Source organism: Salmo trutta, chromosome 9 (genome assembly GCF_901001165.1).
Source record: "Salmo trutta chromosome 9, fSalTru1.1, whole genome shotgun sequence".
In the NCBI taxonomy this organism is placed as follows: domain Eukaryota; kingdom Metazoa; phylum Chordata; class Actinopteri; order Salmoniformes; family Salmonidae; genus Salmo; species Salmo trutta.
The window spans coordinates 1,577,111-1,721,289 of NC_042965.1; the positions used below are offsets into that span (position 1 = coordinate 1,577,111).

Below are 144,179 nucleotides of genomic sequence, written 5' to 3' on the forward strand. Positions count from 1 at the left end.
CCATTATCTTTAATAATGTTAGTTGGTTATTATCCTTGGTGATTTATGCTGTCCATGTAGACCCTCACCCACAATGACCTACCTTGCTTTCATCTGACACATCAATCATTAATCAGTTCAAAGTCAGGTCTGTCTGCACTGGAAAGTCAAAAGCCTAATCGTGATGTTTAATCATGGGTGGATATCAGTTTCTGCAGACCTCTACTCTTGATTCCTTTTAGTTAATTTAAAACATTGTTACAGTTAATATACAGTAGAGGTCTGCAGATACAACATGGTGAAGGTGCACTGATTTCAGAGCAGAAACCCATGCTTTCCACACATAGCACCTTCACCTTAGTTTCAACCATGGGCAAAAAACACAAAGCTGCAGATCACGGGAAAAAAACAAGCTCCCTAGACCACTGAGAAAGAATAAATGACTCAATCGACAGTTCCTATGATGATAAAATATGCAGTGGCTCTGTTGAATGGGTGGAACACACCAGCCTTACATGCACATTCGCATCCACATTGAGAGAGTGACTGAAATGAATTGGCTGAAAAATGTATGAGCACTATCGTGTGTTTGCACTGGCAGGATTATTTATTCAGCAAGGACTGAGCACTGTTGTCATTTAATCAGCTGGTTTACCCACAGCTAGCCTCCCATGTGGGGCTGAGACTGGAGATGAGGCTACTGGAGACTCCCTAACCCAGGGACTCAAAGATGCACTTGACGCGCAGAACTAAGGCAGGGCGGGTCCTGATCCAGTTACCCAGTACCTGACGCAGATGCTTCTTTTCTGCAAAAGGTCCATTTTGAGAGTCATGATGGCAGGCAGGTGCCACTGTAGTCCAAAACACTGGGCTCTTTAACTGTCACTCTTCATTATTGGGACTCAGAGCAGAAACACTGACTTATTCATGCTTATGCAAGCCTTGGTGCATGCACTAGCACAGGCACAAGGTGCAAGTTTCTGAGTGAATCTCTACCTCAGCTTTAGACCGTTTCGCCATTATGGTTCACCAGCCTTTCATTCATTTAATATGCTGAGGTAGATGTCTGCAGCTTTTAGTCAGAACTCAGAGCTCATCTCCGAAATAACTGTTTTGCAAACTGCAACATTATTCTAAAATGATGATAGGACAAAATATAGTGATCGAAATAACTGTACATACAATAAAACCATCGACAGTAGGCATAATTGGAAAAACTAATCCTGGATCATCATCGGCAAGAACCATATTGGCAGATGTGTAAAGTACTTAAGTAAAAATACTTTAAAGTACTACTTAAGTCTTTTTTTTATAACTTTTACTATACTCCGCTACATTCCTTATAAAAATAATGCACTTTTTACTCCCCACACCTCCCTGACACCCAGAAATACTCGTTACATTTTGACTGCTTAGCAGGCCAGGAAAATGGTCCAATACACGCACTTATCAAGAGAACATCCCTGGCCATTCCTACTGCTTCTGATCTGTTGGACTCACTAAACGCAAATACTTAATTTGTAAATTATGTCTGAAAGTTGGAGTGTGCCCATGTCTATCAGTAAATTACAAAAACAAGAAAATTGTTCCGCCTGGTTTGCTTAAGATAAGGGATTTGAAACTATTTATACTTTTACTTCTGATACTTAAGTATATTTTAGCAATTGTATTTACTGTTGATACTTAAGTCAATTTAAAACCAAATACTTTTAGACTTCTACTATTTTACTGGCTTTCACTTTTACTTGAGTAATTTTCTACTAAGGTATCTTTACTTTTACTCAAGTATGACAATTGGGTACTTTTTTTCTCCACTGCATATTGGTAACATACTATTTATCACTTTCAACACATCACTTGCACACACAGTGGCTTAGTGGAGAAAATTATCCTGTTGGGATTTAGTAGAATATATAATGATGGAAAATGCTTATTACCTGTGCAGAATATAAATTGATTTATATCTTGATATCCTGTTACTGAGAGTATGGTGGCCTATGTGTTGATGAGAAAACGTTTTCACTGCAATTTTCTCTGAGACCAATTAAATGTTGTGAAGCTGAGAGGGTGTTAAAGAATGCCATTCCCTCTCCAATGCCATCGAATTAATATTTTTCCTGCCGCAATGAGATGACTGCTCTGATCATCGTCAAGTGCCATTTATACGTGTCTGTCTGTCTGTCTGTCTGTCTGTCTGTCTGTCTGTCTGTCTGTCTGTCTGTCTGTCTGTCTGTCTGTCTGTCTGTCTGTCTGTCTGTCTGTTCAGAAGATCCTCCACCTGTAGTTCATAAGTCCATTTCAACTTGTCATGCATGCTATGCTCCAATGTTTGTTATACATGTAAACTGGAAGCTGACACATCCCCTTGTGAAGTAACATGAGAATATTATTCTAACTATTCCACAGTAAGCAATAATAAAATATCTAAAAGTGGTATGATGATCACACATCATTGTGTAGTTTGTTGAACCAATATGTGCTTCGTCAGACAACAGCAAGATAATAATAACTGTCTCTTGGAGCATGGGTGAATGTTTTTCTCTTGTCTCTAAAACTGCATCTGACGGGCCCCATACAGTTCCTACATAAACTCAGCAAAAAAAGAAATATCCCTTTCTCAGGACCCTGTCTTTCAAAGATAATTCATAAAAATCCAAATAACTTCACAGATCTTCATTTTTAAAGGGTTTAAACACTGTTTCCCATGCTTGTTCAATGAACCATAAACAATTAATGAACATGCACCTGTGGACCGGTCGTTAAGACTCTAACAGCTTACAGACGGTAGGCAATTAAGGTCACAGTTATGAAAACTTAGGACACAAAAGAGGCCTTTTCTACTGACTCTGAAAAACACCAAAAGAAAGATGCCCAGGGTCCCTGCTCATCTGCGTGAGCGTGCCTTAGGCAGGCTGCAAGGAGGCATGAGGACTGCAGATGTGGCCAGGGCAATAAATTGCAATGTCCGTGTTGTGAGACGCCTAAGACAGCGCTACAGGGAGACAGGACGGACAGCTGATCGTCCTCGCAGTGACAGACCACGTGTAACAACACCTGCACAGGATCAGTACATCCGAACATCACACCTGCGGGATAAGTACAGGATGGTAACAACATCTGCCCGAGTTACACCAGGAATGCACAATCCCTCCATCAGTGTTCAGCCTGTCCGCAATAGGCTGAGAGAGACTGGATTGAGGGCTTGTAGGCCTGTTGTAAGGCAGGTCCTCACCAGACATCACCGGCAATAACGTCGCCTATGGGCACAAACCCACCGTCGCTGGAGCAGACAGGACTGGCAAAAAGTGCTCTTCACTGACGAGTCACGGTTTTGTCTCACCAGGGGTGAGCATTTATCGTCGAAGGAATGAGCGTTACATCGATGCCTGTACTCTGGAGCGGGTTAGATTTGGAGGTGGAGGGTCTGTCATGGTCTGGGGCGGTGTTTCCCAGCATCATCGGACTGAGCTTGTTGTCATTGCAGGCAATCTCAACGCTGTGCATTACAGGGAAGACATCCTCCTCCTTCATGTGGTACCCTTCCTGCAGGCTCATCCTGACATGACCCTCCAGCATGACAAAAAATAATGCCATAAAATAATGCCACAAAAAATAATGCCACAAAAAATAAACGCAGTTGACAGTGAGAGGACGTTTCTTTTTTTTGCTCAGTTTAGCTGTCTCATTGCCACAGCAGCTAACAAAAAGGAAGTCCAGACTTAAATCTAACCGAAGCCTGAGCATCCTGTTACCAGCCTCATGATTTAGATAAACAATGGCCATCTCCAGTGTCCTGGGATCTAGCCTCTGTCAAAAAGCTGATGCATCAGTGGTTGCGTCTTCCCAGATCGGCACTATATCTTCACTATATCTATCACTATATCTAGCAGTCATCACTGCTAGCTAGCTAGTCAACACTGCTAGCTAGCCAACCAGCCAACTTCCACCGACTAGCTGCACTATCTATTACATTACAACGGAACGACTTGACTAGTGTAGTGTTAGTGAGCCAGCTACTTAGTTGTCTTTGCATCTAAGATAATTGTGTAGTTTAGAGTAATTATTAGTAAGTAGCCAGCCGCGACGCCAGACGTAGTCAACACACCTAGTCATCATTAATCCACTGCTAGCTAGCTAGCCAACAGCTAGCCAACCGTTACCGACTAGCAGCGCTGTAGATACCAATACTTTTACAACGGAACGATTTGACTAGTGCAGTGTTGGCTAGCTAGCTACATAGTTGTCTTTGTCATAGCTTGATAATTGTGTAGTTTAGTAATTACAGAGGTTAGCTAGCCAGCTATTGCCATCCCCCGCGACGCCATTTTTCCTAACCCAGCCAACTAGTAACACTGTAGAAACTAAAATACATTACAAAGGAACGTCTTGATTAGTGTTATGTTAGCTAGCTACAAAGTTGCTTTGTATCATGACAAGGTGTAGTACTGAAACTATCGAGGTCACCTAGCCAGCTACACCTAGCCAGCTACACGGTCAAACAAAGTCAACAACGCAGCCACTGCTAGCTAGCCTACTCCACCAGCCAGCAGTACTGTATCATTTTCGTCATTTCAGTCAATAGATTTTCTGCAACGTAAGCTTAACTTTCTGAACATTCGAGACGTGTAGTCCACTTGTCATTCCAATCTCCTTTGCATTAGCGTAGCCTCTTCTGTAGCTTGTCAACTATGTGTCTGTCGATCCCGGTTCTCTCCACTCTGCACAGGCCATACAAACGCTTCACACCGCGTGGCCGCTGCCACTCTAACCTGGTGGTCCCAGCGCGCACGACCCACGTGGAGTTCCAGGTCTCCGGCAGCCTCTGGAACTGCCGGTCTGCGGCCAACAAGGCTGAGTTCATCTCAGCCTATGCTACCCTCCAGTCCCTAGACTTCCTGGCGCTGACGGAAACATGGATCACCACAGATAACACTGCTACTCCTACTGCTCTCTCCTCGTCTGGCCACGTGTTCTCGCATACCCCTAGAGCATCGAGCCAGCGGGGTGGTGGCACTGGAATCCTCATCTCTCCCAAGTGGACATTCTCTCTTTCTCCCCTGACCCATCTGTCTATCTCCTCATTTGAATTCCATGCTGTCACAGTTACCAGCCCTTTCAAGCTTAACATCCTCATCATTTATCGCCCTCCAGGTTCCCTTGGAGAGTTCATCAATGAGCTTGACGCCTTGATAAGTTCCTTCCCTGAGGATGGCTCACCTCTCACAGTTCTGGGTGACTTTAACCTCCCCACGTCTACCTTCGACTCATTCCTCTCTGCCTCCTTCTTTCCACTCCTCTCCTCTTTTGACCTCACCCTCTCACCTTCTCCCCCTACTCACAAGGCAGGCAATACGCTTGACCTCATCTTTATTAGATGCTGTTCTTCCACTAATCTCATTGCAACTCCTCTCCAAGTCTCCGACCACTACCTTGTATCCTTTTCCCTCTCGCTCTCATCAAAAACTTCTCACTCTGCCCCTACTCGGATGGTATTGCGCCGTCCCAACCTTCGCTCTCTCTCTCCTGCTACTCTCTCCTCTTCCATCCTATCATCTCTTCCCTCTGCTCAAACCTTCTCCAACCTATCTCCTGATTTTGCCTCCTCAACCCTCCTCTCCTCCCTCTCTGCATCCTTTGATTTTCTCTGTCCCCTATCCTCCAGGCCGGCTCGGTCCTCCCCTCCTGCTCCGTGGCTCGACGACTCACTGCGAGCTCACAGAACAGGGCTCCGGGCAGCCGAGCAGAAATGGAGGAAAACTCGCCTCCCTGCGGACCTCGCATCCTTTCACTCCCTCCTCTCTACATTTTCCTCTTCTGTCTCTGCTGCTAAAGCCACTTTCTACCACTCTAAATTCCAAGCATCTGCCTCTAACCCTAGGAAGCTTTTTGCTACCTTCTCCTCCCTCCTGAATCCTCCTCCCCCTCCCCCCCCCCCCCTCCTCCCTCACTGCGGATGACTTCGTCAACCATTTTGAAAAGAAGGTTGACGACATCCGATCCTCGTTTGCTAAGTCAAGCGACACCGCTGGTCCTGCTCACACTGCCCTACCCTGTGCTTTGACCTCTTTCTCCCCTCTCTCTCCAGATGAAATCTCGCGTCTTGTGACGGCCGGCCGCCCAACAACCTGCCCACTTGACCCTATCCCCTCCTCTCTTCTCCAGACCATTTCCGGAGACCTTCTCCCCTACCTCACCTCGCTCATCAACTCATCCTTGACCGCTGGCTACGTCCCTTCCGTCTTCAAGAGAGCGAGAGTTGCACCCCTTCTGAAAAAACCTACACTCGATCCCTCCGATGTCAACAACTACAGACCAGTATCCCTTCTTTCTTTTCTCTCCAAAACTCTTGAACGTGCCGTCCTCGGCCAGCTCTCCTGCTATCTCTCTCAGAACGACCTTCTTGATCCTAATCAGTCAGGTTTCAAGACTGGGCATTCAACTGAGACTGCTCTTCTCTGTGTCACGGAGGCTCTCCGCACTGCTAAAGCTAACTCTCTCTCCTCTGCTCTCATCCTTCTAGACCTATCTGCTGCCTTTGATACTGTGAACCATCAGATCCTCCTCTCCACCCTCTCCGAGCTGGGCATCTCCGGCGCGGCCCACGCTTGGATTGCGTCCTACCTGACAGGTCGCTCCTACCAGGTGGCGTGGCGAGAAGCTGTCTCCGCACCACGTGCTCTCACCACTGGTGTCCCCCAGGGCTCTGTTCTAGGCCCTCTCCTATTCTCGCTATACACCAAGTCACTTGGCTCTGTCATATCCTCACACGGTCTCTCCTATCATTGCTATGCAGACGACACACAATTAATCTTCTCCTTTCCCCCTTCTGACAACCAGGTGGCGAATCGCATCTCTGCATGTCTGGCAGACATATCAGTGTGGATGACGGATCACCACCTCAAGCTGAACCTCGGCAAGACGGAGCTGCTCTTCCTCCCGGGGAAGGACTGCCCGTTCCATGATCTCGCCATCACGGTTGACAACTCCCTTGTGTCCTCCTCCCAGAGTGCTAAGAACCTTGGCGTGATCCTGGACAACACCCTGTCGTTCTCCACTAACATCAAGGCGGTGACCCGATCCTGTAGGTTCATGCTCTACAACATTCGCAGAGTACGACCCTGCCTCACACAGGAAGCGGCGCAGGTCCTAATCCAGGCACTTGTCATCTCCCGTCTGGATTACTGCAACTCGCTGTTGGCTGGGCTCCCTGCCTGTGCCATCAAACCCCTACAACTCATCCAGAACGCCGCAGCCCGTCTGGTGTTCAACCTTCCCAAGTTCTCTCACGTCACCCCGCTCCTCCGCTCTCTCCACTGGCTTCCAGTTGAAGCTCGCATCCGCTACAAGACCATGGTGCTTGCCTACGGAGCTGTGAGGGGAACGGCACCTCCGTACCTTCAGGCTCTGATCAGGCCCTACACCCAAACAAGGGCACTGCGTTCATCCACCTCTGGCCTGCTCGCCTCCCTACCTCTGAGGAAGCACAGTTCCCGCTCAGCCCAGTCAAAACTGTTCGCCGCTCTGGCACCCCAATGGTGGAACAATCTCCCTCACGATGCCAGGACAGCGGAGTCAATCACCACCTTCCGGAGACACCTGAAACCCCACCTCTTTAAGGAATACCTGGGATAGGATAAAGTAATCCTTCTAACCCCCCCCCCCTTTAAAGGATTTAGATGCACTATTGTAAAGTGTTTGTTCTACTGGATATTATAGGTGAATGCACCAATTTGTAAGTCGCTCTGGATAAGAGCGTCTGCTAAATGACTTAAATGTAAATGTAAATGTAATATCTTCCATGCGTAAAACTCAGGATTACTATAACTAGGATGGCTGTATCTTCACAGCAAGATAAGCTTTGATACTGTACTGTGCATGGACATATTTTAAGAATTCAAGCTAGCCCAAGTGTATAACCTACTGTAAGTGTATTCATACCCACGCAAAACACGTGGACTGGGAAATGTTCCGTGCAGCCTCAGAGAATAACATCGATTTATACGCTGATTTGGTGAGTGAGTTTATAAGGAAGTGCATTGGAGATGTTGCACCCACTGTGACTATTAAAACCTACCCTAACCAGAAACCATGGATAGATAAATCTGAAAGCGCCAACCACCGCATTTAACCATGTAAAGATGACTGGGAACATGACTGAATATCAACAGTGTAGTTATTCCCTCCACAAGGCAATCAAACAAGCAAAGTGTCGGTATAGGGACAAAGTGGAGTCGCAATTCAACGGCTCAGACACGAGACGCATGTGACATGGTCTACAGGCAATTACGGACTACAAAAAGAAAACCAGCCCCGTCACAGACACTGACGTCTTGCTTCCAGACAAACTAAACACCTTCTTTGCCCGCTTTGAGGATAATACAGTGCCACCGACATGGCCCGCTACCAAGGACTGCAGGCCCCCCCTCTCCTTCTCCGTGGCCGACATAAGTAAGACATTTAAACGTGTTAACCCTCGCAAGGCTGCTGGCCCAGATGACATCCCTAGCCGCGTCCTCAGAGCATGCGCAGACTAGCTGGCTGGTGTGTTTACGGACATATTCAATCGCTCCCTAGCTTCAAGATGGCCACCATTGTTCCTGTACCCAAGAAGGCAAAGATAACTGAACAAAATGACTGTCATCATGAAGTGCTTTGAGCGACTAGTCAAGGATCATATCACCTCAACCTTGCCTGCCACCCTAGACCCACTTCAGTTTGCATACCGCCCCAATAGGTCCACAGACGATGCAATTGCCATCCCTCCACCACCCCACTGCCCTATCCTATCTGGACAAGAAGAATACCTATGTAAGAATGCTGTTCATTGACTAAAGTTCAGCATTCAACCCCATAGTACCCTCGAAGCTCATCATTAAGCTTGAGGCCCTGGGTCTCCCAGGGGTGTCATAAAAACGACCTCTCACGCGACGTCAACAGAACAAATCAGATGATCGTGGACTTCAGGAAACAGCAAAGGGTGCACCCCCTTATCAATATCGATGGGACAGCAGTGGAGTAAGGTGGAAAGTGTTGGGTTTCTAGGCGTACACATTACGGACAAACTCAGGAGGCTGAAGAAATGTGGCTTGTCACCTAAAACCAACACAAACTTTTACAAATGCACAATTGAGAGCATCCTGTCGGGCTGTTATCACCGCCTGGTAGGGCAACTGCACCGCCATCAACCGCAAGGCCCTCCATAGGGTGGTGCGGTCTGCACAACGCATCACCGGGGGCAAACTACCTGCCCTCCAGGACACCTACAGCACCCAATGTCACAGGAAGGCCAAAAATATAATCAAGGACAACAACCACCCGAGCCACTGCCTATTCACCCCGTAGCATTGGATAGAAAACACTCTGAGTTTCTAAAACGTAAAATAATGGCTGTGAGTGTAACAGAACTGATATGGCATTTCAATGCTAGCCTATGGGAAAAACAAATAGATAGGAACCAGATTGCAGTTCCTATGGCTTAAACTAGATGTCAACAGTCTCTAGAAAGGGTTTCAGGCTTGTTTTTTGAAAAATGTAGTAGTTGTAGTTTTTCCAAGGTGTCCCTCATTAGAAAAGGAGTCTTGTTGCGCACGTGAATGAGGTGTGCGCTCTTTGTTATTTATCTTCCCTATTGAACATACTATTCTCCGTCTTAAATTTTATCATTTAGATATTAGAGTACCTGAGGATGAATTAGAAACAATGTTTGACTTGTTTGGAAAAACTTTACTGGTAAGTTTTTGGATTCATTTGTATGCATGTTGAAAGAGTGGATTACTGAAATCAATGGCGCCAACTAAACAGACTTTTTTGGATATAAAGAGGGACTTTATCGAACAAAACGACCGTTCATTGTGTAGCTGGGACCCTTGGGATTGCAAACAGAGGAAAATCTTCAAAGGTAAGTGATTTATTTTATCGCTATTTGGGATTTTGTGATGCCTGTGCTGGTTTGAAAAAGTATTTTGATGTGGGGGCGCTGTCCTCAGATAATCGCATGGTATTATTTTGCCGTAAAGCCTTTTTGAAATCTGACAACGCAGTTGGATTAACAACAAGTAAAGCTTTTAAACGATGTAAGACACTTGTATTTTCATGAATGTTTAATATTACGATTTTTGTATTTTTGCGCTCTGCAATTTCACCGGATGTTGTCGTAGTGGCATGCTAGTAAAACACCGATCCCAAAGAGGTTATAACAGCTGCACCAACGCATAGGTACTCACTCGACCAACGGACATGGGAACAATAACAGAGGGAATACATATTTATTTTACCTTTATTTAACTAGGCAAGTCAGTTAAGAACAAATTCATATTTTCAATGATGGCCTAGGAACAGTGCCTTGTTCAGGAGCAGAACAACAGATTTTTGTACCTCGGGGATTCGATCTTGCAACCTTTCGGTTACTAGTCCAATGCTCTAACCACTAGGCTACGCTGCCACCCCATATTTAACCTACTAATCAGGGGAAATGGGTACCAGGTGTGTATAAGCAGACAAGACAGTCCGGGGTTGATGATAATGAATCCTGTTCAGTGAAGCCTACAAAGCTGGTGACGTAGACCTCCGGAACTGGTGAACAGAATGAGCATCAGTACCGGGGGGTTCTGTGACAGGTAGTTGTTGTGGAATTGTTAGATTACTTGTTTGATATTACTGCACTGTCGGAACTAGAAGCACAAGCATTTCACTACACGCACATGAACATCTGCTAACCATGTGTATGTGACCAATAAAATGTTATTTTATTTTATTTTATTGGATATCTAAGGGTTTCCAGCTAGTATAAGCATATGTTTTGTTTTGTTTTATTTGTCCTGTTATTTCCATTTAGTGATGTCATCAGTATGGTTATGTCACGTTTGTATACATTGATTCTGTAATGGTGGCAGCCATGGTATAAATAATATTACCACACATAATTACAGGTGTGACATCCTTCATATTCTCGTTAATTTATGTCAAATGCACTTGACCTTCGCAGCATTATACCATTTTACCGTTAAATCATTTTTATGTTGTCCACACTATCAAATAAATGTAGGCCGAGAACATATGGCACAACAACTTGAAAGAGACAACAGTCTGTAGGCCTACTCATTTATCTGGAATAATAGTTTATAATCTTTTGGCCATTGACTCACACACAAGGATCCACCTGCACTGTAATTATATAATAGTGAGTTACTCAAATTGCAGACTTGAATTCGCCATAATTCATGAAGATAAAGGCGAAATGCTGGCATAAATCAGTTTACATTACTGGACTGGAACCATGAGGAAGGTGTACATTGTAAATTATATCAGCATGTCTAAATACAATTTGTTGCAGCAAGCATCTGGCCAAGTGGCTATAGTTTAAGGGACATAACTAATGTAGCCATCCCCTTTGGGCTGTTATTTCATAAAGCAAACACTCCCAATCTGAGCCTGAGCCATTATGAATCCTTGGCCTTCTAGAGTGTAAGCACCTTGTAACAGATGGTAAGCCTGATTTCAATGTGTCTTGCCTCAATCTAGACAGAGTATAACATGTTTTTGTTTTTCGTGTAGTAGACATTAAAACAAAAGTAACGGCAACTTCAGAGAGATTTGCTGTTATTCTGATAATTCTATTTATGTATTTTTATTTAACTAGACACGTGTGTGTAATAAGGACCCCACAAACGACTATGTGGAACCGACTAAAGGGCGATAATAAACCTTGTGCAGTGCCAGGAGAGGACCGGACCACCGGACTGGGGTCTCCCATAAATAAAGACAAGAGATGCTTTGAACATGATTGCATTCCGTTTCGCATTGGCCCGGCACGGAACTCTCAAAGCAATGGGGGTACAATGCGTAACTGTGGGCATCTGACAGTTTCCATGCAAGCCAGATAGGCTTGTGCTTCACGTTTCCATTGCCTATATAAATGTAATACGTCGTTTGTCGTTATTTCTCTTAAACGAATAATAGGCTGTACATAATTATTCTATTTTGTCATTTAGGCTATAATGATTCGATTTTTGCATTATGTCAATGTCTTTTCATGGAATACCAGTGTACATCTAAAAATACAGTCGTCATAAGAGGCACCCATGAAACAAAAGATCCTATTCCACCAGCACGCTCCAGTCTAGGGCTTATAGCTCCTCCCTGTGTGTAGCGGGTGACAGCTGGGATCGCTGTGCACTAGTAAGAAGGCTTCATCTCCAAATAGGATGACCAGCAGCTTTTGTTAGGGGACTGAGTTCGGTTGCCACGAATGGTTCGGAACGCTCCATTGTTAATTCTTGAACGCCAGGTTGGTCCTGCTCAGTTTTCTCAAATGAGTTTTTAAAACCGCTGGGTTTCAAGTGGATTTCCGATGGATATTCCGATTTGAAGAGGTGCGTAGCCTACAAGAGCGGCATGTAACAAAAAAAGCCCAAGAGGTTTAGAAAAGTAGCGTTCGTATAGTTTTTTTTTCTCTCGAAATGAGCACTGTCTGAACTGCTATTTGAGCATTCGTTTTAATGGATTAAAGGACGACCAATACATTTACCCCAAGTCATATCCATTCATGAGCTGAAGGTATTGTATTTTGATTTTTAACCTTGTATGTGCATAATAGTAGCCTATTTCCGTAGAGCCTATAAACTACAGCCTAATGTTTTCCAAATCACTGTAGGCTATTACAAGTGCACAACGCGCGTATAACAAGGTAGTCTACGTCACTTCAGTAACTTTATGAAATATCTGTCTGTTGCAGTTAATCACTAACCATTCATTGGGAAAGTGTAGGATTATCTCGTAAAGATACATTTAAATATAGAATGTTTGTGCGTAAGTCATACACGTAGCCTATTAGCCAAGCTGTCACGGGTCCATTCAATACCACTTGGAACAATTTCGACGTGCTTGTAAAGCTTCCGAAATTATAGTTTATTATAGACAACTCTCCGACAATTTTCCCCAGGTGGTGAAATCGTTTATAATTTCAACGCCTGTCATTTATGGAGACAAACTCTCCCTTGCTTTTACTGTGCTGTGAACTTAGGCTAGCAGGACTCAACATTATAGTCTACTTAAATCATCTGAGCTCTCCTTCGTTGTTGTGCCCTCCATGGCTGCGCATTGAGATACAATTGTCATGTGTGAGAAGACAGACGGGCATTTGGATTGTCAGTGTTGGCTAAACGAATATCACCTGTGTCTTTTCAAGTGGAAAACAAGGTATTTTATCGCAGCAGGTTATTCTTCAACACATCATACATTATTTATTGATATGGATTTAAATATACAGTAGCTATTTCATAAATATATTTTCACTTTTATTTAACCACAATTGGGTCCAATTGATTTCAGATTTACATGTATTTAACTGATGTACTGTAGATGGTTGTAGTTACACCCACTTGTCTCTCTGTCTCTCTCTGTCTTTCTCTGTCTCTCTCTGCCTTTCTCTGTCTCTCTCTGCCTTTCTCTGCCTTTCTCTCTCTCTTTCTGCCTTTCTCTGTCTCTCTCTGCCTTTCTCTGCCTTTCTCTGTCTCTCTCTGCCTTTCTCTCTCTCTGTCTCTCTCTCTGTCTCTCTCTGCCTTTCTCTCTCTCTGTCTCTCTTTGACTTTCTCTCTGTCTCTCTCTGCCTTTCTCTCTCTCTGTCTCTCTCTCACTTTCTCTGCCTTTCTCTGTCTCTCTGCCTTTCTCTCTCTGCCTTTCTCTGTCTCTCTCTGCCTTTCTCTCTCTCTCTCTCTCTCTCTCTCTCTCTCTCTCTCTCTCTCTCTCTCTCTCCCACACACACACACACACACACACACACACACACACACACACACACACACACACACACACACACACACATACACCCACACACATACACATACACCCACACACACACACACACACACACACACACACATACACCCACACACACACACACACACACACACACACACACACACACACACACACACACACACACACACACACACACACACACACACACACACACACACACACACACACACACACACACACATACACCCACACACACACACACAGAGATAGAGATTAGGAGTGAAGCGTTGTCCACACAGGGTGTGTTTAGTGACTACAGGCTTTAAGGGCCATTTCAGGGATGGTCACTGTTGTAATTCCTCCATTGGGCATCAAATATGTGTTACATGTATGTATTGTATTTCCTTTAGAAAGAGATACAGCTGGTGTGAGCAGCCATATATACTGGATGCTTAGTTTACCCCTTATTTTTTATTAGGTGGGCAGGGAGGCCCCATGCAACACGAAGGGCTGCTAACACCTCAGCTCTCTCAGCCAGTTTGAATATGTCTGGGGTTGCTGTATTTACAATGGGAATCTAGTCAAGGATAAGGGATGTTTCTCGATATGGTGAAATATCCCATTCCCTGTGTGTTTATAAGAACAAAATTAGGAATAGTGCTAAATGACTGTGAGCAAAATATATTTATTCACGTCATCTGTTATTGCAACAGTAATATGTGATATTTTGGGGGAATTATTTGTAAGATTGGATGGTCTTGTAAAAACATTGATAGGAAAAAGGATAGTCTATGATCCATTATTTCATGAAATCACTGGAAAAAATATTTGATGCGTTCCCATTCTCGGCACTACCGCATGGATATATGGTGTAACAGTAAAGTTGAGACGAGATACTGTAGAAGATATGTACTATAGGTATCTCTGTGAGATATACACTACAATATTATTACAGTGATGGGCAATAGTCCTGGAGCCATTTTGAAACACCTGCCATGATACATTGTTTACAAGACATACTCTGAAAGCAGATCATCCTGCCATTGATGTATGTGTACATGTGTGTCTGCCACTGTGTGACTGACTACCTTTGGAGAAAGCATTGTTTTTTCTTCAAGCAGACAAGAGGAGAAAACCAAAACACCAGCATGCATTGTGGTGCCTCTATTTGGAGCAATGCTCTGTGGAACATTTGATCTGCAGCTTCCCAACAATAGCAATGAGGTTGGCATTGTGTGTGACTGATGTGGATTTGTCACACTTGTGTGCTTGGATCCGCTGTGCAGGGGTGTAGGTTGGTATTTACATTTGTCAGTCAAGGATAGATAGACGTGCTTGGTCTTGAATAATTGATCAATGGCAAGCCTATGTGTAATGAATTGAACTCAATTACCCAAAGCGAGGCCTTGTTAATCATTGTGTTCTAATTTAGTGACAATACTGTAGGTCCAATAGATTTGTGTATTTCTGCATCTTATATGATTGTATGTTTTATTAATGTGCATCCAGTGTATTTTTTGATGTTTAAACAATTCGTGTATGAGAGCATTAAAATCCTCACACTCATCAACATGTGATTTATTTATGATTAACCCTTTATTTATTTATTATTTTTATTGCAGTTCTCTTTATACTTTAAAATTCAGCTTTCATCGCATTTTAGACGGGCTACCATAGTAGTCCACTGATAGCAAACGAATATACATTTTAATACCATAATCCTTTGGGGAAATTATATCTCATGTAGCCCATATTTAACTAGGCAAGTCAGTTAAGAACAAATTAACATTTTTTTTTCTTATTTACAATGACGGCCTATCCCGGAAGACGCTGGGCCAATTGTGTGCCGCCCTATGGGCGAATCAGTCTGGATTTGAACCAGGGACGGTAGTGACACCTCTTGCACTGAGATGCAGCTCCTTAGATCACTGTGCCACTCAGGGGCCAGGTGGCAGGATATAGGCTAAGTTTCAATGTGACATGAACCGTCTTTCACTGTAGCAACTTTCACCTTCTTGCCAAATGGAAAATTCGATTTTTTTGTGTGTCTGTGGGAATATTTTCCAACAAATCTATTTCCATGAGCAGCTCTCTGTGTGCCTCCTACTGATAGAAAATGTTAAACACCTTGCATCCTCCATCCACCCCCACAATAGAATGGTGTCAAGCTCAAATGAAATAAATAGCATGCTGGTGTTCAGAAGCTGCATGACATTCAGAGAAAGTTGTTTCCCACACATTATTCCCCATATTGCAAATATCATGACATTGGCATCATATTTAGTGGGAAAGCCCCACTCAAAGGTGAAATAGCAAAACCCATCCCATAACATCAAAAACTTGACCATTGCTCTGACAATAATATATTCAGTGAAATCCAAAGCACTGTTTGTATTTGGTTGTGGGATATGGTCCATCCTGTTCTGTATAACTAATTTCAAGTGTAATAATTTGTTCAATTGTAACCTACTGTAGCGTCTGTTTCTCACCTTGCATTAACCCCCCCCTCCTAGATTCTCAATGCACTATTTATTTTTCTTGAATTAATAGGCCTTGTAAAATTCCCATCCCTTAGACTTGTTAAATTAACATAATGGAGGTCCTTTTTAGTGTCAGAATAGCCAAGGATGTACATTGTGGAGCTGGGTTTTGACAGACCTCTTAAGCCATTGACTAAATTGGCAGAGTGTCTTTTGACATGCTCACTGTTGCTCTTAAGCAATACTTTATTTATCGAAATTAACACAATTAAATTGTGATAGGCAATCCTAGGAGGAGAGTTGATGTAGCCGACCTGCCTGTGTTTCATCAGAAATTATCCACTTCTCTGGGCTATGTGTTCGCAAACACAGTATAAACTGGCTGAGATAGACAAGTGTTGTATAAGGCACCTAATCTGATGCCAGACAACACAGGTTATTGTTGAAGTCGGATGTTTACATACACCTTAGCCAAATATATTTAAACTCAGTTTTTCACAATTCCTGACATTTAATCATTGTAAAAATTCCCTGTCTTTGGTCAGTTAGGATTACCACTTTATTTTAGGAATGTGAAATGTCAGAATAATAGTAGAGAGAATGATTTATTCCAGTTTTTATTTCTTTCATCACATTCCCAGTGGGTCAGAAGTTTACATACACTCAATTAGTATTATTTGGTAGCATTGCCTTTAAATTGTTTAACTTGGGTCAAACGTTTCGGGTAGCCTTCTACAAGCTTCCCACAATAAGTTGGGTGAATTTTGGCCCATTCCTCTTCACAGAGCTGGTGTAACTGAGTCAGGTTTGCAGGCCTCCTTGCTCACACACACTTTTTCAGTTCTGCCCACAAATTTTCTATGGGATTGAGGTCAGGGCTTTGTGATGACCACTCCAATACCTTGACTTTGTTGTCCTTAAGCCATTTTGCCACAACTTTGGAAGTATGCTTGGGGTCATTGTCCATTTGGAAGACCCATTTGTGACCAAGCTTTAACTTCTTGACTGATGTCTTGAGATGTTGCTTCAATATATGCACATAATTTTCCTTCCTCATGATGCCATCTATTTTGTGAAGTGCACCAGTCCCTCCTGCAGCAAAGCACCCCCACAACATGATGCTACCACCCCTGTGCTTCACAGTTGGGATGGTGTTCTTCGGCTTGCAAGCCTCCCCCTTTTTCCTCCAAACATAACGATGGTCATTATGGCCAAACAGTTCTATTTTTGTTTCATCAGACCAGAGGACATTTCTCCAAAAAGTACGATCTTTGTCCCCATGTGCAGTTGCAAACCGTAGTTTGGCTTTTTTTTTATGCGGTTTTGGAGCAGTGGCTTCTTCCTTGCTGAGCAGCCTTTCAGGTTATGTTGATATAGGACTCGTTTTACTGTGGATATAGATACCTTTGTACCTGTTTCCTCCAGCATCTTCATAACATCCTTTGCTGTTGTTCTGGGATTGATTTGCACTTTTCGCACCAAAGTACGTTCATCTCTAGGAGACAGAAAGCGTCTCCTTCCTGAGTGGTATGATGGCTGCGTGGTCCCATGGTGTTTATACTTGCGTACTATTGTTTGTACAGAATAACGTGGTACCTTCAGGCGTTTGGAAATTGCTCCCAAGGATGAACCAGACTTGTGGCTGTCTACAATTTGTTTTCTGAGGTCTTGGCTGATTTCTTTTGATTTTCCCATGATGTCAAGCAAAGAGGCACTGAGTTTGAAGGTAGGCCTTGAAATACATCCACAGCTACACCTCCAATTGACTCAGATGATGTCAATTAGCCTATCAGAAGCTTCTATAGCCATGATATCATTTTCTGGAATTTTCCAAGCTGTTAAAAGGCACAGTCAACTTAGTGTATGTGAACTTCTGACCCACTGGAATTGTGATACAGTGAATTATAGTGAAATAATCTGTCTGTAAACAATTGTTGGAAAAATTACTTGTGTCATGCACAAAGTAGATGTCCTAACCGACTTGCCAAAACTATAGATTGTTAACAAGAAATGTGTGGTGTGGTTGAAAAACGACTTTTAATGACTCCAACCTAAGTGTATGTAAACTTCCGACTTCAACTGTAAATAGTTAAATGTCTTTTCCTGAATGTGTACTGTACTTATACAGGTGAGTGACCATGAGTCACAAACGGCGCTCGCTGTGAACACTCCATTATGAACAACTGTGGCTTCCGGTTGTGTTTAGCTCATTGGGTGCTCATGAGGTATGCATCGATGCTTGCATAGGACTACATGGATGCTCTTCAGCAGCTTGTCCCGGGAGAGTTCCATGACACTGTGTTAAGGGGGTGCTTGTTGCGTGCTTTGCAGGCCCTCCTTCCACCTTCTGTGCCTCGGTGTGTGGCAGTGGATCACAGAGAGGAGCGTGCATCTATCCCCCTCCCTAGGCCCATCGCGACTGGCACCGCATTTCTCATCTATTAATCATTGAGGCTGCTCTCTTATTCAGTTGCCATAGTTTCAGGGCCTGATACGGTGTTGGGGTGCCCAGAGAAGGCCAGGAGAGATTGCAGGGCAGCACTCGGATCAGCACTCTCCATGGGTGTCTGCTTGAAAAGGCAAAATGGCTTCCACTTTCATCTCACAGCGGTGCGCTCCCTCTATAGAAGGAGGAAGAAAATGTAAGGAGGCTTTCACAGTAGGCCTCGTCCCTGGAATCATGTGTCTTTCACTGAAGAGGCTGATGCTACTGTATGTTTACTGGAGACAATATGGGTCTTATTGTCCTCCTGGGTTTGCAATGGGTGATCTCAGAGATAGAATTGGCCTCCACTATTACACAGAATGTGTTTGGAGAGATTCATTTTGTTGTCTGGTTTAAGAAAACAAACCGTAGAGAATTTGTAGAAGACGGCATCACTCTCCACCAAGAAAGATATCAGTATGTTGAGGCTACCAGTGTGTTGAGCATTTGTTTTTCATTCCTCTAAGATGGCCTTTCTTGGCCGTGTTGTACCTCCCAAATGAGTCTGTAATATCTGTTTACTCTTGTAATGGTTTAATGTGGCCATATTGTTGCTGTATCATATTAAACTTTGCCTGTGGTATTTTCAGGGGAGCTAGTGGGCAAAGCACTCTAATCATGGGACTTTCTTCTTGGCCTTTCATGTGGGCCACATTAAGAAGAAAGAACCTTGTCATTGTTAGTGCCATTGGGATGTAATCCAAGCCTGGGTGATTTAGACACTGCAATTCTCTCATCTGGGTGACCTTTCTGGAGGGAATCCTACCATGGGTTTACAATGGAGAATTGGCCTGTTTGCTCAATTTACCCATGCAGACGTTTTATGGCTTTAAAGTGATATGATTGCAGACTCAGTGACATATTATTTTTAGGTGCAGGTGACTGGCGAGGGGGCAGGGCTTGTGGACTATTGCTAGTCTGTTATTTATGTGGAGAAATGTGCTGTGTAAAGGGCTATGTGAGGGATGCTGCTCTGAGGCAAGGTCTATCTCGAAAGCTTTTATCAAAGTACACCCGTGGTTAGTAAGTGTTATTTAATACAGAAAATGTCATTTGTAATGCCCTCCCAAGTCATGTAAACTTTCAGAATATGACAGATTATTTGCAATAGTGCTTTATGAGGTACAGTATTTCCACATTCCTTATTTTACCTATATGAAAGCAATCTCATCAATTGACTGCTTTTACATGTTAGTTTATTTAAAGATAAATTAAATTGACATAGATTTTTCATGAGCTCTAAGTAAAGGATGTTACTACAGACACACAACAAAGAAGGCTCAGTCACAGTTGCTGGCTACAAATAAAAACCCAGAGAGTCTTCTTCCATTTCTGAATCCAATCAGGACAAGAAAGTGAACAATAATACCTCTGTGTGTACATTTATGACCTACCTAATGAACAAATTGCAGTCATGTGGCGTGGTCGTGTGGCTGGTAGGAGACGCACACGACCACAAGGCCCCCAGTGTTTCAGCACTCCTGCCTATCCATCAGCTCAGGTGGACCGGTGGGCTGGGAACACTTATCATCACTCTCATAGAGGCCACACAATGTCCCCCTTGCTCACATTTCACTCAACCCTGATTAAATGTATGGCAGCGGATGCTGCATTGTTCCATGCATAGTGATGTGTTCATTATCTAAATTCTCATCTTATTAGGCAAGCAGCGCAAGGTTAGCGTGTGCAGGCGGAGGAATATGCTGTTATTATGAGGCGTGTTGTTGTGATTGAGCTCTACATTTTATTGAGAAATGCACAAACAGTATTCACAACACTGTTGACGACTACCACACTTTTACTATGCATTTCAGATGAATGTGAATGCTCTGGCTGCGCTAGCCATTTGATGTGTTTAGATGGTAGTATTTAGATCAACGTCACTCGTTTACATCCTGTGTACAACCATCAACTCGGCTCTTTATTGATTATGCTGCTAAGATAATTGAACGCTTGCTTATTTAATTGCGCTTGGAGACCGTATTAAGATGCATGGCCCTGTTCTCAGGTGTAGCATGAATCTTGTTCTGGAGGCAACTCAGCAGAATGGTCACTTGCTGGCACAGCCACAAAGTCATAAAATCTGATTTAAACCTAACCTTAACCCTAACCTTAACCACACTGCTAACACTAATGCCTAACCCTGACTTTAAATTAAGATCTAAAAGCACATTTTTATTGTCATTAATTTTTACAATATAGCCAATTTTGACATTGCAGTTGGCCTAAGGATAAATCACTCAGTTCTGCCTCCAGGACAAGACTCATGACAATAAACATCAGCATGCTTCACAAACAGAATCTGTTAGAGCATTCTCCCATTTGTTTTCTTCCGCATGTCATTTTTTACGAGTTCAAACAGGTTCCTCAACGACTGTCCATTTTAAGTAGCTAGTTAATTATGAAAAATTACCATCAGCAATTCATTAGTCACCCCCTCTTAGGTTTCGGTTGGCTCCCCTGTCAGTCGGTTAGTGCACGTGAGCTAATGCAAGGTAACCAGAGAGGAAGGGAGGAGACAATCTACAGGCAGCGCAGCACAGCTCCTGTTCATCATCTGACCTACATAAGAGAAGGATCCTCTGGTACTGTTGTTTCTGGAGCAGTATTTCTTTCTACCTGACTTTGATCTCCACTCCTCTCAGGGTGATGCTGTTTGGATTTATTTCCCTCTGTAGACCCATTGAGGTGCAGCTGCCTGCCTGCGTCCATACTGGGCCTATGTCCCAGTGCCAGCTAGCCAGCTAACTAAATTCCCCTGCATGGTGTATGTAGACATTATCTAAAGCAAACACCGTTTAATGTGGTCTTGGTAGATAAGATGGGTCATTGCTGTTAAATGGTGGCGCCGTTGTGTAATCACTCAATTCTCACACTAACAGGTGAATGGCTTAATGTGGCCTTGTGTTATACAGGCTGGCTGCTCCTGACTGTGCTTGAGTCATTGGCAAATTAATGGTCAAAGATAATGGACGCTGTAGAAAAGGTTATGTTGTTGAATCAGGGTTTCAGTTTCAAAATATTGTTTGTGCAAGAATGACTATAGAAGTAATTAGCCAATGATTGGTGTAAGAGTCACTCCATGTCATTCCATGAAAGCGGAGATCAATTGAGTTACTGATTTCAACAAATTCTTCTAAAAATCATCTGCTTAACAACTACCTCAAGAACTACCTCAGGAAAATCAGGACTCATGGTAGTGCCAACTACAGTATCTCTTAGGGATGGTTGTGATTGTTTCAGAGTAACAGACAACCAGATGAATTACCCAAGGACCCCATATTTCTCAGCTCCACCATGAGTGTAGTAATAAGGCGTGATTTTTCTATCCAAAGTGCTCATTGCTTTCCCTTAAGGCAATGTCGACAGTTATTACTGCATCACGGTAATTTCCATGGCTATAATGCTGGACTAATTGATAGAGTAAATACTACAGCCGCATCACTCTAATATATTTCCTGAATGGAAGTATGAACGGAGCGTGGCTCTATTTTTTCCCCACTGTACAATTCCCCACACAGTTTTAGTTCCTAATTCTTCACGCCACCATATTGAAATTGAAGAGAGGTTGCGGTTGGAGGAATATTGATTTTGGCCAATAGAATGTTAGCAGAATCTTGGGTGCTTTTTATAGCCATTAGTAATGATTATTTATTCACCTGGACGCATTGTATTACATCTTGGAGGTTATTGAGCGGACACAGAGATACTAATCAATGAAAGCATTAATACTCCTGTTTGTCCTGTACTCTCAAACAACTTCCTCCTCGCTCCCCCAGAGCCAAAAGCTTCGACAAAGAACTCATGTTGTTCAAATGGGCCAATGTGTTTTGTCATCGTCATGTGGGCTGGTCATAAGAACGGCCTTGCCCTAGTTGCCAATAAGATTGAAATCGGCCCAAGAGGAGGTTATTATTCAGAAGGCATGAATAGAGAAAAAAGGGCCTAACATAGAATAATTAAGGTGGAGTTACATTTTACTTGAAAACAATTGCAAACTGCCCGGGGAATAGATATACTGTTCATGTGTCTTTGTATTGGATAATGTGGATATAGATCTCAGTCCTCAGTCTCTAGAGTTGGGCGCTGACGTTTGACTAGATACCAGAGAATGCCAGTGATAACATAAGCCTTTTATGGCATTGTGACGGTTGAAACTCAAGATGACAAACCAAGTTATAAAACAGTTGTTGTTGCTGTTTTGCTTAAGTGCCCTTTGGGTGGGTTATGGCATGGTCTGGGTATGTGAGCCACTCTGGTATCTAATGGGCAGGGCATGGTGTATAAAGTATCTGTTGGACATGTACTGTGGGTCAGATATCCTAGTGGTCAGATGAGTGGCTGATCCTGTGGAAGACAGAGTGATTAGGTTTCCTTCGTGTTGTTGGGGTCAGATGTCTGCTAGAAGTCCTCAAACGGTGCCATGTTTGACTATCACATGTATGCAGTATATGAAATGGTGTATCCTGACCATCCTACCGATCCTTGACTTCGGCGATGTTATTTACAAAATAGCCTCCAATACCCTAATCAATAAACTGGATGCAGTCTATCACAGTGCCATCCGTTTTGTCACCAAAGCCCCATATACTACCCACCACTGTGACCTGTACGCTCTCGTTGGCTGGCCCTCGCTTCATACTCGTCGCCAAACCCACTGGCTCCAGGTCATCTACAAGACCCTGCTAGGTAAAGTCCCCCCTTATCTCCGCTCACTGGTCACCATAGCAGCACCCACCTGTAGCACGCGCTCCAGCAGGTAAATATCTCTGGTCACCCCTAAAGCCAATTCCTCCTTTGGCCACCTCTCCTTCCAGTTCTCTGCTGCCAATGACTGGAACGAACTACAAAAATCTCTGAAACTGGAAACACTTCTCTCCCTCACTAGCTTTAAGCACCAACTGTCAGAGGAGCTCACAGATCACTGCACCTGTACATAGCCCATCTAAAATTTCAGCCCAAACAACTACCTCTTCCCCTACTGTATTTATTTATATATTTTTCTCCTTTGCACCTCATTATTTCTATTTCTACTTTACACTTTCTTCCACTACAAATCTACCATTCCAGTGTTTTACTTGCTATATTGTATTTACTTTGCCACCATGGCCTTTTTTGCCTTTACCTCCCTTATCTCACCTCATTTGCTCACATTGTATATAGACTTATTTTTCTACTGTATTATTGACTGTATGTTTGTTTTACTCCATGTGTAACTCTGTGTTGTTGTATGTGTCGAACTGCTTTGCTTTATCTTGGCCTGGTCGCAATTGTAAATGAGAACTTGTTCTCAACTTGCCTACCTGGTTAAATAAAGGTTAAATAAAAAAATACATAAAAAAAAATCCTACATGTGATATGCTGAACATGTTTTCTGTCAATGGAACTACAACTGATTAAAGTTCTCCATTTCAGATTATGTTTCCACCCACCCCATAGGTGAGAATGTAAGCTAGAAGTTGATCATAATAACCTATTCACCAACAGATCAAATGAATAGATAAGACAAATAGGCCCATGTTGTGTATAGGGTCAACAACATGATATTTCCTGTGTTCAGGATATGGATGCTGTTGGATGTGGTGGATTATTGGGTCAGAGGACTGATATGAAAGAGAATCAGAAGAAGGTGGTGGTATTGCATTCACCTTTACATTCTCAAGTGTGGATAAGTAATGGCATCGTTACGTAAAGAGATCTCCATGATTTTGCCTGGCCTCTCAGTGCACAGTATGATGGGAAGTTCATTGTGTGTGTGTGTGTGTGTGTGTGTGTGTGTGTGTGTGTGTGTGTGTGTGTGTGTGTGTGTGTGTGTCTGTGTGCCCCCTGTGAAGCAACGGTGCTTGCATCCTGCGCATACAGCAGCGGGGCACACAAGCGCTCATTGTACACTTCAAATAACAGTGCTTGACAGTTTTGTCCCAGTGGAGATCTGTCAAGGTTATACATTATTCCACACATTTCATATGGTAATTCTTTCTGAACTTTTCAAATGGAGTTGTTTTAATGAAAGTAGTCGTTCATTGTATGCTCCTTAATGGAATGTGACAGCATGTACTGTTTAGGTAGCTTAATTGGCCCTCCATAGAGATTGAAGGGTAGAAAGGTGAAAGGAAGAGGAGCCTTCCTTATAACACAGCCAACACGCTTCACTGGCATTTCTAGTTAATATAAAACCCATTGTTTTATTGGTAAACACAGAACAATAGATGGATGCACTGAACTTCCCTCTTTTAATGAGGACATTGTCAAGAAGTATCATCATTATAATTACATTTCTGTTGATTTCCTATTTATTGTATACAGTAACCATTACCATGACGGGGTTGAGGAATATTTTTTGCGGTTTTTTGTTGCCAGTTACAAATGTTTGTCTGTGTCCTTCATCCAGTGAGACATCAGCTGTTTATGTGAGATTTTCTAATCATTGTTATTAAGTCATATTTTCCTGAAACCGAGAACACTGAGTGACCCCGGTAGGTTTTGTTTATGACACCAAGTCCTAAGTGGATGTGGTTTTTGTCGTTGTATGTCTATGCCAGATTAAAGCTATCTTGGCTGCAGAGACCAATTTAAAAGGCGAGGTGCAAGGCCACAGGAAGGCTGGCAGTCCTCCTTCCATCTGTCTCAACCTGGAGGTGGCCTATAATCAAAGCTGGCGACCAGGGAGACCTTCCCAGACCTTGCTGAATAGAAAGGTTTTCCAATCTCTGTAGCTATTTTAAAGTGATGCTCTGGAACTTTTGTTTAATTTCAACCAGTAGTTTTGAAAGTGGTGCTCACGAACCAAAACTGGTCCCCGTTTTTTGTGTACTACGTCATCCAATTGTGAACTATGTCATCCATTTCGTATGATATGTTACGTCCTGCAAATGTAAATTTTTTGGGGGCAATTTGATTAATATGTTATGAATCCAATTCGTACAATATTGTATGTTACAAATTTGTTGTGCTTAAGATATCGGACTTCGTTTTTAAGGCACCCTGAACTTCCCATGCTGTGGGAACATTGAGTCATTGATCTATAGCAGCCCGCTCTGACTGTGGGGATCGACAAAGTGGTGGTTTCACCTTCATATTACAGGTCAATATGAAAGAACATCATGGGCAAAACTTTTCAATTACACCCTTAACCAGGGGTGAAAGTAGATTTAATTTCTTACCGGTACGGGATACCCAAGTTCGCACACACATTTGTTTTTATACTACAAAACGTACACGGTAGCCTACTCTGCTGACACTGACAAACAGATAAATCAAAACTATGTTGTCCATATAATTGGTCTTTGAAAAGGGGACACACAAATATAATACGACATCTATCTAACCTGGAGGAGGAAATTATTATCCAAAAACAAACAAAAGTGGCACTGACCCAATAATAAAGTCTGCATATGCACACTCATCGGGATATGGCCGATGTTCTCCGCTGGTGCCAATAAGATAGGCTACTGTTTGCTCAATTAAGATTGGAGTCTTTTCATTGTTATCTCTTTAAAGCAATAGCCATTTGCTTACCAAACAGTTTTTCCCCAATTGTATTTTGAAATATTGCGATATGTCTGGCTGGGTCTCTCTGCTTTTCACTGACAGTTGCAACTCAACAATCATCTATTTGGTATTTGCAGCGCACGCTGCCCAAATTGCGGGCCCTTCCGACAGTAGGCTATGCCATTTTAAAACAATCCACAGCTTTGTTTTTTAAGAAGCTAATGATCTGTGGCCAACTCATGTTTTCTGATGTAGTAGCCTATTTTGAATAATTGTATTTATTTATGTATAGACAGGAGTAAGCTAATTAGGATATATCATTTTGGCAATTTAGTTCAAATTACTTTAGGGAAAGCTTAGCTTCCCCTAGCCTTATGGACACGCCACCTATGCCTTTTAATGTGGCATAAACACAACCAGTCATGATGTTTTCATCTGATTGTCAAACAATCACTTAACAAAGGCGCTCCTGTAGGCTACACGTCCACTCACAAAATCATTTCACCATCCAAACAACAACAGTGCACTGTGCACCCACATTTTGATTAAAGGAAAGAGACATCTGTTAACAAACACCAACGCGTATTGTAATGCCATTACGTGATTGTCATTAGGCTTACACTTGTAGCCTGAGTTGATGCAAGCACTGTTGTCCACGCGCGCCTCGATCTCGGTCTTGTCATCTCCGCCTTGTCCGTGAGCATCTCGGCCACTCATCACTGCCTTGACAAAATGTAAGTGTTTTACTCAAACCACAATGCAATTTGGAGAGTATACCACTCGGTTTCCAGTCAATTCGCAAATGTTTCATGCGGCTGACATACAGTAATGTTAAATAATGGTCTAATAGTCTATAGTTTATTGGGCATGTTGTATTAATTATGATAGGCTCAAGTTTTACCGGCGTACCACCACTATTTATTTTGCCGGGACACCGTACCGGACCGTACCACCTTACTTTCACCCCTGCCCTTAACTTCACATAGCCCTGTCAACTTTTTCACTCAAGAACTCTCTAATCTCCACATGAGAAGATCATGTTGAATTTTAGGCACTCTGAATCTGCATAACTCCTCTGGCTTATGTTGTTGCAAAATTCAGGTCGGTATTTCTCTGGCGTGTTGACTAAAAGAAGGATAAAATTCTCACTGACTGACCAATGGTGCATTAAATAGCCTGCCTGAGCACGGTTGATTATGAATAACAAAACCGTATGTGCGTCACTCACCGTGAAGATAATTCTTTTTCACCAAGTGTTTTTGCTTCTCTGAGATTTAAAAGGGAGGGGGGAATGTTTTTGTAATGACTTTTGACGATGTTTATTTTCCTCAGAGTGGTGCACACAGGCCTGGAGTGTGGTATAGTATGGGATGATGTTACTGGCGTGAGTTAGTACCAGCGACAGTTCCACAGTGGGAAGCCAGCTCTGGTGGGGAGACCTCATGTCCAGATTTGGCCTACATTCCAGACACTCAGTGGTCAGTCTGAATTCTGTGGCCTGAGGTGAAAGAATCAGGGGAAAGAATCAAGGTTAGTCCTGGGGTTAGTTGGTATGTGGCTGTGGGTGTCTGTGCATATGCCTGTGTAGAAGTAATTTATTCAAGATAGATGTACCAAAAATGAAAAGATAAGCCTGTGGTGCTGTCGGTATTGCTGTAGTGGATATCCAGGTGTATTGAAGAAATTCTCTGGAGTATGATGGAGAGCAGATTAGCTATTTTGGATGTTGTAGTAGGACTGTTTGGAAAATCTACAAATGAAGTTGCTGCATTGTAATTAAAGGGTGTCTAAAATGTACAATACCATTAGGATGGATGTGGCACCACAGCAAATATGGTTGTAGCTTGAATATAGAGTAATGACTACAAAGACCTTCTCTTTCTCTGAAAAGGTTTGAAGTCAAATGGCCATAAAAGCTGTTGATGAAAGAGACCCTGTGAGTAGCACACTCAACACATTTGATTATATGGCTTGTCCATCTTGTCCATCTGCAGGTTATGCCACCAGCATGCTGCCTTGTTTATTTAGATAATGGATGTTAAGGCACTGTTGTTGTTAGTGTCACTTGGTGATTGATGGGAAAATCCACCTCAACTGACCTGGAAAGCCAGCATGCACTGCTGTTTACCTTGTGAGACATACCGAGACAAACACGGTATTGAATGTCATAACAACGTGTAACTGTGGTATCCAGACGTACAGTATACTGATTTCAAAAACTAGAAGCATTATACTGCACTGTTAACAGTTAAGGCTTCATAGGCATAACTGAGGTTATATGCATGAACTGTTTGGAGGTCCCTCTATTCATTGGCCATGTCCCCCCATGGGGGTTGGCTAATTGGTCATCCCGGCTAGCTCCTTTTTGTTTTGGGCTCAAAAAGGTGTCTGGAGGGAGTTATAGAAGGCACACATGGGGGAAGAGGGAAGCAGGTTTCCTATACAATGTTGTACTGGGAAGAGCTGAGCCGAAGGGGGTCTCACCGGTTTGGGGGAACAGATCCTGCCAATTGTTGGCCTTCACAAGTTAGCCTTGACCCACATAGCCACCCATGTGTGAGCCGTTTCTTTACAGAGCTCCTCTCACTTGAAACATTGAAATATGTTCCTGAATATCCCTGCTTGTTTTCTCCACTGGGACCGAGAGGAGGCCCCATGTGGGCTGACATTGTTCCCCCTGACCCAAGGACAATAAGCCAGTTGGCTCTGCCAAGCAGAAGAGTGCTTCAGTCTGGGAGAGAGTATTGATTATTCTATACGCTGAATGTCTTCAGCTGCGTTAGGATACAGGGAGAGGTCGTTATTGCTCCTGAATCATGGAATCAGACGTTAGTGGGTCTTTAACATACTCCATGTTGATTATGCTGGTAGAAGAATTATATGTTATTTGAGGATAATGTATTCTGTGTAATTAGCACCTGGCCTCTAAAAGCACATTCAGAGACATTACACTGGCTGTGTAAGGGCTGCAAAGCTATGTGATTCAAGAAGGGATATGCTGAATGAGAAAATGGCTAATTTCTCTACTGCTGATTTTATGGTCTCTTAGGCTTTTTCACCCATTTAGGAGTCAGTGCTTTTTTTGTGTGAAGAAGCCGATGACCTAATCTTGATACTTTATCTTAAAGGCATAAAGACTATGAATCAGTGAATTGTGAGCAATGAGTAGGTCATGGATCATTTATAATTTAATCCCTTTCCATTTGGCCATGATTAGTGTTCCACCCGTATGGTCTGAGAACATATAATTGAAGTAAGTCAAGTGATTGTGATGATAACTTAGGCAACATATACCTCCTCACCCGTTTTACCACCAACAAAACAACACACACACACACACACACACACACACACACACACACACACACACACACACACACACACACACACACACACACACACAGGGTTGGGTAGGTTACTTTCTAAATGTAATCAATTACAGTTATTAGTTCTCTTTTTGGATTACTCTGATTACTTTCAGTTACTTTGAAATGACTTTCCCCTTCAGATACATTCGAAGAAGACAAAAATGTATATTACCAATTGAACAACATCTATTGCAGGATAAATCAATGTTAGAGTTTACATAGCTGGCCATAAATGGATGTTGTATTTGACTTTATGGGTTATGTAGATGGATATCATAAGGTGAATGCACCAATTTGTAAGTCGCTCTGGACAAGAGCGTCTGCTAAATGACTTAAATGTAATGTAAAATGTAGGATTCTTCTGACCCATTGCTTTCTACTTCAATACAGAAAATAATAATATTAGTCTATATTTTTACATTAAAAACCAAAGTCTGTCAGATTTCCAGTCATTCCAGTTAATTTAATATCGCTTGATCTTCAAGAATATGACTTGGAAATATAGATTAGCCAAATTGTTTTACCTGAGCATAACCCAAAAACGAAGGATTTATTAGCCTACTCTGTTGTTTATGATTTTGTTTTCACGGATGGCTGATTGCTTCGTGTTGAAAAATAAATTCTGCTCTCATGGAATGGCATGCTTTGAGCACTATGGGGAAAGTGCTATTTAGATGTGAAAAATGAATGCCATATGATCCATTTATTGGTGACACTTTGAAATCTCAATCATTTGCAGCTGTTTAAGTCTATCAAAAGTGTGTGAGTTTGCGCATGTGTCCAATAGGCCTATGTTTTTTTTTTATTAATCAGCACAAATTAGATTGAGCAATAAAAGCCCCACTCAGGGTCTTCTTAAATTAAACTTGTTTTTGACAATATGGAGCACAATACCACAGAGTTTAGAAGGGAGGAACTGTTGCAAGAGCGAATCTTTCGCAAAAACAGTGATTGAAAGGCAGCTTTAACTTCTCCAATTCAACCATTATTGGGTTAAAATACACCTATACATTTGTGAACAGCCATCCACAACAACCACAAATAGCTAAATGAGAGAGCAGTAGTGTGATTCACATCATCGGGCTATGTAGATTTCAATAATAAGTGATATCCGTATGGGTGGTAGGCTACACCACTGGTGTCATCCTAACCTCCAAGTGTTTATTAAAATTGGATGTATAATCTTTGGATGTCGACAGCAGTCGCACCATTGGAAGACATAGCTTGCTTGGACTGTAGCCTACAAAAGCCTATTCTTGCTCTTTTCCCGTGATCCATCGAAACACATTTGGTGTGTCATCATAGTAGTCTCTGATTGTGGTCAGACTGCAGATTCTTGTCAGCTGCCATGTTTTGGGGGTGACTGCAAAGATCCAACCATTTACAACGGAGAGTAAAGACTGTGGTTGGGTACCACTTTTACAGCGTAGAAGCTTAGAAGGGCCTTCAAAAGCTTTTTACAACGGAGAGTAAAGACTGTGGTAGGGTACTACTCTTACAGCGTAGAAGCTTAGAAGGGCCTTCAAAAGCTTTTTGCTTTAAAAAAAATGTAGGGGGGAGGGGGTATAAAACAGGCTTGCAGCTAACATTTTTTATTTATTTATCTAAGATGATGGGGCTTTAGGTTTCTTTTCCCAACACACACTCATATAAAGCACACATATTCAAACACGCGTGCTTGCGCACACAGGAACCCACGCATACGCACACACGCACACACACACACACACACACACACACACACACACACACACACACACACACACACACACACACACACACTAGCATGGAATCAAAAGCTTAGAATTAAGCTGTGTGTATGCTGCTTCCCCTTCACTGAAGCCCATTTTGGGGGAGGAAACCACATGAAACAGCCTGAGCCCTCCCACTCCCACTCAGCAGCCATTAAAAGATTAGACAACTTTACTGGATCTTATAATCAGTGATGAAATGCCCAACAAAATGCATTTCGATATCTCAACAAGAAGCCAGAGCCATATGCAGGTCATTACAGACTCTCAAAGCCAGCTGTCGTTTCTAGACGTGACTGAAACTCAAGCATAAATTTAAAGTAATTACCATGTCAGAGATCAAGACTGGTCTGACTCCACTTTTTCAATTACTCAGAAAGGTTGTTAAAATGCAAATTCAACTAAATGGCTAAACCCCCCGAGAGGGATATAGTTTCTAACATTTCCTTATCTCGTCTTTAAGGGTGAGGGCTGCAGACTAGAGGAATTGACTGTGCTATTCCTCTTTACCCTGTATGAAAGCTGGCTGAGCTTCAGAATCTTGTAATTACAAGGCTGGTACTGGAAATGTCCTTCCCCACACAATTTTGTGAAGATTCCGGAGTCTGCCCTTTTTGTGGAGAAGGAGCCATCTGAGATGTATTGTATAAAATTATATAATGTTATTCTTAAAGATGAATGCTGTATTCTTATAATTGACCTTTTTTTGGATAACCAGCACAGCTCTCTCTGTTTATTTAAAAGTTTGTTTTCAATGTTCTAGTGTTTGATTTATTTTGATGATATCTTGTAATATCTATGAATTATGCAGCTTTCTCTATGTTTCTTGGCAAATTAATATTACGTAATGATGTTATTTTGCCTTGAGCGTTTACTCCGACATGCTATACAAGTTAGTCAGCACTATTTCTCCAGCCTTAACACGCAGGTGTTTGACTCCACAACAAGATGCCCTCAAATATTGCCACCACAGTGGCACCGCAGTGACAGTGACATCATCACTAGTGGACAGATCCTGGAAAGGTTCACTGGCAGGGCTAATCAGGGCTACTGTATATCGGGGCAGGAGAAAGCCAACTTGGAATCAAACAGGGAGTCGGGGGAGGCGGGAGAGGGAGGAACGAAACCCTGACTGGAGCAGGGAATGCTCTGAGGTCATGCCATAGGGGCCAATCCCGTGGGGCCCACCCTGAATCTAATGGCAGCGATCCTCACCACTCTGGGAGGAATGCCAGATAGCTGGGTCCTGGAGACTCCACAAGCCTTGTACAATGAATGGCTGTATATTTGCTCTTCCCTCTCTCCCTCTGTCTCACCAGTCACCGCAGCCTCGTTATGAAGGGGATGACGGGGGTAGTATAACTCTCAGGGAGTTCTTGTGTCATGTGGAAGAGTGTAGTAGGATGTAAGGAATGTGTCCCCTCAATAGGGAGTTTAGAAGGATTTTCTTTACAGTTTAGAAAGTAAAGGTTTGGTTAACACTTTCTATGAGCCTCCTGTGTGTAATGCATTATGAATGCATTTATATTGTCTTCTATCACAGAGATTATCCTCCTTTAATCTGAGTGAATGACAGCATATGCACAACGCTGCATGTCCTTGTGTTAATTGAACTCAGACTTTGCTGGCATTTATTTGCTCTTCCAAGCTTCCATGTTTCAGTGTCTCTCTTTGTGTTGCGTTAAGTAAACATGAGTGTATATCCCATGTGTCCTGTCCCCCTTCTTCTCTCGTTCATTCATGCCATTGGAGCAGTATAATGAGTTGTAATCAGCAGCAGCCCTGCTGGCCGTATTTCATTACACTTTTGGCATGGTTGCGCGGGCGTTTTTATTGCAGCGCCGAGCTGCTCTCAATGAGCTTATGGCAGACCTTGATTAGATGGAGAGCTTGCCGAGCAGCGATGGACGTCACCTTTTTTTAAATAGTTAATCTGTTCCTAAAAGGACAATGACTCCTTTAACCCCCCTCCTCACCGCCCCCATCTTCCCCTGGCCTGGAGTAGCTCATGGCTGAGGCACGCCGTGGATTAAACTCTGTTATCCACTCCTGGCTGCCTCATATCACACATAGGGAATACTGTTGCCATTTCTTTTGATAGAGCCATCTTATAGGGCCAAAAGCAATAACCATATGTTCCAAAGCAGTCCAAGACAGGAGTACTTCTCCACCATAGTTGCTTTCTCTGAGCCACCACACGATGCAATTAGAATGCACCGTGTCAATGTGCCACAAGCCAATTTTACAGAGGCATCATTTCAGAAGCCTGTAGGAATTAAATGTTCAAGATCGCTGCTCTGAATGAATTCGTATAAAACAGACAAATATCAACTAGAGAGTAGCAGAGTGTTAGTTCTAAATGGAAAATGTTAATTCATTCAGGCATTATGGAGGTGGCTTAATCTTATACAGTTGAATGAAGAGGAGCTACTTTGATTTGTAGTGCTGGGCGGGGGGAGGGGGGAGGGGGGGGGGTCTGTTCCCACCAGATAGAGCCGTATCTTGCAGCCTCTAGAGTAAAGCTTTCACTAATCCCCTCAATGAGCCACTCCAAGGAGGATTCACCTGAAATGCTCGATTCTGTAATGTGGCCCTGCATTGTTTAACAATTTCATGCAGTAATATTGATTTCTCCCCCCAATTTCTTAATTTCTCCCTTATTTTTATTTGTCAGCCCCACTTTCTTTCAACAGTACTTTCTTGATGAGGAAAGTAATCCCTAGATTCTTTGTACTTACTCACAGAAAGAGAAGTGACTTAATGTTGTATACTGTCCTACAGTAAATAAAATGGCGTTAAAGCAGTCATAATATTTGCATAGTACAGGAATAATGTGTTTCTAAAGCTGACACCTTTTAATAAAATAAATCATGTTGACGTATGTACCACTATGCAAATACCACACTATTATTGCTGTGTATTCAAAGCCCCAGGAAATAAGTAGCCTGGTAACTTCAGAGGAGTACTCTAAGCCAGCGTGAGTAAAGGACTTGGACAAGGTATTAGGCCTAAGAAATGTCTGGCAGGATGGCTGCTTGTCCATTGTTTCCCCCCCAAATTTGCATGTCTCCAGTATTAAATGCACAAACAGTTAAATGTTTTAAGGCAGAGGATGAGCGGGCTTATCTTCTTAAGTCTTAGGGCCTGACACTGCCAGTAAAGCAGACACAGATTTCTTTGTTACTGCTAGCAGACAGTAATTGCTATCTGCACTCCTGGATGCAAAGCTTGTCTTTGGATTAAGCATGTTGGTGGTATGGTGGGGGCGGTTGTTGTATAGGCTGGTTATTACCTCATTGGGGGGAAGAGAGAATGTCGTCTCTCCAAGGACAGTGTGGCAGGAGATAGCAACGGATAGCAGAGGATAGCAGGGCAGAGCAGCAGAGGCACAGTTGCTGTTGCCATTAGTTGAGTGGATATTTTGAAACTAATCTGTCTCAAAGAGATAGTCGCTGTGTGTCTTCAATTCCATTAAGTTGATTTACATTATTCAGTTTAGGCTTAGGCGGTACACTCTTGGGAAATCAGGTGATATCTAGAAACTTAAATAGTACTTCGGCTGTCACCATAGAAGAACCCTTTGCAGAACCATTTTTGTTTGCAGGTAGAACCCTTTTGGTTCCAGGTAGAACTGTTTTGGTTTCCATGTGGAACCCTTTTCACAGAGGGTTCTACATGGAACCGAAAAGGGATCTACCTGTAACCAAAAAGGGTTCTACTTGGAAGCAAAAATTGTTCTCCTATGGGGACAGCCAAAGAACCCTTTCGGAACCCTTTTTTCTAAGAGGTTATATTGTATATTGGGGTATTTTGAAGTACAGACAGTATGATTTCCAATACCGTCCCAACAAATAAAATAAATACATGTAACTTTTTTTTAATTATAAAAAATGTATTGAACCAGTCACAGGGCATGTTTGTTTACGAAGAGCACATGGCAAAATGATGATCCACTGTTGAGAAGCACAAGATTGGTGCTTCAAATTCACTACTAATGTTTGCCAGCTAAATCTTTTATAACTATAAATGAGCTATCTAAGATGTGCCAAATACATTTTCTCCAGTTCAGGGCTCCAGCTACAGTATGCATTTGGTTTGCTAACTTGCTAGCTATAACGTTAGGTGGCTAGCTTGCAATATCAAGCTTCTTGATTACAGCAGAGACAAGTGTGAGTAGCCTTTTGAGATGTAACTTTATGCGCCGGTTATCTGTTCTTGCATTTAGTTTATGTTCACTTGCGCTTGTTAGCATTTAGCTAGCGACCGCTATGGGAATTCGCTAGTACTCTGTTAGAAAAAATAGAGCTCCTTGTGTGCACTGCAGATAATACCGTATACAGCAACGGTATGGAAATCTGGACACCGCCCAACCCAAATGTTCCCCCTGATTTAAGCTGCCTGTCAACCAGAAACATGTAAAATAAAAGGAGAGAGTGAGAGTGAGAGACAGACAGACAGACAGACAGACAGACAGATGGAAACTATTCTGTCAGAGAGCCTTAGACAGAATAGCCTTGGTCGGTGCAGTTCACTGAGATTGTGCTCATCCTTGTGGATATTGTGTCTGCATGAACAAACCCAGGCCAGTGTGTTTATCTCAAGGCCCAGACAGGGAAGCCAGCATCCAGCCAGCGATGATGAATCACATTGACAGAGGGAATCAGGATGAAATGTTAATGGAAGTCTACTCGTGAACATAGCTCCCTATGGAATAAGATGAGGATGTATTCCACGGGGAAAACAATTTATGCAGAAATTGGAATTCAGATTTTATTTGTTGGCTGTCGGTTTATGGCGTGGATTTATATTGGTTCATTATATGCAACAGCAAGCTGTGAAGTGTATTTTGTATATACGTTGTCAAGGAAACAGCTATATGTTAACCCTTATACAAAAATATGTGATATTTACAGCATTATTGACATGATACTATACACAGCATTTCCGTTGTCTGGCATCTTTCTTACAAATGAGCTGAATGCTGGTGTGATTACCTACACATGCCTCATCTCATTCATGCACCATTATGAACTGATACTGTGTTCCTGACATCTATTGAGGTAGTTTAACCACTGAGCTTTCCCCTATGTAGTGTACCTAAATGATTGATCAAACACTTGAGAAAGTGCTCGGCCACAGTGTCTATCTTCTAAATAATTACTTTTTACGTATTCGTCTGGTATGCATAAGGGGATACTTTTTTAAGTTTCTCTCCCTCTTTTTCTCTCTCTGCGATATCAGAGTACAGTTTACAGAAGTTGGTTTAAGCTGCTCCATGCCTGGTGTTTATTTGCTGGCAGGCTGGGTTTCTGGCTGAAAGGAGCGGTAATCCTGGCATTAGGCAAACATCACAGAGTGAGGCTGACAGGTTCAGTCTCCTCCGCGTCTCCAGACTTAGGGCTGGGAGCTGCAGGTAGAACGCTGACACTGATACTCCCCACATGCAGGAACGGTCTCTTTATCCAAGAAGGATCTCCATCCTTCATCTTCACTCACTTAGACTGGTGTGAACCCACAGCACAGAACTTCTTTCTCTCTTTCTCGCTTCACTTTTATCTTCCATAGTCTGGTCGGACAGGAACTCGTAAACGGGATGTTTTTAGATCTAGTGCGAGAAGGAGGTAATGGAGAAGGTTAAAAGGTCAACATGAAAGCAACAGGAAGTTGTTGAATTCGGAGGTGGAGCTTGTAGGTTTACAAGGAGGATACCAACAGTTAAAATACGTTTTTTTGGGAGGGGAAATAATACTTTTTTTCAGTGAACATAACTGTGAATAGTGACGTTGTTCCTGTAAAATGTCTCACATGAAGGCAATATGTTAAATGATACGACGATAATTTCTGTTATGGTGTTATGAGGATATCATTGCCAATTACGCATAGTGATTGTAAACTACAACCAATTGTTTTTTCTGTCAGTTTACCGATCTTCCCCCCTGCATATTATTTTTTTACTGTTCCAGTTATGTACATGTTACTGCCTGCCTTGGGTGTTCCTTGAAAGCAAGGCTAAGACAACATGCCCTCCTCAGGCCCTCTAGGGAAATTTATGGCCATGATCTATTGCCCCGGTGACTGAATTAATGAAACATTTCCATTAGAAAAATGTAATGACACAGCCGATATAAGAAGTTAGCAATCAAAAATGTCCTGTGACACAGCAAGGAAAATTACTTATTGAAGAACCGTCAATCGTCCTTAGGTAACACCTATGATGGGAGGGAGATAAAGTGTATCGGTTCATCCCACCGGGCCATCCGTGTGATTGAGATGCTGCAAGGGGAGCTTGTATACCCTGCAGTATTCACTGGCTCCAACTAGTATGGGGGTCTCACTCTGGTGGGCCGCTGCTGTTTATTTTATGTGATAAAACTGTTCACATCATAAGATTCACATTCTGGCCAGGGGCCATGGTCCGAGATGGGTTGCTGTAGTGTAACTTCAGTCAACAACATGTATTATTAGTGTTACACACTGTTACATTTATAATTAGCTGGTGTAGTTAGTAGTGGGATAAGCAGCCAAGCATGCAATTAGGCTATGTGCCCGTGGACTTGCACTTGCATTACATCAGTTTGTCTACAATCCTGTAGAATATCTGAAGGATGTTCTTGTTTTTGAAAAGTTCCCTTTATCTGCTTTTCTCCTCTGACTTTTGTAGTGTAACATACAGTACATGTACGTTGGTGAAACTTCACGATCGGTTGCTCTTTATGGACTTTTCACTCATTTAGAGGAAGCATACACCAGCATCAGTAATCTGCTTATTTCCCAAGAAAATACATGCCAAGCTGCTCCCAGTTCCTGTATTTGACTTAACAACATGATGCAGGGTATATCGCATTAGGAAATAGTTCCTGTATTTGACTCAACAACATGATGCGGGGTATATCGCATTAGGAAATAGTTCCTGTATTTGACTCAACAACATGATGCAGGGTATATCGCATTAGGAAATAGTTCCTGTATTTGACTCAACAACATGATGCGGGGTATATCGCATTAGGAAAGAGTTCCTGGATTTGACACAACAGCATGATGCTGGGTATATTATCATATTGGGAATGACTGATATCATACAGCTTCAACAAGTGTTGACTGTAACAATGAAATGGTCTTAACCAATATGAACCAATAAGTTTAGCCCCATATATGTAAGCTTAAATGGTTTCACTGTATTGCTAATGGCTAATGGTACAGTAAAATTGCATCTGCAAATGTTGACATTCAGTGAGCTCTGTGCCCTGATTGGCTTGGCTTGGGCCTAAGCAGTCAAGGTTTAGTTCAGTAGTAGAGACACTTGTCTCTAAAGCACAATATCCAATTAGGTGGAGCAAGGCTAAGTCACAGAGCAGGTGAGGGGGTTTGTCTCGTCAGTGCTCTCTCCCCTCCCACCTTAGCAGTCTCTTCACGTCCTGATGTACCACTACAACAGGCTAGGCTGCACCATTCCCACGGTACACTCTTAGAAAAAAAGGTGCTTTGTAGAACCTAAAAAGGTTATTCGGCTATCCCCATAGGAAAACCCTTTGAAGAACCCTTATTGGTTCCCGGTAGAACCCTTTTGGGTTCCATGTAGACCCTGTTCTACATGGAACCCAAAAGGGTTCTACCTGAAACAAAAAAATGGTTCTATCTTGAACCAAAAAGGCTTCTCCTATGGGGACAGCCAAAGAAATCTTTTGGAACCCTTTTTTCAAAAATTCCATTAGGTTCTGTTGTTTTCATTGCAAGGATTTGATGTCCAGTTGTCCAGAGTGACTTCTAGCTGCCATGCTATCTCATTTCCCCTGGCCTGCCTATTAGCTTGAGGAGATTAGCATCATACTTGTTCAGATCAGATGGCTCTGCTAGAGCAGCCAGCCATTTACCAAGTCTGTGGGAGTGCTCATGTAGAAAGGGAATAATCCAGGGTTGAGAATCCCAGACAAAAGTCAATATCACACCTATTATAACCACGAGGGAGTGAGCAAAATGTGTGGTCTCCGGTCTTCACACACACAGATGGATGCAACAACTGCTCGCTCACACATCCATCTTGAATACTGTAACAACCTGTTTGTTAGCAAGACAAGTGAATGGAACCATGTGAAAAACATGGCATTGAGCTTGTGGAAGTGTATTTGTGCAGATGTTTTTGTAAACATGGACATATGGTAGGGTTATGGTCGTTTGCTTGAATCACTCTGAAGGGGTTTCTCTCCCCTTGCAGGAGTTGTAAATGTTGATGGAGCTGTTTTCAGGTTGGAAACGTTGCACACCACACCAGTATATTTCCTCTCTAACTCTATTACTTCGTGGTCAAGGGCTGAGTGTGGATGGCATAAAATCACACCTTTCCACTCCACAAATCTCTCATGCATTTATACCAGTCAAATTGATAAATGTGATCTCGCAACTGTATTGATGTGAATACTTTTCTCATTTAGACTTTTGCCTCTGAGGGAAAAAGGCCTGTGAATATATAATTCCCACTGAAAATGAATGTCATTGTTTTATTGTTTTCTCATTTATCTACTGCTAGAGCTCCCTCCAGAACTCTTCTCCGTACTCAAAGTCATTTTGGGATTCATACCTCGTAGAGTCAACACTTTCAATGAGACCCACAGCAGTGCTTATTTATTTTGCACTCAACCACACAGCTTGTCTCAGTTACTCGATTGATTCCTTGTGCATGTTTACTCACATAAAGCAGCCGTTCTTGTGCATGTTTACTCGCATAAAGCAGCCGTTCATGTGTTGTGGGGTTGTATTCATTACACAAATTCTGTTGCAAAACGTTTTGCAACAGAAACCATTTACTCCAAATGGAAAATGTTTTGCAACAAAAACAAGAGTTTCTATTGGACATATTCAGGTAGGTCCTCCCCGTTATTTTTTTATCTGTTTGCTTCCGATTGATTCTTAAATGGTAAACGATTTATGTTGCATTACGTAATGAATACACCCCTGCTTGATATTGTGAGGTGATGTCGTAGCCCTAGTTTGTTCCCGGACCCTTTGTATTTTTTGGGGACATAGATTTGAGTGTGATGTGAAAAAAATCTACTCTCAGTGCTCAGGTTTAGTCACAGGCACACAGCAGTTAGCATCAAATGGTTTGCCAGCAAATTGGAATTATTCAGTGTGACAATTCAGAGCACTATCACATTTACACAGTGTGCTAGGCTGTCATGGTGGCATCTTTCTAGGTAATTTGACATTTAGCTTTTGTGATTTTTTTTGCCATTGTGCCCAGTATATTTTCACCCTGCCCTTCTGAGTGGTGCATTTGTTTGGTCAAACAGAATATCAGAGAGGGCTGATGATCTTGGTTGTGCCGACACATTTTGCTCACTCTCCAGATCCAGTTCCTTAAAAAGAAGGAATGGAAATACATGGGTAAACAGCATGATTGCAAGAATGGAATACATCAGAGAAGAAGACAGAGCTCTATCAGAGGAGGTAGATAATTGGATCGAAAGGGAAAAGTCGTCTGATACCAAGCCACCTTATCTGCAATAATTTTCCCTTCTGCCAGCCGTCTCAGTATCAACCCGCTCCAGATTGATTAAATTGTGTGGCTTGTATCATCTTGCGTGATTGGCAGCACTGGGAAAGGTTCTGATATTTAAATGTGTAACCTCATTCTTTTTGGGGTCAATCTTCTAAGCACCAGTCGGGGGCCTTCATAAGTGATTTTCCAGGCAAAGTGAAGAAGCAGCTTGCACCACAGACTGCTTTTTGCCGCTCAGCATCGGGAGATGAAGAGAGCAGGAGACATGAGAGTGGGTTATATGGCACATGGTATTTAATACTGTTTGCTGTGCAGTGCAGTGCTGAAGCTCCCTGGACTGTAGCTGACCCTGTGTTGTCAGTGACCGTCTTGGTTATGTTTACTTTGGCGACGCTCCTGTCGAAAATGCCAAGCCTGCCCTGTTCGGTTCAGTTCAAGACATCCACCTCAGTGGTACAGTACTGTCAGATCAGGAAAAAATCCTAGCAGATCAGGAAAAAATTTATAGCAAAATTCTCCTCATCTGTAATGTGCAGATCAGTGCTATTGTACTTGAAAGAGAGCCTACAAAGTGTTTATTCAGCCAAGGATCGCCTAATTGTTGTTTTCGATCATCTTTAGAATGAATTTACCCTTGTTGGACAACAGTAAGCAGCAGTGCCAGTCATTATAATGTGTCTGATCAAAAGGTATACTGTACACTACAAACCAGGCTAATGAATGGCGGAATGAATTGTGCTGGAGGAAATGGCTGCAGTATTAAGGGCTCCTAACCAATTGTGCTATTTTGTGTGGGGTTTTTTCACGTTGTTTGTAACTTATTTTGTACATAATGTTTCTGCCACTGTCTCTTATGACCGAAAAGAGCTTCTGGATATCAGAACAGCGATTAATCACCTCAAACTGCATGAAAATGTTTTCTTTAATGAGGCGGACGTGAAGGATTTACTCCAGATACCAGACCAGGCCCAAATCCCTGTCATTCACATGAAGAGAAGCTGCCGATACAGGGGACGCAGGTCCGGGTGCCTTGTGAGAATTTGTTGGCGAGTGGGTAACCCACCTCTTCCATCAGTCCTATTGACCAACCTGCAATCATTGGAGAATAAACTGGATGAGCTCCGTTCAAGACTATCCTACCAACGGGACATTCAAAACTGTAATATCTTATATTTCACCGAGTCGTGGCTGAACGACGACATGGATAATATGCAGTTGGCTGGTTTTTCCGTGCATCGGCAAGACAGAACAGCTGCCTCCGGTAAGACAAGGGGTGGCGATCTGTGTCTATTTGTCAATAATAGCTGGTGCGTGAAATCAAATATTAAGGAAGTCTCGAGATTTTGCTTACCTTAGGTAGAGTAACTCATGATAAGCTGTAGACCACACTATTTACCAAGAGAGTTTTCATCTATATTTTTTGTAGCTGTCTATTTACCACCACAAACCGATGCTGGCACTAAGACCGCACTCAACCAGCTGTATAAAGCCATAAACAAACAATAAAATGCTTATCCAGAGGCGGCGCTCCTAGTGGCCGGGAACTTTAATGCAGGGAAACTTAAATATGTTTTACCTCATTTCTACCAGCGTGTTTCATGTGCAACAAAAGGAAAAAAACTCTAGACCACCTTTACGCCACACACAGAGATGCGTACAAAGCTCTCCCTCGCCCTCCATTTGGCAAATCTGACCATAATTCTATCCTCCTGATTCCTGGTTACAAGGAAAAACTAACGGAGGAAGCACCAGTGACCCGCTCAATACGGAAGTGGTCAGATGACGCAGATGCTAAGCTGCAGGACTGTTTTGCTAGCAAAGACTGGAATATGTTCCGGGACTCATTTGACGGCATTGAGGAGTATAACACATCAGTCACCGGCTTCAAGAATGACGAAATTTGGCTTGTCACCTAAAAACACTCACAAACATTTATAGATGCACAATTGGGAGCATCCTGTCAGGCTGTATCACCGCCTGGTACGGCAATTGCATCGCCCACAACCGTAGGGCTCTCCAGAGGGCTCTTCGGGGGCAAACTACCTGCCCTCCAGGACACCTACAGCACTCGATGTCACAGGAAGGCCAAAAAGATAATCTAGGACAACAACCACCCGAGCCACTGCCTGTTCACCCCGCTACCATTCAGAAGGTGAGGTCAGCAAAGGTGCATCAAAGCTGGGACTGAGAGACCAAAAAATAGCTTATATCTCAAGGCTATCAGACTGTTAAACAGCCATCACTAACACAGAGAGGCTGCTGCCTTCATACAGACTTGAAATTATTGGCCATTAGCAAATGGATCACTAGTCACTTTATTAATGGCACTTTAATAATGATGTTTACATATCTTGCATTACACATCCCATATGTATATACTGTATTTTATACCATCTATTGCATTTTGCCTATGCTGCTCAGTCATTGCTCATCCATATATTTATATGTACATATTCTTATTCCATCCCTTTACTTAGATTTGTGTGTATTAGGTAGTTGTTGTGGAATTGTTAGATTACTTGTTGATATTGCTGCACTGTCGGAACTACAAGCACAAGCATTTGGCTACACTCGCAATAACATCTGCTGACCATGTGTATGTAACCAAGAACATTTGATTTGATTTAAGTGCATCGATGACGTTGTCCCCCAGTGACTGTACGTACATACCCCAACCAGAAACCATGGATTACAGGCAACATCCGCACTGAGCTAAAGGTTAGAGCTGAAGCTTATAAGAAATCCCACTATGCCCCCAGACTAACCATCAAACAGGCAAAACGTAAATACAGGACTAAGATTGACTCCTACTGTCACGTCCTGGCCAGTATAAGGGTTAATTAGTATTGTAGTTTGGTCAGGACGTGGCAGAGGGTATTTGTTTTATGTGGTTCAGGGTGGTGTGTTTGTTTAAAGGGTGTTTGATTTAGTATTTCCGGGGTTTTGGTTTATGGTCTAGGTTTATGTATGTCTATGTGGAGTCTAGTGAGTGTATGTCTATGGGTGATTAATTGGGGTTGGGACTCTCAATTGAAGGCAGGTGTTTTCTCTTTGCCTTTGATTGAGAGTCCCATATATTGGGGTGTGTTTGTGATTCGTGGGTGATTGTTCTGTGTGTAGCCTTGTGCCTTACCAGACTGTTTTTTGTCGATCGTAATTCTGTTTGTTATTTTGGGTGTATTTTGATAGTAAATAAAAGTCAAGATGAGCCTGCACATACCTGCTGCGTTTTGGTCCTCCTTCACCGACGACAAGCGTGACACCTACTACACCCGCTTCGACACTCGTCGGATGTGGCAGGGCTTGCAAACTATTACAGACTACAAAAGGAAGCCCAGCCGCAAAATGCCCAGTGACATGAGCCTACCAGACAAGCTAAATTACTTCTATGCGCGCTTTGAGGCAAGAAACACTGAAGCATGCATTAGAGCACCAGCTGTTCCGGACGACTGTGTGATCACGTTCGCCGTAGCCGATGTGAGTAAGACCTTTAAGCAGGTCAACATTCACAAGGCTGCAGGGCCAGACGGATTACCAGGACGTGTACTCCGAGCATGCGCTGACCAACTGGAAAGTATCTTCACTGACATTTTCAACCTGTCCCTGGCCGAGTCTGTAATACCTACATGTTTCAAGCAGACTACCATAGTCCCTGTGCCCAAAAACTCAAAGGTAACCTGCCTAAATGACTACCGACCCGTAACACTCACGTCTGTAGCCATGAAGTGCTTTGAAATTCTGGTCATGGCTCACATCAACACCATCATCCCAGAAACCTTAGACCCACTTCAATTTGCATACCGCCCCAACAGATCCACAGATGACGCAATCTCAATCGCACTCCACAATGCCCTTTCCCACCTGGACAAAAGGAACACCTATGTGAGAATGCAGTTCATTGACTTCAGCTCAGCATTCAACACCATAAGCTCATCACTCAAAGCTCATCACTAAGCTAAGGACCCTGGGACTAAACACCTCCCTCTGCAACTGGAGCCTGGACTTCCTGACAAACTGCCCCAAGGTGGTAAGGGCAGGCAACAACACATCTGCCACGCTTGTGTGGCCAAGCACGACTCGAACACCATCATTAAGTTTTCCGACAACACAATGGTGGTAGACCTGATCACCAACAACGATGAGACAGCCTAGAGGGAGGAGGTCAGAGACCTGGAAGTGTGGTGCCAGGACAACCTTTCCCTCAACGTGCTATTTAAGTTTTTACTTTAGTTCATTTAGTAAATATTTGTCTTAACTCAATACCCCATAATGACAAAGCAAAAACAGGTTTGTATGAATACATTTTTGCAAATGTATTACAAATAATAACGGAAATATCACATTTACATAGGTATTCAGACCGGTTACGAAGTACTTTGAAGCACCTTTGGCAGCGATTACAGCATCGAGTCTTCTTGGGAATGATGCTACAAGCTTGGCACACATGTACTTAGCGGGTTTCTCCCATTCTTCTCTGCAGATCCTCTCAAGCTCTGTCAAGTTGGATGGGGAGCGTTGCTGCATAGCTATTTTCAGGTGCTGCCACCACCATGTTTCACCGTAGGGATGGTGCCAGGTTTCCTCCAGACGTGACGCTTGGCATTCAGACCACAGAGTTCAATCTTGGTTTCATCAGACCAGAGAATCTTGTTTCTTGAGAGTCTTTAGGTGCCTTTTGGCAAACTCCAAGCCTACTGTCATGTGCATTTTACTGAGGATCGGCTTCCGTCTGGCCACTACAATAAAGACCTGATTGATGGAGTGCTACAGAGATGGTTGTCCTTCTGGAAGTCTCTCCCATCTCTACAGAGGAAATCTCTGTCAGAGTGACCATTGGGTTCTTGGTCACCTCCCCGAAGGCTCTTCTCCCCCGATTTCTCAGTTTGGCCAGGTGGCCAGCTGTAGGAAGTGTCTTGGTGGTTCCAAACTTCTTTCAGTTAAGAATAATGGAGGCCACTGTGTTCTTGGGGACCTTCAATGCTGCAGACATTTTGGTACCCTTCCCCAGATCTGTGCCTCGACACAATCCTGTGTCGGAGCTCTACGGACAATTCATTCGAACTCATGGCTTGGTTTTTGCTCTGACATGCACTGTCAACCGTTGGACCTTATATAGACAGGTTTGTGCCTTTCCAAATCATGTCCAATCAATTGAATTTAGCACAGGTGGACTCCAATCAAGTTGTAGAAACATCTCAAGGATGATCAATGGAGACAGGATACACTTGAGCTCAATGCCAATTCTCATAGCATAGAGTCTGAATACTTATTTATTTAAATGAGGTATTTCTGTTGTCGTTTTTTATACATTGGCAAAAATGTCTAAAAACCTGTTTTCACTTTGTCATTATGGGGTATTGTGTGTAGATTGCTGTGGAATTGTTTTTATTAAACCATTTCAGAATAAGGCTGTAACGTAACAAAATGTGGACAAAGTCAAGGGGTCTGAATACTTTCCGAAGGCACTGTAGGGTTACAGTAGGGTGTATAGTAGGGTGCCAAATTATTATTCTGTTTATTATGCTCTACTAATCAAGCATTGATTGACTGAATAAGCAGCAGTTTGGGGAAATTGGCTGATCATTAACTTCTACTGCTTTTGCATCCACCCTGAGGTCTCCCTCCATAGGATATAGGAACGCAACACTTTATTTGCCATATCATCAGATAATGGATGCCATCAGTGGATCCTTCTCACCCTGGGTGGAGCTGTTCAGTCCAGAAGCCTCTCTCTCTCTTCACTACTTTACTCAGTGCTGGGTGTTGTTAGTGTGGTGTGTTCCTGTGTTCACACCCCTGTGTACAGTCCATGTCTGGTCTTGCCAGGCTGATGTCAGGGCTATTCCCACACTGCGAGAGCTGCAGAGGCTGGTGTAAGTGACCTAACTGTCCATCAGTCACCCCTGAACTGTTTATCTGTTGGACTCTCATTGGGGCTTCAACCACTCCCACTGCTGCACATCTGCAGGTATTTCATTAAATCCCAGCCTCATCCTTGCCCATTAGACAACTCAATGGGTAGTGTAGGGTATGCTAAATATGAATGAGTAGGTGTTTAATGATAGACATGCCACACCTCAGGACGCTGAACAAGATAAACATGCGCAGGAGTTATGCTGTATTTTCATGGTGCCCTCTCATGAACGTTGTAGATGAAATACATGTCTGTTATTGTGTATGGTCGCCACATGTCCCTATCAAACGTGTTGATGCAACAGCAAAGATAATATTGTTAGGCTGGTAATATGTTTATGGAGGAATTTAAGGATGTTTGGGACTATAGTCTAAACCTGGATTGGCTGTGTTTTACTCACAGTGGAGCGGTAGTCATTCCTAGCTATGGCTAGAGCATGGCGCAATTTCTTCACTCTGAGAGGGTTCTCTTGTTGTTTAGTATCTGCTGCTGGCTCTCTGCCAGTATTGGTCTTGATTAGCCCGCCATTATGTTCCACAAAAACAAGAGACACTTTATAATTTAAAGTGTGTGTATAGGGTGTAAGCTTTCAGAATGTTCACGTGTATTAGTACTTACAGTAAGAAAAATACAGGACACCTCTATGCTTTGTTTGTGGTCGTTTTCAGCAGGGATTTTGAGGGATTCTATACTTCAACCCCCCATTTGGTTCGGAGGCAAAATAATAATTCACTCTGAAAGTTTGCACGTGTAATCATTCATCTCAGTCAGTAGTCAGAGGCGGAGAGATGTCGTCAAAAGAGCATTTGACACCAGGACTGAACAGACTGAAACAATTTAGTTGCCACAGTGACTGCAATTCAGCAAAGACCACATTCCCCTGGGTTTAGTCGTGTGTGTCGGAAGGTAATGAAAGGGCTTTGAAGAGCACGCTGTAGTTAAATAATTTTGTGCTCAATTTCTTTTCGCTATTATATGATGCCCTGTTGGATGGTTTTGATATGATGAAGAGATTGGTTGTGAATTGAGCTCCTCTGTCCTGTGAGATGATTTATGATGACTAAGATTAACTATCAAACATTCATTTGTCAGAAAGAACTGTCTGCAGTTAGGAGGCACAACAATGCCGCATTGTGCCCTGCAGTGTCTAAATTAGAAATGATAAAGCTGTTTTCTGGAACATCATAATCGATTCAGCTCCCATGTATCTTTTCATGGTATATTATTCAGTTAGAAATTCTGTGTTACTTTTCTGTTTGTTGTTTCTGTCGACTCCATTTGTCATTTACAATAGACAGTTCCATAGGAACACTGGCATGTCTCCTGCTCATCAATCAATTATTGCTCGACTTCCTGGTTAAGGTTCATGAAACAAAACAGCCCCCATAGTGGTATATGTGCAGAATCTCATATTGGTTTGAAAAAAGAAAATGCACAGGGCTAACAGAGATTCCAAGGGCTTATACCCAGGCCTGTCTATTGTTGTGCCAGCATGTCTATAAAGTAGGTGAGGTGAGGGAAAAAATAGCCTTAGCGAGAAGGAAATTCAACGACCAAGGTCGTTCCCTTGGTTTTATTTGTATTCTCCTCACTGTTAAAGTGAATCTTCCAGTGAATAATGTTTTCACTCTCTTTCTGAATGAGATTCACAGGAGCTTGGAGAGAACCCCCCCATCCTTCCCCCTCTCTCTCTCTCTCTCTCTCTCTCTCTCTCTCTCTCTCTCTCTCTCTCTCTCTCTCTCTCTCTTTCTATTTTCCTCTTTTTCTCCTCCAACAAACAATACAGAGCCAGTGAACAAATGTGCTGGGGATAAACAACTTTTATCATACAACCCCCCCAAAAAACATCTACCGTTTGGCTCAGGATAAAATGTCTCTGAATTAAATGCTTATACTTGATTAGATTAAGGCTGCAGTAATTGTCAGGGATGATTTATTGAGATAATTTGTTGCCACAACACACAAGAAACATCAGCATGGTCACGGGCTGTTGTAAATACAGTTAGCAATCAGGGGCCAACTCTTAGATACTAATAATTATGTACAAAAAAATGGTGCTGCCCTATTAAGTCTGCCCAGACACCAGGATCCAATCATAGAAGCTCTACAATTAATTCAGCATATTGGCCAGGATGCAGTCCAGTCGAACTACCACTCCTAATGCTGCTCAGTTAATCACAACAGGTCTACTTCATTAAGACCCGGCCTGCCATCGTTCTATGAATAATATTGCCCTGCTAATCCAATTGTTGTTTGATTGCTTGCAATGCAGCTCTCTTGATATATATATGTATATCTGACAGATTGCATCGCTATGAAAAACAGAAACAGCTAATTCAGATGCTGTATTTGTTCCATAATATTTTTTCTTCTCTGTCTTCTCTTTGCAGGCTAAAGTTAAGAAGTTATCGAGGAAGGAACCAGCAGTGCTACAATGAGGTCTGAGGCCTTGTTGCTGTATTTCACGCTACTGAAGATTGCCAGGGCTGGCTTCCCGGAAGACTCTGAGCCAATCAGTATTTCACATGGCAACTGTGAGTACCCCGAGCTGTTTCCAACTCCCCCCAAACACCCTGCTATCCAACTCCCCCCCCCCCCCCCCTTCACTCTGAGTGCTTTTGGAAGGTAGAATGTAGTTTGGTGCCCAGGGTATAAAAAAAATTAGGAGTTAAAGCAGAATTTGAAACGGAGCCCACCCTACATCAAAGGATAATCCTGTATTTTCCTGTTGGGGCTTTCATGTAGTGTGTGATAGTGTAAATACCATATGAGGCTAAGATAGGTTTATTGAGCTTTCTCTCTGTTTGGGTAGTCTCTATATTCCTCCCAGCCATGCATCCTCCAGCAACCTCAGAAAGATCTTTCTTTCTATCAGGATTTAAAAAAAAAACATATTGCCCTGTGTGGGGGGAGGGGGGGGTTGCTTCTGATATTTATTGTTTTTGTTCCCCCTCCTCACAGATACAAAGCAGTATCCGGCTTTCGTTGGACACAAACCTGGAAGAAACAATACACAACGGCACAAACTGGATATCCAGCTCATCATAATAATGAACCGAACGTTGTATATCGCTGCCAGGTCAGTTCCTGCCCTTTTTCTCGCAGGCCACTAGCTCTCATATCAGTTCCAGTTTTTGATATTCCCCACAAAGTCATATCAGATGAGATTTCAATGAATTGTGAATATGTGATGCTATTTTAATCCAATAATGTGAGGCCGTTCCTTGTGTAATGTCAGGTAATTTCATTGTACTGTATGTGAATGTTATTTTGATTTCATTATTGAAATGTATTTGGAGGAGGGCAGGGTGAAGTAACATATTAATAATAATAATAATTTTGTACATCCCATTTCTGTTTAAGTGTATACGCACACATAGAAATGGTATAAAATATAAAACCAAAACAAGATATGCCAGTTCAATTCAGTTAAAATCAACTAGATTCAAATCCACTGAATACAATTCCATTGATTTAATGTAAATCAATAAAATGTGTGTGTCGAAGAGACTTAAAAAAAGACACTGACTTAGCCAGACTGGTATCTTGCGGTAGACAGAGGTGCACAGCGGATAAACTATATTCTCTTTTAAGTATGATACTGTTGGTGGCTATTTCTCTTTGTATTAATCTTATTATTATAGTCTATCAGTCTTGCTGTAAAAGTCCTTCCAAGCACCTCAAAGAACTTTCTTGCAACCTTGTGGCCCCACTGAACACAGGCTATAAATAAAGGGTCTAGGCTGAAACTGAGGTTGTCTGACGGAGATGCCAGAGTCTGCATCAATAGTTTTCTCCATGGGGGAAGGATATTGATTTAATTTCATTGTGTATCATTCTTTTTCTGAAACTCAAATGTACTAGCTTGCTTGGACAGTGAAAAAAATAAAATAATAGACCTTACATGTTACAATGTGAACAAAGCCACAGCATTCTCCACTGCATTGGAGGATACAGATGATAGGGATCTGTGTCTTTTTTTGTATTGGCCTAATTACATAGTCGATTGATTGGATGCTTTTGAAAGCAACAATGGGTTGCTTTGTTTTCTGAAAGCGCGACAAAATAAGGGGCCATTGAAGCCTGGTTCCTAAGTAGCAGGACTGTTTAACACATCTGTGGTTCATTAAGGAGGTGTTGGGCGCTTTGGAGTCCTAGCCTTTGGTCTGACTGCTGCCTCCCACCTGCTCCATACCAGGCCTGGGAGAAATGAGAAAGGGAGGGTTTTATCATTGGGGGTGGTGTGAGGACAACAAGGTGTGTCTCTCACTAGCATATTTAAAGGAGACAGGAATTCCGACGGACACATGGCGAGGGGGGAATGTGACACAGGGATTGTTGGAATTGCTGTCGTTGAGAAGAGTAGATTGATTTTAACTGGGAGAAATGTTTGAATCGATAGAATTATGTCACCAAAGCAAAGTGGACATCGAGATTGCTGAGCGCAAACGAATATTAACAACTAGATGACCAACAGTATAAAGCACATAGTTGGATGGTCATTGCAAAAACAGAATTCAGAGTCAACAGGCCAACCGTACAAACAATACAATGAAAACTTTGCCTAATCAGATCTCAGCAGAGGCCCATAAATTGCCTTTACACAGGCAGCCCAATTCGGATAATTTTTCCACTAATTGTTACTCACCACCTGGATTCGGTCTTATGTAGCAAAATGTTGTATGTTTTTTTTTTTTTTTTTTTTTGGATAAAAGTAGAAACTCGGAGCTACAAAATGGTATATCATACATGCCATTTTTGAGGAACAAAGGGAAAGTATTTCTACTTTGAAAGTTGATACACTTGTAAACTCACTTTTGAGAAAAGGGCCTTTGAATGTTTTGGTACCTACTAGAGAGCTCTCCTTTGTCTGCACCCTTTCAGCATTGTTCACACCCTCTTAAGCCAGCCCCTACCCATCTCTTTAAGGATTCACATGAGGTCATGTGCTAAACAGTGAGTAGTGTAGTAAAGATTAAGACTAAAAGTGGCAGTAGCCTACAATAATAAAAGTTCCAGCAAAAAAATATTAGATGACGCTTACCCAGACACACTTGTCTAAATTTATATGAAAGAAATGCTTTAACTTCTTTCGGATTATTGGGACGCAAGCGTCCAACCTCGACAACATCCGGTGAAATTGCAGAGCGCGAAATTCAAAAAACAAAAGTAGTAATATTAAACAATCATATAAATACAAGTGTTATAGACCATTCTTTAGCTTAGAATCTTGGTAATTGAACCACTTTTTCCGATTTACAATAGGCTTTATGGCGAAAGCATAGCATTTGATCGTCTGAGGACAGCGCCTCACCCACTTCCTGAATTAACATGAATTCATAACCTGCACAGGTGTCACAAAACTCACAAATAGAGATAAAATAAATCACTTACCTTTGAAGATCTTCATCTTTTTGCAATCCAAAGGGTCCCAGTTACAATGAATGGTCATTTTGTTCGATAAAGTCCTTCTTTATTTCCCCAAAAAGTCAATTTAGTTGGCGCGCTTCATTCAATAATCCACCGGTTTCCCCTCGTTCAAAATGCATGCAAAATTAATCCCAAACGTTACCAATATACTTCCTCCAAACAAGTCAAACAACATTCCTAATCAGTCCTCAGGTACCCTAATATGTAAATAAACTATAAAATTTAAGACGGAAAATAGTATGTTCATTCCCGGAGATAAATAACCAAGTGCGCGCCCTCACCGGAGCGCGCCACAAACATTTTCCAACCAATCAGAGGCATAACTAAAGTCAGAAATAGCGAGAAAGATCTTCATCTTTGCAATCCAAAGGGTCCCAGTTACACAATGAATGGTCCTTTTGTTCGATAAATTCCTTCATTATATCCCAAAAATGTGCGTTTATTTGGCGCGTTTGATTAAGAAATACACCTGTTCAAACTCGCCCAACATGCCTACAAAGGAATCTGAAAAGTTACCTGTAAACTTCGTCCAAACAATTCAAACAACGTTTCTAATCCAACCTCAGCTAACCTAATATGTAAATAATTGATACAATTTAAGACTAAATAAACTGTGTTCAATACCGGAGAAAAAGAACGTGGAGCACTTGCCAAAAGACTAGAGTCCTTCTGAGGGATACTTCGAAACAATACGAATACTTCTTCATTTTTCAAAAAACAAGCATGAAACAATTTCTAAAGACTATTGACATCTAGTGGAAGCCATAGGAACTGCAATCTGGGTCCTAATTATTAGACTTTTCCATAGAAAAGCATTGAAAAGTCCAATGACCTCAAAAAATACATTCCTAGATGGATTGTCCTCGGGGTTTCGCCTGCCAAATCAGTTCTGTTATATGGAGTAAAAAGTACTGAATTTTCTTTACGAATGTAGTGAAGTGAAAGTTGCCAAGGTCTTCCCTGTGGCTCAGTTGGTAGAGCATGGTGTTTGCAACGCCAGCATGGTGTGTGCAACGCCAGGGTTGTGGGTTCGATTCCCAAGGGGGGCCAGTACAAAAACAAAAATGCATGAAATGAAATGTATGTATTCACTACTGTAAGTCACTCTGGATAAGAGTGTCTGCTAAATGACTAAAATGTAAATTAATAGTAAAGGAATGTACAGATACCACAAAATAATACTTAAGTAGTACATTAAAGTATTTACTTAAGTGCCTTCATACCAGTACATTAGGATACTTTATATACTGTTACACATGCACTTATCACATAATATTCCATGCAAACTGAATTGAAACCTGAGTGAGGTGCACATGTACATTACATAAACAGACGCATGTGCCATATATTTATGTGGTGGACACTTGATACGATCACATGATATTGATGTGGTATGTCACAAAATCATGTTACGAACACACATATCAATATTCATTTTATATATCAATATTTTGCTAAGTCTGGCTATGTGGATTGTCTCTACAGAAGGTGTGAACGGTACAGCCAAATGGTTACTTGCATAGTAGCAATATCAGAAATAGATAGTGTCAACACAAGTACAATATACAGTATGTACAAGAACAATATCAATAACGATATCAGTGATAGACGAGGTAGTTAAATGCATAGAATCAGGGATAAAGTGACTGAGAAGCAGGATAAACAAAAAATAGTAGCCGCAGTGTATGGCGTGTGTGTTAGGAGAGTGTCATGTGAATAGAGGCACTGCAGATAGTGCCGATGACTGGTCCGTCCAAACCACACATGAAGGGAATCTATATTCGGAGAGCCTGTTTCTGTCCTGCCCTTGACTTTGGTGCAGGGCATGTGATGTCCATAGCCTCTTCCGTCACAAAACTCCCTGAACTTCTCAAAAGGATAGTTTGTCAAGCTGCATCCAGGTGGTGATTTTACAGGAAGACCATCTACTTTTTTTTCACCTTTATTTAAGTGTGGCAAATCAGTTAAGAACAAATTCTTATTTTCAATGACAGCCTAGGAACAGTGGGTTAACTGCCTTGTTCATGGGCAGAACGACAGATTTGTTCCTTGTCAGCTCAGGGACTCAAACTTGCAAACTTTCAGTTACAAGTCCACCACTCTAACCACTAGGCTACGCTGCCGCCCTTCCTGTGGGAGGAAGGATGTCAGCATTATATCACTACACACAGTTCACACAGGTAATGTTAGCTACTGTAGCTAGCCAGACATCTAACGTCAGCTGGCTCGCTAACAGCAAGCTTTAACTAGCAATACAAACCGATTGTCATAGCTAGCTAAAGTTAACCAATAGGTTCAATGCTAGCTAGCAAATATTAGGCTAAAACTAGCGATGCAAAATGGCATTCTGAGAATACATCACTAACGTTACACACACCTCATACACATAAGCCGTTACACACACCTCATACACATTTTGTGAATGGTATAAATCCTTTTGGTTCTTGTTTTACGCTAGCAATAACACCACAAGCTCTTTTAGCAGCAGGACATGCAAACATATCCACCGCCAAAATTGTAATCTGGAGAAAAAACGTAATCTTTGGCAATGCTGGAGCTCCAGCATATGCTGTAATTGACATTATTTGGTATTTTTGGGAGTAGTTTTAAACAGTAATCTTGATTAGGTCATTCTCTTTAGTCATTTGTGGCTTGTAATATGTTAATTCTTCCATAATTATGCATTCAGTTTATGTCTGTTGTAGATTGGTTTAATATTCTGTATAATTTTCTCAATTCCTTTTTATTAAAGACATAATCCACATGCCAGGATATTACACGTTTGACTAGCTGTTAGTCTAATATCTTAGTGGGAAGAAAACCAAATATTTTACTTTTAAGTAATATCTTTTTAGTGTATTTTATTTTTTATTTATTTAACCTTTATTTAACTAGGCAAGTCAGTTAAGAACAATTTGTGTCATAGGCCTATCTAGTAATTCTCATGGTGATGAACAATGACATTATGAGATAGCTGTAATATTTGTCTGCTTTAATTGACCATATTTCTAAGCTAAAGTATGCATACATCAATGTTGTCATGAATTCTAATAAATTAATGTCACCACCCAGTGAGCACAAGATGTTGAAAATACATATTTTCACGTCTTTTCAACCCAAAAAATGTATGTTCAGGGCAGTCTGGCTCCTTCTGTGCACTGCCCATACTCAGCCTGGCATGGGTTGTCATAGGCCTACTCCCTGCTGTATGTTGAGTGTGTTCTTGTGGTGCTGCTGTGTGGGCGTGTGTTTGCTAGCCCTGTCCAGGGCCGACTCTGTGATCAGAGGAAGAGCAGACACTGAGGCTTAGCCCGGACTTAAGCTCTGTCCTGGTGTCTGCCCGCAGAGACGATCAACCGACCACTGCTAGCCTGCCAATAGCAGCCAGCAGGTACCCCAAGACCCAGGTCATGCCGCATGCTGGGCATAGTCACCATTCCCTGCCCTCAACTCCCGCTAACCATGGCAACGGCACCCACCCTCTGTTTACGCCCCTCAATAAGGGTGGGAATGGGAAAGTCTGCCTGCGTGCATGTGAAAGCATATCCCCGGTCCTCCTGAAAACCCTAGGTCTCTTTGGGCTGCCCCACTGGAGGCGCATGGGTCTCAATTACTCTAGTCACCATCAAATCCTGTTAAAGCCCGTTAATGACGCGGATTACACTTCCTCTGCCTCTCAGAACCAGGCCGTAATTTTTTCCACTGCAGTGTTCTGCCTGTACAAAATGTAAATAAGACTCGGCCAAAAGGACAGCCAGAAAATACTCAATGAGGCTCCTCTTTAAGCCACTCCTGAGTGTAATGGTGCCCATTTTGCCTCTCTACCCTCCCATGCACTTGTGTTGGGATGTGAGCGAAACAATGTACAATGCCCCCCTACCACACATGATCTAGTTATGAAGAGGGTGGAATATGGGGAGGGGGTGGGGGGGTTCCATTTGGAGGCGATAGGTGTGGGATGCATACTAATCAGGGCCCCCTTTCTGCCATCCGAGCGCGAGATTGTTTCACAAAGGGTCACCAGATGGAACGCACTGGCCTGCAGTTCCCCCAGAAGAAATGGGGTGTTATGAAAACGACATTCCCTAGCACAAAGCCCCTCTGTTCTCATGGTTCGATGTCCAAGTCCTCCTCTTTCCCCCTAGACCCACCAAAGCGTTACTTTCAACTTTCAATGTTTAGAGCCGTGCGGATATTTACATACCTTCCATCCAACTCACATTCTTATGCCCCTATTTTCGGGAAGTACAGAGCCCACTCCGCAGTAATTAATTTCACATAAAAAACGGGTTGTGCGAGCCCTGAATGCTGATTGGCTGAAAGCCGTGGTACTGTATATCAGACCGTATAACATGGGTATGACAAACAATGGCTATTTACTGGTCTAGTTACATTGGTAACCAGTTCATAATAGCAATAAGGCACCTCGGGGGTTTGTGGTATATGGCCAATATACTACGGCTAATATACTGTACCATGGAAATTTACAAGATGTATTTTAGAAGTTACACTACCACATAGAGCGCAGTGGAGATGAGAGGCGATCTGACCTGCTGTATATTTAAGAGCTCGACCATATCTTTTAGTGGAGGAATGGAGGCCAGCAGGAAATGAATGGGGACTTGATCTGACATGAGCCCAGGTGCAGACAGTGTTTGACTGCTGGTGTTGACACAGAGACAGCTCCAGCATTGTCCTGCCAGGATGTTTGCATGACGCATGGCTTGGCTCTGTCTTATCTCTGCTGGAGCTCTGCTCTGATTCGACTGCTGGAATCACTAGGCTCTGAAACACTGGCCACATCAACAGGAGGGAGCAAATGATTGGAAATATGGACTTTTTGGAACAATGTCTCCAATTTGGATCAATTAGGCAAAGCATGTGGTGGAGAGAGAATCCAGAGAATCTTAATGAAGAACATTTTGAGGAGGATGTCTGTGGCCCGAGCTTGAATCAAATTTTTGTCGCAGCTGTGCAGTGCAATTAATTGCCAGTGCAGATAAGACTGAACTTTCTCCCAGAAAGAAGATACTTTTGTATATATAGTGTATGTGGACACCCCTTCAAATTAGTGGATTTGTCTTTCTGCAACACCTGTTACGGACAGGTGTATAAAATCGAGCACACAGCCATGCAATTTCCATAGACACACATTGGCAGTAGAATGGCCTTAATGAAGAGCTCAGTGACTTTCTAGTGGCACCGTCATAGGATGCCACCGTAAAAATCATCTGTCCTCGGTTGTAACACTCACTACCGAGTTCCAAACTGCCTCTGTAAGCAACGTCAGCACAAGAACTGTTCGTCGGGAGCTTCATGTAATGGGTTTCCATGGCCGAGCAGCTGCACACAAGCCTAAGATCACTGTGCGCAATGCCAAGCGTTGGCTGGAGTAGTGTAAAGCTCGCCGCCATTGGTCTATGTAGCAGTGGAAATGCGTTCTCTGGAGTGATGAATCACGTTTCACAATTTGGCATTCCGATGAACGAGAACACTACCTGCCCTGAATGCATCGTGCCAACTGAAAAGTTTGGTGGGGGAGGAATAATGGTCTCAGGCTGTTTTTCATGGTTTGGGCTAGGCCCCTTAGTTCCAGTGAAGGGAAATCTTAATGCTACATCATGCAATGAAATTCTAGACAATTCTGTGCTTCCTACTTTGTGACAACAGTTCATGACAATGCCCTTGTGCACAAAGCAAGGTCGATGCAGAAGAACTTGACTGGCCTGCACAGATTTCTGACCTAAACCCCATTGAACACCTTTGGGATGAATTGGAACGCCAACTGTAAGCCAGGCCTAATCAGCCCAACATCAGTGCCTGACCTCACTAATGTCCTTGTGGCTGAATGGAAACAAGTCCCTGCAGCAATGTTCCAACATCTAGTGGAAAGCCTTCCCAGAAGAGTGGAGGCTGTTTTGGCAGCAAAGGGGGTACCATCTCCATATTAATTCCCATGATTTTGGAATGAGATGTTCAACGAGCAGGTGTCCACATACTTTTGGTAATGTAGTGTAGTTTCATTGCAACTGTCTCAGCCCAGAGAGAGAGAGAGAGGGTGGAGCTTCTCCAAATGCTAAGCTCTCAAGATTAACTATTCAATTTACGACATAGTGCTGATAACATAACTTAGTCAGGTTTTATCCTCTTGGACAGGTATTCCCAAACTGGGGTTAGGTTTAGGGTTAGGCTGATTCCCATTTTTTTTTTAATATATATTTAAAAAATATATATTTTTGTTAAAAGAAATTGCTTCACATTTTCAAACAGTCCATTTATATTTTTCAACGGTGCTATACATTTGGGTGAGTTTTTTTTCTTGCCTGAGTAGCCTCCTTTCACTGCCAAAAATAAAATTAAACCATCTAGTGTTCAACAAATGAACAACACAATGTCAAATACAGGTAGCCTAGTCAAATAATTAACATCCAATCACATTAACCGAGTTTCTCACACGACTGGCCTATCTGGGTGATGTTTTTCTCACCTGAATGATCTGAGTTTACGATTACAGGGACTCTCCACAACTATATTCAATGTGCGGGACAAAATTGAGGCTATGATTAAGAAGTTGGAGCTCTTCTCTGTCTGCATTAACAAGGACAACACACAGGTCTTTCCATCATTGTATGATTTTTTTGTGTGCAAATGAACTCAAGCTTACAGACAATGTCAAATGTGATATAGCTAAGCACCTGAGTGAGTAGGTTGCGCAATTACGCAGGTACTTTCTCAAAACGGATGACACAAACAACTGGATTCGTTATCCCTATCATGCCCTGCCTCCAGTCCACTTACCGATATCTGAACAAGAGACCTCATCAAAATTGCAACAAGCGGTTCTGTGAAAATGTTATTTAATCAGAAGACACTGCCAGATTTCTGGATTGGGCTGTGCTCAGAGTATCCTGCCTTGGCAAATCGCGCTGTTAAGACACTGATGCCCTTTGCAACCACATACCTACGTATGTGAGAGTGGATTCTTGGCCCTCACTAGCATGAAAACTAAATACAGGCACAGACTGTGTGGAAAATGATTTAAGACTGAGACTCTCTCCAATACAACCCAACATTGCAGAGTTATGTGCATCTTTTCAAGCACACCCTTCTCATTAACCTGTGGTGAGTTATTCACAATTTTCGATAAACAAATAAGGTTTTATATGTAAGATGGTTAAATAAAGAGCAAATGATTGACTATTACTGTATTATTATTTGTGCCCTGGTCCTATAAGAGCTCTTTATCACTTCCCACGAGCCGCGTTGTGACAAAAACTCACACTCATTCTTATGTGTAATAAATGTATCGTATAGCGTGTGTGTGGCAGGCTTACAATGATGGCAAAAAACAACATTTGAGAGTGCGCTGACCCTGGTGCTAGAGGTGGTACACGGCTGGAGGTTGAACATTTGAAGGGGTACGGGGCTATAAAAAAAATTGGGTACCACTGATCTAGGAGATGCCGGAGCCCCAGGAAACTCATATAAGTGGATTCATTTCAGAATTGCTTTTCCTCCAGACTCCAGCAAACTTCTGTGCAGGTTGGGAGTCATAATTAAAGCCCAAGTCAGACAGTGTCTGTTACAGAATTTGATTAAAACTACATTCACACAGTCATCTCAAAAAAATGAATCTCAAAAGTGGTTACAGCGTTAAGCACGGTCACCTTTCCCTCCACAAACAAGCGTGTCAATCACTCTCAGAGCCTTTCTTCATGGTCAGTAAACACAGTCTGGCAGAAAGGTAGTTAACTCCTGAGTTTATGTGTTCCATATGCGGGTAGGAAAGTCTGTATTACCAGTGAAACACATAGGTCTTGTCTGCGCTTTAATGAGTGTTAGTATAGATTTCCTATGGCTGAACATAATGCTTAATTGACCTGAACAGCATAGAGTGACTTGGCAACCCCCCCACCCCCCACAAACCTTTCCCATGAACAAAGAGGCTTTTGTCTGGGCGGCAGCAGCACTGTCAACTTTTGTTGACTGCTTCTGTCTGACAGAGTAAATAGCCCCTTTGTATATTGTTATTTTTTTCCAGTTTGAACAAAGTTTAGACAAATATGAACCGTTTAAGATTTACTGGTGGAGAAATGGTTGAATTGTTGTTGTTGAGTGCCTGTCTATTTCCTCTCTTTCAGGGATCACATATACGCACTGGATACAGACACCGCCAACTCCGAGGAGATCTTTTTCAGCAAGGTGAGTATTTTTTCGGGAAGACGTGTTGTTCTGCGCCGTCCTCCGGTTGACCGTACCGAACACTCGCCTAATTACCTGGCGGGCCGTCCTGTCCAGTCCCGCTCCAGCAGCTTGTCTGGCGTGAGACACTGCAACGCTGTGACCCCACTAAGCACGTTATCCTATCAGGCACCAACCCACATGCGTCATTGCTAGTCAGCGGGACGGGGCCAAGAGAGAAACCTGGGATTTATGGACATACAGTGGGGAGAACAAGTATTTGATACACTGCCGATTTTGCAGGTTTTCCTACTTACAAAGCATGTAGAGGTTTGTAATTTTTTTCATAGGTACACTTCAACTGTGAGACATGGAATCTAAAACAAAAATCCAGAAAATCACATTGTATAATTTTTAAGTAATTAATTTGCATTTTATTGCATGACATAAGTATTTGATCACCTACCAACCAGTAAGAATTCCGGCTCTCACAGACCTGTTAGTTTTTCTTTAAGAAGCCCTCCTGTTCTCCACTCATTACCTGTATTAACTGCACCTGTTTGAACTCGTTACCTGTATGAAAGACACCTGTCCACACACTCATCAAACAGACTCCAACCTCTCCACAATGGCCAAGACCAGAGAGCTGTGTAAGGACATCAGGGATACATTTGTAGACCTGCACAAGGCTGGGATGGGCTACAGGACAATAGGCAAGCAGCTTGGTGAGAAGGCAACAACTGTTGGCGCAATTATTTGAAAATGGAAGAAGTTCAAGATGACGGTCAATCACCCTCGGTCTGGGGCTCCATGCAAGATCTCACCTCGTGGGGTATCAATGATCATGAGGAAGGTGAGGGATCAGCCCAGAACTACACAGAAGGACCTGGTCAATGACCTGAAGAGAGCTGGGACCACAGTCTCAAAGAAAACCATTAGTAACACACTACGCCGTCATGGATTAAAATCCTGCAGCACACGCAAGGTCCCCCTGCTCAAGCCAGCGCATGTCCAGGCCCGTCTGAAGTTTGCCAATGACCATCTGGATGATCCAGAGGAGGAATGGGAGAAGGTCATGTGGTCTGATGAGACAAAAATATAGCTTTTTGGTCTAAACTCCACTCGCCGTGTTTGGAGGAAGAAGAAGGATGAGTACAACCCCAAGAACACCATCCCAACCGTGAAGCATGGAGGTGGAAACATCATTCTTTGGGGATGCTTTTCTGCAAAGGGGACAGGACGACTGCACCATATTGAGGGGAGGATGGATGGGGCCATGTTTCGCGAGATCTTGGCCAACAACCTCCTTCCCTCAGTAAGAGCATTGAAGATGGGTCGTGGCTGGGTCTTCCAGCATGACAAAGACCCGAAACACACAGCCAGGGCAACTAAGGAGTGGCTCCGTAAGAAGCATCTCAAGGTCCTGGAGTGGCCTAGCCAGTCTCCAGACCTGAACCTAATAGAAAATCTTTGGAGGGAGCTGAAAGTCCGTATTGCCCAGCGACAGCCCCGAAACCTGATGGATCTGGAGATGGTCTGTATGGAGGAGTGGGCCAAAATCCCTGCTGCAGTGTGTGCAAACCTGGTCAAGAACTACAGGAAACGTATGATCTCTGTAATTGCAAACAAAGGGTTCTGTACCAAATATTAAGTTCTGTTTTTCTGATGTATCAAATACTTATGTCATGCAATAAAATGCAAATTAATTATTTAAAAATCATACAATGTGATTTTCTAGATTTTTGTTTTAGATTCCGTCTCTCACAGTTGAAGTGTACCTATGATAAAAATTACAGACCTCTACGTGCTTTGTAAGTAGGAAAACCTGCAAAATCGGCAGTGTATCAAATACTTGTTCTCCCCACTGTATGTAACATCCCCCAACCTCCAACCTCAGTGTCTCCTCTGTGTTTGTGTGATCCACCTAGTTGTGGCAAATAATAAGAGCAAGCCGGAATCTGAGACAGAGAGATTGATCACCGAGAGCCTGTTTAGCAGTAGTCTTTAATCAGTGGCCAGGCTCCAAACACTAACACTGTACTGTAGCTGTAGTAGAGGCTACTCTGCTGTGGAATGGCAGCTCGCTGGCTTCAGAGCAGCCTTGAGAGGACCCACTGGGCACAAGCAGAGTGCAGCCAATCGTGCGAGGTGACTGCCTGGTGCTCCGGGCTGGGCTCTGGCTCTCTTGAGGAATGATGACCACGGTAACTAAGCAGAGATCTCAATTGATTCCCCATCAATTTACTCTCCACAGAAACTGACATGGAAGTCCAGACAGGCAGATGTGGACACCTGCCGAATGAAGGGGAAGCACAAGGTACAGACTACTGATCTACTTATTCTCCCTCTCCTCAATGTACTGAATGTCACAGAATACATAATAATAACTAGGGCCAGGAGGTTTTCTTGACCGTGGGACCTTACCAGGAAAATGCAAGTGCATATTCATTTAAACCTACTTATGTCATCTCAGAATGCCTTGCTGTTTCAAATGCTTCTATATGAATACTCTATCGTGAAATGAATATTTACCTGTTATTTTTTTATTATGGCATGGACAAATCCACCCATTTCCTTTATTGTGTAATTCATGTTATTGTGCATGTTTTTGTTTTCCGTGCATTTGACATTCTCATAAAATAATATACTGTACAGTTAATAGCATTCCATGAACATAAACTAGTCGGTCGCCATCATTCATTTCTTTGAACGTAGCTGTCAATGTCGTTTCGCTCTAGTTTCTATTCAGCACAAGAATGGATCAGTCACAATTAACATTTTTTTCTCCCTTTTCAACCCAAGGATGAATGTCACAATTTCATCAAGGTCCTCCTGCAGCAAAACGATGACACCTTGTTTGTATGCGGAACAAATGCTTTCAACCCCTCCTGTCGAACTTACAAGGTACAGCTCGCATTGCTCACTACTACCCATGCTCTGACTTCACCTGTTAAGAATATGCTACACACACAGGGCTGTATTTCACCAATATGGGTACAACGTAAAGGAGAAGAGTTGTGGAGAGATGGACATTGATGGATTACTTTCAAAAGCCCATGTCAGATCTGTCTCTTTTTCTACGTGTAGTTTGTCATGTTTGATTTAAAAGCAGGTAAACCTAGGCTGACATAGTCATAGCAGTTATATTGAAATATGATGCTCTAATCAAGACAGGCGGCCACCACGGTTGTCAAGGCATTTTTGGAATAGTTTCAAGATTTTGCTTTGGCTTTGGCTTTGGCTTTGGCAGAATTATTAAGCCTGTCTTCTTTAGAGAGGAGCACCATCTGATTAAGGCAGCCCCCCGCCACCTCTCTGAATCAGAGGGTTTGGGTTAAATGCGGAAGACACATTTCAGTTGAATGCATTCACTTGACTAGGTATCCCCCTTTCCCCTTATATGTCATCCTTAGGAAAGATATCTCTAGAAGGCAGTTGTTGTTGGCATGTTGGGAAATAAATTGGTGCCACAGTAGACTTGATTTGACGGTGTTGTTGGGGATCAGGGATTTGTTGTTTATCGCGAGGTATGTTTACCGCTGAACAAGACTCTTTGCTTCATTGGGTTTTTGGTCTCAACGAAGCACAGAAAAGGCTTGTGTTCTCACTTGAGCATTCTTTAGAGAATGCAGAATTTATGCCCAAATTTTATAGGCATGGTTAGTTTTACAGTTCCTCTGCTCCCATTTCAGACCCTTTTAATTGTTATTACTGGTATATTGTCTGCGGAAAGCTGACATCCTCACTGACATACCGTAACACTTAACGAGTGGCGCTGTAAAATGTGTAAACGTTATGGGGAAGAGGTGAAATGAACAGGCTGTGCCTGTTGGCTGAGGCCATTGCCAGGCTCTCCCAGCCGACCGATTCCAGGCTTTTGAGGTGCGTCCACTCCTCAATGCTCAGCCTGGTTTTGATCGAGGGGGAGAGAGTATGTGTGCGCATGCATCCACCTTGGCCACAGTTTGCCTCACCATCTCGCCGACCTGGCAGGCCTGAAAAGAGCTTCTGTTTCGGGGCCAACCTCGTCCCACATTAATCAGAGCCACGGGGAGGGGGGAGGGCTATACAAATGTTGCTGTCGACGGCAGCAACACCCCACACCCTTCCCCACACTCCTGAGGGACGCTCAGACAGACACCTTGGCAGCCATGGGCCGCTCCCCTGAGCTAAGGTCCAGCTCGCTTTGTGTAATAAAGCCTCCCTCCCTAGCTGCCTGATATTCTATGGGTGTCCATTGCGTCACATGTTGCTGGGCGGAGCAGGGGAACAGTCCTGAGAAGGCCCAGGTGATATAGATCAGCCATGGTGTAAAGCCTCAGCCTCAGCCCTAGCCCGACAGGCAGCAGAGAAATGGAGTGTGACTGTCTCAGCGGGAGAGTCATTGCACTGAAATTGTGCACACTATGATTTCCCATAGCAGTGATAAACCCTATAGGATAGCAACATAGACATGCAACGACTTACAAGGCCCCTTTCCACTGTGGAAGCAACCACCTGAAGGCCATGCTAGAGATGTCTGTATTTTCTATTTGTATTATAAATGTTCATATCGGGGCCTTAATTATTGAGTTAATGAATTAATTTATATCCTCAAGGTTAGGTATAGCTTTCCATGTTTCTAATTGTTTATGGAAAAATCAAAGAATGTCTTCAGGAGCAAGAACATCATTGTGTATCCCTTTTCTCCTTGCTGTTTGATAGTGGATTGACCTCATATATCTCCCAACTGCCTTGGAGTCTCTTCCTCCTATTCAAACTGCAGGAATATATCACTGACAGAGAGCCAAGCCTACAGTAGACAGAGGTCATTGCCACTGTGAAATTAAACAGGCAGAAGGGGGGCCTCCCTCCCTCCACCAATGCTGCAGCAGAACCCAGTCCAAGTAACAGACAGTCCAAGAGACTCAGGCATAGTGCCTCAACACCCACAGTGACAGCATAGTGCATCAACACCCACAGTGATACAGCTGAAATGAGTGCCCTCAGACTAGCTACGCCATATCTTTAATAGAAAATAAATGTAATTGCAATTTCCTGTCTCAAAAAATGTGTATCCTTTTAATGGGTCTCTGTTTATTCATATCTTGATAGCCGAGAGAAAAATCCACTGCTGGTGTTAGTTGTCTTAATAAAAGGTCACGAGTAATTTTCACTGCCAAAACAGCTTCATCTATTTCTCTGGCAGGGTTTTCTGCACTTAGTGAGTGTGTGTGACCTTTTTAGTGGGCAGATGATAGCTGTTTCCACCGAGACAGGAATAGAAAATAAAATGACCTGTTTAGAGACAAAAAAGGGCAGTGTAAGCACTTCGCCTTTCTTGGCAAGCTGCAGTCTTTGTCAAGAGTATGCTAACTTTGTTAGCTTTGTTAGCATACAGTGATCTTGACCTATGCCCCGTATGAAAGACTCATGCCTACTGGGGATGACACGGGCACCCATGGGGGAGGTAACTGACCTTTCACCCGGATATGATACTCAGCCACTGCCACTACTGCTGCAATGTTGTGTGGAATATGGTGCCATATTTAACACAATAACATCATTTTCCAATGAGGATAGGGTTGGGTTATGGTTTGGATGGGTTGGGTTGGGATGGGATGGGGTGACTGGTAGCTTTTGGGTGGATTTTCCTCTGACCTTCTTCCCTTCCCCCACTGCAGATGGACACCATGGAACATCTAGGGGAGGAGATCAGTGGGATGGCACGGTGCCCATACGATGCCAAACACTCTAACATCGCCCTGTTTGCGGGTGAGAGACCATAACTAATTTGTTACTGGAATGTGGATGTGGCCTGGGAAAATATAGGGTACACTTTAGCCTAAAGACGTAGCCTTTTAAAGCTTGTATTACCACATCAATATGAGTGCAATATATATATATATATATATATATATATATATATATATATATATATATATATATATATATATATATATATTATGTTGAGTGTGTAATGTACTGTGTTTATTTTGTATACAGCAGTACCAGTGGCGATCAGTGCCTTTTAATATGAGGGAGGAATATTGTTTTTTCATGAGCGTGGCCTTATTTCTATTACAGCATATTGGATGACTTTCATTCATATTCCATTCACCCAGTTCAATGTAACAGCGATAGGTTTAGGCTACTACATGATACTCAAATTTTCTCTATACCCATCATGAGGTTGCTACCAGTGGCGGTTCTAGACCATTTCAACTGGGAGGGCCAAGCTGGGGCCAGTTGTACTGTTAGAGGGGCCAGTTACATTAGACGTTATTGTTGTCATATCGTTTTCTTCACTGCATTGCAGGCATTAGCAGGCAAAATACCATGTTCATAATCATTAGTGTTCCGCGTTGCCACTGTCTAATAACGGATGTAAAAAAAGAACGATAGCAAAAATTTGTTATGTAAAAATTATTTCATACTCCACATTTAGGGGGGCCACAAGGGGGTCCAAAATTGTTGTCACAAGGGCACTGGCCTCCCTGAATAGACCTCAGATCACACGTAAACACATTTTACTTTGATAGCAGCCACTTTGTATTCCTTGCCGCATCTATGCGCTATACTCCGCTCACCTCTTCCCTTCGCTCACCTCTTCCCTGCGCTCAACTCTTCCCTTGCCATACTTGTGTGACAAGGCGAAAAAACCTTTCCAAGCCAAATCGCTACACACAGCCTACATGTTGTCACCATATTAGCTAAAGTAACGTCATAGTCAGCATAGCTAATAGAACTAACACGTTTGTAAACCCGCTACAATCATGCAGTAACGTTAGTGTACAGTCAGTAAGCAGTTACACTGGCGGGCCCCGGTGGCAATAAATTAGTAATACCAAAAGCTTACCTGTCACGTCCTGACCAGTGAAAAGGGTCATTTGCCATAGTAGAATGGTCAGGGCGTGGCAGGGGGGTTGTTTTGTGTGTTTTGGGGTTTTTTGGTTCTAGGGGAATTTGTTCTAGTTTTCTATTTCTATGTTTCTTTTTCCATGTTTGGCCGAGTATGGTTTCCAATCAGAGGCAGGTGTCTTTCGTTGTCTCTGATTGAAAGTCATACTTAGGCAGCCTGTTTTCCTTTGGGTTTTGTGGGTGGTTATTTACCGTTTAGTTATTGTACCTGACGGAACTGTTGGTCGTTTGTTATTTTGTAAAGTGTTTCTCATTAATGTATCAAGAATGAGCACTATTCACGCTGCGCCTTGGTCTGTTCAATACGATGCCGGTGACATTACCTTGACTTGGAAGAGTTCCAGTGTTGTGTTGGAAAGTCATAGCCAGCTAGCTAACATAGTATCCCTCTGTTTGAGCAGGGTGTTTCAGTAGGCTAAACTAGCTAGCTGCATTTGCTAGCTAAGTAAGTGAAACTGAGAAAAAAATGACACTCTCTATTTCTCTCTTGCTTCTCCTTCATTTTGGAAGATATTAATTTGTTAAAAACTGTTCACCTATTGTCTTTCTCTCTTTGAGTCAACTACTCACCAAATTTCATACACTGCAGTGCTAGCTAGCTGTAGCTTATGCTTTCAGTACTAGATTAATTCTCTGATCCTTTGATTGGGTGGACAACATGTCAGTTCATACTGAAAAGCTCTGATAGGTTGGAGGACGTCCTCAAAGTCATAATTACTGTGTAAATCTATGGAAGGGAGTGAGAACCATGAGCCTCTTAGGTTTTGTATTGAAGTCAATGTACCCAGAGGAGAACAGAAGCTAGCTGTCCTCCGGCTACAATACCTTTGCAAATAAATTATTTGGTGACGTGATTATATTTTGTATAGGTTTAGCTAAAAAAGAGAACTTTTTAAATGTTTAGCAATTTAAATTTTTATGAAATTCACTGAGGAGGATGGTCCTCCCCTTCCTCCTCTGAGGAGCCTCCACTGAGCAGTACTTTGTATCTAAGACAACTTTCCTCTCGGGGACATTAAAGTTCTTCATATTCTATCCAAAACTAAGAGAAATGAAACCACTTGTATGAATGCTAGGTCAAGAATGTGTATTTATTTACAATGTATCAATATGGCTCACAGTAATTACTTAAATGTATTAGGCAAATGTTCCTTTACTCTTAGTCATTAAATATTAGCTAGATAGGAGAATCTTTCTCTATTTTAATGCAAGGTTGCATTAGGTATACTATCGTTCATTTAATACTTTGCGGCCCATTTTGATATCAATATACTAACTATGTCAGGAATAAGTGGCAGTCTGTTACATGCTGTTGAACAAATTGTTGAACTCTGGGCCACATTTGTTCCGTGTTTCTGGGAAGACTCTTTTGCTTGGCAGATGTAGATTGTGGGCAGCTTGTAAACACAATAAGTGGTTTTGCACCCCCCAAAAATTGAATCTTCTCCCGAATGTGGGGATTTAAAATGAATCAAAAAGACGAAACCCCAAATGAGTCAGATTTCCATTGGTGGGTTACAACTCCTCCAACCGAGGAGCTGTTAGTGATTCATTCCCATTGATATTCACTGTGAACCGATTTATGAGGTTTTTGTTCAATTCAACCTGGTCTCAGGGCATTTCATATTATTCTGTATGTAAATCCAAGACCCTCCATTTAGTATGATATGTTACGTTTTGTATGGTACTGTATGTAATAATTTCTGGATGTCCATCACTCATTTTGATATGTTACGAATTGCAATTCGTATTATACATTATATATAAACTCAGCAAAAAAAGAAATGTCCTCTCACTGTAAACTGCGTTTATTTTCAACAAACTTAACATGTGGAAATATTTGTATGAACATAAGATTCAACAGCTGAGACATAAACTGAACAAGTTCCACAGACATGTGACTAACAGAAATTGAATAATGTGTCCCAGAACAAAGGGGGGGTCAAAAACAAAAGTAACAGTCAGTATCTGGTGTGGCCACCAGCTGCATTAAGTACTGCAGTGCATCTCCTCCTCATGGACTTTACCAGATTTGGCAGTTCTTGCTGTGAGATGTTTCCCCACTCTTGGCATTGTCCCTAGCCCTCACCCTCCGATCCAACAGGTCCCAGACGTGCTCAATGGGATTGAGATCTGGGCTCTTCGCTGGCCATGTCAGAACACTGACATTCCTGTATTGCAGGAAATCACTCACAGAACGAGCAGTATGGCTGGTGGCATTGTCATGCTGGAGGGTCAGGTCAGAATGATCCTGCAGGAAGGGTACCACATGAGGCAGGAGGATGTCTTCCCTGTAACACACAGCATTGAGATTGCCTGCAATGACATCAAGCTCAGTCCGATGATGCTGTGACACACCGCCCCAGACCCCTCCTACAAATCGATCCCACTCCAGAGTCCAGGCCTCGGTGTAACGCTCATGCCTTCGACGATAAACGCGAATTCGACCATCACCCCCGTGGAGACAAAACCGCGACTCGTCAGTGAAGAGCACTTTTTGCCAGTACTGTCTGATCCAGCGACAGTGCCCATAGGTTACGTTGTTGTTGATGTCTGGTGAGGCCTACAAGCCCTCAGTCCAGCCTCTCTCAGCCTATTGCGGACAGTCTGAGCACTGATGGAGGGACTGTGCATTCCTGGTGTAACTCGGGCAGTTGTTGTTGCCATCCTGTACCTGTCCCGCAGGTGTGATGTTCGGATGTACCAATCCTGTGCAGGTGTTGTTACACGTGGTCTGCCACTGCGAGGACGATCAGCTGTCCATCCTGTCTCCCTGTAGCGCTGTCTTAGACGTCTCACTGTACGGACATCGCAATTTATTGCCCAGGCCACATCTGCAGTCCTCATGCCTTCTTGCAGCATGCCTAAGGCACATTCACGCAGATCAACAGGGACCCTGGGCATCTTTCTTTTGGTGTTTTTCAGAGTCAGGAGAAAGGCCTCTTTAGTGTCCTACGTTTTCATAACTGTGACCTTAATTGCCTACTGTCTGTAAGCTGTTAGTGTCTTAATGACTGTTCCACAGGTGCATGTTCATTAATTGTTTATGATTCATTGAACAAGCATGGGAAACCATGTTTAAAAACTTTACAGTGAAGATCTGTAAAGTTATTTGGATTTTTACAAATTATCTTTGAAAGACAGGGTCCTGAAAAAAAATATTTTTTTGCTGAGTTTACAAAAGTATGTGGAAACCCCTTCAAATTAGTGCATTCGGCTATTTCAGCCACACTCGTTGCTGACAGGTGTATAAAATAGAACACTCAGCCATGCAATCTCCATAGACAAACATTGGCAGAAGAATGACCTCACTGAAGAGTGATGGCACCGTCATATGCTGCCACCTTTCCAACAAGTCAGTTCGTCAAATGTATGCCCTGCTAGAGCTGCCTCAACTGTAAGTGCTGTTATTGTGAAGTGGAAACGTCTAGGAGCCGCAAAGTGGTAAGCCACACAAAGTCACAGAATGTGTCATTTGTCCTCGGTTGCAACACTCATTACAGAGTTCCAAACTGCCTCTGGAAGCAACGTCAGCACAATAACTTTTCGGTGGGAACTTCATGAAATGGGTTTCCATGGCCGGGCAGCCACACACAAGCCTAAGATCACCATGCGCAATGACAAGCGTCGTCTGGAGTGGTGTAAAGCTCACCGCCATTGGACTCTGGAGCAGTGGAAACGTGCTCTCTGGAGTGATGAATCTCGCTTCAACATCTGTTAGTCCGACGAACAAATCTGGGTTTGGCGGATGCCAGGATAATGCTACCTTCCTCAATGCATAGTGCCAACTGTAAAGTTTGGTGGGGGAGGAATAATGGTCTGGGGCTGTTTTTCATGGTACGGGCTAGGCCACTTAGTTCCAGTGAAGGGAATCTTAACACTACATCATACAATGACATTATAGACGATTTTTTGCTTCCAACTTTGGGGCAACAGTTTGGGGAAGGCCCTTTCCTGTTTCAGCATGACAACGCCCCCGTGCACAAAGCGAGGTCCATACAGAAATGGTTTGTCGAGATCGGTGTGGAAGAACTTGACTGGCCTGCACAGAGCCCTGAGCTAACCCCCATTGAACACCTTTGGGACGAATTGGAATGCCAACTGCGAGCCAGGCCTAATCACCCAAGATCAGTGCCCGACCTCACTAATGCCCTTGTGGCTGAATGGAACCCGCTGCCCGCAGCAATGTTCCAACATCTAGTGGAAACCCTTCCCAGAAGAGTGGATCTTGTTATAGCAGCAATGGTGGCACCAACTCCATATTAATGCCCATGATTTTTCCTCTGACACCGACTGGTATAGAGGTCCTGGATGGCAAGAAGCTTGGCCCCAGTGATGTACTGGGCCGTTCGCACAACCCTCTGTAGTGCCTTGCGGTCAGAGGCTGAGCAGTTGCCATAGCAGGCAGTGATGCAACCAGTCAGGATGCTCTCGATGGTGCAGCTGTAAAACCTTTTGAGGATCTGAGGACCCATGCCAAATCTTTTCAGTCTCCTGAGGGGGAATTGGTTTTGTCATGCCCTCTTCACGACTGTCTCGGTGTGCTTGGACCATGTTAGTTTGTTGGTGATGTGGACACCAAGGAACTTGAAACTCTCGTCCTGCTCCACTACAGCCCCATTGATGAGAATGGGGGCGTGCTCGGTCCTCTTTTTCCTGTAGTCCACAATCATCTCCTTTGTCTTGATCACTTTGAGGGAGAGGTTGTTGTCTTGGCACCACATGGCCAGGTCTCTGACATCTTCCCTGTAGGCTGTCTCATCGTTGTCAGTGATCAGGCCTACCACTGTTGTGTCAATGGCAAACTTAATGACGGTGTTGGAGTTGTGCCTGGCCGTGTAGTGATGAGTGAACAGGGAGTATAGGAGGGGACTGAGCACGAACCCCTGAGGGGCCCCTGTGTTGAGGATCAGAGTGGCGGATGTGTTGTTACCTACCCTTACCAGCTGAGGGCGGCCCGTCAGGAAGTCCAGGATCCAGTTGCAGAGGAAGGTGTTTAGTCTCAGGGTCCGTAGCTATTGATGAGCTTTGACGGCACTATGGTATTGAACGCTGAGCTGTAGTCAATGAATAGCATTCTCACATAGGTGTTCCTTTTGTCCAGGTGGGAAAGGGCAGTGTGGAGTGCAATTGAGATTGCATCATCTGTGGATCTGTTGAGGGGGCATTCAAATTGGAGTGGGTCTAGGGTTTCTGGTATAATGGTATTGATGTGAGCTATGACTAGCCTTTCAAAGCACTTCATGGCTACAGACGTGAGTGCTACGGGTCGGTAGTCATTTAGGCAGGTTACCTTAGTGTTCTTGGGCACAGGGACTATGGTGGTCTGCTTAAAACATGTTGGTATTACAGACTCAGATAGGGAGAGGTTGAAAATGTCAGTGAAGAGACTTTCCAGTTGGTCAGCGCATGCTCGCAGTACACGCCTTGGTAATCAGTCTGCGGCCTTGTGAATGTTGACATGTTTAAAGGTCTTACTCACATCGGCTGCGGAGAGCGTGATCACACAGTCTTCCGGAACAGCTGGTGCTCTCATGCATGTTTCAGTGTTATTTGCCTCTAAGCGAGCATAGAAGTAGTTTAGCTTGTCTGGCAGCTCTCAGCTGTGCTTCCCTTTATAGCCTGTAATGGTTTGCAAACCCTGCCCCATCAGACGAGCGTCAGACCCGTTGTAGTACGATTCGATCTTAGTCCTGTATTTACGTTTTGCCTGTTTGATGGTTCGTCGGAGAGCATAGTGGGATTTCTTATAAGCGTCCGGGTTAGAGTCCCGCTCCTTGAAAGCGGCAGCTCTAGCCATTAGCTCAGTGAGGATGTTGCCTGTAATCCATGGCTTCTGGTTGGGGTATGTACGTACGGTCATTATGGGGACAACATGTGGAGTATTCCTCAATGCCATCGGAAGAATCCCGGAACATACTCCAGTATGTGCTTGCAAAACAGTCCTGTAGCTTAGCATCTGCTTCATCTGACCACTTTTTCATTGTCACTGGTGCCTCCTGCTTTAATGTTTGCTTGTAAGCAGGAATCAGGAGGATAGCATTATGGTCAGATTTGCCAAATGGAGGGCGAGGGAGAGCTTTGTATGCGTCTCTGTGTGTGGAGTAAAAGTGGTCCAGAGTTTTTTTTCCCCCTCTGGTTGCACATTTAACATGCTGATAGAAATTTGGTAAAACGGATTTAAGTTTCCCTGCATTAAAGTCCCCGGCTACTAGGAGCACCACCTCTGGGTGAGCGTGTTCTTGTTTGCTTATGACTGAATACAACTCATTCAATGCGGTCATTCAACAGCTATGAAAAATACAGATGAAAACTCTAGGTAGATAGTGTGGTCTACAGCTTATCATGAGATACTCTACCTCAGGCGAGCAATAGCTCAACACTTCCTTAGATATGATGTACCAGCTGTTATTTACAAAAATACATTGTCCGCCGCCCCTTATCTTAGCCAGACGCAGCTGTTCTATCCTGCCAGTACAGCGTATAACCAGTATGTTGATAGTGTAGGTAATCTATTTTATTTTCTAAAGATTGCTAGCAGAATGGAAGGAAGTGGGGGTTTATTCGATCGCCTACAAATTCTCAGAAGGCAGCCCGACCTTTGGCCCCTTTTTCTCTGCCTTCTCTTCACGCAAATCACGGGGATCTGGGCCTGTTCCCGGGAGAGCAGTATATCATTCTCGTTGGGCTCGTCAGACTCGTTAAAGGAAAAAAAGGATTCTGCCAGTCTGTGGTGAGTAATCGCAGTCCTGATGTCCAGAAGTTATTTTCGGTCATAAGAGACGGTAGCGGCAACATTGTGTACAAAATAAGTCAAAAAAAGAAGTTACAAACAATGCAAAGAAATGAACAAAAAACTATTGGTTGGGGACACGTAAAACGTCAGCCTTCTTCTCCGGCACCATCTTAATATGCCTTCTAAACACAAATGCATCTTTTGTAAATGATGTCTGAGTGTTGGAGTGTGCCCCTGACTATCCATACATTTTTAAACCAGAAAATGATGCCACCTGCTTTGCATAATAGAAGGAATTTGAAATGATTTATACTTTTATGTTTGATACTTAAGTATATTTTAGCAATTACATTTACTTTTGATACTTAAGTAGATTTGACTTTGACTTTTACTTGAGTAACTTTCTATTAAGGTATCGATACTTTTATTTAGTATGGCAATTGGGTACTTTTTCCACCACTGCTCTGAGACCATGTTGTTCAATTATGTAGTTAAAGTTTCCAATGCAGCCATCCATTTGAACCTGAGGAGCTGAGTTCATCCTCGCTGCGGATACTGTTCGCATCGAGGAGCGTGTGTGTGTGTGTCTGTTTTCTGTCAATGAGCCTGAGGTTTCTGTGTTTATCCATTTCTCTCGTCTTGGGTTCTCTACATGTTTGTGCATCCAGTGATCAACATCAGCATCTTTGTGTGTTTGGCCCATGACTGGTATGGTGGTTGACTTCTTATCCCTCTCTTCTCCCTCCAGATGGAAAGCTCTACTCCGCAACAGTAACAGATTTCCTAGCGATTGATGCAGTCATTTATCGTAGCCTTGGAGATAGCCCAACTTTGCGCACTGTCAAACATGACTCCAAGTGTCTCAAAGGTGAGGAGAGCCATCGGATATATAGACCTGAGGGTTGAAAGAGGTGATAACATGGACAATGAATGATGGGTTGGAAAACAAATCAGAGTTAGAGTGAAAGGGGGGTGATTTGAGGGATGATTTGCTATTGCAACACACTTTATTTGCTGCTGTCACTCTCACAACCAGTTCCATAGCAGTTATGTACTCAGGAAATTGGCTGCCCCTGGGAACGAAAAGAACATGACCAGGTTGTCAAAGCTGAATTGGGAGATCCCTCATTCCCCCCCACATGTAAATAGCCCCCTAATAGAGATGATGGATTGAGCTACTCCCTGTGCTGTGCCTGGGCTGTGCCTCACTGCAGACTGGGATTGATGCTTTAGGTATTGGGTGTAAAATGGGGTGTCTGATCTGTTTTGTGATGATATGCCTTCTTTTTTTCCCAGAGCCTTATTTTGTGCAGGCAGTTAACTACGGTGACTTCATCTACTTCTTCTATCGAGAAATTGCCATGGAGTACAACACAATGGGAAAGGTAAGTTGATTGAGGTTGTCTGTCCCTTTTCTTCTGCTCGAATCAGGGCTACTTCCTGCTGAACAGGAGAGAAAGGAAGCGCTTTGGGAAGTAAACAGGAAGTGGGTGTATCAAGTATCTGGAAGGGCGTTCAGCAAGACCAAAATGGTCAACCTTTTTCGATACAGAAAAACATTTGCAGGATGTAGGCCTAAAAATAGTTGAAAAACATGTTAATGCCGTCTGGAAAGTCATTTTGAAGTCTAAAAATATTCTCTAACTTGCATGTCCATGCTACTGTTTGACCTGTTGCTCACTCGTGCTGTTTCCTCAAAGCGTTTCGAAGTTTTTCTCCGAAATGAGACAGACAGGAAAAGAGAGGAAAGGAAAATTACTTTATTCTTCATTCAAGGTTTTAGACCAGAGGGATATGAAAGATGTTTCGATTATTTCTTTAATTTCAGTTTGTATGGAGAAGGTTTAATTGGGTACCTACAAGGAAATTATATAATTATATAAACATTATGTATTTTTGATTAAATGAGGGCGGGGGGGGGGGGGTCTATTCACCCAATTTCGACTGACATGTTGTACTGCACATGAATACCAAATACCAAGTGAAATCCTCTGGTTATTTTGAAAGGGATATCAATATAACGAAGCACGTGGAGTAGTGCGCAAAGTGGTTTGGTTGATCATTTGCGGTAGAGGAATGGTACTTTCTGATTGATTAACTGGAGTTTCTTTTGACAATCTGAAATGTAAGAAGTTCCACAGTCATTAATAATGTGGGCTGTTGTATATTTATGCAGGATTTAGATTTACAAGACCATGGCTCTGGTCTAAGAGATCTGCCTAGTTATGTAGACCGAATAGTAATAAGCTGTACCTTCTGTGAGTGAGCTGGTTGGGGAATAAGGAGAACAGCCAGACAACAGGTGTGTGGTGTAAATGTCAGCAAAACATAGGAGTTGATTATTGACTTCAGGAACCAGAGGAGGGAACATGCCCCGATCCATATCAACGGGACTGCAGTGGAGTGAGTCAGCAGTTTTAAGGTCCTCGGTGTCCACATCACCGAGGACTTGTCATGGACCACTCTGGTCAAGAGTGCGCAACAGTGTCTCTACTTCCTAAGGCGGCTGAAGAAATTGAGCATGCCACCCCGGGTCCTCTCTAAATACTACTGCTGCATCATCAACAGCGTCCTGACCGGTTGCATCACGGCCTGGTACGGGACCACAAGGCCCTCACTGGAACCGTGCTCCCACCTATCCAAATGGTGCCTGAGGAAGGCCCGCAGGATCATCAAGGACCCCACACACCCCAGCCATGAGCTGTTCACTCCCTTACCATCGGGCAGACGGTATCAGAGCATGAGGTCTGATACCAACAGGCTCAGAGACCGTTTCTATCTACAACCCATCAGACTTCTGAACACTTGAACTGGACTGACCACCTGCTCTGATTCTCCATTCCATAGCACACATGTGTAACTGATGTGAAATGGCTAGCTAGTTAGCGGGGTGCACACTAACAGCGTTTCAATCGGTGACGTCACTCGCTCTGAGACCTTGAAGTAGTTGTTCCCCTTGCCGTGGCTTTTGTGGCGCGATTGGTAACGATGCTTCGTGTGTGCAGAGGGTCTCTGGTTTGAGCCCAGGTAGGGACGAGGAGAGGGACAGAAGCTATACTGTTACTCACTGCACAATTTAAAACTTGCCCCCAATCCCCCCTTCCCCAAAACACGTGTAAATGTTGGACTATAAATTGTCCCTTCCTGTATTATGCTTATGCTAAAATGTTTATTCTATTCTACTGAGCCATTTACTTTATGTTCATTTTCTTATCTTTTCTTATTTCTTGATGTTGTCGCATTGTCGACAGGAACCTGCAAGTAAGCATTTTGTTGGATGGTGTATGCCATGTGTATCCCGTACATAAGACTACTAAAACTTAAAACTTGAAACTGGGTGTGTCTGAAATATCTACTGAGTGTGTGTGCGTTGTGCAGGTGGTGTTCCCCCGTGTGGCCAGGGTGTGTAAGAACGACCGGGGCGGCTCCCAGAGAGTTCTAGAGAAACAGTGGACGTCCTTCCTAAAGACCCGTCTCAACTGCTCCATCCCAGGAGACTCCCACTTCTACTTCAACATTCTGCAGGCCGTCACCGACGTCATCCACATCAACGGACGCGACGTTGTCATGGCAACCTTCTCCACACCTTACAACAGGTACGAGGGCCGGCAGACACACTGAAGGAAATCAATTTCCCAGGCCACCCCAGCGCGTAACTCACTGTCACAGTAGTTGTGTGCCCTTTGGTCAGGTGTGTAATGTAATTCCTGCATTATTCATATTGAGAAAGTAGAATAATTTAAGTGTGAGTTTTTATCTAGATTGAAATTACAAAGGAGCAGTAGAGCTGCTACATATTGTAATTCCCATTTTATGGTGGTTTTTAGGCAGTAAGACAATTGCTTGTGACAATGCAATTGAGCATGGTTAATGGGCATTAAAAGTCAATGAAGCGGCTTGGAATTTCTATAATTCGAATTTGATCCGGGCATGAATCGCAGTTAGTGAGCGAAATGAGAGGGAACAGATTTTGACTGGAGGTAGCATTCAGGATTTATTAGCCATTCATTTAACCAAGTTCCTTGGCAGCATGGCTTGCCTCTCGCTCTGTACATAGCCAACGCTGGCTGATTACTAAGATTTACAGCCTTGGCCATGAGGTTAACAGAATAACAGCTCTGTAACCGTCACAATCCTGTCCTTGTACATGCTGTCTCTTAATGCCAAGGCAGCTGAAATGCCCATAAGAAATGACTGGGAAATAGTGATTCAGAGCTATGCTATTCACAGTTTGCACAGAGTGGAGTCCTATCAATCGGACTGAGGATTTTCTTTTGGGGGGGTGGGATGTTTCTACAGCATTCCTGGGTCGGCCGTCTGCGCCTATGACATGGCTGAGGTGGCCAATGCGTTCATGGGACGTTTCAAAGAGCAGAAGTCCCCTGATTCCACCTGGACACCTGTTCCTGAGGATAAAGTTCCAAAACCAAGGTATGCCCCCCTCTCCCACACACAAACAAAGTCACACCCGCAGCATGAAAGAAGCTCGATATCAGCAAACAAAGCATGAGATCATATTCCAGATGGCTGCCTACTTCTACAAATGCACCAGCCTGATAAATCTCCATCTCTGCGTTCCTAATTACCCGGCAAAGAGCAGCTCTTTTTCTCTAAAAACCGAGATCTGTGGAGGGGGATCGTAAGTGGTGTATATCCCCATATGGCTGATGATGTGGAGAGCAACAGGATACCACCCCTGGTGATTAGCATAAAATGATATGTTTGTGTAAAACAAGGTCAGGTGTTAATGAGATCTGAAATCTACATCTTGTTTATTCAATTTCATTTCTGTCAACGTTATCGGCAGACAAACAGAAGGGAGTTTTCATAATGTTGCCCAGGTTTTTTTTACTGTCTCTTCTGCAGCAGCAGCAGACATGCCATGTGTCATCGTCTCCCTGACTGACCTGCCTCTGGTGCTCTCTTTATGTACTGTAGACCTTATTACATTCTGCAGTGTCTACCATGGAAAAGAGATTGAATCAGACCGTTTCAATGTGGATAACTTGGTGGATTCTTTGGCCTGGGTGTACCGTAGTACAGTAAAACCTTTTTTATGGCTGTCGAGAGGTGAGATGTCTTTGAACGGATCTCCTGTTGAAGGCAGCTCCACTTTTACAGGGCCCCTCTCCTCTGCTCCTCTGTCCTTATAAAGAGATCAAATGGCCGCTCTAGGACTCTCTCCTGTTTGATTCCCTGCTGCTTTCATCCACTTCAGGCCCGGGTGCTGTGCTGGCGCTTCGTCCTTAGAGAAGTACAAGGTGTCCAACGAGTTCCCTGACGACACCCTGAACTTCATCAAGCAGCACCCTCTCATGGATGAAGCTGTTCCCGCTATCGCTAACAGGCCCTGGTTTCTCAAGACCATGGTGCGGTGAGTATAGCATCACTAGCTAGCTTGCCAGATAGGTCTGGGTTATGGGTGGATTTCATCAACGTCATGCATGCATTATGCATTACTATTTGTAATAACCGGTGGAATCTTTATATAAATGCATCGTAGTAACATTTGTGATTTAAATGGCAGGGCACATAGCAAAGTGTTATGTTACATGCAATGTCAGCAGTTAAAAGCATTATACAAGTCTAAAGCAGTCACTTTTATGAGGGCATATGGTGGAGAGGCGGTTTAAGTATCTATGTCACAGCCTCTGTGTGTAGTATGACTCTGACACAGGAAGTCAACTGAAAACTGACTCTGTAATAGGACTTTATCGCATCTATTCCCCAAAGGGACATCTCTGAATTCAAGCTTTTGTTACAAATTGGAGTGGACTATCAAATCCTATCCAACTATGAAAACCTATTCTGTTCCCCGATGTACAGTATGTTCCAGCACCTGGCCAGTCACAATCTGTAGGTTGTCCCTCTTAAGATTTCCCATTATGGGACAAAATCATGGGCATAGTTCTTGAGGTTGGTGTTATTCTCAGGACAGAACCATATAATACTTGCTTTTATTGTTTATGGTACAAAACCATGGGCATAGTGAACACAGACATTCAATGTCATTTCAAACCAAGCAGTCTGAGTGGGAGAAAAGGCCTCTTCTCATTAATTTGATTGTGATGTGCGCATTTACTCCAGTAATGTAAAATCATCTTGTGCTCTCATTCCAGCGTTCAGGCATTGCACATGTTTTATATCGGGTGACCCTGTGTAAAGAAGAGATGTCTTTAAACAGCCAGATGGAGAGGATGTGGGGTCCTTAAATTACTGCATAATGTCTTTAATAATTTCCATCTCACTGAATGAATAGCTATGAAAATGTATTTGCGTATGGATCTGCAAATTATACATCCTTATGATAACACTAGGGGCTCCATGGTCTAAATGTAATTGGATATTCTTCTAGATAACACTCAGTGGAGTTCAGGCCCAAAAATTAAATCAGGAAATCCATAAATGTGTTATTCCCGGTATTTCATATCCCTTCCAGATACCGGCTCACCCGGATCTCCGTGGACAACGCTGCGGGACCCTATCGGAATCACACCGTCGTTTTCCTGGGCTCGGAGAAGGGGATCATTCTGAAATTCCTGGCCAAGATGAACAGCGGTTTGCTGAATGACAGTCTCTTTCTGGAGGAGCTCAACGTGTATAACCCGGAGAAGTGCGTATTCCATTAGCCAGCCATGCTACCTAAACCAGCAGCACTACCCCAGCCCACCAGATGGCTACTCTATCATTTAAAGCGTTTCATCAGGTTACACTGCACTGACCACAGCTCTTAAATTAAAGAGCCGGCCCTGGAGCTTCAGTAACGGGGGCTCTGACCGCAAAGCTTTACTCTTACAAATGCAGGATGATTAAAGAAAACAGAGAGGGACTGCGTTAGTCTTTAAAGCCAGACTGAGATCTCTCCTTAATACATTATGAAGGGGCTTTTGGAATATTTGGAATGGAAGTAAATGAGGGAAAAATCTGCCTGGGCCTTGCCAATGCAAATATTTACATGACAGGCCTGATGATGGGGTAGAGTCAGTGAGTGGGGATGAGAGGCAGGGCTTTTAAGGTGACGGGCGTTTGTTATCCAACATTGTAGCGTCACGTGACATGGGTGGGTGTGGAATAAAGTAAGAGCCCCCTCTTTCCCTCTACCCCCTGTCCTCTTAGCATAGGCAGAGCAGTCTCTGGCCCGCAACCATCTGGCCCGAGTGGATAGCTCAAGTGACTTGCTGGGTTGGATCAGGATCTGGGTTTGCCCACCGCGCACTATATAGTGTAGATGGACTATAAGCTCTAATTGAGGGCTCTAATGCAGGGCTGGAGGTAAATCCCTCCTCTGGGGTAGATGGATGCTCTGCACAGGGGGATTAGCGTGGGGCTCTCTTATACCCCGCAGACAAAGACGCTTGGGTGGGGCTTTGAGCTCCTATCAACAAAGACTGGAGCTGTTTTAAGTGCTCTCTTAGTGTTGACAACTCATGCCATCCATCTGTCTGTCTGTCTGTCTGTCTCGCTCTCTGCCTTGTCGCTAACTCTAACTCCCCATCCAGGTGCAGCATCGATGGTGTGGACGACAAACGTATCGTCAGCATGCAGATCGACAACCAGGGCCACTCTCTGTTTGTGGCCTTCACCTCCTGTGTGGTCAAGGTGCCTCTCTCTCGCTGTGAGAGGCATGGCAAATGCAAGAAGTAGGTTTAGAAATAAAACCCTGCATCCATCCATTCTCTTAGATTCAGGACTTTTGTAATGCATTTGTAATGTCATAACTAATCAGTCTTCAGGAAAGTAAAAGAAAGGCTGTTAAGATAAACGCTGTGATGAGAGCTGTGTGTGTCTGTGGTGTGTTTCCTCCAGATCATGTATTGCCTCCAGGGATCCCTACTGCGGCTGGGTGTCCGAAGGAGCATGCAGACAGGTGGTGCTCGACCCAAAGTGCGTTCCTGCTCATTCCACTAAAATACTATCAATTTCATGTACAGTAGTCATAATACAATCTGTGCCATATGATGACTGGTGACCTCAATGACTTCACTCTATCTATACAGTTGCAGTTTCTATGATTAGTCACATTTTTGTGGTGCTCTATATTTTCTTCTAGCTGAAATGGTCATTGGAAAGGCTGATGGAAGGAAAGGGATATTTGCTCTGGCGCTGAGGCTGGGACTGGGTCATCGGTTTGCGAGGAGGGGCTTGATGGTCACCATAATTTGTAGCTATATTTATGACACAGAACTAGATGCATTTTGAACAAACAGCATATGAGGTTTCAGTGGGTGGAAAGCAATTTTACAGATGAAGTCATAATAAAGGAACAGCTTTTGATGTTAAATGAATTTAATCCCAGCCAAATGATTGGTCTCGCATGCTACATTACGATATCCTATTATTATTTCTAAAGCCTGGGCCTCTCGACTGTTCTGATTGAGTTTCCACTTTGGAAATTGAGTAGACAGAGGCATTAGGAGGTTAGATGACCTCACTTTTTACTGTACAATATTTCTAAGTGAGTGAGTGGGGATTCGAGAGCTATTATCTGTTGGTTTTGTGGCGAGCTATTGATAGCATTTGGACGGACACGTCCCAGTGTTTAACAAAAGGCCTTAATACGAACAGGCCCTGGAGAGACTCGGTTTCTCTCTCTCTCCCCTTTCACTCTCTCTCCCCTCTCTCTTACACCCCGCTCACGCTTTCTCTCTCTTTCCCCCTCTCTCTCGCTTTCTCTCTCTCTTTCCCCCTCTCTCTCTCTTTCTCTCTCTCTCTCTCTCTCTCTCTCTCTCTCTCTCTCTCTCTCTCTCTCTCTCTCTCTCTTTTCTCTCAATTCAATTAAATTCAATTTGCTTTATTGGCATGACGTAACAATGTACATATTGCCAAAGCTTATTTTGGATATTTACAATATATCTCTCTCTCTCTCTCTCTCTCTCACTCTCTCTTTCTCCCTCTCCACATCCATCTGGACTTGGGGGATGATTTGCCAGCTCTTTCATGTCAAGATGCCTCTTTTAATGTCTGAAAACAGATTGGTCCCTCGTCACCTGCATATTCCCCCTGACCAGCTTGCATATGATGTGGTTCTGCTGTTGACTACTCCTCCCCATGCTAACACCTGTACTATAGTATAATAACAGGTTCCCACTTGCACCTCCCTCTTGCGTATTCCCCGAGAAAGCCAATGCTAGATAAATCGAGATCAGATTAAAAACTATGCAGCATGTGTGTGGAAAGGTTTTTTGGTTTTGTTCATGCAACTGTGCGTCTGGTTTGTAACTATATGTCTATGATAGGCAAATCAGATTAGGAGATACCAAGAGATGGATTTTGTTGTGCATTTCTTCTTTCTGCATTTCAGACAAAATGATTTGATTTAAGATCCTTCTTCTGGTTTGAAGCCTTGTAGACTGGCCTGTGTAGAGCATGATCCACGTTCTGATTGTGAGCAGTGATTTACAGAGTGTGGGCTGTCATCAGTGACTGTAATCTCTCTGACAGTTGGCCACTCTGTTTCACTGCATGTTTGGTGGTCCTTCAGGAGAGTCGGGTCTGAGCTGAGTATGGCTGGGAGAAAATGGCCTCTCTTTCACTAGAGCTGCCGCTGCCCTAGTGTCCACCTTCCTTTCTCCTCATTGGCCTGGCCCCTGGTCCCGATGTGTGTGATTAGATTATTGGACCGTAGACCTATATCGATAGTGATGGTAGACAGTCGGGTTGTCCTCCTGGCTGATTGTGCCTGTGCTTATCCTGTGTGAGTCCAGATCTGTCCAGGCCTGTGCTCAGTATTTCACCATGATGTCTCTGTTAATTATGCAGATCGACCTTCGAGCAGGACGTGGAGCATGGCAACACAGATGGACTGGGAGACTGCCAAAGTAAGCAGGCCTCTTCCCTCTGTTGATCTGGGCTCAATGTGCCTCTGTCCTACAGGATAGGGACGGGTCTTTCACCCCACCACAAACAGCAGAAAATACACACATCACACACACACACACACACACACACACACACACACACACACACACACACACACACACACACACACACACACACACACACACACACACACAGCCCCATGCCTAGTTAAATAAAATAAAATTACATCACTAAAGAGGCCTATACAACAACTGCTTGTATAGACTAGAGTAGAGCACATACAGTGAGGGGAAAAAAGTATTTGATCCCCTGCTGATTTTGTACGTTTGCCCACTGACAAACAAATGATCAGTCTATAATTTGAATGGTAGGTTTATTTGAACAGTGAGAAACAGAATAACAACAAAAAACTCCAGAAAAACACATGTCAAAAATGTTATAAAATGATTTGCATTTTAATGAGGGAAATAAGTATTTGACCCCTCTGCAAAACATGACTTAGTACTTGGTGGCAAAACCCTTGTTGGCAATCACAGAGGTCAGACGTTTCTTGTAGTTGTCCACCAGGTTTGCACACATCTCAGGAGGGATTTTGTCCCACTACTCTTTGCAGATCTTCTCCAAGTAATTAAGGTTTCGAGGCTGACGTTTGGCAACTCGAACCTTCAGCTCCCTCCACAGATTTTCTATGGGATTAAGGTCTGGAGACTGGCTAGGCCACTCCAGGACCTTAATGTGCTTCTTCTTGAGCCACTCCTTTGTTGCCTTGGCCGTGTGTTTTGGGTCATTGTCATGCTGGAATACCCATCCACGACCCATTTTCAATGCCCTGGCTGAGGGAAGGAGGTTCTCACCCAAGATTTAACTGTACATGGCCCCATCCATCGTCCCTTTGATGCGGTGAAGTTGTCCTGTCCTCTTAGCAGAAAAACACCCCCAAAGCATAATGTTTCCACCTCCATGTTTGACAGTGGGGATGGTGTTCTTGGGTGGGGATGGCATTCCTCCTCCTCCAAACACGGCGAGTTGAGTTGATGCAAAGAGCTCCATTTTGGTCTCATCTGACCAGAACACTTTCACCCAGTTGTCCTCTGAATCATTCAGATGTTCATTGGCAAACTTCAGACAGGCATGTACATGTGCTTTCTTGAGCAGGGGGACTATGGTCCCAGCTGCCTTGAGATCATTGACAAGATCCTCCCATGTAGTTCTGGGCTGATTCCTCACGTTCTCATGATCATTGCAACTCCACGAGGTGAGATCTTGCATGGAGCCCCAGGCCGAGGGAGATTGACAGTTCTTTTGTGTTTCTTCCATTTGCGAATAATCGCACCAACTGTTGTCACCTTCTCACCAAGCTGCTTGGCGATGGTCTTGTAGCCCATTTCAGCCTTGTGTAGGTCTACAATCTTGTCCCTGACATCCTTGGAGAGCTCTTTGGTCTTGGCCATGGTGGAGAGTTTGGAATCTGATTTATTGATTGCTTCTGTGGACAGGTGTCTTTTATACAGGTAACAAGCTGAGATTAGGAGGACTCCCTTTAAGAGTGTGCTCCTAATCTCAGCTTGTTACCTGTATAAAAGACACCTGGGAGCCAGAAATCTTTCTGATTGAGAGGGGGTCAAATACTTATTTCCATCATTAAAATGAAAAATCAATTTATAACATTTTTGACATGCGTTTTTCTGGATTGTTTTGTTGTTATTCTGTCTCTCACTGTTCAAATAAACCTAGCATTAAATTATAGACTGATCATTTCTTTGTCAGTGGGCATACGTACAAAATCAGCAGGGGATCAAATACTTTTTTCCCTCACTGTAGCTCTGTGTTAGTTTCTGGTTAATACCAATTAATTAGAAGAAAACAAGAAAACGAACACTTCAGAATCCTTTAACCAGAGAAGCACTATAGATCACAAAGATAAGAATTCCTATTTTCAGTTACGATCTTCAATTACTTTAAAGAGATGAATGAAAAGCTATTGAATGATCATGCCAATGTATCATTCATCTTGCAGCTTTAGCTTTTGCTCTTTGAAAACATTAACACATCTTTCCTTTGACTTTTTAGATACGTTTGTGGCCCTCAACGGTAAGTAACCACACTAAATTAACAAGATGATACCTACCCTCAACCTTATTTATTTTCAGCTCTTTACTTCTAGCAATTCTTTGCTCTCACCAAAATGAAACCCTGCCCACTATTTCACAGGAGACTAAATGAATTGAGCTTTAATTTAATTCATTTCTTTTCTTTCTGTAGATGTTCTGTCCAGTCCTCATGGTCATGAAAGGGCTCGCCAGGGTCATGAAAGGGCTCGCCATGGTCATTTTACTTTTGTTTTCCCCCAGTCTGTTTTAACGTGTAGTACTGTAGCTTCTAGCGCCCTCCCTAAATCCACTCCCTAGTGTTCAGAGTCCAGACCTTCTCTCCCCTCCACCCTCCTCCTGCCCTGGCCTGCTCTGCTGTGAAAGATCCCTAGACTGCAATGCAATAGTATTGATTTGTCCTGACCTTTTATTCCCTAATTGGATGGATCTTGTTGTTAATAGAAAAGGCCTCCGAGGTTCACTGTGGTTGACTGTGTTTATGCTTGATTCTTGGTGCTGGTTGATTGAAACCATTTCCCCCCCAGGCTTATGAAGAAAAATGATAAACAGTCTTGGTTAGCCTGCAGTGATGTCACAGTCTTCCATTGCACCTCACACATCACACTTGAGCTGTACAAGATTCACACTCCCATAAGGAATGACAAGAATAGCAATTTTTTTGAAGTCATTCCAGAAATACCCCCCACACTCCTTCTTTTCTACCCCCTGTATTTCTCCCCTATTTCCCCCATTTCTTCCTGTCAAATACAAAGCGTTTGCTATTTCAATGCAGCTCAACAGTAGTGTGTTTATTCTCCCCAAGGTCTGACTGTGTTTTTGAGGCAGTCAAACCCAGGCATTTCAGGTTCCGACGCAGACTGTTGATATAATATTTAAATGCAACTGCAAATGCCCCCCCAGACAAGCCACTGCCTCTAATTAATTTATAAAAAAGGTATCTGCACAAGTCGGCAGTTTAGGATTTTATTTTCCAAGGAGCTGATCCTCCGACTCCGTATGTGTGTCATCTGCCTGAATTGCACTTCCCCTGGCCGTGGAAAATGAATTATAAAATAGTCCTGTCACGCTAATCTCTCAGCCCACAGTGCATTGTTAAATAAATCATTTTAATTATTGCCACGCGGAGGCTGCGGGGCTGTTGTGCATGGAAGACCAACAGCAACAATCCCGGCCCACTACCACCGCTCCCCCTCCCCCACCAGCCTCTCTATCCACAACCACCACTCATGAGAAAGCGTGTTAAAATGGTTTACTGTGAGCTGGCCTGATTAACATACGAGCTGTTGATTACAGTATGGTCGCTCACCGCCTGGGAGTAGCCTCAAATTATTGCTCTAAACAGGAGAGACGTGGGGATGGTAATGTGATAATGTGATTTATATGATTTTATTGTCAGAGGAGCTACCAAAGTATACAGACTGGAACTTAAGGCGGAGGTAGAACGATATTGATATAACATAGAAAAATAACGGAGTATGGTAGGGTCTAATTTTAGTCCTGTTTTAACTGTGGCCAGCGATAGGCCAGAAGTGCATGGTGTCATTAAGGAGTGTAATCAGAAGGGTAATTTAGGTTAGAGGACATTAATATCTTACCCCTCATGATTAATTTGGTCTTGAAGTTGGGCTTTTTCAAAACGCTCTACTAAATATAGCTGATAGATTGACATTGAAACGTAACGGGTAGAGGAGAGCCTGGGACGTGAAGAGAAGGGAGGATTGTTAGGGAGGGATCGGGCTTTTTCTTGCTCTTCATATCAAAGGTATGCTTCCCTGAGGAGATTGTGATAGGCGGTTCAGTTCTTGCCAGCAGCAGCGTGACATGTGAGTGAGGAAAGGAAAGGTTCTCCTCTCCTCAGAGACTCTCTATCGCTCCCTTCCTGCAAGGTCACAGCTCCCTAGAGATACAGGGTCCAGCAGTCAGTTGTCCAGGGTCGCCTCACTAGGCAGGCAGGCACACTGTCTTGTAGCTTCTCACAGCCCGTGTGTGTGTGTGTGTGTGTGTGTGTGTGTGTGTGTGTGTGTGTGTGTGTGTGTGTGTGTGTGTGTGTGTGTGTGTGTGAGAGAGAGTGTGAGGAGAGTTAACATGTGTTGTGTCCGGCAGGCCATCCCACCCTCCCATTCCCCACTACGGCCCATCCTCCTGCAGGAGGACCACTGGGTCGGGGCGGCATGGTGGAGCAGGCGGACACCCCCATGCCCTCAGATAACAGGGACCCCTATATGGCAGTGCCCTCTCAGACCCAGCAGGATGCCAATGGTAAGCCTTGGAATAGAAAAGTCCATTTCTCCTGTGGCAGGGATGAGATTTACTGTGTCTGCTTCCAGCTGACTAGCCCGGAACTGAAACAGTGTCAGGAGAGAACAAATTGCCACGCCCCGGAGAGAGAGATTTATTCAACAAAGACTCTAATGTCCCTGAGGAGATGTAATATACAGACCATTACGCTTGAGGAAAAAAAGGAAGATTTCACTGTATTTATTTCCACAAGAAGATGGCCCCAGTTTTATCTTGTCCAGGGACATGACATTGAATGCCCTTTTTTGCTGTCTTAACATCCCAGCGGGCTCAAGGTCACTTTAAACCCAGACACATAAAGATGCCGGGAGAAAACACAGACATGATTACACTGGCATGATCAATGTCATGTACCGTAATAGAGCGGGAAAACCATTACAAGTCCCATTACACCAAATGTAATGTCTTGTTGGTACATTACCTGAGTCATCTTCTTAGATAAGTGGTTGCCATGAGTAGATATTGATAATCAATAAGGATGATTAGAGGTGACCGGTGGCCTCATAGATATCCACAAAACACACACACACCAATGAGGAGTACAGCTAGAGGACTGTGTGTTAGGGTGAGGTCATCAGGGAGGAGGAGTCTATCTCTCTGGTACGTGGCAGTGTGTGAGGTCTCTGGGGTTGTACTGTAAGGATGGGTCACAATTCTCCACCCTTCTCCTGAAGTGACCACTTCCCATCACAGATTTGAAAGCATTGGTGAAAATATTGACTAGAGGGAGTTTCCTCCATTGTCATTGTCACCATCCATGATGGAAATTGTGAGAAATGCCTGGAAGGGTGGAGAATGGTGATGCAGTCTAGGTGAAGCTCAGTGAGCTAGCTGTCTCTCTCCTGTCGCTCTCCTCTCTGGAAGCTGGAAGCAGACACCTGTAGGCAGACCAGACAGACACAATGGTGGCAGAGAATACAGCATGCTTAAACAGCATCACCGTGGTGTTGCTACCCTCGTTGCTGTTACCTGGGTCCTGGCTGGCCCCGTCCATCATGGCAACCGAGTTAACAGCAACAAGGGCTCACATTCAAACTCAAGCTTCTCACAGTATTTTTTTATATTTTCTTTTCAATGTCACTTTTGCAGCTTGTCTCTGTATTATCAGTTCAGTTTCATCTGTAGCTGCTTTTTTTTATATGAAAGTGAGCTCTGATGATATTGTCTGTTTTGGTTCTGTGACTGTTTGCATGGCTTGGTTTTTAAACTCTGGTTTGACTATTTATGTTCTTGCTTGGATTACTTTGATGTATTAAGCTCCGTTTTGCCTTCATGCAGCTTAAACCATCGCTGCATGGCAATTGAGCACCACTTTCAACAGTACTCATCTCCTTATGTCCTTATCCCTCTCCCATGTGCAGGTGCATTTCTCTTCTCATTCCTAGCTCCAGGTGCCAAATGTACTGTGAAAACATAGTGCTGAGTGCCAATCTAACACATTAAGGTTATAGGGTATGACATCCACTGTCTCAAAGCATAACCTCCATCTTAGCCAAATGAACATGAATACTGAACATACAGTACAGGGAAATCTGAATTCTTCATCACCAGATGTTTTGGAACTAAATGTGGTTGCATTGACATTAATTAAACAAATTAAACTATAAATATTGCAGATGTATAACTCCCCAAATTCTGAGCCCCCAGATTCATCCTTGCTTGCAATTAAAATGATATAAAAGTCCAACTTTCTATTTTGAAGCTCACTCATTTGTGGGATCTGTTAATGAATATTACAGTACCAATATGTATTAGGGCAACACATTGGAATGATTAGAATGGTAAAATAATGAGTATCCGCACTGTGGATATTTAATAGTTCACCCTCTGCCAGAAAAGAGCACCAATGTTGCTTGGTGGCCATTGCTGTCCCAGTACATTTGAGCACCGTTGTGTCTGGGCTCATCTATCCGTGTGATATCCCACCTCTCCCTCCCGCGACCCTCCCTCCCCCTCTACCTCCCCCCGCACCACCATCTGCTACCATTGTGAACAGTCTCCCTTCCACAGGACCTTTCATCTGTCGAGATGGAATGTTCCAAGGCTGTACCTTATGTAGTGCAAATTTATTACTAATCATATTTATAGAGCATCCTACCCTCTACCAACTGAAGTCATATCTATCTATCTATCTATCTATCTATCTATCTATCTATCTATCCCCCCTGCCCTGTCTGAGGCAATGAGTCCCGTCCTCCCCCTCTCTGCCTCCTCTGCCCCGCCGACCTGTGGCCATCTCTGTGTGTCTCTCCAATTTATGGGTTCGTTACCAAAGCTGTCCAGACCGGGCGAGGTGGAAGGTGGGAAGGGGAGGGAGGGAGGAGGAATTCTCTCCCGTCGCTCTGTGGCCTTGGTCGTCTGTTGCACAGTCACTGTTCTAATCCCTCCATGGATACATATTTTGTGTTGTATTGTTTAACCCCATGAAGTTACACAGGAACATCATTGGATATGTTTAGTGTGGCAGCCCAATTCTGATGTTTTTTCACTACCTTCAGTGTTGGTATTTTACACTTGGAATAGACAGACAGTTAGCCAGTTGCATCTTGATCGGTTATTTTCAGCTTCAGTTGACTGGCACCTGTTTACCAAGGAGAGTGGCATGATAGAGGCACAACCTTGGAGTGGTGCCAATTACTGTGCCAAGATGTCATTTCAGTTTGAACACTCACCATTATCAGGCTGGAAAGTCTACTAGGAAACTCTGAATAAAGGGAATAATAGAAATTAGGTCCTCACTGCTCAGCGATCGAATTTTCTGTATTGTAATGTCTAAATAACAGAATTACTCAGGAAGCCTCTGATTGTATATACTGTAATGTAATATTTAGGTGAACTGGGATGATATGCCATCTCCTATTGAGTCTATATACAGTACGAGTCAAAGTTTGGACACACCTACTTATTCAAGGGTTTTTCTATATTTTACTATTTTCTACATGTTAGAATAATAGTGAAGATATCAAAACTATGAAATAACACATATTGAATCATGTAGTAACCAAAAAAGTGTTAAATAAATCATTTTTCAAAAGTAGCCACCCTTTGCCTTGATGACAGCTTTGCAAATTCTTGGCACTCTCTCAACCAGCTTCATGACTAGAGGGAGTCACCTAGAATGCATTTCAATTAGCAGGTGTGCCCTGTTAAAAGTTAATTTGTGGAATTTCTTTTCTTCTTAATGTGTTTCAGCAAATCAGTTGTGTTGTGACAAAGTAGGGATGGTATATAGAAGATAGCCTTATTTGGTAAAAGACCAAGTCCGTATTATGGCAAGAACAGCTCAAATAAGCAAAGAGAAATGACAGTCCATCATTACTGTAAGACATTTCTTCAAGTGCAGTTGCAAAAACCATCTAGCACTATGATGAAACTGGCTCCCATGAGGACCGCCACAGGAAAGAAAGACCCAGAGTTATTAGTTCATTAGAGTTACCAGCCTCAGAAATTGCCGCCCAAATAAATGCTTCGCGGAGTTCAGGTAACAGACACATCTCAACATCAACTGTTCAGAGGAGACTGTGTGAATCAAGCCTTCATGGTCGAATTTCTGAAAAGAAACCACTGCTGAAGGACACCAATAATAAAAAGAGACTTGCTTGGACCAAGAAACACGAGCAATGGACATTAGACCGGTGGAAATCTATTCTTTGGTCTGATGAGTCCACATTTGAGATTTTTGGTTCACAGTAGCGCACAGTAGGTGAACGGATGATCTCCACATGTGTAGTTCCCACCGTGAAGCATGGAGGAGGAGGTGTGATGGTGTGGGGGTGCTTTTCTGGTGATGCAGTCTGTGATTTATTTAGAATTCAAGGCACACTTAACCAGCATGTCTACCACAGCATTCTGCAGTGATACACCATCCCATCTGGTTTGCACTTAGTGGGACAATCATTTGTTTTTCAACAGGACAATGACCCAACACACCTCCAGGCTGTGTAAAGGCTATTTAATCAATAGGGAGAGTGATGGAGTGCTGCATCAGATGACCTGGCCTCCACAATCACCTGACAACCCAATTGAGATGGTTTGGGATGAGTTGGACTGCAGAGTGAAGGAAAGCAGCCAACAAGTGCTCAGCATATGTGGGAACTCCTTCATGACTGTTGGAAAAGCATTCCAGGTGAAGCTGTTTGAGAGAAGAGTGTGCAAAGATGTCATCAAGGCAAAGGGTGTCTACTTTGAAGAATCTAAAATCTAAATTATATTTTGATTTGTTTAACACATTTTTGGTTACTACATGATTCCATATGTGTTATTTCATGGTTTTGATGTTTTCACTATTATTCTACAATGTAGAAAATAGTAAAAATCAAGAAAAACCCTTCAATGAGTAGGTGTGTCCAAACTTTTGACTGGTACTATATGTTTCATTTCTTTGGACTTATATTCTTTAGACTAATATTGGTTGCAGAAGTCTAAAAAAAATTTCTGACCTGTTACTTTTACTTTTGAGCCTTTTATGTGAAGCTTCAAGCCACGGGTTTCCTTTCTCCCAATTAGCTTGCATTATGTTGCCCCTCTAGGTTGTCCTTTTCCTTTGCGTCAGAGACCACATACTGTACAGTGCCTCTGCATCCTCTTTGTCTTTTTCTAAGGTGGTCTTACATTTAAACCCAAGTCGCTCTCTTTAAATTATTCACCGTAAATTGCACTGCAATTAAATTAATGAATCATTTCCGCAGCATAAGTTTGATCTGAATAGATCTTCACATGCTTAGCTTGAGCACAATGTTCTTGATCATAAATCGGTGGTCTTTCAGTTGTAATTGTTTGACAAAATTAGTCGTTATGTGTGCATAGGTGCATGTAGCCATGACTCCAAGGCTGATGTGAAAAGATCTGATGTGATTGGTCAAAAGACCGATTAGTGGGAAAAAATAAAAAAATTGGGCTGCCTGTGTAAACACAGCCAACAGAGAAGGATATATGCCCAATCAACTAGAGCACATGTGTCAAACTCAAGGCCCATTCAATACAGCCTGCGGAGGGTTAAAAAAATTATAATTGGGACTAAAACCAAATGGAAACTGAAGAAATTTGAGTGGACTTACATCTCTTCACTCTGGATAGTCAGGGAGCATCGATTATTTAACATTTTTAATAGATTACAATTTTTTTGACAGCAAAGAAATGTAAAGAACTTTCAGTGCGGCCCTCCGTACATATGTGAAGACCGAATACTGCTCACGGGCAAAATGAGTTTGACACCCCTGAACTAGAGAGATAGCCTTTCCGAGCCTCCAACTAAAGAGTTTCATATACATATATCGTGTAGCTTAGCAGAGAGAATATGTAAATACAGTCATATTTGACTGTATATAGGTGTACAGTAATTGTGTATGAATTCAGTGAAGTCTCCAATATGCCCATAACAACTCCTATCATGAATCGGTTTATGGTCAAGTGTTTCCTCTTACATTGGCTCTTGGTGGACAAAGCATGTCTTGAGGGTATGCTTGGATGTCGAAAGGGTCTGTACATTGGTATCCTCTGCCGAGTACCCAACAACCGGATGTTCCGGTTTTCAGAGGAAAATGGAAAGAGAGCCTGTGGCACGTCTTTCGCATTTGGATGCTATCAAGGCAACACTCCATCTTAACTCCTCCTCCACATTTACTGGATTGGTTCAACAGTGCAGAAGAGAACCTCCCCCAACAGCTTTTTTTTTCTTCTCGTCAAGATCAGTATGTAGGAGATCTAGTTTCAGACGTTTCTTTTTTTGCCTGTTACAGTGCTTTCAGAAAGTATTTACATTCCTTGACTTTTTGAAAATGTTGTTGAATTCGCCTTTCAGGAGGACAATAACCTAAAACACAAGTGAATGTTCCTGAGTGGCCGAGTTACAGTTTTGACTTAAATATACTTGAAAATCGATAGCGAGACCTGAAAATGGTTGTCTAGCAATGATTAACAAACAATTTGACAGAGCTTGAAGAGTTTTGAAAAGAATAATGGGCAAATGTTGCACAATCCAGGTGTGGAAAGCTCTTAGACTTACCCAGAAGGTTAGGCAGCAATGGTAGTGGCAACAAACAGTGACAAACAAAATTGTTGCTTATTTCATAAAATCAGCTAATTAGTGAACTTCCATTTCCTAATAAACATCTCTGGACAAACACCCCTAATATATACAATAATCAATCCCTAAAATATACAAGACAATCACAATATGATACACAATAGGCATGAATAGGCAGACCATAGCATGCTATCCCAGGCATTTTCTTCTCACCTACGTACTGTAGTCTTACGACTCACTTTTGAGACATGCTACTATTTAGCAATTTTTTCAGTGAGAACTTCAAACTGCCTATGGAGGTTATACGTTTCAAATTCTTGGAAGACTACTCCAAAGAATAGTAGCCGAGTACAAAAAGGTTTCTTTCCCCATACCACTAATACATCTAAAAGGAACAACGTCTGTTTCACTCCTTCTAGTGGAATAGTTATGTTTATCCCGGGCCAAGTTAAAGTAGTTACATACAGTGCATTTGGAAAGTATTCAAACCCCTTGACTTTTTCCACATTTTGTTACGTTACAGCCTTATTCTAAAATTGATTAACCTGTTATGGCTAATATGACGACAGCCAGTGAAAGTGCAGGGCGGCAAATTCAAAACAACAAAAATCTCATAATTAACATTTCTCAAACATACAAGTATTATACACAATTTTAAAGATAAAATTCTCCTTAATCCAACCACAGTGTTTGATTTCAAAAAGGCTTTACAGCGAAAGCATAACATTAGATTATGTTAGGACAGCGCCTAAACAAGAAAAACCACACAGCCATTTTCCAAGCAAGGAGAGGCGTCACAAAAACCAGAAATACAGCTAAAATTAATCACTAACCTTTGATGATCTTCATCAGATGACACACCCAGGACTCAATGTTACAAAATACATGTATGTTTTGTTCGATAAAGTTCATATTTATATCCATAAACCCCATTTTACATTGGCGCGTGACGTTCAGAAAATGTATTGCCTCCAAAACTGCCAGTGAATGAGCACATCAATTTACAAAAATACTCATCATAAACGTTGATAAAATTTACAACAGTTATTGAAAGAATTATAGATACACTTCTCCTTAATGCAACCGCTGTGTCAGATTTTAAAATAGCTTTATGGCGAAAGCACATTTTTCAATATTCTGAGTACAGAGCTCAGCCATCCAAGCAAGCTATACAGTTACCCGCCAAGTTCTGGAGTCAACTAAACTCAGAATTAGTATTATAAATCTTTACTTACCTTTGATGATCTTCGTCGGAATGCAATCCCAGGACTCCCACAAGAAATGTTATTTTTTTGTTCGAAAACCTCCATATTTATGTCCAAATACCTCCATTTTGTTCGCACGTTCAGATCACTAATCCAAAGGCGAGCGTAAAACCAGAGACAAAAAGTCAAATAGTTCTATTACCGTTCGTAGAAACATGTCAACCGATGTTTACAATCAATCCTTAGGTTTTTTTTTTAACATAAATCTGCGATAATATTCCAACCGGACAATAGCGTATTCATTACAGAGGAAAAAGAAGGAGCGTCATGCCTGCGTGCTTGCGCAGTAAACAACTCGTTGGTCCCAGGCTTGAGACAGCTCTTATTCTCTGCCCAGTAACAGTAGAAGCATAGTTCAACAGTTCTAAAGACTGTTGACACCTAGTGGAAGCCTTAGGAAGTGCAAAATGACCCCACAAACATCAGCATTTGTGGGTTCGATTACAGGCTCAAAATGGCCAGAAACAAAGAACTTTTTTCTGAAACTCGTAAGTCTATTCTTGTTCAGAGAAATTAAGGCTATTCCATGCGAGAAATTGCCAAGAAACTGAAGATCTTGTACAACGCTGTGTACTACTCCCTTCACAGAACAGCACGAACTGGCTCTAACCAGAATAGAAAGAGGAGTGGAAGGCCCCGGTTCACAACTGAGCAAGAAGACAAGTACATTAGAGTGTCTAGTTTGAGAAACAGAAGGCCAACATCCTGGAGTCGCCTCTTCACTGTTGACGTTGATACTGGTGTTTTGCGGGGACTATTTAATGAAGCTGCCAGTTGTGGACTTGTGAGGTGTCTGAGGAACAAGAGTTTCAGAAGAAAGTTATTTGTTTCTGGCCATTTTGAGCCTGTAATCGAACCCACAAATACTGATGTTCCAGATACTCAATGAGTCTAAAGAAGGCCAGTTTTATTGCTTCTATAATCAGAACAACAGTTTTCAGTTGTGCTAAGATAATTGCAAAAGGTTTTTCTAATGATCAATTAGCCTTTTAAAATGATCAACTTGGATTAGCTAACACAACATGTCATTGGAACACAGGAGTGATGATTGCTGATAATGGGCCTCTGTACGCCTATGTAGATATTCCATTAAAAATCAGTCGTTTCCAGCTACAATAGTTATTTACAACATTAACAATGACTACACTGTGTTTCTGATCAATTTGATGTTATTTTAATGGACAAAAAATGTGATTTTCTTTCAAAAACATCTACATTTCTAAGTGACCCCAAACCTTTGAACCGTAGTGTATCTGCATAGAGGAAAACGTCACATGTACAGGCAGATTTCAGATCATTTACAGTAGAAAGAAAAGTGGACCCAGCACACTCCCATGGGGACCCCACAGTTCAAGGTTTTGTCCCATCCAACATCCACTATGTATTTTCTTCCTTGGAGATAAGAGCTAACCCATTTTATGGCTAAGTTGTTAAAGCCCATGGCTCTTAGTTTGATTAACAGAATCACGTGATCCACTGTATCAAATGCCTTTTAAAGATCTAGCATAACCATACCACAAAATTTCCCTCCATGGAACGTGATTTCCTGAAGCCAGCTTGGAGCTCATATACTGTAGTAGGTTATCTAAGGAACTATTCCTGTCAGTCTGCTTAAACATAATCCTTTCCATGACCTTCGATAAAATACACAGGATTGAGACAGGCCGATAGTTTCCATGATCCAGTTTATTCCCTTTTTATATAGAGGAATGACCCTTGCAAGTTTTAGTTGACTGGTTAAAATTCCTAGTTTAAAAGACAGATTTACAATGTGAGTTATGCAGGGGATGATAATTACCTCAGCATCTCTTAGAAATCTGTCAGGAATGTTGTCAAGGCCAATTCCATTGGCATGGTCAAGTTTTTTCAGCTTCTGTAGCACAGTTGACTCAGACACTTTTTCGATTAAAACTCGAAACTGCTGGACTTGACTCTCCCCATCCAGGCTGTATCACATCCTGCCGTGATTGGGAGTCCCATAGGGCGGCGCACAGGCCAGGGTAGGCCATCATTGTAAATAAGAATTTGTTCTTAACTGACTTGCCTAGTTAAATAAAGGTTGAATATATATATATATATATATATATATATATATATATATATATATATATATATATATATATATATTTTAAATAACAACCTGATTGACAGGGTAACTTGCTAAACAATGTGTTAGCTATCGTTGTGAAGTAGCTTTTCAGACTGTCTGCAACCATGGTCTTGTCTGATGTAACCTTTCCTCCAATGTCCAGGCTAAGATTTCAAGCTTTGTTCTTTAATCTGTTAGTGTAACCTAACAGCTTCAGACACATCCATATTTTACTCGGATTGTTCCTGTTCTCACCTATTTTGTCATTAAAACAATCTTTCTTGGCCTTCTCTATCATCCTGTTAGCCTCATTTCGTAATTTCTTATAGTCTATAAAAACGTAATCTGCCTTGGATTTCCTGAACTCCAGAAAGAGTTCATTTCTTAGCTTAATTGCCTTTAAAATGTTATTGTTTATCCATGGTTCTGTTATTTGCTTAAAATTCTTTTTTTTTTTTAATCTGGAGCCAGCTTGTCAACAGCATCTAAAAACAATTATTTAAAATTGCCCCAGGCATTTTCCACCTCATTGCATTTCAATACAGTAGACCAGTCCAATTTGCTCAAACAATTAACAAAAGCATCTGCACTATAGTTCTTCATAGACCAAATTTGTATTGCGTTATGACAATTAAAAACTTTTTCTGAACCTTCCTACTACAAAAAATGATGGAATGATCACTGAGCCCATAGTTTACATTACATTTTAGTCATTTAGCAGACGCTCTTATCCAGAGCGATTTACAGTAGTAAATGCATACATTTCATACATTTTTTTCTTCTTCTCCGTACTGGTCGCCCGTGGGAATCGAACTAACAACCCTGGCGTTGCAAACACCATGCTCTACCAACTGAGCCACACAGGACCACACTGAGCCACACAGGACCATACATCCCCACTGTTTGATATCCTTGATCTATCCAACCCCAACACAAGGTCAAGGATGGTTTGGGTAGAAGGGAAGACCCTGGTGGGCTCATTAATCAGCTGGTGTAAGGCAAACAGATTAAAACAATTCTTAAAAGCTTTAAAAGTAACATTGTCCTTTTTAAGCATGTCTGTATTAAAATCACCAGTAACAATAACCTCTGATTTACCAAAATCTGTACAGTTAGAGCAAGTCACCTCCAACAATTCATAAAACTGGTCTTGTAGTCTGTAACAGGTTCTGACTATAATGGGTTTACATTTTGGTAATAGAATGTCTAGCGACACAACTTCCGTCTCATCATGGCTTAAATCTAAATCTGTAGTTGAACCCAATATTTGATCTTACATAAGTACAAACTCCCCCGATTTGCGATTGCGGTCTATTCTAATTACTATATCATTTTTATCTTCAATCTCAGCGTTTTTTATCGAACTATCTAGCCATGTTTCAGTAAAGCAAAGCACTCCCACCTTACAGTTACTGGAGAGTAGGCGAATTTCCTTGATCTTGGGAGGTTAGTACATTGGTAATGCCTGAGTTGGGTGGTGAGATAATAGCATTAACTAGTTTTTGCTGATTCATCCATATAATACAGATGCGGAATAGATCCAAATGGTGTGAACATAGTTAGCTGGATGTGATGGTCTGCCTTTTCCTCCAAGTTGAAAAGACAACCATGACCACAACCACAATCTTTGAACACAGAAATGAGTTCTCTCCAAGGCATGGTAGATGTACTGTAACCTCAAAGCATTTCCTTTCATCCTCCCTTCGTCAACGGGGTATGTACTGTGTTTTGTGTTCGCACCATTTAGTCTTTCTGCGAGTGGCAGTGACACATCAGTGAACACATTTCAGTGAGATTGAGATTTTATCATTTTCAGACAATGCCTGTGTATGTAGAGGTTACAGCTCTGGACAACCATGCTATGAAGTACAAGTGGCTTTGAAGTCTGCCCAGACAAAGTAGGCAGTATAAGCAACAACTGGGTTCCACTAGCTACACAGATTAAAAGATTGTCTATGAGAATGTTCACACATCTCTGTCACACTAGATGACAATGTTTCTCATTTACAAGGAAGTGCTGGGTTGTTTTGACACGTAGGAATGCGTATTAAATATCTGTGTTAAGGCTTTTGGAGGTATGAAATTCAAATTAGATTGTTGGACAGGAAATGTATTCTCCTGGTGGCTATTCACACTGCAATCTGAGAATGAGAGTCAAAACTAGATTATATAAATCACCTTGGATAAGAACACATTTTTAGGCAATGAATAATTAATATTGCTTTACAGTGCCTTCAGAAAGTATTCACACCCCTTGACTTTTTCCACATTTTGTTGTGTCACAGCCTGAATTTAAAATTTATTAAATTGAGATTTTATGTCACTGGCCTACACACAATACCCCATAATGTCAGTGGAATTATATATATTTTTAATCTTTACAAATTAATGAAAACTGAAACGCTAAATAAGTATTAAACCCCTGTGTTATGGCAAGCCTAAATAAGTTCAGGAGTAAAAATGTGCTTAAGTTACATAATAAGTTACATAATAAATTGCATGGATATAAAGGAAACGGCTCAGGGATTTCACCATGAGGCCAATGGTGACTTTAAAATGGTTACAGAGTTTAATGGCTATGATAGGAGAAAATTGAGGATGGATTAACAATGTTGTAGTTACTCCACTTCTAACATAAATGACAGTGTGAAAAGAAGGAAGCCTGTACAGAATACAAATATTTCAAAACATGCATCCTGTTAGAAAAAATATACTGAAGTAAAACTGCAACAAATGTGCCAAAGAAATGTACTTTATGTCCTGAATACAAAGTGTTATGTTTGGGGCAAACACAACACATCACCGAGTACCACTCATCATATTTCCAAGCATGGTGATGGCTGCATCATGTTATGGGTATGCTTGTCATCGACAAGGACTAGGGAGTTTTTTAGGATAAAAAGAAACAGAATGGAGCTAAACACAGGCAAAATTCTAGAGGAAACCCTGGTTCACAATGCTTTCCAAAAGACACTGGGAGACAAATTCACTTTTCAGCGGGACAATAACCTAAAACACAAGGCCAAATGTACACTGGAGTTGTACATTTTAATGTTCCTGAGTGTTACTGAGTGGCCTGGTTAAAGTTTTGACTTAAATTGGCTTGAAAATCTATGGCTAGACTTGAAAATGACTGTCTAGCAATGATCAACAACCAACTTGACAGAACTTGAAGAGTTTTTAAAACAACAATGTGCAAATAATGTACAATCCAGGTGTGCTGTAATCACTGCCAAAGGTGACTCAGGTGGTGTTGTTGGTTTTTTTTTTACAAATGTTGGATTTTTTTCCCCACTTTGACATTAAATGGTATTTTGTGTAGATCGTTGACAAAAAAATTACAATTAAATCCATTTGAATCCCACTTTGTAACACACCAAAATGTGGAAAAAGTCAAGGGTTGTAAAGTTACTGTAAATGTCGAGCCTCAACACTGTCCTTGATACTCTGGGGCTCAAGGTCATCCAAGAACATTCTAGTAGTAAAAAGTTGAATGTCAGTTTCCTTGATGAATGAGCCCTTCAAATGAATAAAGCCACCTTGATTTAAAAGACTGCCATCTTCGGATTTGTCTGAGGCCTAGTGTCCTTTATGGTTGTGCCCTCTTTGAAGTTAAGATGAGAAACAATTGACTTCATACATGAAAGATATAAATCTTCAAAGGTCTCGGGAGGCCTTGGGGTTGTTTTTAAATCCCCCCTAGTTGCTCTAGGCAGGGGAGCTATGTTTGATGGAGACCAAGTCACTGCTGGTTGAGAAATGCCTCCTCCTACACTGTGAGAAGACGGACTGCCAGCTCCACAGCACTCCTCTCTCAACAATGGATGCTTAGGTCTGACATTCTCAGCCCTCTGACTGTGTTGTTCTCAAGTCAAATCCAACTCTGTGAACTGCCCCATTGTGGACGATTAATATGCTTCAATTCAATGTCACTAAAGTTTTCTAACAAAGTTTTCCATGCCCTTCCAAAAGTAAGCAAGTGAGACAGAGACATACGTATTTATGTTTTAGAAGGATTATAATGGAATAACTGCTCATAATAACTGCTCATATACGGCGCATATACGGCGTACACATTTTTTTTTTACAAAATATTTTAGAGCTGCTAACCTCAAGTGCTGGTTGGTTATCTATTCGGCCCTATGTTTATCTATAAGTCAAACGTTTCAGTCCAACACTTCTTAAATATAACAACATCTCCAGATGTAATTTCAGTCACAAGACATTAACTTAGAGACCACAGGCCTAAATTGGAGTGGAATGATGTTTTTAGAATTTTTTACAAATTAATCAAAAATGAAAAGCTGAAATGTCTTGAGTATTCAGCCCCTTTATTATGGCAAGCCTAAATAAGTTTAGGAGTAAAAATGTGCTTAACAAGTCTCATAAGTTGCATGGACTCACTCAATGTGCAATAATAGTGTTTGACATGATTTTTGAATGACTATCTCATCTCCGTACCCCACACATACAATTATCTGTAAGATCCCTCAGTTGAGCGGTGAATTTCAAACACAGTTTCAACCACAAAGATGGGAGGTTATCCAATGCCTTGCAAAGAAGGGCTCCTATTGGTAGAACGGTACAAATAAAAAAAGCAGACATTGAATATCTCTTTGAGCATGGTTATTAATTACACTTTGGATGGTGTATCAATACACCCAGTCACTACAAAGATACAGGTGTCTTTCTTAACTCAGTTGCTGGAGAGGAAGGAAACCGCTCAGTGATTTCACCATGATGGTGACTTTAAACAGTTACAGAGTTTAATGGCTGTGATAGGAGAAAACTGAGGATGGCTCAACAACAACATTGTAGTTACTCCACAATACTATCCTAATTGACAGAGTGAAAAGAAGGAAGCATGTACAGAATAAAAAGATGTGGCAATGCAATTCCCTTTTTGTCTTGAATACAAAGTGTTATGTTTGAGGCAAATCCAATACAACACGTTACTGAGTACTACTCTCCATATTTTAAAACATTGTGATTACTGCATCATGTTATGGGTATGCTTGTAATCGTTAAGGACTGAGGAGTTTTTCTGGATTTTTTTTTTAGGTAAGCACAGGCAAAATCCTAGAGGAAAACCTGGTTCAGTCTTCTTTCCACCAGACACTGGGAGATGAATTAACCTTTCAGCAGGACAATAACCTAAAACAAAAGGCCACATCTACGCTGGAGCTAAGCACAGGCAAAATCCTAGAAGAACCTGGTTCAGTCTGCCTTTCACCAGACACTGGGAGAAGAATTCACATTTCACTAGGACAATAACCTAAAACACAAGGACAACTCTACAGTGGAGTTGCTTACCAAGAAGACAGTGAATGTTTTTGAGTAGCTGAGTTACAGTTTTGGCTTAAATCTACTTGAAAATATATGGCAAGACCTGAAAATGGTTGTCTAGCAATGCTCAACAAAGAATTTGACAGAGCTTGAATAATTGTTTTTATGAATAATGGAAAAATGTTGCACAATCCAGGTGTGGAAAGCTCTTAGAGACTTACCCAGAAAGACTCAGCTGTAATCATGCCAAAAGTGCTTGTACAAAGTATTGACTTGAGGGTGTGAATACTTATGTAAATGAGATATTTTTGTATTTCATTTTTCAATAAATTAGTTTTCTCTTTGTCATTGTGGGATATTGTGTGTAGATGGGTGAAAAAAAATCAATCAAAAAATGTATTTTTAATTCAGGCTGTAACACAACAAAATGTGGAATAAGTCAAATCAAATTTTATTGGTCTCCTCCACATTCTTAGCAGATGTTAATGTGAGTGTAGCGAAACGCTTGTGCTTCTAGTTCCAACAGTGCAGTAATATCTAACAAGTAGTCTAACAATTTCCCAACAACTACCTACTGCACACAGATCTAAAGGGGTGAATGAGAATATGTACATATAAATATATGGATGATTGATGGCCGAGCGGCATAGGCAAGGTGTAATAGGTATAAAATACAGTATATACATATGATGTGAGTAATTCTGGTAGTGGTAGTTCTGAAGGTTCTGTAACTCTAGGAGCATGGATGGGCATTAGTTAGCACATTCATCGCTCTCCATGTTTATAGTGAAGAGGACTTCTAATGGAGCTGGCCCATTTTATTAAAAACAACCCACTGCCGTTTCACTTGATGCAGTATCTTCTCCCTCCCTTTCTTTGCCAAGATGCCTGTCATCTCTTCTGCTGCACTTTTATTGAATCATCACTTTAGTAGCCCATAACCGCCTGTCTTTTTTTTCTCCTCTTTTTTTTTAAATTGATTGTCCTGGAAAGTGACCTCTAAGAAATTTATGACACAGCTCCTTTGATTTGGAGGTCTAATCATAAATGTAATATATTCTCTGATATATGAGATTGTATCATAGCCATATAAAACGAGTTCTATTTGCATCAAAGAAAATAAGCTTTCCCTTTGAACGTTCATTTATCTAATATCTTTTTTTCATTTCAGCTGCCGATGTTTAATCTTTTAATTCTTTGTAGAAGCCATAACATCATTTTTGCCAAGTGTAAGGCTGGATTTAAGCTCTTAACATTTTCTCAAAAACAAGAGTCTACAGTCCTGCTGCAAATAGGACAAATTAGATAGGACAAATGCTTCGTTATTAATTGTGCTTTCTTCGTCAATTAATTTAACCATTTGATTTTCACCTATATCATTGATCACTAATTAATTTGCTGATATATTTGAAATAATTTCATCCTTGTCTTTGCAGGAGTTATCCGCGAGAGTTACCAGAAGGGGCGTGACCAGCTGGTCCCTGTCACACTGCTGGCCATCGCTGTCATCCTGGCCTTCGCCATGGGTGCCATCTTCTCTGGTATCCTCGTCTACTGTGTGTGTGACCACCGGCGACGAGACATTGAGCTGTCTGGGCGTAAGGACAAAGACCACGACAGGAGGGGCTCCATGAACAGCGTGACCAAGTTGACAGGCCTGTTTGAGACCGGGGCCAAGGACAGTCGCCCAGAGGCCATCCTCACCCCGCTCATGCACAACGGCCGCCTCACCAATGGTAAGATTCTGATCAAAGCCGACCAGCACCACCTGGACCTGGCTGGCATGCCCACCCCAGAGTCCACCCCCATGCAGCCCCGACGCAAGCCCAGCCGGGGAAGCCGCGAGTGGGAGAGGAACCAGAATCTGATCAATGCCTGCACCAAGGACCTGCAAACCATGGGCTCCACAGTCATCCCCACTGACCTGCCCCTAAGGGCCTCCCCAGGCCACATCCCCAGTGTGGTAGTGCTTCCCCTGCCACAGCTCCAGCATCAGCAGGCCTACCAGCATGAGTATGTAGAGCAGCCCCACCGCAGCGACCTCAGCCAGATGAACCTGGGTGACCAGGGTGCCACACTGGAGTACAAGGCCCTAAAGAGCCCCTGCCACAGCCTCAACCTGGTGGAGAGCGACGGACTGCCGCCCCGAGTGCCCCAAAGGGAGGCCTCCCTCACCATCCCCCCTGCCGTGCCTCAGATGGGCAAGCGGCTCGAGGTGCACTCCTCCGTCTATGGCCATGAGTACAAGCGGGGCTACCCGATGAGTGCCCAGAAAGGCTCTGCCCTCAAAAAGCACAACACCAACTCGTCCAACTCCTCTCACCTGTCCAGACACCAAAGTTTTAACCACGTGGAGTCACCGCCCCCCGCCCCACAGAGGGTGGACTCCATGCTCATGAATTCCCAGGGGATGTCCCACTCCCGACAGCCCAGCATGAGCTCTTACGGTTCATTGCCCCGGACCGGGGTCAAACACCTCAAGCCTGACGTACCGCCCAAACCCTGTTTAGTGTCCCTCTCAACGAAAGTCAATTCCAATGACTCCTGCACATAATCAGCACGCTTAGAATACAGAACAGGAAACACAATTGCATCTCCTTTTGTCCTTGGTCTGTGTACAGCAAACACAACACACTTTTTTAAAGATTTTTTTTCTTCTTTTATATATATGTAAATATTCTACAAATGGTTAATGTTAAGCTCAGGCTGTTGACTCCCAGTTCCTCAGAAACACGGAACACTTGCTACTGAGAAGAAAATGACTTTCATGAATATTTAATTGACAAGCAACAGTCACCCCTGTAGCATTCAAGATGGTGGCTGTGTTGGACTTTTGAACACTATGACTTGACTGATGTTTTGTTTTCTTAACTGACTGCTAAACGCACATAGACAGTGAGAGAAAAGTGGAGCAATTATATAGTGAGGACTGGGGTGTTCTCCCAGCAAGCACTTGGGCACAGCGAGCTCCGACTGGAATGACAGCTTCAGTTTACGTGGAAAACTGTGAAATGCCTCTCAGTGTTACAGCTACTGGACACAGCAATCAAGTTCTGCGTTGGTTGAAAAAAGCCTTGGTCTGAGAATCTTCTACTGCGTCGGTTACTGAATAACACATGACTGTTAATAGTAATAGCTTGTTGTATTTATTTTTAATAAGTGCTTTTGAAGAAAATACTGACATTTTAGGCTCAGAGAGAAGAGTTATTTAAATATGAATTAATCAACAATGAAATTATTTAAAGTCAATCAACTGGAGCCAGTACAACTTTCTTGACACAAAATGTCCACTAAGTCTTCAAGCGCCTTGGGTTTTTGAAGCTTGGGATATATGTGACCTCTGTATGGAGGATATATTTATTTAACTGTGCCAGATGGGACCTACATGATGGAGCAGAACCTCCCATGTTAAAGAAGTCAGAAAAATACAAACAAATAGAACTCCTGAAACTCACTCCCTCGATCACTCCTCCATGGGCATCTACATACGTTTGGCACTGTGGTTTTGCAGTCAGTCTCTCTCTCCCGGTTGGCTTCTGGCTCACTGTGTATTAACAAGGTTCACTCTTGCATATAAAAGTGCAAAGGGAAAAAAACGTGGAATTCCACACATGAAAAAGAGAAGCATGAGGATGTTGGGCGCTCTGCCAGGTGTGGAGAGCGGCCATTTTGGCAGGTACTGAAATGTCTTGTTTTCTCTAGGCGCATCATGCAGTCCTCTGATTGAATTACATCTGTTGATAGCCTGATTCTCTTCCACATGTAAAGTTGTGCCTTACACCCTGAGTAGTGACATTTTCTTTAGCTGGTAACTATGTCTCCTCTTTGTATTTTCTTATGTCATCTTTCACTGGTTTGATAAAGGCAAATAAAGAATGTGTTCTTGTTGTAATTCTGTTCCCTAGAAATATACAGACCTATTCTTCTTTGTGGTTCATTTCTGATAGTGCCAATGATGCGCTTAAAGCAACCCTTTTTGTTGTGCTGGCAATGTCGATGAAGTTGTTGTGTGTTGAATTTTTTACTTTGCTGTTTGATTGGAGGGATTAATGTTTGTTCTTGAAATGGCCTCTTAGGGTCTTGCTGGTGCACAGCAATAATCAAACACTAACATATGAAAAACACACCAGTAGACTGTACAGACATGGCACCAGGTTCCTAGTGGACATGATAACACTTCAGTTTCTAGGCAGTGAAAAGCAGGCTGGTTCCTGTGATAGAAAAGAGTTAAAAAAATATTAGGAGATGTTTTTTAAAAACACATGTTCCAGGGCAATTAGAGTAATTTAATTTGTACTAACTCTCTTTATCAAGGTCTTATGAATGAGAGTTTCATTGACCAATCTGATCACATTTTTATTGATCACATCTCCCCAAATCAACAGAGCACTCCTTTAGTATTGTGTGTAGATAGGTGAGTTTCTTGATCTCAAGCAGATTTCCATTTACAATGGAGGAAAGCCAACTATTTCTCATCCACAGCCAATGCAAGAAGAACGAGTAGGATATTTCCACTTCTGAGGCATATACAGTATGTGTTAATTGAACTAACGTGTACATAGATGCTTATAGGGTTCGATTGCAGCGACTGCGACATGCATCATGATCAGATTAGGTTTAGTAAAGGAAAGGTCATTTGAACTTTCCACCCCGATAGTGCAGATTGCATCTCTAGCCACGGTCTACATGGCTACTGTGGAAAGTGTGTCTCTTTGGTGTGTGTGCCTTTGTCTTTCACCCTTGCTATACACTGCTAGATGCAACTGAGACAGACTCAACTCGTTTTGAACTCTGTAAACTTGTAAGATATTGTGATGTCACAAGGTTTTTTGCCCTACTCCACTTAACATCTGATTCACAGCTTAATGTATGTTGTAAAAAACATTCTCTTTAATAAATGCAAAATGTAATAAAAAAAATATATTGTCATGAAGATGGTTGTATTTCTGTGATTTGAGAGCAAAACATACTATAAAAAAGTTGCTTGCTCTGATGTTAGTACAACAGAACAGATAAAATGCTTTTAACTTATGGGAAAATACAGCTAACTTCCATGCTATGGTTCTTATTTATGCTAAGAGTACAGGAGGTAGCACTTTAAAACCTATGTTATGTTGATCCAAGATATTTTGGAGAATTGTTGGCAGTATTTCAGTGTGAATAAACAGGCTGATAAGAATCAGTCTGGAGCCATTAACTGGTTTACAGGTTGGAGTCATTCATTCAACATCACCTTTATGATATGAAGGTGAGTCACTAATGCGTAGAGATTAGGTTACAAGGATGTGATGCTAACATTAAGGGTCCTTGTTCTCTCACAATCTTGTATTGTTCATTCACCTTTATATTACCTTTGAGTCACATTTTCACCACTAATATAGCAATACGGTCAGTGGTAGAGAGCACAATAAGTACACAATCAGCTCTTTTCCATAGTAAGTTAAAAAAGGAGACTGGAACAGCTCCATATCATCCCAAATTCAAAGCAAACGTTATCTTATGCAACAACCATATGTCTTTGTGTTTGTTAAACCAGTTAAACAGATAGGTGCAGGAACAACAAAGCTTTTGGAAAAATACACATAGAGAGAGATCAGGGGCCTGCTAATAAACAGACAAATTGCTCACAGCCCATTGCTGGATATAAAATGACAATATATCCAAACGTAATATAAGGTAATGTATATGTACACTACATGACCAAAATTATGTGGACACCTGCTCGTTGAACATCTCATTCCAAAATCATGGGCATTAATATGGAGTTGGTCCCCCCTTTGCTGCTATAACAGCCTCCACTCTTCTGGGAAGGCTTTCCACTAGATGTTGGAACATTGCTGCAGGGACTTGCTTCCATTCGGCCACAAGAGCATTAGTGAGATCAGGCACTGATGTTGGGCAATTAGGCCTGGCTCGCAGTCGACATTCCAATTCATCCCAAAGGTGTTCGATGGGGTTGAGGTCAGGTATCTGCAGGCAAGTCAAGTTCTTCCACACCAATCTCGACAAACCATTTCTGTATGGACTTCGCTTTGTGCACGGGGGCATTGTCATGCTGAAACAGGAAAGGGGCTTCCCCAAACTGTTCCCACAAAGTTGGAAGCACAAAATCGTCTAGAAAGTCATTGTATGCTGTAGCATTAAGATTTCCCTTCACTAGAACTAAGGGGCCTAGCCCAAACCATGAAAAACAGCCCCAGAACATTATTCCTCCTCCACCAAACATTTGGCACTATGTATTTGGGCAGGTAGCGAAACCCAGATCCGTTCATCGGACTGCCAGATGGTGAAGCGAGATTCATCACTCCAGAGAACATGTTTCCACTGCTCCAGAGTCCAATGGCGACGAGCTTTGCGTCACTCCAGCCGACGCTTGGCATTGTGCATGGTGATCTTAGGCTTGTGTGCGGCTGTTTGGCTATGGAAACCCATTTCATGAAGCTCTCGACGAACAGTTATTGTGCTGACGTTGCTTCCAGAGGCAGTATGGAACTCGGTAGTGAGTGTTGCTACCGAGGACAGACGATTTTTACTCCCTACGAGATCCAGCACTCGACGGTCCCGTTCTGTGAGCTAGTGTGGCCTACCACTTCGCGGCTCAGTCGTTGTTGCTCCTAGACATTTCCACTTCTCAATAACAGCACTTACAGTTGACCGGGGCAGCTCCAGCAGGTCAAAAATTTGACAAACTGACTTGTTGGAAAGGTTGCATCCTATGACGGTGCCACGTTGAAAGTCACTGAGCTCTTCAGTAAGGCCATTCTACTGCCAATATTTGTCTATGGAGATTGCATGGTTGTGTGGTCAATTGTATGTTATGCCTGTCAGCAACGTCGATTAATTTGAAGGGGTGTCCACATACTTTTGTATATATAGTGCATCTGATAATGGACAAAGAAAAATAGGCACGTAATAATATTTGCTGCATGTTATAAATACTCTCCTGGAAGAAAACAAATATATGGGAATTCTGTTTGGATCGTGATCTACTGTGACACAACGGCGGGACTACTCGATAGCTTCAGTGTTTGCCAGTAAACGCACAAGCACAGACATAACACCCCCCTTCCACCACCACGTCTCCAATCCCTGCTGGCAAGGCTCTGTGCTCATTTTGAGTGCTGCTGCCCCACAATCTGTGGTCACAACAAGCTTAGTGGAGTAATCCTTGACCTCTCATCCAGCTATCAGTTCCCACTACTGATACATCTCGTAATGCCCTACATCCTCTTAGTATGTGTGACATTCCCTGCCACTGGTCCACTGTTTCAGCCAAAAGAGCAACCATCACAGAGACTATACAGTACAACAATGTCCCTCTTAATGTCCCTTTGAATTAATACAGTTCAACAAGTCATTAACCACCAATGGCCCCTTTAATGATCATTTTCACTGGTTTGTTGTGGTTTATTTCTCATAATGGTATTGTGTGTCTATTTTACAGTGTATGATTGTGAAGCACGGTCCCTAAGTCCTCTACCCTATTCGACCTCCTGCTAGCCCAAACCACAGGAGGAAAACCTAACACAAAGCAAAACTGAGAATGGAATGTAAAATCAAGTATCTATGATGTTGGTGGCTGGCACATAATGATTGCTTATATGAATTCCTATGTCATGCGTATTCAAGACACAACATTCCTGAGAAATCTCTATCAGAATCACACAAAAGAAGAAGAGCATGCTGGGGCCCCTTGACAATTAGGTACTACAACTGTTTCATTGAGATTTTAGAACACAAATAAAAAGAGGGAAGGTTGATGTGACATGTGCAGGACAGGGCTGTTCCATTGTTTAATTTGAGGGCTTCATGGTGGTGGTGGGAAGAGGGGAATGAACTATGGGAATGAGGAGAGAAGAGGCATTCAGTGCAAATCTTGAGCACACATGTGGCTTAGCATAATGGTTGGCAGGGGGATCAAACGTGAGGGAGTAGAGCCGAGCAGAGCAGAGCAGAGCAGGGGGACTTGGACATGGTCCTCCCCCTCACTCAGAAGCCACTGCCTAGGACTGGGAGTGACTGACTGACTGGCTCTATCTAACAGGAGCAGGGGGGTAATCCTCGGAATAGGTTTATACGCTGAAACCTGACTAGGAGCAGCACAATGTCCTCATAACACTGTCATGATTAAATGAAGACCCTTTTCTATTGAATATAACAGGGGCCCAGAGTTTTTCCTGGTAAGGTTGCATGGTCAGGAAGAACTCAGAACTCAAATCATGACAGTGTTTTCTGGGTATTCTGATGGCCACTCCAAGGTTCTTTCACGTGACAGTCCATTTTGTAGCATGATCAGGAACAAGCACCTGGTTCAAGAAGTGTGAAATAATATACTTGTAACGTTCGTCGCCTGGTGACGAGGAAGCGGACCAAAACGCAGCTGGGAGCGAACACATGTTTATTCAACACACTGGAATTAAACATGTACACAAAAATCAAGAAAAATGCCGATACGTTACGTGCTCAAACAAAGAGACAACACCCCACAAACAGCGTGGGGAAAACAGCAACTTAAATGTGATCCCAATCAGAGACAATTAGCGACAGCTAACACAAACCAAGGAAAAATACCTAACATGACACACCCTGACCCAATATACCCGAGTTCACCTGGTCAGGGCGTGACAGAACCCCCCCCCCAACGGTGCGTACTCCCGGCGCACCAAACTTAAGTCTATTAGGGGGGGAACCCGGGTGGGCGCCTCACCCTCGGTGGAGGCTCTGGCCCCGGGCGTGTTCTCTCCCCCGCCTTCACCTTAACCCTACCCCTCTGACCCGGACTGGACCACTGTGGAGCGGCATGCTCAGGCTCCGGAGCGGAGCCGTCGACCGGAACAGGATTGGGCACCGGTGGACCGGACACGGGCCGTGCCGGACTGTGGACACGCACCGTGGGCTTGGTGCGGGGAACAGGGATGGGCTGGACAGGACTGGGGACATGCACCACTAACCTGATGCGGGGAGCAGGAACGGGCCGGACAGGACTGGGGACACGCACCACTAACCTGGTGCGGGGAGCAGGGACGGGCCGGACAGGACTGGGGACACGCACCACTAACCTGGTGCAGGGAGCAGGGACGGGCCGGACAGGACTGGGGACACGCACCACTGACCTGGTGCGGGGAGCAGGGACGGGCCGGACAGGACTGGGGACACGCACCACTAACCTGGTGCGGGGATCAGGGACGGGCCGGACAGGACTGGGGACACGCACCACTAACCTGGTGCGGGGAGCAGGGACGGGCCGGACAGGACTGGGGACACGCACCACTAACCTGGTGCGGGGAGCAGGGACGGGCCGGACAGGACTGGGGACACGCACCACTAACCTGGTGCGGGGAGCAGGAACGGGCCGGACAGGACTGGGGACACGCACCACTAACCTGGTGCGGGGAGCAGGGATGGGCCGGACAGGACTGGGGACACGCACCACTGGCTTGGTGCGGGGAGCAGGAACGGGCCAGACAGGACTGTGAACACGTACTGGTGACCTGAAGCGTGGAGCCGGTTTAGCCACTCGTCCTGGCTGGATGCCCTTCCTAGCACAGCATGTGCTGGGCATGTCCACCGGACGCACCGGGCTGTGCGGGCGCACTGGCGACACAGCGCGCAACTCCGCATACCATGGCTCCTCCTCCAGATCTTCCCTCTGCAGGTCCTCAATCAACTGCCTCATCATCTTCGTCTTTTCCTCCGCCGTCATCCCCCACGAGAGCAGTGGTCTGGGCTCTTCCTCTGCCCTTCCGGACCACCCCATTAGCCCCCCCAAAAAAAAATTCTTGGGGGTGTTTTCCGGGCCTCCTCGACCGCCGCCTGCGACTCCGTCTACCGGCTGGCTTTACCTCCTCGACCTGGGAATCCTTCCGCCAGGGTCCTTTCCCCGACATGATCTCCTCCCAGGTCCAGAACTCCTTCCCCTCGCGAGCCCATCTCTCGCGCTCCTTTTCCTCCCGCTGCTTGGTCCTGTGTTGGTGGGGTGTTCTGTAACGTTCGGCGTCAGGTAATAAGGAAGCGGACCAAAGCGCAGCTGGGAGCGAACACAAGTTTATTCAACACACTGGAATAAACACGTACACCAAAACAAGAAAAGATGCCGATACGTTAACTGCTCGGACAAAGAGACAATACCCCACAAACAGCGTGGGGAAACAGCAACTTAAATGTGATCCCAATCAGAGACAATTAGCGACAGCTGTCTCTGATTGGGAATCGACAGAACCCAACATAGAAATAACCCACCTAGACCTACACAAGGCTAAAACGTAAACAAAACACAAACCAAGGAAAAATACCTAACATGACACACCCTGACCCAATATACCCGAGTTCACCTGGTCAGGGCATGACAATACTGCTCAAAAAAATAAAGGGAACACTAAAATAACACATCATAGATCTGAATGAATGAAATAATCTTATTAAATACTTTTTTCTTTACATAGTTGAATGTGCTGACAACAAAATCACACAAAAATAATCAATGGAAATTCAATTTATCAACCCATGGAGGTCTGGATTTGGAGTCACACTCAAAATTAAAGTGGAAAACCACACTACAGGCTGATCCAACTTTGATGTAATGTCCTTAAAACAAGTCAAAATGAGGCTCAGTAGTGTGTGTGGCCTCCACGTGCCTGTATGACCTCCCTACAATGCCTGGGCATGCTCCTGATGAGGTGGCGGATGGTCTCCTAAGGGATCTCCTCCCAGACCTGGACTAAAGCATCCACCAACTCCTGGACAGTCTGTGGTGCAACGTGGCGTTGGTGGATGGAGCGAGACATGATGTCCCAGATGTGCTCAATTGGATTCAGGTCTGGGGAACGGGCAGGCCAGTCCATAGCATCAATGCCTTCCTCTTGCAGGAACTGCTGACACACTCCAGCCACATGAGGTCCAGCCACATGCATTGTCTTGCATTAGAAGGAACCCAGGGCCAACCGCACCAGCATATGGTCTCACAAGGGGTCTGAGGATCTCATCTCGGTACCTAATGGCAGTCAGGCTACCTCTGGCGAGCACATGGAGGGCTGTGCGGCCCCCCAAAGAAATGCCTCCCCACACCATGACTGACCCACCGCCAAACCGGTCATGCTGGAGGATGTTGCAGGTAGCAGAACGTTCTCCACGGCGTCTCCAGACTCTGTCACGTCTGTCACATGTGCTCAGTGTGAACCTGCTTCATCTGTGAAGAGCACAGGGCGCCAGTGGCGAATTTGCCAATCTTGGTGTTCTCTGGCAAATGCCAAACGTCCTGCACGGTGTTGGGCTGTAAGCACAACCCCCACCTGTGGACGTCGGGCCCTCATACCACCCTCATGGAGTCTGTTTCTGACCGTTTGAGCAGACACATGCACATTTGTGGCCTGCTGGAGGTCATTTTGCAGGGCTCTGGCAGTGCTCCTCCTGCTCCTCCTTGCACAAAGGCGGAGGTAGCGGTCCTGCTGCTGGGTTGTTGCCCTCCTACGGCCTCCTCCACGTCTCCTGATGTACTGGCCTGTCTCCTGGTAGCGCCTCCATGCTCTGGACAATACGCTGACAGACACAGCAAACCTTCTTGCCACAGCTCGAATTGATGTGCCATCCTGGATGAGCTGCACTACCTGAGCCACTTGTGTGGGTTGTAGACTCCGTCTCATGCTACCACTAGAGTGAAAGCACCACCAGCATTCAAAAGTGACCAAAACATCAGCCAGGAAGCATAGGAACTGAGAAGTGGTCTGTGGTCACCACCTGCAGAACCACTCATTTATTGGGGGTGTCTTGCTAATTGCCTATAATTTCCACCTGTTGTCTATTCCATTTGCACAACAGCATGTGAAATGTATTGTCAATCAGTGTTGCTTCCTAAGTGGACAGTTTGATTTCACAGAAGTGTGATTAACTTGGAATTACATTGTGTTGTTTAAGTGTTCCCTTTATTTTTTGGGCAGTGTATATCTTAATGATTGTTTAATGAGTTTCATGCCTCATGATTATGGGTAATAGTAAGATATCTGGTTTGACTGGGATTATTGTCGGTCATCCCAATGGCAGTTGACATTATGATGACCACTCTGATAAATAGTGACTGAATGTTGTTAAGGGTATGTATAGCTAGAAAGCGCAGACTGACCACTGTTCCCCTTCCTGTTGTAATTAAGAGTGGTAGAGTGGGAGGTCAAAGGAGCGATGTAGAGAAACTCTCACCTCACTCAACTGACACAAAACTAAAAGAAACATTGAAATGTGAAAGTTATCACGTAACTGAAAATTGGTTGTGAAAGTTACATTTCCTACAGACACACTGGTTTTATCATATTGTTACCTTTTCTCTGATTTCAAGATGTATGTTGTTCTATGGCTTTGTCATTCTATGATTTATTTATTTTATATAAAGTATCATTTCATAATTATTTGGTATAATTTTTTCCCCTACACTTTTCAGAGAGCTGCGTCAAGCTAGAGCAGTAAAGTACACTGACAAACAGTCACGGACATTATTAATGAGCGTGTCACCAGCACGGTGGCTGTGCGTGCCTTCAAGGCTATGGTGAAATGGATGGCATGACAAAGGACTATGAACACATTAGCTAGCATGGCATATTAAAGTCAAGAAGAACTGGCACCAGAATCATTCATCCACCTGTCTTGTCCGAAAGTCTACCAACATGGCCGTTTATCGAAGGATGCCAAATACCATTTGAGATACATACACATAGTTGGAGCTGGTATGATTGATAGGACACAAACACATGCAGGGAAACATCTCACCTAACTTTAGATAGGGCCACAAAAATACGGCTGCCTAGTGCAAAACTTTTGTCTGCAAACAAAATTGACACAAACAATTCCCCAATGGTCAGACACATTTTGCACTTCCATGCCATGTAATTATCTCAAACTGACAAAACAAACACAATTATACACAAACAGACACTTGAGCAACTGCCTGTCTGTGTCACCCAATTACAGAGTCCTGAATGAACAGAGCTAATCCACCACCATTCCACTAATAGGAATCACTTACTGCATCTTAATACATTTATTTTTCTACCTTTATTTAACTAGGCAAGTCAGTTAAGATCAAATTCTTATTTTCATTGATAGCCTTGGAACAGTGGGTTAACTGCCTTGTTCAGGGGCAGAATGACAGATTTTTACCTTGTCAGCTCGGGGATTTGATCTTGCAACTGCCCCAGTGACATCCCCTCTGCTATCAGGCCTTGTCTGATGTCTCTGTACCCAGACTTGCTGTGGGTGTGTGTGTGTTCATCTCCCAGGTGTATAGTGGAAAGATATCATTGACCTTGGATTCAATCACCTTGGATATCATAAGGTGAATGCACCAATTTGTAAGTCGCTCTGGATAAGAGCGTCTGCTAAATGACGTAAATGTAAATGTAAATGTGTTGCTTTCTCTTCAATTCTCAGACTAAGAAAGTGAGATGAAACGTTGGTGTGAAGAGTTCTAACAACACCAAGTCGCAAAAACCCTAGCTACTTGTCAAGATGTATCGTTCTCCAATGTTGTGAAAGGATTTTCAACTTGGCATCTGTTCCAAAACTGAGATTACCCTCGCTAGCTACACCATGTACCTGCCTTACCTTGCCCCGTGCCGCTGCCTGCCGTGCTGTTATGATGCTCTGCTATATTTACTACACATTACAACTCATTGTTGACAATCATTCCAAGGATTACTTGGAGGTAGTCACATGATGTGTGACGAGCTAAAACTAAAGCCAAACTATCTGGCCAGGCCTGCACCCTGTTGGAATACATCCCCACAGGACACGCAGACAGACATGGCGAATAATGGCCCCTCGTGCATCACCCCTCCTCCTTCCTTCTCTGCCTGCCACCACCCCTGTCACCTGATCCTGGCAGTATGGGGAACGGCTGTCATGTCTGTCCCCTCCCCGCACACACCCACCCACCCACACAGATACAGACAGACGCTCTCTCTCTCTCTCTCTCTCTCTCTCTATGTCTCTGCTATAATCAGGGGGGCACAGCTGTGGCCAGGGTCACCCAGGGCTGTAGAGATCACTCGTGTAGGATGGCTGAGGAGCTGGAGGTCACCAGTGTCGTAATTATACGCCAGAGGTGGCCCGGCATGGAGCACTCCCATTGATTTTTATGTCACACAGGATGGAAATTCATGGATGAGATTTATTTCCGCAACCGATGAAAGATTTTGAAGTTGCCTAGTACAAGGTTAGGTATCATCATTATGATTTTGGCACGATTATGTTTTTATGTGTGGAAATTAATTAATTCAGAGATTTTGATAGACTGTCAAATTCAAGAGCTTACAATCAAAATCACTGAATATGAAATCATTTACTGTAGCACATGCATGACTAAAGGATTCAATGAATAAATCAACTCTTTAGTCTCATTTGTGATTATCTGACCGCAAACCAATTGTCTTATAATAAAGAGCTTATACCACACTAAGTCCTTATTGTAATTTCTGTGTCAAACCTATTTCATGTCATTACAAGGGAGTTCAAGGGGCCGGACAGATTCTAGGTGGATCATCAGTCACTTTTGACATTTAATATTGAGCCCTATGTGCCTGGGTCAAAAATAGTGCTTTACATAGGGAATAGGGTGCTATTTGGGACACAGCCCTGGTCTGAGGCACATTAGGGAGCGCAGAGTGAGTGCCTGAGACAACTCATCCTTATGACAATATGATTGGAACCAAACCCATTGGAGACATTTATCCCATCACTTCTTGCTATTTTTTCTTGTAATTATTATGGAGATTACTGTTAAGGGTTGTTCATTGTTTGCTCACAACCATTAAAGTGACAGATCATTGATAGATACAGGGGAGAATGATTTATTACCGCAATTCCATTGATTTAATACAGAATGTTTTGTTGAAAAATAATTGTATGCAATCATGCTATATAGTAATATGATGAGTTCCTATCTAAAGCTGAAATATCAATGTGAGCAAAAATTTACAGAAATTAACAATTATTTCTTACGCATTGATGTTGCATATTTACACTAATTCTGCACAATTTTTCCCAGAATTGATTTAATATTTTTTCCAAACATGTCACACATCTCCCTCTCCATGCACTAATGCAGGTCCATGTGAGTCATAATGTGTGAGTTCTCAGATGTGTTGCTGTGCTGATGATGTGTGATGTGTGAGATAGTAGGGCTGAATACCATGACCAGGGCGGGCATGCGTTGGTTGGTTCCCAGCTGTGAGCTAGCTAGGGTTCTGTCTCGTCCTCCGTCCCCATCTCTTCTTCATCCATAATAGATGAGGGGGGTGAAACCTCCCAGGGGTCTGTCCTCTCCCTCTCCATCTCCCCAGCTGTTCTCAGCCAGGGCCCCATTTGCATGCATGCTTGTCCACTTGCATTCATTATGCTGACAATGCAGCTGATCCACTACGGCAAAGCACACATCACAGACGCTCTCACCATGCTTCTATGGTACATATAGGCTAGTAGCACAAGGCCTGAACTCACTCCCTTCAGGAAGTGAAGTAGTGTACCTTTAGACGGCGTTGCACAGTACCGCAAAAATCACCTTCTAAATGGGCCACCTCTTAACGCCTCTGGAGATCAACTGCTATCCGCACACATCTACAGATACATGATAAGGCCAGGCAGACTGGCTGGCTGGCTGTACATCTCCTACTACACCCAGATAATGTTATGTATTTCCTCCGCCCTGACTAGATGGAACAGTCAGAGGGGTGCTTTTTAATGGGGCTGGCTAGAGGTTTTCAGCCTTGCATAATGAAGTAACAAATACAGCTAGGATTATAGTGCAGCCAGGGATACCGTTGTCTCGGCTGGTGGACTGGAGATAGAGACCCTTGTGTCTTCATCTAGAGTGATCTAGAGTAGCCCATGGATGATGTCTGGTGGGGGGCCACGGAGGCAGCCCTTCAGCCCAGACTGAGTCAATGTTCCCTGGGGTCAATCTGCCCTCCTCCCCCCTGCAGATGGTGGAGCACTGGTGCTTTTCCCTGAAAACAACTAAATAAATGAAAACTTCAATAAATAGTCTGAAAACATGTCTCCATCCATAAAGTAAACCTCTCTAAGCAGTCTGAGAATTTCTGTAGTGCCTCCTCTTTTTATATATATAATGCTTGTCTATTAATATATTTTTTCTCAGTGTAGTGAATTACTGGTGTCATAAACTTCTTATCATAATCAATACATTTGCACTCAGAACAGCCTCAATTCGTAAGGGAATGGACTCTACAAGGTGTCGAAAGCATTCCACAGGGATGCTGGCCCATGTTGACTGCAATGCTTCCTACAGTTGTGTCAAGTTGGCTGGATGTCCTTTGGGTGGTGCACCATTCTTGACACACATGGGAAAACGTTGAGAGTGAAAAACCCAGCAGCGTTGCAGTTCTTGACAAACTCAAACCAGTGCGCCTGGCACCTACTACCTATCATACACATTACATGTCTCAATTGTCTCAAGGCTTAAAAAAACCTTCTGTAACCGGTCTCCTCGTCTTCATCTTTTTATTTCACCTTTATTTAACTAGGCAAGTCAGTTAAGAACAAATTCTTATTTACAATGACGGCCTACACCAGCCAACGCTGGACAAATTGTGTGCTGCCCTATGGTACTCCCAATCACGGCCAGTTGTGATACAGCCTGGATTCAAACCAGGGTGTCTGTAGTGATCCCTCTAGCACTGAGATGCATTGCCTTAGACCGCTGCGCAACTCGAGAGCCCAATTCATTTACACTGATTGAAGTGGATTTAACAGGTGACATCAATAAGGGATCACAGCTTTCAACTGGATTCACCTGGTCAGTCTATGTCATGGAAAGAGCAGGTGTTCATAATGTTTTGTACGCTCAGTGTATATTGCAATCTAGTTCTCTGTATCTCTATTTCAATACTTCAAACTGCTTCTCTGGATCTCTATTGCAATTATACATTTCAGAATCAAAATCTGTACTAAGCAGATGAAATCCTCCCAGTGGTTTTTTCACACGATTGGAAAAACATGTGGTCTTTAACACAAGGGGCACGCTGAAGGATGTACCCTTGCTAGGGATGGGGGAAAAGTGTGACACCAATCAGGCCCCCAAGGACTGGAATTGCCCAGGCCTGTTCTAGACGATTCTGTGCTTCCAACTTTGTGGCAACAGTTCGGGGAAGACCCTTTCCTGTTTCAGCATAGAAATGCCTCCATGCACAAATCGAGGTTCATACACTTTGACATGTTGAGTTTATATTTTTGTTCAGTGTAGATTCACAGTTGCCATCGAAGTCATTCCAAAGGGTAGGTTTAACAGAGCAAATTAAAGTTAACCATACTCTATAAGCCATATATCACAATAATACTATTTAGTCCTACATAGCATTTGCAAATGTTAATACGATATCGGAATGAGAGTGAATAACAAAATCAATGAGGGCCCCCAGGAAGTCTGGGACCCTGGGCATGTGCCCTGCATGCCCGGTCGGTAATTCGGCCATGATTACAACAACTTTATATAGCTGGCTAGACTAACTACACTAATTTACCAATCTAAAAACTACCATGGGCTCATTAAGTGACTGTCAGTGAGTGACATATAAGAGGAAAACTGCTGATGCACAACCAAGTTTTGAAATTGCACTTTATGTATTCTAATATTCTAACCCTCAAAAGTAAGTTTAGACCCCGACTGAGTCCCTACATTTTATTTGTATTATTATTATTTGGTGTCCTCATACTGTATGTAGCTAGGGCCCTGCTTGCACTACGTACCTTTGATGTCATCTCAACTGCATTCCAGGTCATTTGGTTGTGTTATTAGATGAAGCACAGTGATAACACATTTAGATGACAACTAAACCAAAAATCAGACATTGTTTTTTTCCACTGGAATTGTTAATGGTTTTAGATGGTTGAAAGTATAGTGATAACACATTGTGAATTCAACAAACATCTGGCCGTCGCAACCAAATATTACCCACATTTCCATGTTGAAATTAAGTGGTGTTCCCAGTGGGATGGTAATTCACATTGGCTGAATGGGTAGTAATCATGCACGTTAAGTTACTCACACCTCACGTAGCTGCCGACCCTGCAGTGCCTCAGCCAAGCACATTATGGCATTATGTAGAGTAGACTGTAAGCACTGCAGACTTTATGTGTTGTCAGACCTACTCGTTTAGCAGAGAACTGTGGCTCTAGTCTCGCACACATACTTCAAACCTGTTAATATTGTGACATGTCCATGAGCCGATCATAGCACAGTAGCATCACAGAAAGAGGAATTAACTCTTCTGCAGTAAATGGATGATCCTTTTACTGGTGCACAGTAATATACTGCTCAAAAAAATAAAGGGAACACTTAAACAACACATCCTAGATCTGAATGAAAGAAATAATCTTATTAAATACTTTTTTCTTTACATAGTTGAATGTGCTGACAACAAAATCACACAAAAATAATCAATGGAAATCCAATTTATCAACCCATGGAGGTCTGGATTTGGAGTCACACTCAAAATTAAAGTGGAAAACCACACTACAGGCTGATCCAACTTTGATGTAATGTCCTTAAAACAAGTCAAAATGAGGCTCAGTAGTGTGTGTGGCCTCCACGTGCCTGTATGACCTCCCTACAATGCCTGGGCAAGCTCCTGATGAGGTGGCGGATGGTCTCCTGAGGGATCTCCTCCCAGACCTGGACTAAAGCATCCGCCAACTCCTGGACAGTCTGTGGTGCAACGTGGCGTTGGTGGATGGAGCGAGACATGATGTCCCAGATGTGCTCAATTGGATTCAGGTCTGGGGAACGGGCGGGCCAGTCCATAGCATCAATGCCTTCCTCTTGCAGGAACTGCTGACACACTCCAGCCACATGAGGTCTAGCATTGTCTTGCATTAGGAGGAACCCAGGGCCAACCGCACCAGCATATGGTCTCAAAAGGGGTCTGAGGATCTCATCTCGGTACCTAATGGCAGTCAGGCTACCTCTGGCGAGCACATGGAGGGCTGTGCGGCCCCCCAAAGAAATGCCAAACCGGTCATGCTGGAGGATGTTGCAGGCAGCAGAACGTTCTCCACGGCGTCTCCAGACTCTGTCACGTCTCTCACGTGCTCAGTGTGAACCTGCTTCATCTGTGAAGAGCACAGGGCGCCAGTGGCAAATTTGCCAATCTTGGTGTTCTCTGGCAAATGCCAAACATCCTGCACGGTGTTGGGCTGTAAGCACAACCCCCACCTGTGGACGTCGGGCCCTCATACCACCCACATGGAGTCTGTTTCTGACCGTTTGAGCAGACACATGCACATTTGTGGCCTGCTGGAGGTCATTTTGCAGGGCTCTGGCAGTGCTTTTCCTGCTCCTCCTTGCACAAAGGCGGAGGTAGCGGTCCTGCTGCTGGGTTGTTGCCCTCCTACGGCCTCCTCCACGTCTCCTGATGTACTGGCCTGTCTCCTGGTAGCACCTCCATGCTCTGGACACTACGCTGACAGACACAGCAAACCTTCTTGCCACAGCTCGCATTGATGTGCCATCCTGGATGAGCTGCACTACCTGAGCCACTTGTGTGGGTTGTAGACGCCATCTCATGCTACCACTAGAGTGAAAGCACCACCACCATTCAAAAGTGACCAAAACATCAGCCAGGAAGCATAGGAACTGAGAAGTGGTCTGTGGTCCCCACCTGCAGAACCACTCCTTTATTGGGGGTGTCTTGCTAATTGCCTATAATTTCCACCTGTTGTCTATTCCATTTGCACAACAGCATGTGAAATTTATTGTCAATCAGTGTTGCTTCCTAAGTGGACAGTTTGATTTCACAGAAGTGTGATTGACTTGGAGTTACATTGTGTTGTTTAAGTGTTTCCTTTATTTTTTTGAGCAGTGTATTTAACCATGATCGCCACTGCAGCATTGAGAGCACGCTAAGCTATAACTTACTTTAGCTTGACAGCAACAAAGCTCTTTTATCCACTACATCAACATGGTACCGGAAAATGTTCATCAGACAATATAGCCTACTTTAGTAGCTAGGTATTTACCATAATTCACAGTCTTTTATTAGTAGTGTAGGCAAAACGTCCAATTTGCATGATCTTATTGTGACAACCCTCCCACTCTGTCTGCCGTATTCTTTCTCTCTGCTCTTGTTTTCCTTATTAGGATGTCGGTGGGCGGAGCTGGAAGGGTTGTCAGCGAAATGGGTGTGTCCCGGGGATAAATATACCTTTCCCCCATACATCGAGGAGACGCTCTCCACGCAGACACACATTTTTGTTGTGGCATTTTAAGGCTTCTTTGTGTTCATTTGTTTTGGCACCTCTCAACACCCCTCATTATCATCATCTATGCACTCATCCACTCACTTACACTACTGACTACACACACCATTGTCACTTATATATATATATATATATTACTTAATAAATATACTTTTGTTATTTCTTATTCTCCGCTTTGTCTCACTCTTTGTTACGGGCTATGAGCTGGTTCGTAACATTATGCAACTTATTAACTCAAAGTCGATGAGTTGTGTCACATCTATAACATCAGTGAAATACTGTAAAAGACCATGACCGTAACAGTTAAAGACCATGACCGTTAGAGACCATGCCAAAAACAGTCATCAAATTCTAGGACTACTAATTTGAGGACTGATATTTTCTTTGCGTGGTCTAACATTCAAGTCTACAGAAGTGTAATGAGATGAGTACAGTTCTAATTGCTTGTTTCTGAGAAGTCCCAGTAAAATAAGGTGAAGGGGGATGAGAGTAGGGGTTAGTGAGGGGGAGGGCTTGGCTGAGCTGGGCTGAGGGAGGTAGTGTGTCATGTGTGTCAGCACAGCAAGCGGCATGGCTCCTAACCAGCATTGTCAATCTCATTAGCACACTCATGCACATGCACACTTCCCTGCCTAGAAGCAATGACACACCTCCTTAATCTGCTCTTCATCCCACAATATCCTCCCACATACGCACAAACACACACGCAAACACAAACAAGGAAGCATGCAAGCGCATGATAGCTACAGTACAGACACATGTACAAGCAAATACACAAGCACAAACAGGGACACAGGCAGAAAGAATGACTGGCGCACACAGGCACAATTACAGGCACACACGCATGCATGTTCGCACACTACTTAATAAATTGCGTTTGGCACAGCAGTCCTGTAACAGCTGTCCTTCTACTTTAGGTGAAGACGGCATCATTTGGCTATTGAAAGATTTGTTCATTTCCAAATTAGGAGACACACTCATATTATACAGGACAGAATAAAGACCCATAAATACTTAATTCCTGCATTAATAAATGAACAGAATAATAAATAAACAAGCAAGTTAGTTACAGCAAACAGCCAAACATACAGACTCAAACAAAAACTATGTATGTGGGTGTGCAAGGCAGGCACTGAACAGCAGGCCAAAACAACAAGTAGTAAAGTTGGACAACATTTTCATTTCACCTTTATTTAACTAGGCAAGTCAGTTAAGAACAAATTCTTATTTACAATGACAGCCTACCGCGGCCAAACCCGGACGACGCTGGGCCAATTGAGCACCGCCCTATGGGACTCCCAATAACAGTCGGTTGTGATACAGTCTGGGATTAAACCAGGGTCTGTAGTGATGCCTCTAGCACTGAGATGCAGTACCTTAGACCGCTGCGCCACTCGGGAGACCATGGTATGGGGTAGATTTCAGTATTAGGAAGCTGCAGAAAGACAAAGATTCTGGAGTGAAGGATTCTTCTATGGTAAACAGGTGGAAAAATGTGCAGAGGCAATAGGATTTTCTCTCTGGAACCATAGGTACTTGGATTTGGGAAACAGGATTAGCTGGTGTGTAATAATATGGATGCTGTGGGGGTAGACTAAACTCTGGTGTGTGAGGGTTTAGGATGTTGTTTCAACGTAACGTGGCAACATAATGTGATGTGGAATCATGGTGGAAAATACATTGGATATGGAGAAGAAATTATCTACATAAACTGTTGTTTTGAGGGTTACATTTCTACCACAGGATTATGTCATCATGGTAACCAGTACGTTGAACTGGCCTCACAACCACAGACCACGTGTATGGCGTTGTGTGGGCAAGCGGTTGGCCGATGTTAACGTTGTGAACAGAGTGCCCTATGGTGACGGTGGGGTTATGGTATGGACAGGCGTAAGCTACGGGCAACAAACAATTTGAATACACAGAGATACCGTGGCAAGGAGATATAAGAAAGCTCAGGAAATATTTTAGTTTTTTGGACACATATTTAACCCCTTTTTTTGTTTGAACAAAACTGCCTCCATACTTCCATACATTTTTTTTTACCTGTACCGGGTTACCTTAAGACGAGTCCCGTGACAACATTTTGTTCATGAGAGTCTAACCTTTCCATTTAGTCTTCACATTAGTTAGCATAGGCTTTTCGGATGCTACAGCCGTTTTCATGAGAAGACCAATTTTTGGGATGTCTCCTGGTCTGACAAACAGCGCTGTAGCTCTGCCACTTCCACCACTGATGTGAAATACTGATATAGGCAGACGCGGTGGATTGAGATGCAGCCCATGCAAAAAAACGGATATCTCTAGCTTAAATTGATGGATTTTGATGTGGATTTTTTTATAACCTTAATTCAATTGACGCAGGGGTGGGTAAATAGACTCTTACAGGAAAAGTCGACCCACAACCATAATTCCTTTAATTTACAGTGTTAACCTCTCTAGGGTAGGTGGCACCAAATCGTCCCACCTACGTAACAGCCAGTGGAATCCTGTGGCGTGTTATTCAAATACCTTAGAAATGCTATTACTTCAATTTCTCAAAGATATGACTATTTTACAGCATTTTAAAGACAAGACTCTCGTTAATCTAACCACACTGTCCGATTTCAAAAAGGCTTTACAACGAAAGCAAAACATTAGATTATGTCAGCAGAGTACCCAGCCAGAAATAATCAGACACCCATTTTTCAAGCTAGCATATAATGTCACAAAAACCCAGAAGACAGCTAAATGCAGCACTAACCTTTGATGATCTTCATCAGATGACACATCTAGGACATTATGTTATACAATACATGCATGTTTTGTTCAATCAAGTTCATATTTATATCAAAAACCAGCTTTTTACATTAGCATGTGACGTTCAGAACTAGCATACCCCCCGCAAACTTCCGCGGAATTGACTAACAATTTACTAAATTACTCACGATAAACGTTCACAAAAAGCATAACAATTATTTTAAGAATTATAGATACAGAACTCCTCTATGCACTCGATATGTCCGATTTTAAAATAGCTTTTTGGTGAAAGCACATTTTGCAATATTCTAAGTAGATAGCCTGGCATCACAGGGCTAGCTATTTAGACACCCAGCAAGTTTAGCCTTCACAAACTCCGATTTACTATTAGAAAAGTTTGATTACCTTTGGTGTTCTTCGTCAGAATGCACTCCCAGGACTTCTACTTCAATAACAAATGTTGGTTTGGTCCCAAATAATACATTGTTATATCCAAACAGCGACGTTTTGTTCGTGCGTTCAAGACACTATCCGAATGGTAAAGAAGGGTTACGAGCACGGCGCATTTCTTGACAAGAAAATTCTAAATATTCCATTACCGTACTTCGAAGCATGTCAACCGCTGTTTAAAATCAATTTTTATGCCATTTTTCTCGTAGAAAAGCGATAATATTCCCACCGGGAATCTGCGTTTAGGTAAATAGACGAAAGAAAATAAAGCACGGGCTCGACTCGTGCACGTGCCTAAGCCCATTATCCTCTTATCGGCCACTTGCCAAAAGCGCAAATGTGTTTCAGCCTGGGGCTGGAATGACATCATTCAGGTTTTTCCCGGGCTCTGAGAGCCTATGGGAGCCGTAGGAAGTGTCACATTACAGCAAAGATCCTCAGTCTTCAATAAACAGAGACAAGAAGAACAAGATCTTGTCAGAGAGGGCACTTCCTTTAAGGAATCTTCTCAGGTTTTGGCCTGCCATATGAGTTCTGTTATACTCACAGACACCATTCAAACAGTTTTAGAAACTTTAGGGTGTTTTCTATCCAAAGCCAATAATTATATGCATATTCTAGTTACTGGGTAGGAGTAGTAACCAGATTAAATCCGGTACGTTTTTTATCCGGCCGTGTAAATACTGCCCCCTAGCCCTAACAGGTTTTAAATAACACTCAAATGTGAGAACAATATTTTTTGTGAACACATTTTTATTTTCTCCTTATAATAAAGTTGGATAGCAACATGGAAAATCATTGCGGACATTTTTGCAGCTCAAGTTGACAACAACATCCACAGTGCAATGATCTCTCTAAGGGTTGGATGGTTTGCTAGGTAGCAAATGTAGCTACACACAATAATACCAAAGACAATATCAGCATGTAACGTACCTAGGTAGCTGTAAAAACAAATTGCACTATCAATTTAGGATTCTACAATCTCACCATGTTCAACCTGCAGATCAATGTGCCTCCCAGAGTGAAGTCTAACATTCGTATTGGCAGATCTACTTTTGAGGAGATGGGAAACATTGCCCTTGCTACGTCAAGCTCTGAGAGCTCTCCTTCAAGGAGTGAATGGGAGTCTATTGGGCACTAGCTCAAAAACCCAACATTAGAACAAATTTTCGTCAACAAGAAGTACAACATTACAAATATTTTCAAAGATATGAGATAATTAAATTGTTATCTGTAGTATCGTATAGCATTGGAATCGTGACATTACGTACTTTCAAGGAAAATAGGCACGTTTCTTGACATATACACTGACTTTGAGAAGGGTTTGCTGTGACGATTAGCTTAGCAACCGCGTGTCAAAGCATGACAACATGAACGCCATTGGTCACCAGTTTGCTGGGTGGGGCGTTATACGTTCCTTCATTAATTGTATTCCTATCTCCTTTCTTTAATATCTTTGGCAACTGCACCATGCAATGCACCCTGGACTAAAGGAAAAATGTGCTAGACCCTCCATTAAATTACACATTTCTCGAGGTAGGAAAATCTCCAAAATATTATCAATGGCTCATTCGAGAGAATACATCTTGACATCGGCCAGTATTGAAATCTGACATGTATGATAGACATTTTCACTATCTAAAAGTCGTATTCCTATCAACTTCCAGTGTAGTGAGAGTGACTTTATCACAGCGCTACATAATACCGGCGGGATTTCTGCCTGCTTGAATGCCAATAACTCATACACATGAAAACATGAAATGACCCAGGGAACCGATAGAACATCACTCAGAAATGCATAAAATCAATATAGCATTCAAAATGGGTGAACCTTTCCAAAATAATAAATATTTTGGATTCACGTCTCCATCTCAAAAAAAAAAAAAGTTAAAGAATAAGTTGAAATCAAATGAAACTGTATTTAAAGTGCTTTGAATGCTTGTCCAGTGTTGCTCAGTTGGTAGAGCATGGCACTTGCAATGCCAGGGTTGTGGATTCAATTCCAACATGGGACCAATACTAAAAAGTACAAAAATGTAGATTGTAAATTAAGTTGCTTTGGATAAGTGTTTCTGCTAAATTACAAAAATATAAAGTATGATTTTGTCCTATTCTTAAATTTTTGGTTTAAATGGAGAAGCTTGTAGAAAAACTGGAATTAAATCCAGACTCGGTGGCACAGATGGAGCTGTCGAAGCAGAAGATACAAGGTTTATATTTGTTTCCGTTGACAACCAAACACATTTCAATATCCCTTTTACAATTCGGTATATAGCAGTATTTTTAACGCATCTTTTAAATATATTTTTCTTTATTATTCACTGCAAACCCTACCACCCCTCCCCTAATTGGAGTAAACTATTAAACAACAACACTTAGGCTTCTACTTCCAGCTTATACATACTATATACAATTGAAGTCAGAAGTTTACATACACCTTACCAAATACATTTGAACTACATTTTTCACAATTCCTGACATTTAATCCTAGTAAAAATACCCTGTCTTAGGTCAGTTAGGATCACCACTTTATTTTAAGAATGTGAAATATCAGAATAATAGCAGAGAGAATGATTTATTTCAGCTTTTATTTTGTTCATCACATTCCCAGTGGGTTAGAAGCTTACATACACTCAATTAGTATTTAGTAGCATTGCCTTAAAATTGTTTAACTTGGGTCAAACGTTGCGGGTAGCCTTCCACAAGCTTCCCACAATAAGTTGGATGAATTTTGGCCCATTCCTCCCAACAGAGCTGGTGTAACTGAGTCAGGTTTGTAGGCCTCCTTGCTCACACAAGCTTTTGCAGTTCTGCCCACAAATTGTCTATAGGATTGAGGTCAGGGGTTTGTGATGGCCACTCCAATACCTTGACTTTGTTGTCCTTAAGACATTTTGCTACAACTTTGGAAGCATGCTTGGGGTCAGTGTCCATTTGGAAGACCCATTTGTGACCAAGCTTTAACTTCCTGACTGATGCCTTGAGATGTTGCTTCAATATATCCACATAATTTTCCTGCCTCAAGATGCCATCGATTTTGTGAAGTGCACCAGTCCCTCCTGCAGCAAAGCACCCCCACAACATGATGCTGCCACCCCAGTGCTTCACGGTTGGGATGGTGCTCTTCGGCTTGCAAGCATCCCCCTTTTTCCTCCAAACATAACGATGGTCATTATGGCCAAACAGTTCTATTTCTGTTTCATCAGACCAGAGGACATTTCTCCAAAAAGTACGATCTTTGTCCCCATGTGCAGTTGCAAACCCTAGTCTGGCTTTTTTTATGGCGGTTTTGGAGCAGTGGCTTCTTCCTTGCTGAGCGGCCTTCCAGGTTATGTCGATATAGGACTTGTTTTACAGTGGATATAGACACTTTTGTTCCTGTTCCCTCCAAGCGTCTTCTCAAGGTCCTTTGCTGTTGTTCTGGGATTGATTTGCACTTTTCGCACCAAAGTACATTCAGCTCTAAGAGACAGATCACGTCTCCTTCGTGAGCGGTATGATGGCTGAGTGGTCCCATGGTGTTTATACTTCGTACTATTGTTTGTACAGATGAACGTGGTACCTTCAGGCTTTTGGAAATTGCTCCCAAGGATGAACCAGACTTGTGGAGGTCTACAATTTTTTTCTGAAGTCTTGGCTGATTTCTTTTGATTTTCCTATGGTGTTAAGCAAAGAGGCACTGAGTTTGAAGGTAGGCCTTGAAATACATCCACAGGTACACCTCCAATTGACTCAAATGATGTCAATTAGCCTATCAGAAGCTTCTAAAGCGATTACATTTTCTGACATTTTCCAAGCTCTTGGCATTCCCCTAGGATAGGGGGCGCTAAAGCGATTTTTGAAAAAAATTTGTGCCCATTTTAAACGGCCTCCTACTCAAACTCAGAAGCTAGGATATGCATATAATTAATACTTGTGGATAGAAAACACCCTAAAGTTTCTAAAACTGTTTGAATTGGTGTCTGTGAGTATAACAGAACTCATATGGCAGTCAAAACCCTGAGACCGATCGTAACAGGATGTGGAATTCTGAATTGTGGACTCAACTTCACATCTTTGCCTATTAATCACACCGTGAGCTATGGTTCATTGAGCACTTCCTATTGCTTCCACTAGATGTACCCAGTCTTTACAAAGTGATTTGAGCCTTCTACTGTGGAAACTGAATGAATGAGACGCTGTTGAAATTGGTCACATGAGGAGGGCCATCACCATTATGACGCCGGCGGCCCTGTCTACCCTCCCCTTTCGAAACGTTTTGAAACACAATACAAACGTTCCCTCGAATCTTATTGGCTCTCTTGTTGAAACAGGCCCTGAAGATTTATGTTATACAACGTTTGACATGTTTGAACGAACCTAAATGGGAAAAAAATGCATTTTCTCGAAATAGCTGTCCCGCGCCCGACGGAGCATTTGTATCAGCCTTCAGACGCGCTAACAACAACAAGCTAATGGAACATAAAGGATGAACTTTTTCGAACGAAAATACATTTGTTGTGGACCTGGGAATTCCTGGAAGTGCTTTCTGATGAAGACAACCAAAGGTAAGGGATTATTGACAACAGTATACAAGACTAGATGTGATATGCGATTGTTCCAAGATGGCGCAGACCTGTATTTACTAGGTAATTTTCTGAGTATCCATCCCCTTTTATCGCAAAGTGTGATTACCCAGTAAAGTTATTTTTAAATCTGGTATTACAGGTGCTTTCAAGAGATATTCATCTATAAATCTTAGAATGACAATATTACATTTTAAAAATGTTTTCCAATAGTAATTTAGTAAATTGTAGCACTGTTTCACTGGATGCATTTGAGGGAAAATAGTTAGTCAACGTCACGCACCGATGTAAAATGCTGTTTTTATATATAAATATGAACATTATCGATCAAAAGAATGCATGCATTGTGTAACATGATGTCCTAGGTGTGTCATCTGATGAAGTTTGTAAAAGGTTAGTGCTGCATTTAGCTGTTTTTTGGTTATTTGTGATGCATGTGGTTGGTCGGAAAATGGCTATGTGGCTACTTTTACGATATACTCCTCTAACATAATCTAATGTTTTGCTTTTACTGCAAAGCCTTTTTGAAATCGGACAACGTGGTTCGATTCAGGAGAGGTGTATCTATAAAACAAAATAATTTGAAAAAAAAATTGAAAAAAAACTATTATGACATTTTGTTATGCTAATGGCGATAGGATTTTTCGCTGGAGGCCGCACAGGGGTTAAAGGCACAGTCAATTTAGTGTATGTAAACCTCTGGCCCACTGGAATTGTGATACAGTGAATTATAAGTGAAATAATCTGTCTGTAAACAATTGTTGGAAAAATTACTTGTGTCATGCACAAAGTAGATGTCCTAACCGACTTGCCAAAACTATAGTTTGTTAACTTCTTTGGGCTAGGGGGCAGTATTTTCACATCCGGATAAAAAACGTACCCGATTTAATCTGGTTACGACTCCTGCCCAGTAACTAGAATATGCATATAATTATTGGCTTTGGATAGAAAACACCCTAAAGTTTCTAAAACTGTTTGAATGGTGTCTGTGAGTATAACAGAACTCCTATGGCAGGCAAAAACCTGAGAAGATTTCATGCAGGAAGTGGCCTGTCTGACAAGGTGTTGTTGTTCTTGCTTCTGTTTATTGAAGAGTCAGGATCTTAGCTGTAACGTGACACTTCCTACGGCTCCAATAGGCTCTCAGAGCCCGGGAAAAACCTGAACGATGACGAGGCAGCCTCAGGCTGAAACACATTATCGCCTTTTCCAAGTGGCCCATCAGAGGACAATGGAATTAGGCGCGTGCCCGATTCGACCCCGTGCAGTATTTTCCTTCGGCTGTTTAGCTAATTGCAGATTCCCGGTCGGAATATTATCGCTTTTTTACGAGAATAATGGCATAAAAATTGATTTTAAACAGCGGTTGACATGCTTCGAAGTATGGTAATGAAATATTTAGAAATCTTTTGTCACGAAATGCGCCGTGCGCGTGACCGTTATTTACCATTGGGATAGTGTCTAGAACGCACGAACAAAACGTCGCTGTTGGAACATAACTATGGATTATTTTTGACCAAACCTACATTTGTTATTGAAGTAGAAGTCCTGGGAGTGCATTCTGACGAAGAACAGGAAAGGTAAGACCATTTTTCTTATAGTAAATGTGATTTTGGTGAAGGCTAAACTTGCCGGGTGTCTAAATAGCTAGCTCTGTGATGCCGGGCTATCTACTCAGAATATTGCAAAATGTGCTTCATCCGAAAAGCTATTTTAAAATCGGACATATCGAGTGCATAGAGGAGTAATGTATCTATAATTCTTAAAATAATTGTTATGCTTTTTGTGAACGTTTATCGTGAGTAATTTAGTAAATTGTTAGAAAATTCCCCGGAAGTTTGCGGGGGGTATGCTAGTTCTGAACGTCACATGCTAATGTAAAAAGCTGGTTTTTGATATAAATATGAACTTGATTGAACAAAACATGCATGCATTGTATAACATAATGTCCTAGGTGTGTCATCTGATGAAGATCATCAAAGGTTAGTGCTGCATTTAGCTGTCTTCTGGGTTTTTGTGACATTATATGCTAGCTTGAAAAATGGGTGTCTGATTATTTCTGGCTGGGTACTCTGCTGACATAATCTAATGTTTTGCTTTCGTTGTAAAGCCTTTTTGAAATCGGACAGTGTGGTTAGATTAACGAGAGTCTTGTCTTTAAATAGCTGTAAAATAGTCATATGTTTGAGAAATTGGAGTAATAGCATTTCAAAGGTTTTGAAAATCGCGCCACAGGATTCAACTGGCTGTTACGTAGGTGGGACAAATTCGTCCCGCCGGTCCTAGAGAGGTTAACAAGAAATTTGTAGAGTGGTTGAAAAATGAGTTTTAATGACTCCAACCTAAGTGTATGTAAACTTTCCACTTCAACTGTACATTTTACGGACACAGTACATTTTTCAATAGTTATATTTTGTTTGTTTTTAGTCCTGGCCTTCTTCTATGTCTGATGTCCATCTAGTTTGATTTCTATTTGCCATGTATTTGTAACTGTTCTATTTCACAAAATCTCTGAACCTATACACATTTTACCGACCCCGTATGTTATACATTTGTTACCTTGATGATTTTAGTCCTACCCTTCAGCTCCATTCATCCCCTTCCATCTATCTCTTAACACCATCCATATTGGATCTCTATTTGCCATATATTTTTCAACTGTGCTGTGATGCTTCACAAAAGTTCTGAACCTTTCTATTCTCATAGTTTCTGCAGATTGTAAATGAAAGATAATTCAAATTGAAGATAATTAAAAATAATTATTATATTATTGATCGATTGACTATGACTTTTCAAATCACCAAGTATTGCTGTCTGCAGCGTTAGCTCTAGGTAAATGTTGCAATTCTTCAGCCATTCCTGGAACTGTGACCAAAAATGAGCTACATATGGACAGTACCAAAATAAATGATCTAATGATTCTGCCTCCTCGTAGCAAAATCTGCCGAGCTGGGAAGGTTCTATCCCCCATAACATTACATTGGTTGCAAGAATTTTGTATAATAATTTAAATAGAAAAATTTGAAGTTTTGAATCCGGCGTCGTTTTGCATGTTAATTCATAAACCATGTGCCATGGAATCCGTACATTGAAAATCTCTTCCCAACTATTTTGCAAATTATATGTCACATCTGTCAATTTTTTGGTCCTTAAAAACTGGTATATGTTTTTTATTCATCACAATTTTCTTTAACCAATTTTGGTCTTTAATGCAGGGCCGACTGTAAGTTCCTTACTTTTTCCCCCTTCCACTTGCCTCTTCCATTTTTGCGGTAATGCCTCAATTAGTTGGTTGTAATTTTGGGTAGAGCAGACATTTCCATATATCTGTGTTAGCTGCGTGTGTGACATAACTCCACCAGTCCTATTTATGATATTATTTACAAAGATTATACCTTTTTTATATTAAAATAAACCATTTTTTATCAATTAGTATATTTGAGTTTAACCACAATATTTGTTGTATTATTTGTTCTGTCTTTTCAGGTGGATTAAACCGAAATTGCAACCAACTTTCTACGGCTTGTTTAAAAAATAACAATATTTTGGAAATGATTTCGTTTTCAAATAACAGAAAGTGAGCAGTTGTAATCTGAATAAAGAGAAAAAGGCCTAAATAGCCTATTAACTTGTCGACAAGTTAACAAATGATGTGTTGGATTAACGCCTCCCCCATCTCAACCAAAAATAAAAGTAAAAAAATACAGGATTAAGCCAGTGGCTTAGATGGAACTATCCAAGCAGTAGATACATCTCCTTTACATTTTTATATTTATGTATTTATATTAATTTGTATTTAACTAGGCAAGTCAGTTAGGAACAAATTCTTATTTACAATGACCACCTACCAAAACGCAAAAGGCCTCCCGCCGGGATGGGGACTGGGATAAAAAATTCAAAATAAAATAAAAATATGGGACAACACACACATCACGACAAGAGAGACACCACAACACTACATAAAGAGAGACCTAAGACAACAACATAGCATGGCAGCAACACATGAAAACACAGCATCGTAGCAACACAACATGGCAGCAGCACAACATGGTAGCAGCACGAAACATAGTACAAATATTATTGGACACAGACAACATCACTATGGCAAGAAGGTAGAGACAACAATACATCACACATAGAAGCCACAACTTTCAGTAATTGTCCATGATTGAGTCTTTGAACGAAGAGGTGGAGATAAAACTGTCCAGTTTGAGTGTTTTTGCAGCATGTTCCAGTCGCTAGCTGCAGCAAACTGAAAAGAGGAACGACCCAGGGATGTCTGTGCTATGGGAACCTTTAACAGTGTGACTGGCAGAATGGTGTTGTATGTGGAGGATGAGGGCTGCAGTAGATATCTCAGATAGGGGGGAGTGAGGCCTAAGAGGGTTTTATAAATAAGCATCAACCAGTGGGTCTTGCGATGGGTATACAGAGATGACCAGTTTACAGAGGAGTATAGAGTGCAGTTATGTGTCCTATAAAGAGCATTGGTGGCAAATCCGATGACCGAATGATGAAGAACATCTAGCCGCTCGAGAGCACCCTTACATGCCGATCTATAAATTATGTCTCCGTAATCTAGCATGGGTAGGATGGTCATCTGAATCAGGGTTAGTTTGGCAGCTGGGGTGAAAGAAGAGTGATTATGATAGAGGAAACCACGTCTAGATTTAACCTTAGCTTGCAGCTTTGATATGTGTTGAGAGATGGCTGCGTTGTCAACCAAACACAATTCAATACTACTTTTGTAGACAGTAAATAAATAGCCTTGTTAAGGCTATCTTACAAACTAATATAACAGTATTTATTCAACCTTAAAATGACTAACACATCCATGGCCACATGTTTTGTTTACTGTAACAATAAATGTCTTCTTGTGTAATCATAGAAAGCGTCTATGCTCAGGGTTGCAGGGCTGCTGAAATCTTCACCATTCCTATAATAATCTGCACTGAATCTCAAACGGCATTGATCACTTGCACCATGTACTCTACTTGAATGTAATCTCAACTAACTGCAATCCAGGTCATTTGTTTGTGCTATTAGATCAAGCACAGTGATAACAAATGAAGTTGTATAAATAAACAAAATATCTGCCAAAATATCTGTATTCCCATTTGAACTTTGGTGTGCTTTTAAGTGGTTGAAATCGCAGTGATAACACATTTAGGTGACAACTTAACCAAAAATCAGACAGTGATTTTCCATTGGAATTTGGTTGTGCTTTTATAGTTGAAAGCATACTGATAACACATAGAGAATTCAACAAACTCATGGCTGTCTTTTTGAGTTGGTGAAAATAGGTTGAAAACTCATTGATCAACATATCTACCAAGTATTACCCAATTCTCCATGCTGAAATGGCATGGTGTGCCCAGTGGGTGGTAAGGATTAGAAGATCTCAAGGATTAAATGGGTTTTCTCAGAGTTTTAAGAATTTATTTGACTCTCCTAATTTTAGGACTTGGCTGTGGTAAAATATGAATGAGCAGGTTATTTTTGTAGGGCCCTCTCACACAGCATTGACAGTACTGAAAAGCAAAAAAACTATGTCCCCAGACAAAGACAGCTACAAATTACACAGGAAGATCATTGCAGGTGGTCATCCCTCTCTCATGTCACTCCTCTATTACTGAGGAAATGGCAGCTTCGCTTGTAACTCCACAAGTGCTATCTAGACAAACATAATTTCGCAGTGATATCAACAGTCTTGTTTTTCGGCACTCGGACACAGCCTGGTCCCATTTACAAGCTATCTTTTAAATGTGTTAGCATTCAATAAATGGCTCACAGCATGATCACAAACACAAATTAATGTAAAAATAAAAAATTAGGAAATGAAAATAAAGCGAGGATTGGTTGTTTGATGGAGTGCCTGTGGGCTGAGCAGTATGTTTGCGCTGACGGCCACCCCTCAGTGTGTTAGCAGAGGGCGGAGAGGGCTCTTCTCTCCCTGAACCTGCCATGTGTACCACCACCGCCTCCCATCTGTGACTCCAACTATTTACCCAATGTACTGCAACAAAACGGAGCGCCGCCACACTTTATGCAACACAAAAACAAGGACATCTGCAGCAAACCGAGAGAGAGCGAGAGAAAGAGAAAGCAAACGACTTAAAGCAATGATCTAACAGAGTGGAAGAGAAAAGGCAACGGTTGAAGAAACGGGTGAGGAGAAAGAAGGAGATAGTGTGCACTGACACTACTGTCATGGAGCGGCGCTGCCAAGAAGACTGGAGACGTCCTCAGCAGACACTGGCCTCCACTCAGACAGCAGCAGTGCAGCTGCAACAATGGCGCTTGTTTTCCAGACCCTTGGGATGATTCGGCCCCTTCTGCTGATTTCAGGCATGAGCGTGTGTGATAAGGGAGCACTGGGTCTGATATGAGGAGGCATTGTTGGCGAGGCTCAGGGCTCGGACTGAGGCTGAGAAGACCCTGCGGGCCCTACAGTACAGTAAGTGGGCTGATGAGTCTGGCTTCATTGGAGGGGTGGATGGTGCGGTTGTGGGGCTGTGTGCATCCTCAGGGCTGGTGATGCCCCTGGTCCCAGCTGGCGGTGGATCCAGAGCACCCCACCCCATCCTGGCCCGCCGTACCATTACATCACATCATCCATCACAGTGGAGACACCATATAGATAGAACACTTGTTATATTGTTTATGGGAAACAACTGTCTCTCAGCATGCACTAGCTCACTGTTAGCCATGCAACTCACATAGGCTAGGCCTGATACGGATTGCATAACTCCACACAGAGACCTGTATTAAAAATGTATAAAAAGAGCAAATTGTGTCCTATTATCTGCCACTAAAAGCAAGATTTGACTTTAATATAGTTGCAATGATTGTTCTGTGAAGCATTAGCCTGGCGCCCCAAAGACATTTTCCATCAAATCTGCAGTTCCTTCGACTTCCTTCCCTATTCTGTTTTCCATGTTATTGTCCATCTTTATGGTTGATGTGGGGATTGTGTGCAGACCATTGAGTTTCTTTTTCATTGTCAGTTTGTGATTGGGTTCAATTGTCTGTCTGCGTCTTCTTGGCCCATTTGTACCAGAGCTGCCATTATCTCTGCCCATTCTTTCAGGGCCAGCATTCTTTGCACAGTAGTCGACCAGTCTTATCCAGGATTAGTGCATTATCCACTTATTTGAGTTAGTTGGTTCAGGCCACCCCTGACACTTGTCCATAAAAACCTGAATGCTTCGTGTTTACAATAAAGGTTAAATAAAAATAAAAATTAAATAAATACTGTCCAACAGGCCTCCGCAGCGTCACACACGCACATGCACAGACACTCGAGAAGGACGCTCTGTTCTGTGTTTTGCTTTCTCTCAGTTGGAGACTTTTAGCACCAATACTTTTTTCCATGGCAGGCTGCGATATGCCATCTGTTCCTCGTGCTGTGGAACACACAGCTCCCTCAGGCAGTGACTTTGGTGTTTTTTCACATGGTGGCAAAACTGTAAATTGGGTAAAATAACAGCCATTACAGAACACTAGAGAGGTTTTCTAAAGAGAGGTGACTGCCCAGTTAGCAACAAATGTTACCACAACTTTAGAGAACATTCCCTTAAGAATCTCATTAGGTAATTTACGTTTTCATAGGAATGTTCCCATGATGTGCAAGGAATGTTTCCAAGAGACCATTCCCTTAATGCAAGGATGGGCAACTCTAGTCCTCGAGAAACCATGTTCTGTGTATGTTTGATGTGACGTTGATGGAATACTCTCCCAACCCTCAGAAAACTGGACACATGAATGTTCTTGCAGTGTCCCATAAAATGTGTCTAGGACATGAATGTTGTATATTCTGAAAACATTGTAACCACGTTCGTGATGAGTTCTGCTTGACATTAAGGAAATGTTCTCCTTACTTTAACACCGAAACATGCTAAACATCTACTCAGAAGGTTTTTGCTAACATAGCTCCGGTAAGTAACAGAAAACTGGACACTCAAACATTAGGGGAACATTACGGGTAACATTACAAAAATGTTCTCTCTCTCCCAAGAATTGTTAACTAGGTGGAGCCTTTTTTGCATTTCAACATCAGGTTCAGAGTGCTTACCGCCTGGCATCTTCACTTCAGAGTTCATTCAAAGAGGACCAATTTATAGCAAGAGTTTTTTTTTATTCTCCGACATGTCCTGCCTGTGGCAGAGAAGCATGGAGCAGCTGTCAGAACCTACTCTTAAGTGAGTGACTAACTGATCCATTTTACAACAGCTATAGATCCCATTCTACATGCTTATTATCCCATTAACACAAATGCTGCCTGCTAAGTTTGATACAAAAACAACAATCAACAACCAAAGGCTACATATTTCTTAAGGAGGAAACAGCTAATTGAAATGGTAACTTCTTTCAATAAAAATCTACTTCATAAATGTGAAACAAGGCCATAAAGTGTTTTATTGGCTCTCTAGAGACGGTGGGGAATACAGTTACACTCGTCTTTTGTTCGGAGTGATGTCAACTTCACAGGAGAGTCATTTGAGACGTTGGGAGGAAAACCTGTAGCTATCTGTTTTGGTGAAACCTTGACCATTGGACAATTCAGATCATTGAATGCACATTTGATACTGCTCCATTTTGTAACGCTTATTGAAAAGAATATGCAGTATCTGGGAACCTCTCTTCTGCAAACAGTGGAGACAAGGATTTGTATAGTGCCTCTGTATCCCTATCTGGTGAAACCAAAGATGGGGTAGGATGAGAAATAATGAGGGAACGTCTTTTTAGATTACAAAATGGTTGTATTCGCCTACTGCTAAAGATTACATATACATAATTTCTTGACAGGTTTGTACATTAGTGCCATTTCATACAGAAATATCCGTAAGTACACATTACCTGCATTTCACAATTAAAAAACATTCATGTTGTGAATCAAAAGACACAGGTAGAAAAAGACAACTCAATTGAATGACAAAGTGAAGTTGGATTACAGTCTTATATGCACATCCTTCCCACTCTAAAAACAGGGAAACATGAGATATCTCCCATTATACCAGCACATTATCAGGACAGGGGTCTTGTCAGTGTGCATTGGGAATGTTAACGACGACACGTCTACTTGCAAAGCCGTCATCACACAAACATGTAAAAATAGAATGGGACCCGCATCAAGTGAGGGAGTCCAACTGTTGCGGAACCATCTCTAGCTGCAAGGAGACAGAGAATGTTTGTTTGACAATTAGGAGAAAGGCAACATGTCTGAGAGTGTTAGGCAGTCAGTCATCTGGAACGTGCAGCACTGACCTTGTTGTAGAACTCAAGCAGCTCCTGGTGGCTGAATTCCAAAAACACGATGTCCACACTCTGGAAGACAAGAGGAGAAAGGCTCACCATGAGTCAAGGGACGTCACGGGCGACAACACACCCTCAGCTTTCTATAAAAAACATCATTCCCATCAATTATTTGTGCACTTCTGTCCAGTGAAAGAAAGTACACAGTCATAGAGATGGTACATGTACTGTCTAGTACGTGTGTCCCCACCATTCTCTCTGAAATGATTTTCACCCAAAACCTAATAGCATGCTCCAACTATCATGGTTCACCAAAACGTAAAACCACAATTTCAATATCAGAGGGTTGGTTGGTATTCACATTTTCAACTAAATGAAGACACTTCTTTAGCTCAGAAAAGGGCACTTACAGTATAAGACAAGACATATCTTGTGATCGGAAACAAACATACATTAGAATGAAAAATAATATACCATTAAGGATTAAGAGGGAGGTCATCAAAGCAAGACACTGCTGTGAGAGTTATCCCAGTGTTGGTCTGTGCACCAACCAACACTACTAGCCGGTGCTGTGGTGCTGAAGGCACAATGGAGGAGGGAATGTGTCAGAGCACATTAATGACAGGGATATTAATTAGAGCCAACATTATCATCCATAATTAAGAGGAAAATGGGAAATGTTATCTCTTGCCAAAGCCCACTTGGCATGTGCTAACATGAAATCTAGGGCACACACACCCATCCACCCACACTTGAATTGAGATTTGACAAGGTAACAGCTTTGTGCAACCATATTTGCACATTACAAATATAATAAGATACAGATCAAATATGATAAAGTGGCAAATTAATAATTGGAATGAATCAGAAAGATAAACATCCACATGAATCAGAAAAGATGACAAAATGCCAGAGCGTATTGATTTTATAATCTTAATCTGTTAAAGGGATAGTTTGCGATTTTGTCAATGAAGCCCTTTATCTCGAATCAAATCAAATGTATTTGTCACATACACATGGTTAGCAGGTGTTAATTCAAGTGTAGCGAAATGCTTGTGCTTCTAGTTCCGACCATGCAGTAATATCTAACAAGTAATATAACCTAACAATTTCACAACAACTACCTAATACACACACAAGTGTAAAGGAATGAATACGAATATGTACATAAAAATATATAAATGAGTGATGGCCGAACGGCATAGGCAAGATGCAGTAGATGGTATAGAGTACAGTATATACATATGAGATGAGCAATGCAGAGTACGAAAACATTATATGAAGTGACATTGTTTAAAGTGGCTAGTGATACATTACATCAAGATGGCAAGATGCAGTAGATGGTATAGCGTACAGTATATGCATATGAGATGAGCAATGTAGGGTATGCGAACATTATATAAAGTGGCATTGTTTAAAGTGGATAGTGAGATATTTAATTACATCAGATGGCAAAATGCAGTAGATGGTATAGAGTACAGTATATACATAAGAGATGAGTAATGTAGGGTAAGTAAACATTCTAAAATATAAAGTGGCGAGTGATAAATTGATTACATCAATTTTACCATTAATAAAGTGGGTGGAGTTGAGTCAGTATGTTGGCAGCAGCCACTCAATGTTAGTGATGGCTGTTTAACAGTCTGATGGCCTTGAGATAGAAGCTGTTTTTCAGTCTCTCGGTCCCCGCTTTGATGCACCTGTACTGACCTCGCCTTCTGGATGATAGCGGAGTGAACAGGCAGTGGCTCGGGTGGTTGTTGTCCTTGATGATCTTTTTGGCCTTCCTGTGACATCGGGTGGTGTAGGTGTCATGGAGAGCAGGTAGTTTGCACCCGGTGATGCGTTGTGCAGACCTCACTACCCACTGGAGAGCATTCCGGTTATGGGCGGAGCAGCTGCCGTACCAGGCGGTGATACAGCCCGAAAGGATGCTCTCGATTGTGCATCTGTAAAAGTTTGTGAGTGTTTTTGGTGACAAGTCGAATTTCTTCAGCCTCCTGAGGTTGAAGAGGCGCTGCTGCGCCTTCTTCACCACGCTGTCTGTGTGGGTGGACCATTTCAGTTTGTCCGTGATGTGTATGCCGAGGAACTTAAAACTCTCCACCCTCTCAACTACTGTCCCGTCAATGTAGATAGGGGGCTGCTCCCTCTGCTGTTTCCTGAAGTCCACGATCATCTCCTTTGTTTTGTTGACATTGAGTGTGAGGTTATTTTCCTGACACCACACTGAGGGCCCTCACCTCCTCCCTGTAGACCGTCTCGTTGTTGTTGGTAATCAAGCCTACCACTGTAGTGTCGTCTGCAAACTTGATGATTGGGTTGGAGGCGTGCATGGCCACGCAGTCATGGGTGAACAGGGAGTACAGTAGAGGGCTGAGAACGCACCCTTATGGGGACCCAGTGTTGAGGATCAGCGGGGTGGAGATGTTGTTACCTACCCTCACCACCTGGGGGCGGCCCGTCAGGAAGTCCAGGACCCAGTTGCACAGGGCGGGGTCGAGACCCAGGGTCTTGAGCTTAATGACGAGTTTGGAGGGTACTATGGTGTTAAATGCTGAGCTGTAATCGATGAACAGCATTCTTACATAGGTATTCCTCTTGTCCAGATGGGTTAGGGCAGTGTGATGGCGATTGCGTCATCTGTGGACCTATTGTGGCGGTAAGCAAATTGGAGTGGGTCTAGGGTGTCAGGTAGGGTGGAGGTAATATGGTCCTTGACTAGTCTCTCAAAGCACTTCATGATGACGGAAGTGAGTGCTACAGGGCGGTAGTCATTTAGCTCAGTTACCTTAGCTCTCTTGGGAACAGGAACAATGGTGGCTCTCTTGAAGCATGTGGGGACAGCAGACTGGAATAAGGATTGATTGAATATGTCTGTAAACACACCAGCCAGCTGGTCTGCGCATGCTCTGAGGATGCGGCCGGGGATGCTGTCTGGGCCTGCAGCCTTGCGAGAGTTAACACGTTTAAATGTTTTATTCACGTTGGCTAAAGTGAAGGAGAGCCCGCAGGTTTTGGTAGCGGGCCGTGTTAGTGGCATTGTATTGCCCTCAAAGCGAGCAAAAAAGTTGTTTAGTCTGTCTGGGAGCAAGGCATCGTGATCCGCGATGGGGCTGGTTTTTCTTTTGTAGTCCGTGATTGACTGTAAACCCTGCCACATACCTCTCGTGTCTGAGCGGTTGAATTGTGACTCCACTTTGTCTCTATACTGATGCTTAGCTTCTTTGATTGCCTTGCGGAGGGAATAGCTACACTGCTTGTATTCGATCATGTTTCTGGTCACCTTGCCCTGATTATAAGCAGTGGTTCGCGCGTTCAGTTTTACGCGAATGCTGCCATCTATCCACGGTTTCTGGTTGGGGAATGTTTTAATAGATGCTGTACAACATCACCGATGCACTTGTTTATGAACTCGCACACCGAATTAGCGTACTCGTCAATGTTGTTGTTCGACGCAATGCGGAACATATCCCAGTCCACGTGATCGAAGCAATCTTGAAGCGTGTAATCCGATTGGTCGGACCAGCGTTGAACAGACCTGAGGGCGGGAGCTTCCTGTTTCAGTTTCTGTCTATAGGCTGGGAGCAACAAAATGGAGTCGTGGTCAGCTTTTCCGAAGGGAGGGCGGGGGAGGGCCTTATATGCGTCGTGGAAGTTAGAATAACAATGATCCAGGGTTTTGCTACCCCTGGTAGCACAATCGATATGCTGATAGAATTTGGGGAGCCTTGTTTTCAGATTAGCCTTGTTAAAATCCCCGGCTACAATAAATGCAGCCTCAGGATATGTGGTTTCCAGTTTACATAGAGTCCAATGAAGTTCTTTCAGGGCCGTCGATGTGTCTGCTTGGGGGGATATACACGACTGTGATTATGATCAAAGAGAATTCTCTTGGTACATAATGCAGTCGACATTTGATAGTGAGGAATTCTAGGTCAGGTGAACAAAAGGACTTGAGTTCCTGTATATTGTTATGATCACACCACATCTTGTTAATCATAAGGCTTCTTCTTACCTTCTTCTTACCAGAGAGATGCTTGTTTCTGTCGGCG

General features: G+C 42.7%; 1 protein-coding gene across 6 annotated transcripts; it reads left to right on the forward strand.

Annotated features, from left to right (window-relative positions):
* The first annotated feature begins 12,105 nt into the window (after positions 1-12,105).
* Positions 12,106-107,795, forward strand: LOC115199720 (semaphorin-6A). 6 transcript variants are annotated; one of them, XM_029762088.1, is made up of 21 exons: positions 26,969-27,294; positions 27,526-27,723; positions 49,113-49,256; positions 49,684-49,801; positions 60,294-60,354; positions 62,588-62,650; positions 63,136-63,237; positions 65,997-66,087; positions 74,718-74,837; positions 75,266-75,354; positions 77,348-77,565; positions 78,269-78,400; positions 79,188-79,343; positions 80,409-80,582; positions 81,469-81,609; positions 81,776-81,853; positions 83,729-83,787; positions 85,859-85,879; positions 86,051-86,113; positions 88,003-88,158; positions 104,299-107,795. In XM_029762088.1, the coding sequence occupies exons 3-21, from the start codon at positions 49,157-49,159 to the stop codon at positions 105,414-105,416; spliced, it is 3,060 nt and encodes a 1,019-aa protein (XP_029617948.1). In that variant the 5' UTR covers positions 26,969-27,294; positions 27,526-27,723; positions 49,113-49,156; the 3' UTR covers positions 105,417-107,795. The 6 variants fall into 6 exon arrangements, with proteins under 6 accessions (XP_029617946.1, XP_029617950.1, XP_029617951.1 ...); XM_029762086.1 differs by lacking the exons at positions 26,969-27,294; positions 27,526-27,723 and adding an exon at positions 12,106-12,534; XM_029762089.1 differs by lacking the exons at positions 26,969-27,294; positions 27,526-27,723 and adding an exon at positions 26,904-26,927.
* The last annotated feature ends 36,384 nt before the right edge of the window (positions 107,796-144,179 follow it).

Excerpts from the sequence above, each read along its gene's own strand:
- LOC115199720 (XM_029762086.1), top strand. The coding sequence starts at position 49,157 with ATGAGGTCTGAGGCCTTGTTGCTGTATTTCACGCTACTGAAGATTGCC. Across the intron at positions 86,114-88,002 it reads TCATGAAAGGGCTCGCCATG|GCCATCCCACCCTCCCATTC; the intron begins GTCATTTTACTT and ends TGTGTCCGGCAG. Across the intron at positions 88,159-104,298 it reads GACCCAGCAGGATGCCAATG|GAGTTATCCGCGAGAGTTAC; the intron begins GTAAGCCTTGGA and ends TTGTCTTTGCAG.